We start from the raw sequence: 140,000 nt of genomic DNA, 5'->3' as shown, positions 1-140,000 counted from the left end.
GTACCGAGTCAATGTGCTGGGGTACAGGTTAGTAATGAGACTATATACTGGGGGTACCGGTACCGAGTCAATGTGCTGGGGTACAGGTTAGTAATGAGACTATATACTGGGGGTACCGGTACCGAGTCAATGTGCTGGGGTACAGGTTAGTAATGAGACTATATACTGGGGGTACCGGTACCGAGTCAATGTGCTGGGGTACAGGTTAGTAATGAGACTATATACTGGGGGTACCGGTACCGAGTCAATGTGCTGGGGTACAGGTTAGTAATGAGACTATATACTGGGGGTACCGGTACCGAGTCAATGTGCTGGGGTACAGGTTAGTAATGAGACTATATACTGGGGGTACCGGTACCGAGTCAATGTGCTGGGGTACAGGTTAGTAATGAGACTATATACTGGGGGTACCGGTACCGAGTCAATGTGCTGGGGTACAGGTTAGTAATGAGACTATATACTGGGGGTACCGGTACCGAGTCAATGTGCTGGGGTACAGGTTAGTAATGAGACTATATACTGGGGTACAGGTTAGTAATGAGTCAATGTGCTGGGGTACAGGTTAGTAATGAGACTATATACTGGGGTACAGGTTAGTAATGAGTCAATGTGCTGGGGTACAGGTTAGTAATGAGACTATATACTGGGGTACAGGTTAGTAATGAGTCAATGTGCTGGGGTACAGGTTAGTAATGAGACTATATACTGGGGTACAGGTTAGTAATGAGTCAATGTGCTGGGGTACAGGTTAGTAATGAGACTATATACTGGGGGTACTGGTTAATAATGAGACTATATACTGGGGTACAGGTTAGTAATGAGACTATATACTGGGGTACAGGTTAGTCGAGGTAAATAAGTCGAGGTTAGACACACCTGCAACTTGTTTATTCGTCAACACCAGCCCTTTCACAACACCGACAGCTATTTAAACACCGACAGCTATTTTCCTCAAAGTTTGGACTGTAAAAATAGCAAAGATATTTCTGACACACCCCAGGACCTATAGCGCTACTACCAGCGATGTACCACTGGGTTAGGCTTGTTAAAATAGAGCCCTGGATGTGTGTCAGAACTGTGTTGTGTTTGGTTTGGTGTGTCACGGTACTGTACTGTTCTGTGTGTGTGTGTTACATCTGTGTTTGACAGTAACTGTGTGTGTTACATCTGTGTTTGACAATAACTGTGTGTGTGTTACATTGTGGTTTGACAGTAACTGTGTGTGTTACGTTGTGGTTTGACAGTAACTGTGTGTGTGTTACATTGTGGTTTGACAGTAACTGTGTGTGTTACGTTGTGGTTTGACAGTAACTGTGTGTGTTACATTGTGGTTTGACAGTAACTGTGTGTGTTACATTGTGGTTTGACAGTAACTGTGTGTGTGTTACATTGTGGTTTGACAGTAACTGTGTCTGTGTTACATCGTGGTTTGACAGTAACTGTGTGTGTGTTACATTGTGGTTTGACAGTAACTGTGTGTGTGTTACATCGTAATTTGACAGTAACTGTGTGTGTGTTACATTGTGGTTTGACAGTAACTGTGTGTGTGTTACATCGTGGTTTGACAGTAACTGTGTGTATTACATTGTGGTTTGACAGTAACTGTGTGTGTGTTACATCTGTGTTTGACAATAACTGTGTGTGTGTTACATCGTGGTTTGACAGTAACTGTGTGTGTGTTACATCGTGGTTTGACAGTAACTGTGTGTGTGTTACATTGTGGTTTGACAGTAACTGTGTGTGTTACATTGTGGTTTGACAGTAACTGTGTGTGTGTTACATTGTGGTTTGACAGTAACTGTGTGTGTATTACACGGTTGGCACAAGGTGAAGTACTGCTCTTGAATTTTCAGATTCATTGTTAGATATCATCTTGAGAAAGAGGGCCTTGTTTTATGGACATGGTTTGAAAATGATAAAGGTATATCATTCATTAGAGTTTTGTTTACTGTAGAGATAATGTAACAAGATGCCATGGCAACTGATAAGAAATCAGAACTACTATGATTACCAATGGCATCGGAGCATGTTGATCTAGTATGTTCTATTTTACTCTCAAGGCTCTCCGATATCTCCATAGAGAAACAGAGTCTCTCATCAGTTAACAACACAACGACACTGTGTTTTTCAACATGCCATGGCAACTTTTCAATTTTCCATCATCAAATATTGATTATTCACGGTTTGATATTGGCTGTGGAGTAGTTGTTGTGATGCTCCTAGATTGTAGTCCAACAGCTTTCTGTTCTTTTCAATCTATTTTGATCGCCGCTTACTTTCCTTAGTCTTGGGGTGCTATTCAATCAAACATGTAATCAGCAAAGCCGGAATAACACTTGTTTCTCCATCGCCAATGGAAACGCCGGATTTCATATTTGTGCTGGAAGAGTGTTATTTTTCCGGGTCCTCGTGTTTGCCTGATTCAGGGATTGTTTGAATAGCATCTCTAGTTTTCCCTTGTGTCATTACTAGAGCAGAGATGTGTATTTTCCATCCTCCAGCATCATCATATGATCATATATCATATCTGTCTAATATTATATGCTACAACAATAACACAGTGATGAACAACGTAGTACATAGTTGTAGTTGCCTGTTTGTTGTGAAAGCATGACTAGATGTTGTGTACAATGTTCTGTTTCTGATCCGATACTGACCATGTTTCTCTGGCTATCCACTTCTCCACCCCTTGACTTCTGCTCTCTGCCTCTGCCCTGTACTCTGCTTCCTCCTTCCTGCCCCCTACTCTGCTTCCTCCTTCCTGCCCCCTACTCTGCTTCCTCCTTCCTGCCCCCTACTCTGTTCCCTCCTTCCTGCCCCCTACTCTGCTTCCACCTTCCTGCCCCCTACTCTGTTCCCTCCTTCCTGCCCCCTACTCTGTTCCCACCTTCCTGCCCCCTACTCTGTTCCCTCCTTCCTGCCCCCTACTCTGCTTCCTCCTTCCTGCCCCCTACTCTGTTCCCTCCTTCCTGCCCCCTACTCTGCTTCCACCTTCCTGCCCCCTACTCTGTTCCCTCCTTCCTGCCCCCTACTCTGTTCCCACCTTCCTGCCCCCTACTCTGTTCCCTCCTTCCTGCCCCCTACTCTGCTTCCACCTTCCTGCCCCCTACTCTGTTCCCTCCTTCCTGCCCCCTACTCTGCTTCCTCCTTCCTGCCCCCTACTCTGCTTCCTCCTTCCTGCCCCCTACTCTGCACCTGCCTTGCAGGTGTGAACAGGTGCGTGCCCCCCTCCTACCCCCCTCCCCAGGACCCCCTACCCCTGGGACAGTATGACCTAACAGAGAACTTGGCACAAGCAGAGGTTTTTGAATTCAGTCAATCCAAACGAGGCCAGTCTCTTTTCTGGCTCAACAATTTTACTAGATTAACACCGTTTAAGAAATAGAGAAACAGACTCTTTCCAAGGACCATCTATTTTTTCTGAGAAACACTCAAACTAAAAAGTTTGGAGGATTACATCATCGTCATCCCGTGAAGAAGAATTGACGACGAAAAAAAGAACCACTGAAGGAAGGACCAGTGGATTTTCATTGTGAGTTTAATTGTGAGTTGTCACCCAGGAGCCTGGAGAACTATGGATTCTAACTTCTTCACTTCATTCTAACTGTTCTTGGTTCCAATGCTTCTCTCCTCCAGTAGACACCACTGTTCCCTACTGAACTGTACTGTACAGGAATCCACTACTACAACCCTCAACCCCACCATCGCCATCTGAATGTCCTGGATTCATGGAGATAGCTTTTATTTTGTTATTTTCAGGCTCTGGCGTTTTTCCATATTTGAAGTAAGCATATTTAATGTTCCTTTACCAGAACTAGTGAGTCCACCTACCTGCAGTACAGTATGATTGTGTAGATGACAGGTGTTGTGTTGATGTGTGTGTCTGTGAGGACTATGTTGTTGTGATTGTGGCCTGAGGTGCACTGTAACAATGAGGCTGAGTTGGCATCCTATTCCCTACATAGTGGGGAAGGGTACCACTTTGACTGACAGGAGAGCCGTTGGCTGGTTCTGATGTTTCTCAGAAGTTCTGTTGTCAGCATCACCTGTCCCATCAAAGACTGGTCAGACCATCTCTCTCTCTCTCTGTCTCTCTCTCTTTTCTCTATCCCCTCTGTCTATCTTTCTGTCTATCTTTCTGAAATAAACAATACAAACTTAACAGTAAACAATACACTCGCAAAAGGAATAGAGACATTTCATATGTCATATTATGGCTATATACAGTGTTGTAATGATGTGCAAATAGTCTATCGCTCTTCTCTATACCCTGTATCTCTCTCTCTCTCTCTCTCTCTCTCTCTCTCTCTCTCTCTCTCTCTCTCTCTCTCTCTCTCTCTCTCTCTCTCTCTCTCTCTCTCTCATTCTCTCTCATTCTCTCTCTCTCTGTCTTTCTCCCTCCCTCCCCTCTATCCCTGTCTATCTCTCTCTTTGCTCTCTGCTTCTCTCTCTCTCTTTACCCCGTCTCTCTTTTCCCTCCCCTCTCTCTGTTCCCTCCCTCTCTATCTGTTCCCTCCCCCTCTCTCTGTTCCCTCCCTCTCGCTCTGTTCCCTCCCTCTCTCTCTGTTCCCTCCCTCTCTCTCTGTTCCCTCCCTCTCTCTCTGTTCCCTCCCTCTCTCTCTGTTCCCTCGCTCTCTCTCTGTGCCATCTCTCTCTGTTCCCTCTCTTCTTTTTGACTATGTTTTTGTTATATGAGACTCATCTAGTTGGATGTCTGCCATTATCCATGATGTTACGGCAGGTCAGGGAAGTAATCAATAGCCGTAACATCAATACAACATTTACATTTTCTACTACGCACCAAACACTGTTGACAGGGTAAAATCATCGCGTTCAACCACAGAGGCTGAGTGTTAGGTCACAAAGTGTTTCCTTTGAACCAGTTAAAACAGACAGAACAGATGACGCAGCACTGAGTATTGAGCTGTAGACAGGTAGAATGTCTGTCTGTCTCACCTGTCTGTCTGAGTACTGAGCTGTAGATAGGTAGAATGTCTGTCTGTCTCACCTGTCTGTCTGAGTACTGAGCTGTAGACAGGTAGAATGTCTGTCTGTCTCACCTGTCTGTCTGAGTACTGAGCTGTAGACAGGTAGAATGTCTGTCTGTCTCACCTGTCTGTCTGAGTACTGAGCTGTAGATAGGTAGAATGTCTGTCTGTCTCACCTGTCTGTCTGAGTACTGAGCTGTAGACAGGTAGAATGTCTGTCTGTCTCACCTGTCTGTCTGAGTACTGAGCTGTAGACAGGTAGAATGTCTGTCTGTCTGAGTACTGAGCTGTAGACAGGTAGAATGTCTGTCTGTCTCACCTGTCTGTCTGATTGGACCAACACTTGTCATCTGATTCCTTGACTGAAATGACAAAAATCACAAAAGTATATGACAGATTCAACATGTCTTTCATTTGGTTCAGCTGTAAAGTAATTAACATCAAAAAAATGTTTTTAATAGCTTTGTTTAATCTCCATATGTTGAGAAAAGCACAGCCAACCATTCCCGTTGTTTTAGACACAACAAAGAATAATGCACTAACAGGGAGGGCATCAAACTGCAGTCAGCTTTCAGGTCAAGTTCTGAAGGGTTTTTCAGGGGGAGAATGTTGTACACTAGAGAGAAATAACCACTAGATGTCTACGTTTTGTTCTTTCAAAGTTAGAATTTTAAGTGCATAAAATCTCTCATATTAATTATTTTCCAAAAGAAAGTGTAAGCCATGTTCATACTTAGAAACAAATACAGAAACACATTTTATATCAGATGATACCAGTTGATGGAAATAAACTACCGTATGCCAACTTGTGCAATGTGATATATCGTTGTATCTCCAATACTCACGACAATGTGATATAAAACAATTATTAGAGTTATATTATATTATAGTTTTATGTCATTTTGTTTGCCTTATAGGCCATAAATGAATTAATTATTGAAAAAATTGTGTGTAATTTATGTTTTTATTTCAGTAAAAAAAAGTTAATAAAAGGATGATTTGATTTCTGGTATCTCTAGAAAGTGTTCCTAGAATAATTGCTTTAGATCAGTGGTGGTCAAGCCTCCTCCTGGAGAGATACCCTCCTCCTGGAGAGATACCCTCCTCCTGGAGAGATACCCTCCTCCTGGAGAGATACCCTCCTCCTGGAGAGATACCTTCCTTCTGGAGAGATACCCTCCTACTGGAGAGATACCCTCCTCCTGGAGAGATACCCTCCTCCTGGAGAGATACCCTCCTCCTGGAGAGATACCCTCCTACTGGAGAGATACCCTCCTCCTGGAGAGATACCCTCCTCCTGGAGAGATTCCCTCCTCCTGGAGAGATACCTTCCTTCTGGAGAGATACCTTCTTCCTGGAGAGATCCCTCCTGGAGAGATTCCTTCCTCCTGGAGAGATACCCTCCTCCTGGAGAGATACCCTCCTCCTGGAGAGATTCCCTCCTCCTGGAGAGATACCCTCCTCCTGGAGAGATACCCTCCTACTGGAGAGATACCCTCCTCCTGGAGAGATACCCTCCTCCTGGAGAGATTCCCTCCTCCTGGAGAGATACCTTCCTTCTGGAGAGATACCTTCTTCCTGGAGAGATCCCTCCTGGAGAGATTCCTTCCTCCTGGAGAGATACCCTCCTCCTGGAGAGATACCCTCCTCCTGGAGAGATTCCCTCCTCCTGGAGAGATACCATCCGTCTGGAGAGATTCCATGCTCCTGGAGATACCCTCCTGCAGGATTTTATTCCAACCCTGCTCCTACACACCAGACTACTAACCAGCTGGTCCCCAAGACCTTGATTATCTTGAATCAGGTGTGTTAGAGCAGGGCTGGAACAAAAGCCTGCAGGAGGCTAAATCTCTCCAGGAGGTAGGTTGGTCACCCCCTGCAGTAGGTTTTACTACATTACTAGCCAGGTTGCCAGATTGGTTTGTACTTCATCTGCTATTATAACACAGAGGAGTTAGCTGAAGCAGAACAGATATGGCAACGTGGCTAGTCGATAACCTCATGTCCAGCAGAAAATATCCCTCCCCTCCCCCAGTCCAGCCCCCCCAGAGTCCTAATGCACAGTAGTAGATTTACCATATGTTACATAGATGATGATACAGTACTTGGAAAAGCCAAGAATCCATCGTACTAGTAAATGTTGGGTAAGATATCTTCACATAGCCCCGAGCCATGTTCCACTGTAGAAGCAGAAACAGTGACAGACATCTAACTGTGCCCTAACAAAGATGCTTTCGAAGGATGCATCCCAAATGGCACCCTATACCCTATAGAGTGCACTACTTTTGACCAGTCCCCATAGGGCTCTGTTCAAAACTAGGGAATAGGGTGCCGTTTGGGACACAGCCTAACTGTGCCCTACCAAAATTGCTATCTAACGGAGATGCCCTAACAGAGATGCTATCTAACAGAGATGGCCTAACAGAGATGCTATCTAACAGAGATGCTATCTAACAGAGATGCTATCTAGCAGAGATGGCCTAAAAGAGATGCTATCTAACAGAGATGCTATCTAACAGAGATGCTATCTAACAGAGATGCTATCTAACAGAGATGCTTTCTAACAGAGATGCCCTAACTGAAATGCTATCTAACAGAGATGCCCTAACATAGATTCTATCTAGCAGAGATGCCCTAACAGAGATGCTATCTAACAGTGATGCTATCTAACAGACATGTTATCTAACAGACATGTTATCTAACAGAGATGCTATCTAACAGAGATGCCCTAACAGAGATGCTATCTGACAGTGATGCTATCTAACAGAGATGCTATCTAACAGAGATGTTATCTAACAGAGATGCGATCTAACAGAGATGCTATCTGACAGAGATGCTATCTAACAGTGATGCCCGAACAGAGATGCTATCTAACAGAGATGCTATCTACGAGATATGCTATCTAACAGAGATGCTATCTAACAGAGATTCTATCTAACAGAGATGCCCTAACATATATTCTATCTAGCAGAGATGCCCTAACAGACATGCTATCTAACAGTGATGCTATCTAACATAGATGTTATCTAACAGTGATACTATCTAACAGTGATACTATCTAACAGTGATGCTATCTAACAGAGATGCTATCTGACAGTGATGCTATCTAACAGTGATAAAACTGAATATCACTCTAAACATCACTCTGAATATCACTCTAAATATCACTCTAAATATCACTCTAAATATAACTCTAAATATCACTCTAAACATCACTCTGAATATCACTCTAAACATCACTCTAAATATCACTCTAAACATCACTCTAAATATCACTCTAAATATCACTCTAAATATAACTCTGAATATCACTCTAAACATCACTCTGAATATCACTCTAAATATCACTCTAAATATCACTCTAAATATCACTCTAAATATCACTCTAAATATAACTCTGAATAGCACTCTAAATATCACTCTAAATATCACTCTAAATATCACTCTAAATATCACTCTGAATAGCACTCTAAATATAACTCTGAATAGCACTCTAAATATCACTGAATATCACTCTGAATATCACTCTGAATATCACTCTAAATATCACTCTGAATATCACTCTAAATATCACTCTGAATATCACTCTGAATATCACTCTGAATATCACTCTGAATATCACTCTGAATATCACTCTGAATATTGCGTTGAATACCATCTGAATATCACTCTGGATATCACTCTAAATATCACTCTGAATATCGCGTTGAATACCATTCTGAATATCACTATAAATATCACTGAATATCACTCTGAATATCACTCTGAATATCACTCTGAATATCACTGAATATCGCTGAATATCACTCTGAATATCACTCTGAATATCACTCTGAATATCACTCTGAATATCACTCTGAATATCACTAAATATCACTGAATATCACTGAATATCACTGAATATCACTGAATATCACTCTAAATATCATTCTGAATATCACTCTGAATATCACTGAATATCACTGAATATCACTCTAAATATCACTGTGAATATCACTGTGAATATACCAGGGAAACAGAGATATATCCAGTGTGTATTCCAGGCTGTTATTGTAGTACAACACCATTGCACTGGGGATGTGGATCTGTTGAATGTGAGGGACATTTTACTGTTATTGTCTGACAAACTCTAAGATTATTTACATAACATTTAGATGGAATCATTTCATTTAGATTTTAATCAGTTGTCCTATTGATGTCCTGCGTGTGTTAATGAAAGACGTAGAGGGTTTGACAGAAGGACATAATGGTGGGAGACGACTGTCTAGTTAGTCAGCATTTGGTTTATTCACATTTATTTTTATTTTCCAATTCAACGTCCCCAGTTTTGAGAAGCTAGCTGACATAAAATGGTGAGGAAACAGACAGAACAGTCATATTACGTGTGACTAGCAGCTAGCTACATGTGCATACTGTGTAAACAACAGATCATATATTATATTACAATATTGGTATTTTGCGTTGGAGACAGCCAACAGTGTTGTTTCAGTTCTAGGTTTACATCTCAAATGGCACCCTATTCCCTATATAGTGCCCTACTTTGACCAGAGCTCCATGGGTCCTGTTCAAAAGTAGGGCACTATATAGGGAATAGGGTGCCATTTGAGACTCAGTTCTATCCTCAGTACCAGAGACCCAGTTCTATCCTCAGTACCAGAGACCCAGTTCTATCCTCAGTACCAGAGACCCAGTTCTATCCTCAGTACCAGAGACCCAGTTCTATCCTCAGTACCAGAGACCCAGTTCTATCCTCAGTACCAGAGACCCAGTATTATCCTCAGTACCAGAGACCCAGTTCTATCCTCAGTACCAGAGACCCAGTTCTATCCTCAGTACCAGAGACCCAGTTCTATCCTCAGTACCAGAGACCCAGTTCTATCCTCAGTACCAGAGACCCAGTTCTATCCTCAGTACCAGAGACCCAGTTCTATCCTCAGTACCAGACCCAGTTCTATCCTCAGTACCAGAGACCCAGTATTATCCTCAGTACCAGAGACCCAGTTCTATCCTCAGTACCAGAGACCCAGTTCTATCCTCAGTACCAGAGACCCAGTTCTATCCTCAGTACCAGAGACCCAGTTCTATCCTCAGTACCAGAGACCCAGTTCTATCCTCAGTACCAGAGACCCAGTTCTATCCTCAGTACCAGAGACCCAGTTCTATCCTCAGTACCAGAGACCCAGTTCTATCCTCAGTACCAGAGACCCAGTTCTATCCTCAGTACCAGGTAGATGCATGATGTTTTATGGCATCCAGAGTTCTGCATGACACATGAGATTAACTCTTTGAAGATTTGGTTTTCTCTTTTAACAACCAACCTGCTTGCCATTATTTTACAAACCTTCCACTGTTTCATTCCATGTAATGATATGATGTTTTCTCTAGGCCATTAGATACTGTTTCATTCCATGTAATGATATGATGTTTTCTCTAGGCCATTAGATACTGTTTCATTCCATGTAATGATATGATGTTTTCTCTAGGCCATTAGATACTGTTTCATTCCATGTAATGATATGATGTTTTCTCTAGGCCATTAGATACTGTTTCATTCCATGTAATGATATGATGTTTTCTCTAGGCCATTAGATACTGTTTCATTCCATGTAATGATATGATGTTTTCTCTAGGCCATTAGATACTGTTTCATTCCATGTAATGATATGATGTTTTCTCTAGGCCATTAGATACTGTTTCATTCCATGTAATGATATGATGTTTTCTCTAGGCCATTAGATACTGTTTCATTCCATGTAATGATATGATGTTTTCTCTAGGCCATTAGATACTGTTTCATTCCATGTAATGATATGATGTTTTCTCTAGGCCATTAGATACTGTTTCATTCCATGTAATGATATGATGTTTTCTCTAGGCCATTAGATACTGTTTCATTCCATGTAATGATATGATGTTTTCTCTAGGCCATTAGATACTGTTTCATTCCATGTAATGATATGATGTTTTCTCTAGGCCATTAGATACTGTTTCATTCCATGTAATGATATGATGTTTTCTCTAGGCCATTAGATACTGTTTCATTCCATGTAATGATATGATGTTTTCTCTAGGCCATTAGATACTGTTTCATTCCATGTAATGATATGATGTTTTCTCTAGGCCATTAGATACTGTTTCATTCCATGTAATGATATGATGTTTTCTCTAGGCCATTAGATACTGTTTCATTCCATGTTATGATATGATGTTTTCTCTAGGCCATTAGATACTGTTTCATTCCATGTAATGATATGATGTTTTCTCTAGGCCATTAGATACTGTTTCCCTCTCTCAAGGGATTATATTTATTCATGACAGACAACAGTAGAGAATATGAATCCACTGACATGCCATAATAATATTATTATAACATTGAATTGTGGTTTGCTATTAATCAATAATTAATTAATTGATTAGTGGTTAACAGTATTAACATAACACTGCTGTAGTTGATACTTTGATAAATATTTGTGTAATTTGATCAGTTAGTTCTCTGCCATGCACTGACTATTGATAGAATATTCTACCACTCCTGCAGAACAGATTCAAGGTAAAACGGGTCATTTTTTTCCTATGGCAACAGCACACCAAATAGTAGATCTATCTACTGTATATGGTGTTAGCATGTATTTATGCTGAACCAATAAGAAACCTGGTAGAAGGAGCTATATGTAACCATCATCGTGGATATATTCATGTCAGCAGCTCTACTCAACACAGTCATGGATTCTTTAAGGTGCATTTAGGAGACACTATTTATTTACCTCCCAATAATAGCACAAATATTTATGAAATGTAATATGGTATAATATGTTGATATTAACATGATATGTTTGTTGTTGGTTTAGACGTGGACAGTATGAGGATCTGTTGTTGGCCGGGTGAGTCTATATTTAGGGCTAAAAGGAAGTAGAAATCTAGACATTATACATACGATGCACTGGTTTGGTCCCAAATGGCATCCTATTCTCTATATAGTCCCTATGGGCCCTGATCAAAAGGAGTGCACTATACAGGGAATAGGGTGCCATTGGGACGTACACACAGTCATCATTACAAACCCTTGTTGCTTTTCTCTAGTTGGTTATACAGTAGTATGTGGTTTCAGAACCGTCAGGGTACTAATGTATGGACACTGAAACAGATAACAAGACAAGTAACAGGTTTAGTTGGAGCTACTAGGCTATTCACTGTACATTCACATTGCCATCTAGAATGGGGAGGGGGGTTTGGACTCTGGTATGACTTCCATTTTATCTGTCAGTCTGAAATGTCATCACCATGTTTGTACAGTACAAATAGCAGGAACATATATTTTCTCTTTGGCCTTCGATTATGTTTGTTTTGATATGTTGTAGAAATGGAAAAAACCAACTCTGAAACTAAGTAATGCCTATTCAAATGCTGAAACTGTGAATGTGGAGCGTCGAGAAGTCTATATATTTTGATGTAATCAAAGAGCACTGGGAATTATTACGTTGTATTTCACTGTAAAAACTGAACCACATCTGATATAACTGTACTTTAGTTGAAATTAAAACCTCTATATACTGAACTGTGTCGTAAGGTCAATGGGGACGTTAGACAGGATATCCTCATCCTGTAATGTGATGTCATATCCTGTGTGTGTATGAATTCTTCTGTTCAAATAAGGCAATGTCTTCTTCCTGTTTGTTTGCTGCTCCTTTGACTGACTGGGTTTAAACCTGTTTTTTTTTGGTATTGGTATTTTATTAGGATCCCCATTAGCTGTTGCAAAAGCAGCAGCTAGTCTTCCTGGTGTCCACACAAAACATGAAATATGACATAATACAGAACATCAATAGACAAGAACAGTTCAAGGACAGAACTACATACATTTTTAAAGGCACACGTAGCCTACATATCAATGCATACACACAAACTATCTATACATACATATCAATACATACTCATCAATGCATACTCATCAATACATACATATCAATACATACATATCAATGCATACTCATCAATACATACATATCAATACATACATATCAATGCATACCCACACACTATCTGGGTCAAATAGGGGAGAGGCGTTGTGCCATGAGATGTTGCTTTATTTGTTTTTTGAAACCAGGTTTGAAACCAGGTTTGAAACTGGGTTTGACTGACTGGGTTTGAACCTGGGTTTGACTGACTGTGTTTGAACCTGGGTTTGAACCTGGGTTTGACTGACTGGGTTTGAACCTGGGTTTGACTGACTGGGTTTGAACCTGGGTTTGACTGACTGGGTTTGACTGACTGGGTTTGAACCTGGGTCTGACTGACTGGGTTTGAACCTGGGTTTGACTGACTGGGATTGAACCTGGGTTTGACTGACTGGGTTTGAACCTGGGTTTGAACCTGGGTTTGACTGACTGGGTTTGAACCTGGGTTTGAACCTGGGTTTGACTGACTGGGTTTGAACCTGGGTTTGACTGACTGGGTTTAAACCTGGGTTTGAACCTGGGTTTGACTGACTGGGTTTGAACCTGGGTTTGACTGACTGGGTTTGAACCTGGGTTTTTGCACTCCACAAGACTATGTCACTGAGCTAAAGCCCCAGAATTAACTCAGGGAACTAACTTCAGTCTTCAGCAAGGTCACTCATAATGTGAGCGAGATTACACAAATGACATTGTTTTTAGCTTGACTAAAGATTACTTTCAAACGGTGAGCAGTGATTTCATAGACGGAGAATACATTTACAGTGGTGGTCTGACACCTAGTGGTTACTCATGGTTTTACAAAATGTTTCTCGTGAAGCTCTGTGCACTCATCTAACTGTCCAGGAGAGGGCAGTGTCTTAAACCATGTTTTCAGTAGACTTCAACCAATTTCCAATGATTACATTTACGCACAATTTGCTGAATTCAATCACAGAGATTAAGTTAAATAAATATGTTTCTTATAATTAAACCTCTACAACTATTCAAAGGCAAACTTGGCATAATTATTATTCACACTTCCAATAAAAACAAAACAAACTGGACTTTGCAGCCCATGATGCACTCAGTAGAGACAGTAGAAGATGAAAAAAAGTATGAAATTATCACACTTTTTGTTTACATTTTGCAGAAATCCTCCTCCGTATTGCTTTCACCTAAAATGTGTTTTCAGAACAGTGGAGATGAAGCAGAGGAATCCACTATTGAGACACAGCCAAATAGGGTATCCATTTGTGACATCATCTTCATCATACAGAGTTCAGAGGTCAGGAGATAGAGGTCAGGTGAGATGTTTCAGGTAGTTCCTCAGTATCTGGGGAATGTCCAAGCGGTCTATGGATGTCATTTTATTAACCACGGGGAGGTAGCTCCGAATCGCACGCCGTGTCTGTGACATCAGAGTATTGGGACAAACTGGAAACAAAACACAGGAGAGGTTCCTTATTAATTCAGTGAAATTCGAGAAACGCTCCAATGTTCTCATCATTAACAACCGTCAATCAGTTAGAGATACAGAACAGACTGAATATGTGAGAGTCAAATATGTAACAAATGTATAACTTTTGTGCAACAAATGAAACGAATCTGTAATAACTATTTAACAAGTGTGTGTGATGTTCTCACCTCTCTCCTTGAGCAGCAGCACCACCGCTTCGTTCTGCTTGGTGGTCTTGTCAGTAATCAACGTGGGCAGATACACGTCTGCCCCAAAGTCTATAAGCAGCTGTATGTATTCCACTCCACAGTCATACCTCAGACACATCTCCAACACCGTCTTGGGCTCCTTGATCCTGGCCAGCATCTTCTCTGACTTACAGTTATAGTTAGGATTAGCCCCGTGGAGCAGTAGCAGCTTAAAACAGTCCAGGTGTCCATATACAGCGGATATGTACAGGGGTCCCCTGCAGGCTGTGGCGTTGGAGGCCCACTCAGGGACTTTTGGCCAGACGTCGACCTCGGCTCCGAACTGAAGCAGCTCCCTGAGGACCTCCACGTCTCCCTCGCGGGCGGCGGTCAGCACCGGGGAACAGTTGTTGTACGGGCTGCCGTTGGGGTCGGCTCCAGCCTTTAGTAAGACCACAACACAGTCCAGGTGTTTACCACTGACCGCTGTAAACAGAGGGGTCTGGGCCTTCACATCTAGACTGTCCACCTGCAAAACCAATCAATCACCAAACAATAATGAATCAATAGGTTAAATTACATTTATTTAGAAAGCCCTTGTTTTACATCAGCAGTTGTCACAACGTGTTTGTACAGTAGCACAGAGTAAATGACCGCTGTCTGGATCAACCGTATGATTAACCATGTCAGGAGTAGGCGTCTGGGTTGGAGAAGAGAGCCCAGAGTCTTCTATCACCATATCTCACCTCCGCTCCGTGCTCCAGCAGCACTTCCAGACACCTCAGTTGGCCGTGTGCTGCGGCGGTCCGTAGGGGGGTAACAGGGATGCCCCAGCCGCTTCTGCTGTTGATACACGTTCTGTAGCTCTCCTGGGACAACAGCTCAGCTACCAGCACCACGTCATCACTGCTCACTGCCTGGTTCAGAGCCTGGGGAACAGAGCAGTATTATACCTCCACTTACCATATACACAGTGTTATTGGGTTGCACTGCTGGGTGGTATTCACTACACTCAAAACAAAACATAGAGATACTATCTGAACTTGTTCAATAAGATATTTTTATTTTATTTAAATAGGCAAGTCAGTTAAGAACATATTCTTATTTTCAATGACAGCCTAGGAACAGTGGGTTAGCTGCCTTCTTCAGAGGCAGAACAACAGATTTGTTACCTTATCAGCTCGGGGATTCGATCTTGCAACCTTTTGGTTACTAGTCCAACGCTCTAACCACTAGGCTACCTGCCACCCCAACAATAAGATATGCTCGTTGACGTTTTCTGTTGGACATCATTTTGAAACTCTTTGTTACAGAGTATCCTAATGAATACGACCCTAGTTAGGTCACACCCATGTAGACTTGGGAAGTCACCCCAGTGGGTCTGATGCTGTGGAAGTCTACTGATGCTGTCCCGGTGATAGGTTGCTAAGTTACAAAGCACTGCAAGCTCATTGGTTGTACCTGGCCATGCTCATTGTCCTCCTCATCCTCTTCCTTGGGTTGAAGCAGAGAGAAGATCTTGGACACATCCATTAGACTCATCTTGAGAGGGTTGGTGGCTGTGTTGATACTGTCTAGGACCATACTGTTACTATAGCTATAACAGTTACAACTCATCCATCTGGAGAGAGAGAGAGAGAGAGAGAGAGAGAGAGAGAGAGAGAGAGAGAGAGAGAGAGAGAGAGAGAGAGAGAGAGAGAGAGAGAGAGAGAGAGAGAGAGAGAGAGAGAGAGAGAGAGAGAGAGAATGGTAGAGAGGGAGAGAGAGAGAATGGTAGAGAGAGGCAAAAAGAAAGAGAACGAGAGAGACAAAAAGAAAGAGAACAAGAGAGAGAGAGAAAGAGAGAGAGAGACAAAAAGAAAGAGATTGAGAATGAGAGAGACAAAAAGAAAGAGAACGAGAGAGACAAAAAGAAAGAGAACAAGAGAGAGAGAGAAAGAGAGAGAGAGACAAAAAGAAAGAGATTGAGAATGAGAGAGAATGGTAGAGAGAGAGAGAGAGAATGAGAATGGTAGAGAGAGAGAGAGAGAGAGAACGGTAGAGAGAGGCAAAAAGAAAGAAAATGAGAGAGAGAAAGACAACGGTTGAGAGAGAGAGAGACAAAAAGAAAGAGAAAGAAAGAGGGAGAAAGAGAAAGAGAGAGAGAATGAGAATGAGAGAGAATTTTATTTATTAAAACAATGTACACTAAAAACAAATGTGCGGTTAAAATTGGCAACAAGCAAACAGACTTCTTCTCTCAGGGGCGGGGAGTGAAACAGGGCTGCCCAATAAGTCCAACATTATTTAACATCTACATTAATGAATTGGCAAAAACATTAGAAGAATCGGCAGCACCTGGTATCACCCTACACAACACTGAAATCAAGTGTCTGCTGTACGCAGATGACCTGGTGCTGCTGTCTCCCACTAAAGAGGGGTTACAGCAACACCTAGATCATCTTCACAGGTTCTGTCAGACTTGGGCTCTGACCGTTAACCTAAAAAAAACAAATATAATGATATTCCAAAAAAGGTCCGGAAATAAGGATGACAAATATAAATTCTATTTGGACACAGTTCTATTAGAACACACCAAAAACTACACATATCTAGGACTAAATATCAGCAACACAGGTAGCTTTCACATGGCTGTGAATGAGCTGAGAGACAAAGCAAGAAGAGCATTCTATGCCATTAAAAGGAACATCAAAATTGAAATTCCAATTAGAATCTGGCTCAAAATTTTTCAATCAGTTATAGAACCAATTGCTCTATATGGCAGTGAAGTATGGGGTCCGCTGTCTAATAATGAATTTACTAAATGGGACAAACATCCAATTGAAGTATTGCATGCAGAGTTTTGCAAGACTGTATTGCAAGTACAAAGAAAAACTCCAAATAACGCATGTAGGGCAGAATTGGGCCAATATCCCCTCCTCATTCGAATAGAAAAAAGAGCCATCAAATTTTACAACCATCTAAAAACAAGTGACCCTAAAACATTCCATCACACAGCTCTACAATGTCAAGAGATGAAACCAGAGAAGAGTCCCCTCAGCCAGCTGGTTCTGAGGCTCAGTTCACCAACCCAAACCAACCCCATAGAGCCTCGGGACAGCCCTCAGAAAATCTGGCCCAACCAAATCATCACAAAACAAAAAGAAAAATATATAACCTATTGGAAAGACACCACAAAAAATCAAAGTAAACTTCAATGCTATTTGGCTCTAAACAGACAGTACATGGTGGCAGACTATCTGACCACTGTGACTGATAGAAAACTGAGGAAAACATTGACTAGGTACAGACTCAGTGAGCACAGTCTGGCTATAGAGACCGGTCGTCACAGACAAACCTGGCTGCCCAGGGAGGACAGGCTGTGCTCACTCTGCTCCAGGGGAGAGGTAGAGACAGAAGTGCATTTCCTACTACACTGTGACAAATACTCAGACCTAAGAGCATATTTCTTTCCCAAAATTATAATTCAATACAAAGAATTTGAAACTATAAAAGATGAAGAAAAATTCAAATATTTATTGGGTGAAAAGCCAAAATGTGCAGTTTTGGCAGCCAAATATGTGTCCTCCTGCCACAGCCTGAGGGACAGCCAGTGAAAAATGCAAAGTAATGTTGATAATATTTCCCATTTAGCTTAGTTTTGTTTTGTCTTTCGTACCAGGTCATGTGTCTTCTCAGTCATGTTGACACTGGTCTACTACTGTTGCTTTAATGTATTGTTGTTCTGATTAATATTGTTGTTGTAGCTGTTATTAATGGTAATCCCATGTCCACTACTACTATTATTATTGCTGTTAATCCCACCATTTATTTATATATAAATATATATATATTTTGTGTATATATATACATATATATTTTATTTAAATTTTTCGATATGTATACTTTGACAATGTAAGTAATAATAACTTGCCATGTCAATAAAGTCAATTGAATTGAATTGAATTGAGAATGGTAGAGAGAGAGAGAGAGAGAGAGAGAGAGAGAGAGAGAGAGAACGGTAGAGAGAGAGAGAGACAAAAAGAAAGAGAACGAGAGAGAGACAAAAAGAAAGAGAACGAGAGAGAGGGACAAAAAGAAAGAGAACGAGCGAGAATGGAAGAGAAAGAGAGAGACAAAAAGAAAGAGAACGAGAGAGAGAGAATGAGAGAGAGAGACAAAAGAAAGAGAATGAGAGAGAATGGTAGATAGAGATAGAGACAAAAAGAAAGAGAGAGAGAGGGAGAAAGAGTGAGAGACAAAAAGAAAGAGAGAAAGAGAGAGAGACAAAAAGAAAGAGAAAGAGAGAGGGAGAAAGAGAGAGAGAGACAAAAAGAAAGAGAGAGAGAGAGGGGAGGGGAATATAAATAATTAAATTAATGAATAAACTTTATAGATCCTCGTAGGGAATGTTGTGTTGTCACCAGCATCAGACACAGACATGGAGAATACAGACACACCGGCATAGCTAAACTTACTGGGTTTGTACCAGCCAGGGCTCATCTGTGCTTCCGGACAGGAATAGATAAAAGATAAAAGACCGGGAATAGATTGACACAGGGAATAGATAATAGACAGGGAATAGATAGAGACAGGGAATAGATAATAGACAGGGAATAGATAGAGACAGGGAATAGATAATAGACAGGGAATAGATAGAGACAGGGAATAGATAATAGACAGGGAATAGATAGAGACAGGGAATAGATAGACAGGGAATAGATAATAGACAGGGAATAGATAGAGACAGGGAATAGATAATAGACAGGGAATAGATAGAGACAGGGAATAGATAATAGACAGGGAATAGATAGAGACAGGGAATAGATTGAGACAGGGAATAGATAGAGACAGGGAATAGATAATAGACAGGGAATAGATAGAGACAGGAATAGATAATAGACAGGGAATAGATAGAGACAGGGAATAGATAATAGACAGGGAATAGATAGAGACAGGGAATAGATTGAGACAGGGAATAGATAGAGACAGGGAATAGATAATAGACAGGGAATAGATAGAGACAGGGAATAGATAATAGACAGGGAATAGATAGACAGGGAATAGATAATAGACAGGGAATAGATAGAGACAGGGAATAGATAATAGACAGGGAATAGATAGAGACAGGGAATAGATTGAGACAGGGAATAGATAGAGACAGGGAATAGATAATAGACAGGGAATAGATAGAGACAGGAATAGATAGAGACAGGGAATAGATAATAGACAGGAATAGATAGAGACAGGGATTAGATAATAGACAGGGAATAGATAGAGACAGGGAATAGATAGGGACATGGAATAGATAATAGACAGGGAATAGATAGAGACAGGAATAGATAGAGACAGGGAATAGATAGAGACAGGAATAGATAGAGACAGGGAATATATAGAGACATTAATAAAAATTAGACAGGAATAGATAGAGACAGGGAATAGATAGAGACAGGGAATAGATAGAGACATTAATAAAAATTAGACAGGAATAGATAGAGACAGGGAATAGATAGACAGGGAATAGATAATAGACAGGAATAGATAGAGACAGGGAATAGATAATAGACAGGGAATAGATAGACAGGGATAGATAGAAACAGGGAATAGATAAAAGACAGGGAATAGATAGAGACAGGGAGTAGATAATAGACAGGGACTAGATAGAGACAGGGAATATATAATAAACAGGAATAGATAGAGACAGGGATAGATAATAAACAGGAATAGATAGAGACAGGGATAGATAATAAACAGGAATAGATAGAGACAGGGATAGATAATAAACAGGAATAGATAGAGACAAGGATAGATAATAAACATGAATAGATAGAGACAAGGATAGATAATAAACAGGAATAGATAGAGATGGGGATAGGTAATAAACAGGAATAGATAGAGACAGGTATAGATAATAAACAGGAATAGATAGAGATAGGGAGAGATAATAAACAGGAATAGATAATAAACAGGAATAGATCGAGACAGGGAAAAGATAGAGACAGGGAATAGATCATAAACAGGAATAGATAGAGACAGGGATAGATAATAGACAGGGAATAGATAGAGACAGGGAATAGATAATAGACAGGGAATAGATAATAAACAGGAATAGATAGAGACAGGGAATAGATAATAGACAGGGAATAGATAGAGACAGGGAATAGATAATAGACAGGGAATAGATAATAAACAGGAATAGATAGAGACAGGGAATAGATAATAGACAGGGAATAGATAGAGACAGGGAATAGATAATAGACAGGGAATAGATAATAAACAGGAATAGATAGAGACAGGGAATAGATAATAAACAGGAATAGATAGAGACATGGAATAGATAATAAACAGGAATCGATAGAGACAGGGAATAGATAGAGACATGGAATAGATAATAAACAGGAATAGATAGAGACAGGAATAGATAGAGACAGGGAATAGATCATAAACAGGAATAGATAGAGACAGTGATAGATAATAAACAGGAATAGATAATAAACAGGAATAGATAGAGACAGGGAATAGATAGAGACAGGGAATAGATCATAAACAGGAATAGATAGAGACAGGGATAGATAATAGACAGGGAATAGATAGAGACAGGGAATAGATAATAAACAGGAATAGATAGAGACAGGGAATAGATAATAGACAGGGAATAGATAGAGACAGGGAATAGATAATAGACAGGGAATAGATAATAAACAGGAATAGATAGAGACAGGGAATAGATAATAGACAGGGAATAGATAGAGACAGGGAATAGATAATAGACATGGAATAGATAATAAACAGGAATAGATAGAGACAGGGGATAGATAGAGACAGGAATAGATAGAGACATGGAATAGATAATAAACAGGAATCGATAGAGACAGGGAATAGATAGAGACATGGAATAGATAATAAACAGGAATCGATAGAGACAGGGAATAGATGGAGACAGTGATAGATAATAAACAGGAATAGATAATAAACAGGAATAGATAATAAACAGGAATAGATAATAGACAGGAATAGATAGAGAACACATAGAGCCCAATGCACAGTATTACATATGAACCTTTTGTCTCTTTCAGTTCATTTACTCTCAGACATCTGCAAATGTTTTATTAGGAGCCAAGTGGGATGAACACTTGTTGAAATAGACATTTCTAAATAACGGTTAAATTAGTGAAAGTCTTCATCATATGAGTTTGCACAAGTTTGCAGAAAGGGCATAATGTTGAGATTGATTTTAAAAAAATGAAATGTTTCGGAATATTTTTCTCTATTTGCGTAAACAACTATCATGGAAAATATGATAAAAGACAACAGATTTGGGGTTAAAAACATCCCAGACAGAATCCCATTCCCCATTTAACTCCTTCTATAGCTACCGTGATCCAAAGACCCAGAGACACACAGCAAATGGTGGTTAACAATGCTTTCCACTTACCTCACCCACAGGGTCACCAACCAGGGATCTCTCTGCCAACAATGTTACTCAGGACGCTGGTAGTAAAACGTTCCACTCTTTAATAACTCCATGGTCCATCGGTCACATGGAAGAAGAGGAGAAGACTCCAAGAGGAATGTGTTGCTGTATCCACACAGGGACTCGGGTCTGAGAGCTGAGGCGGGTGTGTGTTACTGTCTAACACAGCAGACCAGAGAGGGGGTCTGGCTGGCTGGGTGCTGCTAGGGGGCTAATTTTAGGCCCACGGATAGACCTACCTAAACTTCCATTCTTGGAGAACTGTGAGAGTTATAATTAGACTGGCGATAAGACTGGTGACACTGACACTCAGGCTGTGAGTTGGGTTGGTGGGCAGGGGCCTTGGCACTCCGTGGTGTTTCACTGTGTCCTGTACCAGCAAACATGTCATCAGATGTGTGATCTGAAATCAGATAGGCTTACTTCAGTCTGTTTTCATTTCGGCTTGCCAAGCTCACAGAAAGTAACTTTAACCCTTTAGGTTTCTCAGATCTTTAATAAAGTGTCAGTGTGTATTTGAATCCTATAAGATAAATGTTTTGTGCTGTATTGTGTCTACGTGTAACAGGCCTGTCATTACCTCCATTTCTTTAGTTTACACTGTGACTGGCAACCATCTTATAGCCTGTGTGCAGCTGTCTGACTGTCAGAGAAGCTGCTGTAGACTGTCAGCTGTTCACACAGCCCTGCCCTCAGAACCATGATCAGCTGTTCACACAGCCCTGCCCTGCCCTCAGAACCATGATCAGCTGTTCACACAGCCCTGCCCAGCCCTCAGAACCATGTTCAGCTGTTCACACAGCCCTGCCCAGCCCTCAGAACCATGTTCAGCTGTTCACACAGCCCTGCCCAGCCCTCAGAACCATGATCAGCTGTTCACACAGCCCTGCTCTGCCCTCAGAACCATGATCAGCTGTTCACACAGCCCTGCCCAGCCCTCAGAACCATGTTCAGCTGTTCACACAGCCCTGCTCTGCCCTCAGAACCATGTTCAGCTGTTCACACAGCCCTGCCCTGCCCTCAGAACCGTGATCAGCTGTTCACACAGCCCTGCTCTGCCCTCAGAACCATGATCAGCTGTTCACACAGCCCTGCCCAGCCCTCAGAACCATGATCAGCTGTTCACACAGCCCTGCCCAGCCCTCAGAACCATGATCAGCTGTTCACACAGCCCTGCCCTGCCCTCAGAACCATGATCAGCTGTTCACACAGCCCTGCCCTGCCCTCAGAACCACGTTCAGCTGTTCACACAGCCCAGCCCTCAGAACCATGATCAGTTGTTCACACAGCCCTGCCCTGCCCTCAGAACCATGATCAGCTGTTCACACAGCCCTGCCCTGCCCTCAGAACCATGATCAGCTGTTCACACAGCCCTGCCCAGCCCTCAGAACCATGTTCAGCTGTTCACACAGCCCTGCCCTGCCCTCAGAACCATTATCAGCTGTTCACACAGCCCTGCCCTGCCCTCAGAACCACGTTCAGCTGTTCACACAGCCCAGCCCTCAGAACCATGATCAGCTGTTCACACAGCCCTGCCCAGCCCTCAGAACCATGTTCAGCTGTTCACACAGCTCTGCCCTCAGAACCATGTTCAGCTGTTCACACAGCCCTGCCCTCAGAACCATGTTCAGCTGTTCACACAGCCCTGCCCTCAGAACCATGATCAAGAAGAGCTCTGCACAGGTATGGCATGCATCTTGCATTCTTTTCCAGCATGCCACTAGATCTACACATTCCATTTTGGGAGGTGAAATCTGTTTCCGCCTCTCAAAAAACACAGGGAAGGGAAATTATTTGATGTAACCATTGCTTTCTTATAGCTCAGATGACTTTGTCCTTATAACTGAACTCATTTTTTGGACCCTCTTCATCTATCCCACTCCACTACACCAGGTGGCGGTGAATAATCATTGTTAGCGGCACTGCGCTCGCAAGAAGAAAATGGTTGCTTCTGTTGTAGTTTTGGGTGTGTAGCTAGCTAGCTAAAGTATTTTTATTCTAATAGCTAGCTAATTCATCACAACGTTTGGGGATACACAATTGCGTCAACATTTTCTTTCTTTCACGTACAAGGTTAGATTTGTACTTGTACGTTGTCGTTTTGTGCACTTTACTATATTTGTTGAGGCTAAACGTTAGATGTAAAAAAATATATATAATAACAAACGTCAGCAGCAGTAAAGCTAGCTAGCTAGCGTCAATCCAACTTTTGTCAACGCCTCTCGTTACGTCATTCAGTTGTACGTCAGTTGATCAGAAAATCCTGAAAGTAATATCACATACTGGCCACTGTTTTTGATATGAGGTCGTTTTGTTCAACCTTTGAAAGCCAAAGTTACGTTAAAGAACTCGTACTGTTAAACAAATCCATGTTGCTGGAAGTTGTGTTCCCTAGACTGGAAGTGGCATTTCCGGCGGCGTGAAAAGGGTATTTTTCTTGGCCCTAGGCACGGAGGAGAACTAGGCACAGGAGATCTACTGCAGGAGAATAACACAGGTCAACAATCAACTGAACCCAGAAACTGGAGGAGAGGCAGGGGGAGAGCAGCCCTCAGGGGGAGGCCGGAGTTATAGGAGGATGATCATACAATGTACACAGAAGACAGAAACTACAGCAGCAAGTGAGAGGAGAGAGAGGCAGAAGGAAAAGAGGGAGTGTGAGGACCTTGCAGGAGAGCCCCAGCCTGCAGCCCCAGCCCCAAATTCAACCAGAGCATGTCCATTTACAGCTTACTTCTGCCCTGAAGATTAATACGTTCACAGAGGAGATGAGACATGTGAGACAGACACTTTGTCTGGGTATAGGAACTATATATGTTCTGTTGGGTCTACTCTGGCTTAGTTTCATGGTATTTATCAGTCGTATCGCTCTATGGGGCTGCAGCAATGTGTGTGTGTGTGTGTGTGTGTGTGTGTGTGTGTGTGTGTGTGTGTGTGTGTGTGTGTGTGTGTGTGTGTGTGTGTGTGTGTGTGTGTGTGTGTGTGTGTGTGTGTGTGTGTGTGTGTGTGTGTGTGTGTGTGTGTGTGTGTGTGTGTGTGTGTGTGTGTGCAGCCCTGTCCCTGAGCAGGGTACAACACACACACACACCTCTGCAACAGGGTACAACACACACCTCTGCAACAGGGTACAACACACACACACCCCTCCACAACAGGGTACAACACACACACACTTCTACAACAGGGTACAACCGACACCCCCCCCTCTGCAACAGGGTACAACACACCTCTACAACAGGGTACAACACAACACACACCTCTACAACAGGGTACAACACACCTCTACAACAGGGTACAACACAACACACACACCCCCCTCTGCAACAGGGTACAACACACCTCCATAGCAGGGTATAACACAACACCTTTACAACAGGGTACAACACAACACACACCTCTACAACAGGGTACAACACACCTCTACAACAGGGTACAACACACCTCAACAACAGGGTACAACACATCTCTACAACAGGGTACAACACACCTCTACAACAGGGTACAACACACCTCTACAACAGGGTACAACACACACCTCTACAACAGGGTACAACACACCTCTACAACAGGGTACAACACACACCTCTACAACAGGGTACAACACACCTCTACAACAGGGTACAACACACACCTCTACAACAGGGTACAACACACCTCTACAACAGGGTACAACACACCTCTACAACAGGGTACAACACACACCTCTACAACAGGGTACAACACACCTCTACAACAGGGTACAACACACCTCTACAACAGGGTACAACACACCTCTACAACAGGGTACAACACACACCTCTACAACAGGGTACAACACCACACCTCTACAACAGGGTACAACAGAGGAAGACAGACTGCACATAGAGTAAAGGCTCTTCATATGCAGTGCTCCATCATGCTTCTGTCTTGTCAATACATTCCCATCGTAGCTATGTTATTATTTTCAGTTTCTACCATTTCAGGACAATCTAAACTACCAGCAGTCCCTGAGAAAAAATATGGTTTGAAGTATCCTGTGTTCTCATGTGTTGTCAAACGCTGTGTGTCTGTTCAGAGAGTTGCTAAAGGGCCTCCCCAAGCCCTCTGACGCCCCAAGTAGGATATGGGAACAACTGCATGCCAGGGGGAGAGCACAGAGCAACCTGGGGTTACCTTGGCAACAGAACAGGAATCTGGGGTTACCCTGACGACAGTACAATAACTGAGCTAAAGGCACCCTCATGCTGGCCGTGTGACTGAGCATATCAGAAATCACACCCATTTCCCTGTGTAATTAATTTCTTTTGCATCGAGACAGCCCAATGAGGAAGTGGACTGCAGCCTGTGACCTACAGTGCCACTGATCATCTGTATTATAATGAGATTCATCTTCGTCAAGAAGAAAATACAATTCCAACTGGAGTACAAAACAGCCATTTATTTCTGAATTCTTGTATTAAAAGTTTCACATTACAACACTGTTAAAAGCAAATAAGCGTCATGGTTTTCTCAGTCCTTGACCGTCCCTTATGTGTTCAGTAAACATTAGAACAACTTCCTGGGTTATACACTGCAACAATGAACCCACTTTCATATCATCACAAACAGTTACAACACAGTCATTATCATGACAGACATGCTTGATCGGGTTCAAGTCCGGCTCTGGCTGGGCCACTCAAGGACGTTCACCTAATACCTAAAAAAAAGTATTAGGTGAACAATAGGTAAGTAAAGCAATAAACAACAGTAAAAATAGAATCTTGTTTCTCATGGTCTGAGAGTCCTTTGGGTGCCTTTTGGCAAACTCCAAGTGGGCTGTCATGTGCCTTTTACTGAGGAGTGGCATCCATCTAGCCACTCTACCATAAAGGCCTGATTGGTGGAGTGCTGCAGAGATGGTTGTCCTTCTGGAAGGTTCTCCCATCTCCACAGGGGAACTCTGGAGCTCTGTCAGAGTGACCATTGGGTTCTTGGTCACCTCCCTGACCAAGGCCCTTCTCCCCCTATTGCTCAGTTTGGCTGTGAGGCTAGCTCTAGGAAGAGTCTTGGTGGTTCCAAACGTAATCAGTTTTTTTGCACTGTCAACTGTGGGACCTTATATAGACAGGTGTGTGTCTTTCCAAATCATGTCCAATCAATTGAATTTGCAATAGGTTTACTCCAATCAAGTGTAGAAACATCTCAAGGATGATCAATGGAAACAGGATGCACCTGAGCTCAATTTCGAGTCTCATAAGCAAAGGGTCTGAATACTTATGTAGGTAAGGTATTTCTGTTATTTTTTATAAATTAGCAAAACATTTTGAAAAACCAGTTTTCGCTTTGTCATTATGGGGTATTGTGTGTAGATTGATGAGGAGAAAAAATATTGAATCATTTTTAGAATAAGGCTGTAACGTAACAAAATGTGAAAAAAGTCAAGGGGTCTGAATACTTTCTGAATGCACTGTACCTGTACCTCTGTTGGTACTGCACATCTGCGGTCTTTTCACAGGGTGCTGAAATGTATACCTTGTAAGAAAAACTTTTATAAAATACAACCACTGACTTTTTGCTCATTTGCATTGTTCAACTCCGCGCAAATGCCAATTGAATGTCAGTTCACGTAGTATGGGCAACATAAACTAGGAAAACGTTGAGGGTTGTATTCGCTAAAAGTTTTTATTCAAAGTATGAATTTCGGCCCACTGCGGAAGGACGGCGGTTGTACAGGACAAACATAGGTACAGGTAAGCATCAATACTCGACTCCGCCTCAATTTTTATTTTTTATTTTACCGTTATTTTACCAGGTAAGTTGACTGAGAACACGTTCTCATTTGCAGCAACGACCTGGGGAATAGTTACAGGGGAGAGGAGGGGGATGAATGAGCCAATTGTAAACTGGGGATTATTAGGTGACCGTGATGGTAGAGGGCCAGATTGGGAATTTAGCCAGGACACCGGGGTTAACACCCCTACTCTTACGATAAGTGCCATGGGATCTTTAATGACCTCAGAGAGTCAATATAAGTGAACGGAGTTGAGCATTCCTCAGCTATAGCAACATGAGTACAGTTACAGTATTTAAATGTTAACATCCAGGCTGTATCACATCCGGCCGTAATTGGGAGTCCCAATTGGTGTCGTCCAGGTTTGGCCGGTGTAGGCCGTCATTGTAAATAAGAATTTGTTCTTAACTGACTTGCCTAGTTAAATAAAGGTTACATTTAAAATGTAAAAATGAATGTTTTATTATGGAATTAAACATGGCTAGGAAATATCAAACCTAATACAAGGTTAACAATTACATTTCACACTCAAGCACTGATTAAAAAAGAAAATACTTAGGATAATGAAGTTCATACTAAACGTAGGTTCCATGGCATGGAGAAGGTTATGAACATATGTATTACTGAATTCCAGATGTGAAATGTAGCAATACGAGGTGGTAGTAGGAGAGTGTGTGTCTTCAGGCTTCCTCTCGGGGTTACGGGAGCGACTCCTGGCCTGACACAGTGGACAGATGGGAGCGTTACGATGGATCTGCTGGTGGCATGACAGACAGGCCATTTTAGTCATTTAGCATTTATCTTATTCAGAGCATTAATTTTAAAACGGCTAGGTGATACAACCGCATCACAGTCGTAGTAAATACATTTTCCCTTAAAGTAGTTTTCAGCAAAGTAAGTGCTAGTAGAAAAAGACACGTGCAGGTTATATTTTTACATAAACTTGGGTAATATGATATAATATACGCAAAATCTCAATTGTTTCTTTTTTGGTCCATCTTCTTGATCTAGTTCCTCTCCAGTACGCTAGGTGGCGGTAAGAGATCGTTGTTAACAGCTCAACTCTCTAGGGAAAATAAGTCATTATGGTGGAGTTTTGCGTGTGCAAACTTTTTGGAGAACATTTGAGTTGCAGAAATGCTGGAGGCCTACATTCCTGGCTTTGCTGAAATCGACAGTGTTAAAGAACTAGCCACAGGATGGGTCGTAATGTGCTCTTGTAGTGGGGTCGTCCATGTCTATAAGACTTGAAGAACCGCTCCATTTGATTCTCTTATGTTCATACTTTGTACTGTTTTCACCATTTCAGCAGGTTTGACATGGTACTGATTATTTTTTGTCAGATATTATTTGTGTTGGTATTTTTCCCAGCAGAGGAACTGAATGATTTTGAGCCTGTTTCAAAACACTGTTTTCAGTACTGTCTCGCAATACCTTATTCCTCATGTAAGGGTACATTTAGGCTATTGAAGCTTTGCACTCATAGCCCGTTGCCATTTTTACTCAAATAAGTTACGTTAGCGACCTCGTAAACAAATGCGGTGCCATGTTGCCGGAAGTTGTGTTCCCTAGACTGGAAGTGGCGTTTCCGGCGGCGTGAAAGGGGCCTTTTCTTGGCCCTAGGCACGGAGGAGAACAAAGCACAAGAGATCTACAGCAGGAGAATAACACAGGACAACAATCAACTGAACCCAGAAACTGCAGGAGAAAGGGAGTGGAGAGAAAGCTTTTTTTGTACTTTAACTATTTGCACATTGTTACAACACTGTATATATACATAATATGACATTTGACCTGTCTTTATTCTTTTGGAACTTCTGTGAGTGTAATGTTTACTGTTCATTTTTGTTTATTTCACTTTTGTTTATTTTCTACTTCACTTGCTTTGGCAATGTTAACATATGTTTCCCATGCCAATGAAGTCCTTTAATTTAATTTAGAGCCAGAAGGAGAGGGGGGGAGAGAGCAGCCCTCAGAGGGGAGTGGGGGTTGCAGAGTGAGACCTGTAGGAGGATGATCATACAAGTACACAGAAAACAGAACCAAGAGAGGGAGACACAGGAGAAAACGCTGCAGAGGGAAGCCCCCCAAACCTAAAGGACAGAGGGAGACACAGGAGAAAGACCTGCAGAGGGAAGCCCCCAACCCTAAAGGACAGAGGGAGACACAGGAGAAAGACCTGCAGAGGGAAGCCCCCAACCCTAAAGGACAGAGGGAGACACAGGAGAAAGACCTGCAGAGGGAAGCCCCAAACCTAAAGGACAGAGGGAGACACAGGAGAAAGACCTGCAGAGGGAAGCCCCAAACCTAAAGGACAGAGGGAGACACAGGAGAAAGACCTGCAGAGGGAAGCCCCCAACCCTAAAGGACAGAGGGAGACACAGGAGAAAGACCTGCAGAGGGAAGCCCCAAACCTAAAGGACAGAGGGAGACACAGGAGAAAGACCTGCAGAGGGAAGCCCCCAACCCCAAAGGACAGAGGGAGACACAGGAGAAAGACCTGCAGAGGGAAGCCCCCAACCCTAAAGGACAGAGGGAAGCGCCCCAACCCTAAAGGACAGAGGGAGACACAGGAGAAAGACCTGCAGAGGGAAGCCCCCAACCCTAAAGGACAGAGGGAAGCCCCCCAACCCTAAAGGACAGAGGGAGACACAGGAGAAAGACCTGCAGAGGGAAGCCCCCAACCCTAAAGGACAGAGGGAGACACAGGAGAAAGACCTGCAGAAGAGTAGGCAGTGTAGACCGAGAGAGTCTTTGTACCCTGCAAGAGCGAGGACAGGACCAACCCTGCTGCCCAGACTGGGACCCAGCTGGTCCCCCTACAGCTCATCTCTGCCCTGAAGCTCCAGACATTCACAGAGGAGATGAGACGGGTAAAATCATCTTTCTCGTCACATAACTGACTCTTATCTTTTGAGCTGCTTGTCTCTACTGGCTGAGTAATTTACTGACGCGCGCGCGTGTGTGTGTGTGTGTGTGTGTGTGTGTGTGTGTGTGTGTGTGTGTGTGTGTGTGTGTGTGTGTGTGTGTGTGTGTGTGTGTGTGTGTGTGTGTGTGTGTGTGTGTGTGTGTGTGTGTGTGTGTGTGTGTGTGTGTGTGTGTGTGTGTGTGTGTGTAGACTGTGGACACAGCTACATGATCCATCAGTGTGTGGAGTGTATGTAGCAGCAGGCAGCCCCTGAACACCTTCATCAGGAGGAAGACGACTCAACTAGACACTAAAACACTGGAGGATAAACAACACACCTCTGCAACAGGGTACTACACACCACACACCTCACAACAGGGTACAACACACCACACACCTCACAACAGGGTACAACACACCACACACCTCACAACAGGGTACAACACACCTCTGCAACAGGGTATAACACCACACCTCTACAACAGGGTATAACACACCTCTGCAACAGGGTATAACACACCTCTGCAACAGGGTACAACACACCTCTACAACAGGGTATAACACACCTCTGCAACAGGGTATAACACACCTCTACAACAGGGTATAACACACCTCTGCAACAGGGTATAACACACCTCTACAACAGGGTATAACACACCTCTACAACAGGGTATAACACACCTCTGCAACAGGGTATAACACCACACCTCTACAACAGGGTATAACACACCTCTGCAACAGGGTACAACACATCTCTACAACAGGGTATAACACCACACCTCTACAACAGGGTATAACACCACACCTCTACAACAGGGTACAACACCACACCTCTACAACAGGGTACAACACCACACCTCTAGAACAGGGTATAACACACCTCTACAACAGGGTACAACACCACACCTCTAGAACAGGGTATAACACACCTCTACAACAGGGTACAACACCACACCTCTACAACAGGGTACAACACACCTCTACAACAGGGTACAACACCACACCTCTAGAACAGGGTACAACACACCTCTACAACAGGGTACAACACCACACCTCTAGAACAGGGTATAACACCACACCTCTACAACAGGGTACAACACCACACCTCTGCAACAGGGTACAACACACCTCTACAACAGGGTATAACACCACACCTCTACAACAGGGTATAACACCACACCTCTACAACAGGGTATAACACCACACCTCTACAACAGGGTACAACACCACACCTCTACAACAGGGTACAACACCACACATCTAGAACAGGGTATAACACACCTCTACAACAGGGTACAACACCACACCTCTAGAACAGGGTACAACACACCTCTACAACAGGGTACAACACCACACCTCTACAACAGGGTACAACACCACACCTCTACAACAGGGTACAACACCACACCTCTACAACAGGGTACAACACACCTCTACAACAGGGTACAACACCACACCTCTAGAACAGGGTACAACACACCTCTACAACAAGGTACAACACAACACCTCTACAACAGGGTACAACACCACTCGGTACAGTACAGACCGCTCACAGTATCTGTGTTCTTCTCTGTTTAGATCCTGTAGCTGCTGCTTGCTGTGTTATTATAATCAGTTTCTGTCCTTATGTTCCTGTACACTTTGAGCTGCAAACAGTCCCAAGAACCAGAAGCCCTATGAGAACAGAATGTCCCTCATTTAGGTAAATTAATCTGTGTTCTCATGTGTTGTAGGATGCCGTGGGAGAATCTCATCTGCATACTCCTCACGTCCTCTCTCCTCGCCTCCTTCTCTAAACCAATTGGAGGAGGTCATAGGGGAGAGACCTCTGGCTTTCTCATCCAATGGGTTTTGAGGAGGCAAGGAGAGAGGATGCCAGGAGAATGCAAATGAGATTCTCCCCGGGTGCAATTTGGGTGAGCTGCTGAGGAGCCTCCCCAAGACCTCTGACCCCCAGCAGGCCACAGGGAATCACAGAAACCTGGGGTTACCTTGGAGACGGAACAGGAATCTGGCTGTAACCTGCCAACAGAATGTCAATAAAGAATTTCCCTGAAGGCCCAGAATGTTACCCTGACGACTTCTTGACGACAGTACAAGAACTGAGCTGAAGGTACCTTCGTACTGGCACTATTACCATGCGGACATATCTGAAATATTCCCCATATAGTGCACCACTTCTGATCAGAGCCCTGTGTGTGACCCTCTATTATAATGAGATTCATCTTCGTCTAGAAGAAAATACAATTCCAACTGGAGTACAAAACAGCCATTTATTTCTGAAGTCTTGTATTAAAAGTTTCACATTACAACACTGTTAAAAGCAAATAAGCGTCATGGTTTTCTCAGTCCTTGACCGTCCCTTATGTGTTCAGTAAACATTAGAACAACTTCCTGGGTTATACACTGCAACAATGAACCCACTTTCATATCATCACAAACAGTTACAACACAGTCATTATAGCTCAGCCATGGAACGTGTTCATGCAATGCAGACATACTAAATACAGAGTAACAAGTACATTCAGTCAGTTTTACATTTCTAATGCCTGAACCAATCACAACATGGGTACAGTTACAGTATAATGGTTTGTCCTATTGCATATAACGTGGTTAAGGTCTATTAAACCTTAACAGTTACATTTCAACACTTTAGCACCATTAAAATAACACAACACTTAGGATAATGAAGTTCATACTAAACGTAGGTTCCATGGCATGGAGAAGGTTATGGACATATGTATTACTGAATTCCAGATGTGAAATGTAGCAATACGAGGTGTGTGTGTGCGTGTGCGTGTGCGTGTGTGTGCGTGCGTGTGCGTGTGCGTGTGTCTACTCGTCAGGCTTCCTCTTGGGTTTCTTGGGGTTGCGGGAGCGACTCTTGGCCTTACACAGTGGACAGATGGGAGCGTTACGATGGATCTGCTGGTGGCATGACAGACAGGCCTAGAGAGGTGACAGAGAGGACAGACATGTTATAGTGTGTCATTACTATGTCCATACAGACGTCAGTACAGTGTCATTATTGTGTAGGCACAGACGGGGGAGGGTGTGTACCTTCATAGGAGGGTGTGTACTGTGGACCTTCATAGGAGGGTGTGTACTGTGGACCTTCATAGGAGGGTGTGTACTATGGACCTTCATGGGAGGGTGTGTACTGTGGACCTTCATGGGAGGGTGTGTACTATGGACCTTCATAGGAGGGTGTGTACTATGGACCTTCATAGGAGGGTGTGTACTGTGGACCTTCGAAGAAGGGTGTGTACTGTGGACCTTCATAGGAGGGTGTGTACTGTGGACCTTCATAGGAGGGTGTGTACTGTGGACCTTCATAGGAGGGTGTGTACTATGGACCTTCATAGGAGGGTGTGTACTGTGGATCTTCATAGGAGGGTGTGTACTGTGGACATTCATAGGAGGGTGTGTACTGTGGACCTTCATAGGAGGGTGTGTACTGTGGACCTTCATAGGAGGGTGTGTACTGTGGACCTTCATAGGAGGGTGTGTACTATGGACCTTCATAGGAGGATTTGTACTGTGGACTTTCATAGGAGGGTGTGTACTATGGACCTCCATAGGAGGGTGTGTAATATGGACCTTCATAGGAGGGTGTGTACTATGGACCTTCATAGGAGGGTGTGTACCTTCATAGGAGGGTGTGTACTATGGACCTTCATAGGAGGGTTTGTACTGTGGGCCTTCATGGGAGGGTGTGTATTGTGTATTTTCATGGGAGGGTGTGTATTGTGTACCTTCATGGGAGGGTGTGTACTGTGTACCTTCATGGGAGGGTGTGTATTGTGTACCTTCATGGGAGGGTGTGTATTGTGTACCTTCATGGGAGGGTGTGTACTGTGTACCTTCATGGGAGGGTGTGTACTGTGTACCTTCATGGGAGGGTGTGTACTGTGTACCTTCATGGGAGGGTGTGTACTGTGTACCTTCATGGGAGGGTGTGTACTGTGTACCTTCATGGGAGGGTGTGTACTGTGTACCTTCATGGGAGGGTGTGTATTGTGTACCTTCATGGGAGGGTGTGTACTGTGTACCTTCATGGGAGGGTGTGTATTGTGTACCTTCATGGGAGGGTGTGTATTGTGTACCTTCATGGGAGGGTGTGTATTGTGTACCTTCATGGGAGGGTGTGTACTGTGGACCTTCATGGGAGGGTGTGTATTGTGTACCTTCATGGGAGGATGTGTATTGTGTACCTTCATGGGAGGGTGTGTACTGTGTACCTTCATGGGAGGGTGTGTATTGTGTACCTTCATGGGAGGGTGTGTATTGTGTATCTTCATGGGAGGGTGTGTATTGTGTACCTTCATGGGAGGATGTGTATTGTGTACCTTCATGGGAGGATGTGTATTGTGTACCTTCATGGGAGGGTGTGTACTGTGTACCTTCATGGGAGGGTGTGTACTGTGGACCTTCATGGGAGGGTGTGTACTGTGTACCTTCATGGGAGGGTGTGTACTGTGTACCTTCATGGGAGGGTGTGTACTGTGGACCTTCATGGGAGGGTGTGTACTGTGTACCTTCATGGGAGGGTGTGTACTGTGTACCTTCATGGGAGGGTGTGTATTGTGTACCTTCATGGGAGGGTGTGTATTGTGTACCTTCATGGGAGGGTGTGTATTGTGTACCTTCATGGGAGGGTGTGTATTGTGTACCTTCATGGGAGGGTGTGTATTGTGTATCTTCATGGGAGGGTGTGTATTGTGTACCTTCATGGGAGGGTGTGTACTGTGTACCTTCATGGGAGGGTGTGTATTGTGTACCTTCATGGGAGGGTGTGTATTGTGTACCTTCATGGGAGGGTGTGTATTGTGTACCTTCATGGGAGGGTGTGTATTGTGTATCTTCATGGGAGGGTGTGTATTGTGTACCTTCATGGGAGGGTGTGTACTGTGTACCTTCATGGGAGGGTGTGTATTGTGTAACTTCATGGGAGGATGTGTATTGTGTACCTTCATGGGAGGGTGTGTATTGTGTACCTTCATGGGAGGGTGTGTATTGTGTACCTTCATGGGAGGGGGCTGTTGTCTGAAAGTGGCAGTCTGGCGGGCATCTTGTTTCCGAGAGACCTGGAGCTGTTGGGCCGCGGCAGCTGCTGCTGCAAGGGATTCTGGGATTGTGGGCTCGTGAGGCTCCTTCTGCCACTCAGCCTTCTGTTTCTCAAAGTAACTATGGCAACAGAGATAGAAGATAGCACAGAGAACAAGTTGATGTGTGTGTGAGGACCTGTGCGACCGTGTGTGTGTGTGTGTGTGTGTGTGTGTATAATATGTGTACTGACTCCAGAGAGAGTTTCTCCTCCTCTTCGTTGAGGTTGGGCAGTCTGTGAAGGCCCAGGGTCATCCTCAGGGCGTCTACATGTTCCTTCAGGGGTTTGTACTCATCATGGAGCCTCCGCGTCGTCTCCAGCAGCTTGTTCAAGTCGTTCTCCGACTGCTTTATAGTGCTCTCCATCTGGGTAGGGGAAGGAGAGAGATGGAAGGGGAGAGGAGAAGGAGAGAATGGGGGCGAGAGAAGGAAGGAGGAGAGGGAGCGAATGGGAGCGAGAAGGAAGGAGGAGAAGGAGGGAGGAGAAGGGGAGAGAGAGGAGGTAGAGAGAGAGAAAGGAGAAAGAACCTTTACATTTACATTTACATTTAAGTCATTTAGCAGACGCTCTTATCCAGAGCGACTTTAATAGTTTGTTATTTTTCTGTAAATCTCAACCCAATTTCAGCCTTTCCCAATCGCTTCACATTTTCCAAAAATGCTTTGAGGTGAGAAGTTGTGGGTGAGGGAGTTGTTCATGAATATTCATTTTGGGGGTGGGTAAACGTAGTTGTACCTGATCCCAACACTTTCTCACTAAAGTGTAATTGCCAGAAGTCCACTGAACCAATCTGAGAATAAAATTCTGTGCATTGTGAGCAAACACAACTCTGGACAGTTATCTGACAGTGTTGAGGAGCAGAGTTCCTGACATCTAGTACCAAACACAGCTCTGGACAGTTATCTGACGGTGTTGAGGTGCAGAGTTCCTGACATCTAGTACCAAACACAGCTGTGGACAGTTATCTGACAGTGTTGAGGTGCAGAGTTCCTGACATCTAGTACCAAACACAGCTCTGGACAGTTATCTGACAGAGTTGAGGAGCAGAGTTCCTGACATCTAGTACCAAACACAGCTCTGGACAGTTATCTGACGGTGTTGAGGTGCAGAGTTCCTGACATCTAGTACCAAACACAGCTCTGGACAGTTATCTGACGGTGTTGAGGAGCAGAGTTCCTGACATCTAGTACCAAACACAGCTCTGGACAGTTATCTGACAGTGTTGAGGTGCAGAGTTCCTGACATCTAGTACCAAACACAGCTCTGGACAGTTATCTGACAGAGTTGAGGAGCAGAGTTCCTGACATCTAGTACCAAACACAGCTGTGGACAGTTATCTGACGGTGTTGAGGTGCAGAGTTCCTGACATCTAGTACCAAACACAGCTCTGGACAGTTATCTGACGGTGTTGAGGAGCAGAGTTCCTGACATCTAGTACCAAACACAGCTCTGGACAGTTATCTGACAGTGTTGAGTTGCAGAGTTCCTGACATCTAGTACCAAACACAGCTCTGGACAGTTATCTGACAGAGTTGAGGAGCAGAGTTCCTGACATCTAGTACCAAACACAGCTCTGGACAGTTATCTGACAGTGTTGAGGAGCAGAGTTCCTGACATCTAGTACCAAACACAACTCTGGACAGTTATCTGACAGTGTTGAGGAGCAGAGTTCCTGACATCTAGTACCAAACACAATTCTGGACAGTTATCTGACGGTGTTGAGGTGCAGAGTTCCTGACATCTAGTACCAAACACAATTCTGGACAGTTATCTGACAGTGTTGAGGTGCAGAGTTCCTGACATCTAGTACCAAACACAGCTGTGGACAGTTATCTGACGGTGTTGAGGTGCAGAGTTCCTGACATCTAGTACCAAACACAGCTCTGGACAGTTATCTGACAGTGTTGAGGAGCAGAGTTCCTGACATCTAGTACCAAACACAGCTGTGGACAGTTATCTGACAGTGTTGAGGTGCAGAGTTCCTGACATCTAGTACCACTTACGGTGTAAATTTGAATTCCCCATTGGGTGCAAAATACATAATTGAAATGTGGACTCACATTTATTGAGGTGCTGGGGAGAAAAGTGCATCATCTTGAAAATGAAGATTAGAGGCTCAATTCAATCAAACTCGCATTGCGGTATTTACCCATTAGCTCTTTTCTAATGGTCAAATTAACTCACAAATTGGTTTTGAGTACTGTATAAAATCCTAAAACTACTACCAGGGTGACCCCTCTCACAGGTACGCTTTCACTTTTCAATATTGGAAGTATGTGGGCATGGGATGACTATTGTAAATAAACAAATCTGCCCCTTGTGAGATTACTGCTCACAACCATTGAACTATGAGCCAACTGTTTTAGCAGGCTGCAACGCCAACCAGCCGTAGCAGTTGGGGAAAATTACAATGAGTTGATTTTACCACCATTGTCATCTATTTCTTGTTACGATGGCTGTTGCTACGAATATAAACATGCTTTTCATAGCCTACAGTGGCAAGAAAAAGTATGTGAACCCTTTGTAAATACCTGGATTTCTGCATAAATTGGTAATAAAATTGTATCTGATCTTTATCTAAGTTACAACAATAGACAAACACAGTCTGCTTAAAACTAATAACACACAAACAATTAAGTTGTCATGTCTTTATTGAAAACACTGTGTAAACATTCACAGTGCAGGGTGGGAAAAGTATGTGAACCCTTCGATTTAATAACTGGTTTGGCAGCAATAACCTTAACCAAATGTGTAGTTGCGGATCAGGCCTGCACAACGGTCAGGAGGAATTTTGGAATTCCTCTTTACAAAACTTCCTCTTTACAAAACTGTTTCAGTTCAACAATATTCTTGGGATGTCTGGTGTGAACTGCTCTCTTGAGGTCATGACACAGCATCTCCATCGGGTTGAGGTCAGGACTCTGACTGGGCCACTCCAGAAGGCGTATTTTCTTCTGTTGAAGCCATTCTGTTGTTGATTTACTTCTGTGTTTTGGCTCGTTGTCCTGTTGCACCACCCAACTTCTGTTGAGCTTCAATTGGCGGACAGATAGCCTTTCATTCTCCTACAAAATGTCTTGATAAACTTAGGAATTCATTTTCCCATCGATGATAGCAAGCTGTCCAAGCCTTGAGGCAGCAAAGCAGCCCCAAACCATGATGCTCCCTTCACCATACTTTACAGTTGTGATGAGGTTTTGATGTTGGTGTGCTGTGCATTTTCTTCTCCACACATAGTGTTGTGTGTTCCTTCCAAACCACTCAACTGTAGCTTTATCTGTCACAGAATATTTTGCCAGTAGTGCTGTGGAACATCCAAATGCTCTTTTGCGAACTTCAGATGTGCAGCAATGTTTTTATTGGACAACAGTGGCTTCTTCCGTGGTGTTCTCCCATGAACACCATTCTTGTTTAGTGTTTTACGTATCGTAGACTCGTCAACAGAGATGTTCCAGAGATTTCTGCCAGAGATTTCTGTAAGTCTTTAGCTGACACGCTAAGATTCTTCTTAATCTCATTGAGCATTCTGCGCTGTTCTCTTGCAGTCATCTTTGCAGGACGGCCACTGTGTTTTACCGTGGACAACCTACATCCGGCGCCGACAGAGATGGCCGCCTCGCTTCGCGTTCCTCGGAAACTATGCAGTATTTTGTTTTTTTATGTGTTATTTCTTACATTGGTACTCCAGGTAATCTTAGGTTTCATTACATACAGTCGGGAGGAACTACTGAATATAAGAGCAACGTCAACTCACCATCATAACGACCAGGAATATGACTCTCCCGAAGCGGATCCTGTGTTTTGCCTTCCACCCAGTACAATGGATCTGATCCCAGCCGGCGACCCTAAACAACGACGCCGTAAAAGGGGCAAATGAAGCGGTCTTCTGGTCAGGCTTTGGAGACAGGCACATCGCGCTCCACTCCCTAGCATACTACTCGCCAATGTCCAGTCTCTTGACAACAAGGTTGATGAAATCCGAGCAAGGGTAACATTCCATAGAGACATCAGAGATTGTAACATTCTTTGCTTCACGGAAACATGGCTCACTCGAGAGACGCTAACGGAGTCGGTGCAGCCAGCTGGTTTCTTCACGCATCGCGCCGACAGAAACAAACATCTTTCTGGTAAGAAGAGGGGCGGGGGTGTATGCCTTATGATTAACGAGACGTGGTGTGATCATAACAACATACAGGAACTCAAGTCATTCTGTTCACCTGATTTAGAATTCCTCACAATCAAATGTCGAACGCATTATCTACCAAGGGAATTCTCTTCGATTATAATCACAGCCGTATATATTCCCCCCCAAGCAGACACATCGATGGCCCTGAACGAACTTTATCTGACTTTATGTAAACTGGAAACTACACACCCTGAGGCTGCATTCATCATAGCTGGGGATTTTAACAAGGCTAATCTGAAAACAAAACTCCCTAAATTCTATCAGCATATCGATTGTGCTACCAGGGCTGGTAAAACCTTGGATCATTGTTATACTAACTTCCGCGACGCATATAAGGCCCTCCCCCGCCCTCCTTTCGGAAAAGCTGACCACGACTCCATTTTGTTGCTTCCAGCCTACAAACAGAAACTAAAACAGCAAGCTTCCGCGCTCAGGTCTGTTCAACGCTGGTCCGATCAATCTGATTCCACGCTTCAAGACTGCTTCGATCACGTGGATTGGGATATGTTCCGCATTGCGTCCAACAACAACATTGACGAATACGCTGATTCGGTGAGCGAGTTCATTAGAAAGTGCATTGACGATGTCGTACCCACAGCAACGATTAAAACATTCCCAAACCAGAAACCGTGGATTGATGGCAGCATTCGCGTGAAACTGAAAGCACGAACCACTGCTTTTAACCAGGGCAAGGTGACCGGAAACATGACCGAATACAAACAGTGTAGCTATTCCCTCCGCAAGGCAATCAAACAAGCTAAGTGCCAGTATAGAGACAAAGTAGAGTCGCAATTCAACAGCTCAGACACAAGAGGTATGTGGCAGGGTCTACAGTCAATCACGGATTACAAAAAGAAAACCAGCCCCGTCGCGGACCAGGATGTCTTGCTCCCAGACAGACTAAATAACTTTTTTGCTCGCTTTGAGGACAATACAGTGCCACTGACACGGCCCGCTACCAAAACCGACGGGCTCTCCTTCACTGCAGCCGAGGTGAGTAAAACATTTAAACGTGTTAACCCTCGCAAGGCTGCAGGCCCAGACGGCATTCCCAGCCGCGTCCTCAGAGCATGCGCAGACCAGCTGGCTGGTGTGTTTAAGGACATATTCAATCAATCCTTATCCCAGTCTGCTGTTCCCACATGCTTCAAGAGGGCCACCATTGTTCCTGTTCCCAAGAAAGCTAAGGTAACTGAGCTAAACGACTACCGCCCCGTAGCACTCACTTCCGTCATCATGAAGTGCTTTGAGAGACTAGTCAAGGACCATATCACCTCCACCCTACCTGACACCCTAGACCCACTCCAATTTGCTTACCGACCCAATAGGTCCACAGACGACGCAATCGCAACCACACTGCACACTGCCCTAACCCATCTGGACAAGAGGAATACCTATGTGAGAATGCTGTTCATCGACTACAGCTCAGCATTTAACACCATAGTACCCTCCAAACTCGTCATCAAGCTCGAGACCCTGGGTCTCGACCCCGCCCTGTGCAACTGGGTCCTGGACTTCCTGACGGGCCGCCCCCAGGTGGTGAGGGTAGGTAACAACATCTCCACCCCGCTGATCCTCAACACTGGGGCCCCACAAGGGTGCGTTCTGAGCCCTCTCCTGTACTCCCTGTTCACCCACGACTGCGTGGCCATGCACGCCTCCAACTCAATCATCAAGTTTGCGGACGACACTACAGTGGTAGGCTTGATTACCAACAACAACGAGACGGCCTACAGGGAGGAGGTGAGGGCCCTCGGAGTGTGGTGTCAGGAAAATAACCTCACACTCAACGTCAACAAAACAAAGGAGATAATCGTGGATTTCAGGAAAGAGCAGAGGGAGCATCCCCCTATCCACATCGACGGGACAGTAGTGGAGAAGGTGGAAAGTTTTAAGTTCCTCGGTGTACACATCACGGACAAACTGAATTGGTCCACCCACACAGACAGCGTTGTGAAGAAGGCGCAGCAGCACCTCTTCAACCTCAGGAGGCTGAAGAAATTCGGCTTGTCACCAAAAGCACTCACAAACTTCTACAGATGCACAATCGAGAGCATCCTGTCGGGCTGTATCACCGCCTGGTACGGCAACTGCTCCGCCCACAACCGTAAGGCTCTCCAGAGGGTAGTGAGGTCTGCACAACGCATCACCGGGGGCAAACTACCTGCCCTCCAGGACACCTACACCACCCGATGTCACAGGAAGGCCATAAAGATCATCAAGGACAACAACCACCCGAGCCACTGCCTGTTCACCCCGCTATCATCCAGAAGGCGAGGTCAGTACAGGTGCATCAAAGCAGGGACCGAGAGACTGAAAAACAGCTTCTATCTCAAGGCCATCAGACTGTTAAACAGCCACCACTAACATTTAGTGGCCGCTGCCAACATACTGACTCAACTCCAGCCACTTTAATAATGGGAATTGATGGAAATTATGTAAAAATGTATCACTAGCCACTTTAAACAATGCCACTTAATATAATGTTTACATACCCTACATTACTAATCTCATATGTATATGTATATACTGTACTCTATATCATCTACTGCATCTTGCCATCTTTATGTAATACATGTATCACTAGCCACTTTAAACTATGCCACTTTATGTTTATATACCCTACATTACTCATCTCATATGTATAGACTGTACTCTATACCATCTACTGCATCTTGCCTATGCTGTTCTGTACCATCACTCATTCATATATCTTTATGTATATATTATTTATCCCTTTACACTTGTGTGTATAAGGTAGTAGTTGTGGAATTGTTAGGTTAGATTACTTGTTGGTTATTACTGCATTGTCGGAACTAGAAGCACAAGCATTTCGCTACACTCGCATTAACATCTGCTAACCATGTGTATGTGACAAATACATTTGATTTGATTTGACTGATGAACATCAAGACTTTTAGAGATACTTTTGTAACCCTTTCCAGCTTTATGCAAGTCAACAATTCTTAATCTTAGGTCTTCTGAGATCTCTTTTGTTCGAGGTATGGTTCACATCAGGCAATGCTTATTGTAAATAGCAAACTCAAATTTAATGAGTGTTTTTTATAGGGCAAGGCAGCTCTAACCAACATCTCCAATCATCTCTCGTCTCATTGATTGGACTCCAGGTTAGCTGACTCCTGATTCCAATTAGCTTTTGGAGAAGTCATTAGCCTAGGGGTTCACATACTTTTTCCAACCTACACTGTGAATGTTTAAATGATGTATTCAATATAGATAAGAAAAATACAATAATTTGTGTGTTACTAGTTTAAGCACTCTGTTTGTCTATTGTTAAGACTAAAATGAAGATCAGACCAAATTTGATGACCAATTTATGCAGAAATCCAGCTAATTCCAAAGGGTTCACATACTTTTTTTCTTGCCACTGTACATCATTTTTTTTATTCATAAAAGCACATAGATGTGTATGAAACGGTAAACCAAAACGTAGAATTTGGTCATATGCGGAAATGTGCCTTACTGCCTTTTGAATGTTGGGTAACGTCAGTAGTCTGGTCAAGGAAGCATCACATGCTAAATATATTGGCACACTCCACTTACCAAGACCATTGCCAAATAAGGCACAACTGTCACCTGCTTTTATAGTGAGCCTCGAGGTGGTACCACCCAGCACATCTAGAAGGGAGTGTCTTTCATAACAAACCCCTCCCTTGAGGTGGTACCACCCAGCACATCTAGAAGGGAGTGTCTCATAACAAACCCCTCCCTTGAGGTGGTACCACCCAGCACATCTAGAAGGGAGTGTCTTTCATAACAAACCCCTCCCTGGAGGTGGTACCACCCAGCACATCTAGAAGGGAGTGTCTCATAACAAACCCCTCCCTGGAGATGATGTATAGGAACCTTCTCAAGGTGCCTCTACATCACGATTCCAGTGGTAGAATTGAACCGCTAGGGGTGAAAACAAACTATATTTACTACTAAAAGACCAAAATACACTGAGTGTACAAAACATTATGAACATTACGCTCGTTCCATGACACAGACTGACCAGGTGAATCCAGGTGAAGGCTATGATCCCTTATTGATGTAACTTGTTAAATCCACTTCAATCAGTGTAGATGAAGGGGAGGAGACAGGTTAAAGAAGGATTTTAAGCCTTGAGACAACTGAGACAATAATTGTGAATGTGTGCCATTCAGAGGGTTAGACAAAAGATTGAAATGCCTTTGAACGGGGTATGGTAGTAGGTGCCAAGGGCACCGGTTTCTGTCAAGAACTGCAATGCTGCTGGGTTTTTCACGATCAACCGTTTCCCATGTGTATCAAGAATGGTCCACCACCCAGAGGACATCCAGCCAACTTGACACAACTGTGGGAAGCATTGGAGTCAACATGGGCCAGCATCCCTGTGGAACGCTTTCGACACTTAAAGTCCATGCCAGAAAATGTGAGGCTGTTCTGAGGGCAAAAGTGTGGCGGGGTGCAACTCAACATTAGGAAGGTGTTCTTAATGTTTTGTTCACCCAGTGTATATCACTATTGCAATGAACTTAAAAATTAAGAACTGAATGGATGTGTTTCACTATAACTACACCTAAAACATATGGTTTTCCATGAAAATAAACTAGTCAAATAGTGGTTTCTGCCTCTCCCTCCCTCTCACACACACACGCTCTCCCTCCCTCTCACACATTCTCTCACACTCTCTCTCTCTCTCTCCCTCTCACACTCTTTCTCTCTCTCTCTCTCTCTACCCACCACATTGATATCAGCGTGTATAAGTCGTAGCTCCTCTACATGGGCCATCTTCTCCTGCATTAGGAGGTCCATCTCCTGTTTGTATTCCTTCAGATGTTTCTCCTCAGACTCTAGGGACTCAAACTCTGACTTCAGACGAGACTTGATCTTCTGCATCTGTACCGTCTTATTCCTGAAATGACAGAAAACACAGTTTAACCAATGCATTACTAGTTAGTTATAACTAAAACAGTAGTTACCAATGTTACACAGTAGTTATTACCAATGCACTAGTTACCAATTATACAACATTAGGTAGTTAACCTACCACCGGGCTATTTACCAATGCACTAGTTACCAATTACACAACATTAGGTAGTTACCTACCACTGGGCTATTTACTAATGCACTAGTTACCAATTACACAACATTAGGTAGTTACCTACCACTGGGCTATTTACTAATGCACTAGTTACCAATTACACAACATTAGGTAGTTACCTACCACTGGGCTATTTACTAATGCACTAGTTACCAATTACACAACATTAGGTAGTTACCTACCACTGGGCTATTTACTAATGCACTAGTTACCAATTACACAACATTAGGTAGTTACCTACCACTGGGCTATTTACTAATGCACTTATTTTGATTACAGGGCAGAGGGCACAAAGACCACGTTCTGTCAGTTCAACCTCCTGTCACTCAATCATGCTTCAGAAACCAAGTGCCCTAAGGCATCTTCTATTGTTTCTACATGATTTAACCTGGTTAGTCTCTTCAGATAAATATCTATTTTTCAAGAGACCTGTTTTCTGTTGCAATCGATTAGTTTATTGTGAAATAAGGAGATTATATTTGTCATGGGAATAAGTAATATAATGCATTCATATCCGACAGAGATGGACGTGCACCAGATGACATTGTTATAACTGGTGTAATTTATAAACATTTTCTACTGATGTTACTGATGCGAAGCTATACAGCGGCACATCTGTTCAACAATGTGTACATTTGTAACTGGTTCCAACAGAATGAACCATGGTTAGCCAATTAACTACCTGGCTAATGACAGAACGCTAGCTAGCTAGGTAGCCAGATAGCCGCTAATCTGGCAAAGCACTTCGCATCTGGATTTTTGTTGATGCAAACAGCTGGATTGATTATATATAATGCACAGCTAGCAAGCTATTCTGTAACATGTTTTTTGCAGTTCCTTCAAAACAACAGTAGAACGGTCACCTCCGCTTGCTAACCTTGCTCGAGGCTATGTCGGCACATATAGCTAGCTTCCTCGCCCAATAACAAAGCCAAGATGCTAATATCAGCTGGCGAGCCAATTCTTCTCTCTGATCTTTTCCTGAGCCATCCAGCTACATTTACCAGATGTGGTTTCTTTTTTTTTTTTACCGTATTTCCATAATGTTTTCTAGTTTGCACATTATGTCTTGTTCGTCCCCCATGGTTTTGTCTTTAAACCCTGATAAATTAGATCTTAATGAAAGGCCAGGGTGGTCTGCCTTCCAGCTAATAAAAACAATACCGTCAGCTGTAACATTCACTGTGAAGCACCACGCATGCGCGGGGCTGAGTGTATTATACTTCAGTGACCCCAGCTGGAAACTGTTACATTGTTTCAGAGACAGACAGACACTGTCTGATAAAAACGGTTACATTGTTGTTATAGCCTTTTAATAGAAACGGTTGCAGTGTTTGAATGTAATCCCCTTGATGATGGTGTAAACTGTCTAAACTCTACATTACTCATAGGGTAAAGGTGCTTATATATATTTTTTGTTTTTTGTTTTACAAAATAACAACTACATGTTGTAAGGATCGGACTCTTTTTTTAAATTTTCGCCTAAAATACATACCCACATCTAACTGCCTGTAGCCCAGGACCTGAAGCAAGCATATGCATATTCTTGATACCATTTGAAAGGAAACACTTTGAAGCTTGTGTAAATGTGAAATTAATGTAGGAGAATATAACACATTAGATCTGGTAAAAGATAATACAATGACAAAAACATGCGTTTTCCCCCAAAAATAATCTCCATCTTTGAAATGCAAGAGAAAGGCTGTCGGGCTGTATCACCGCCTGGTACGGCAACTGCTCCGCCCACAACCGTAAGGCTCTCCAGAGGGTAGTGAGGTCTGCAGAACGCATCACCGGGGGCAAACTACCTGCCCTCCAGGACACCTACACCACCCGATGTCACAGGAAGGCCATAAAGATCATCAAGGACAACAACCACCCAAGCCACTGCCTGTTCACCCCGCTATCATCCAGAAGGCGAGGTCAGTACAGGTGCATCAAAGCAGGGACCGAGAGACTGAAAAACAGCTTCTATCTCAAGGCCATCAGACTGTTAAACAGCCACCACTAACATTTAGCGGCCGCTGCCAACATACTGACTCAACTCCAGCCACTTTAAAAATGGGAATTGATGGAAATTATGTAAAAATGTACCACTAGCCACTTTAAACAATGCCACTTAATATAATGTTTACATACCCTACATTACCCATCTCATATGTATATACTGTACTCTATATCATCTACTGCATCTTGCCATCTTTATGTAATACATGTACCACTAGCCACTTTAAACTATGCCACTTTATGTTTACATACCCTACAGTACTCATCTCATATGTATATACCGTACTCTATACCATCTACTGCATCTTGCCATGCCGTTCTGTACCACCACTCATTCATATATCTTTATGTACATATTCTTTATCCCTTTACACTTGTGTGTGTGTATAAGGTAGTAGTTGTGGAATTGTTAGGTTAGATTACTTGTTGGTTATTACTGCATTGTCGGAACTAGAAGCACAAGCATTTCGCTACACTCGCATTAACATCTGCTAACCATGTGTATGTGACTAATAAAATTTGATTTGATTTGATTTGATTTGAAAGGCCATTATATAATTTAGGAGTCTAGGTGCAATTTAGATTTTGGCCACTAGATGGCAGCAGTGTATGTGCAAAGTTTTAGACTATTCCAATGAACCATCGCATTGCTGTTCAAAATGTTGTATCTGCCCAAATGTGCCGAATTGGTAAATTGATACATTTTCAAGTACGTAACTATAGAGAACATACATTTTTATAGTTTACACTCTCCCAGGAATGTCATAAATGATGGATATTTAGCATCCATATGGAAAAGACACTAACCTTCACACATCTAGATGGGGGGGGGGGGGGGGGGGCAGACACAGCAGGGGTTCAAACTGTAGAACCCAGTTCCTACATTCGAATATGAAAATGGATTTTAACAGACAAAAAACTATGCTACATTTTTATCTCTTTATCTCTTGGCTCTGTCATATCCTCACATGGCCTCTCCTATCATTGCTATGCAGACGACACACAATTAATCTTCTCCTTTCCCCCCTCTGATAACCAGGTGGCGAATCGCATCTCTGCATGTCTGGCAGACATATCAGTGTGGATGACGGATCACCACCTCAAGCTGAACCTCGGCAAGACGGAGCTGCTCTTCCTCCCGGGGAAGGACTGCCCGTTCCATGATCTCGCCATCACGGTTGACAACTCCATTGTGTCCTCCTCCCAGAGCGCTAAGAACCTTGGCGTGATCCTGGACAACACCCTGTCGTTCTCAACTCACATCAAGGCGGTGACCCGTTCCTGTAGGTTCATGCTCTACAACATTCGCAGAGTACGACCCTGCCTCACACAGGAAGCGGCGCAGGTCCTAATCCAGGCACTTGTCATCTCCCGTCTGGATTACTGCAACTCGCTGTTGGCTGGGCTCCCTGCCTGTGCCATTAAACCCCTACAACTCATCCAGAACGCCGCAGCCCGTCTGGTGTTCAACCTTCCCAAGTTCTCTCACGTCACCCCGCTCCTCCGCTCTCTCCACTGGCTTCCAGTTGAAGCTCGCATCCGCTACAAGACCATGGTGCTTGCCTACGGAGCTGTGAGGGGAACGGCACCTCCGTACCTTCAGGCTCTGATCAGGCCCTACACCCAAACAAGGGCACTGCGTTCATCCACCTCTGGCCTGCTCGCCTCCCTACCTCTGAGGAAGTACAGTTCCCGCTCAGCCCAGTCAAAACTGTTCGCTGCTCTGGCACCCCAATGGTGGAACAAACTCCCTCACGACGCCAGGTCAGCGGAGTCAATCACCACCTTCCGGAGACACCTGAAACCCCACCTCTTTAAGGAATACCTAGGATAGGATAAAGTAATCCTCCTAACCCCCCCCTCCCCCTTAAAAGAGTTAGATGCACTATTGTAAAGTGGTTGTTCCACTGGATATCATAAGGTGAATGCACCAATTTGTAAGTCGCTCTGGATAAGAGCGTCTGCTAAATGACTTAAATGTAAATGTAAAATCTCTGGGACCCTCAGGATGACAAATCAGAGCAAGATTACTGAAGTACATTATTTACCTTCAGATGGGAATGTATCAAACCAGTTACGGTGAAACACGTTTTTTGTTGTTGTTGTGCACTCTCCTCAAACAATAGCATGTACTTGTTTCACTGTAATAGCTACTGTAAATTGGACAGTGCAGTTAGATTAACAAGAATTTAAGCTTTCTGCCCATATGTCCTGGGGAAATGTTCTTGTTACTTACAGCGTTATGCAAATCACATTAGCGCGTTAGTTCAACCGATCCCGTAGAGTTTAAAAAAGAACAATGAAAGAGACATACAGTTGAAGTCGGAAGGTTACATACACCTTAGCCAAATACATTTAAACTCAGTTTTCACAATTCCTGACATTTAATCCTAGTAAAAATTCCCTGTTTTAGGTCAGTTAGGATCACAACTTTATTTTAAGAATGTGAAATGTCAGAATAATAGTAGAGAGAATGATTTATTTCAGCTTTTATTTTTTTCATCACATTCCTAGTGGGTCAGAAGTGTCACATCTGCTTCTGCCACACACCCTAGTGGACATCCAGTGTCTCCTTGACCTTCAGCCACTCCTCCAGTACACTCCCTCTCTCCCCCTCCCTTTCTGTTTGTTTGTGATTGTGTGGTTGGAGACAGGTGTGCTGGAGCCAGAGCGGAACCTCACCAGCTGCAACCCATTCCATAATCAAGACCTCTACAAATACTCAGTACTTCCACTCTGCCAGATCGTAATCTCTGCTCAGTCAGTTTATGATTCTAGCTATTTGTGATTATTCAAGATCCTGTTACCCTGCTGTGTCTGTTTCCCTGCCTGACACTGTTTATCCTCTCACTTCAGTTTTGCTGCTCTGACTCTGGCTCCTGTCTCCTGTTCCACATCTCACCACCCTGCTACCCTGTTCTGGATTCACCACACCACCACTCCATTGGATTCCTCTGCGGACCTGTTTACCCTGTTCCAACCCAGCTCACTTCAACCTCAGCCTCCACAGTGTGGTAGTTTCCTACCACTCATCTGAGCTTCCCCGGATCTGCACTCCATATCTCCCTGTGTTACAATAAATACCTTGGTTCATTCATCCCTGTTTCTTGGTCTGAGTCTGTTCTTGGGTTCCCCTGTGCTGCTCCACCTAACAAGAAGTTTACATACACTCAATTAGTATTTGGTAGCATTGCCTTAAAATTGTTTAACTTGGGTCAAACGTTTCGGGTAGCCTACCACAAGCTTTCCACAATAAGTTGGGTGAATTTTGGCTCATTCCTCCTGACAGAGCTGGTGTATCTGAATCAGGTTTGTAGGCCTCTGTCACGCCCTGACCTGAGATATGTGTTTTCTTTATATTTTGGTTAGGTCAGGGTGTGACTAGGGTGGATACGCTAGTTTTTGTATTGTCTAGGGGTTTTGTATGTCTAGGGTTTTGTAGGTCTAGGTATTTGTATGTTTATGGTGGCCTGATATGGTTCCCAATCAGAGGCAGCTGTTTGTCGTTGTCTCTGATTGGGGATCATATTTAGGTAGCCATTTCCCTTTGGTGTTTGTGGGTTCTTATTCTATGTTTAGTTGCCTGTCTGCACTATTCATATAGCTTCACGTTTTGTTCATTTTGTTGTTTTGTTAGTTTGTTCAGTGTTCTTTCTTTAATAAAAGAAGAATGTACGCATACCATGCTGCACCTTGGTCCGATCTTTATGACGAACGTGACAGAAAAACCCACCATAAATGGACCAAGCAGCGTGTTCAGGAGGAATGGACCTGGGAGGAGATTTTGGATGGAGCAGGACCCTGGACGCAGGCTGGGGAGTACCGCCTTCCGAAGGAGGAAATAGAGGCAGCAAAAGCGGAACGGCAATATTACGAGGAGTTATACCAACGAGGTAGGCCACAGAAACCCCAAGAAAATGTTGGGTGGGGGGGCACATGGAGCAGTCGGCGGAGCCGAGGAGCGAACCAGAGCCAGTCAGGGAGTCGGATGAGGAGTTCGACGCAAGATTCCGGAGAGAGCTGCTAGCATTGAGAGCGCTGCAGAGCGGGCGTGCTGGGGAGCGTGTGACTGGTCAGACACCGTATTACGCAGTGATGCGCACGGTGTCTCCAGTTCGCATTCATAGCCCGGTGCGCTCTATTCCAGCTCTTCGCACTTGCCGGGCTCAAGTGAGCATCCAGCCAGGACGCATTACGCCAGCTCTACGCTCCAGATTTCCAGTACGTCCTGTGCCTCCTCTCCGCACTCGTCCTGAGGTGCGTGTCCTCAGCCCGGTACCACCAGTGCCGGCACCACGCATCAGACCTCCAGTGCGCCTCCACAGTCATGTACGGCCTGTGCCTCTTCCCCGCACTCACCATGAGGTGCGTGTCCTCAGCCCGGTACCACCAGTTCCGGCACCACGCATCAGGCTTCCAGTGCGCTTCCACAGACCAGAGCTTCCGGCGACAGTTCCCAGTCCAGAGCTTCCGGCGACGAACCACAGTCCGGAACCTCCAACGACGGGCCACAGTCAGGAACCTCCAACGAAGGTCCACAGTCCGGAACCTCCGGCGATAATCCGGAGTCCAGAGCCTTCCGGCAATGATCAACGGTCCGGTTCTACAAAGGCGGAGGGATCAGCGTAAAGAGGGGGGGCGGCGTCCAGAACCAGAGCCGCCACCAAGGGTAGATGCCCACCCAGACCCTCCCCTATAGGTTCAGGTTTGCGGCCGGGAGTCCGCGCCTTTGGGGGGGTATTGTCGCGCCTTTGGGGGGGTACTGTCACGCCCTGACCTGAGAGATCTCTGTTTTCTTTATATTTTGGTTAGGTCAGGGTGTGACTAGGGTGGATACGCTAGTTTTTGTATTGTCTAGGGGTTTTGTATGTCTAGGCTTTTGTAGGTCTAGGTATTTGTATGTTTATGGTGGCCTGATATGGTTCCCAATCAGAGGCAGCTGTTTGTCGTTGTCTCTGATTGGGGATCATATTTAGGTAGCCATTTCCCTTTGGTGTTTGTGGGTTCTTATTCTACGTTTAGTTTTCTGTCTGCACTATTCATATAGCTTTACGTTTCGTTCGTTTTGTTGTTTTGTTAGTTTGTTCAGTGTTCTTTCTTTAATAAAAGAAGAATGTACGCATACGACGCTGCACCTTGGTCCGATCTTTATGACGAACGTGACAGCCTCCTTGCTCGCACACGCTTTTTCCGTTCTGCCCACAAATTTTCTGTGGGATTGAGGTCAGGGCTTTATGATGGCCACTCCAATACCTTGACTTTGTTGTCCTTAAGCCATTTTGCCACAACTTTGGAAGTATGCTTGCAGTCATTGTCTATTTGGAAGACCCATTTGCGACCAAGCTTTAACTCCCTGACTGATGTCTTGAGATGTTGCTTCAATATATCCACATCATTGTCCCTCCTCATAATGCCATCTATTTTGTGAAGTGCACCAGTCCCTCCTGAAGCAAAGCACCCCCACAACATGATGCTGCCATTTGGCTTGCAAGCCTCCCCCTTTTTCCTCCAAACATAACGATGGTCATTATGGCCAAACAGTTCTATTTTTGTTTCATCAGACCAGAGGACATTTCTCCAAAAAAGTACGATCTTTGTCCCCGTGTGCAGATGCAAACCGTAGTCTGGCTTTTTTATGGCAGTTTTGGAGCAGTGGCTTCTTCCTTGCTTAGCGGCCTTTCAGGTTATGTCGATATAAGACTCGTTTTACTGTGGATATAGATACTTTTGTACCTGTTTCCTCCAGCATCTTCACAAGGTCCTTTGCTGTTTTTCTGGGATTCATTTGCACTTTTCGCACCAAGTAATTTAATCTCTAGGAGACAGAAGGCGTCTCCTTCCTGAGCGGTATGACAGCTGCGCGGTCTCATGGTGTTTATACTTGCGTACTATTGTTTGTACAGATGAACATGTACCTTCAGGCATTTGGAAATTGCTCCCAAGGATGAACCAGACTTGTGGATGTCTACAATTTTTTTTCTGAGGTCTTGGCTAATTTCTTTTGATTTTCCCATGATGTCAAGCAAAGAGGCACTGAGTTTGAAGTTAGGCCTTGAAATACATCCACAGGTACACCTCCAATTGACTCAAATGATGTCAATTAGCCAATCAGTAGCTTCTAAAGCCATGACATTATTTTCTGGAATTTTCCAAGCTGTTTAAAGGCACAGTCAACGTAGTGTATGTAAACTTCTGACCCACTGGAATTGTGATACAGTGAATTATAAGTAAAATAATGTAAGTGTAAGGCTCCAGGACACCTGCCCAGAGGTAAGTTACATCCCTTACCCATTCATCCTGAGGTAAGGCTGATCGAGACCCCCAGACGTTCCATGAACGCCTTCCAAACTCTCGACGTGAACTGGGGACCCCGATCCGACACTATATCCTCAGGCACCCTGTAGTGCCGGAAGACGTGAGTAAACAGGGCTTTCGCAGTCTGTAGGGCCATAGGAAGACCGGGCAGAAGGAGGAGACAACAGGACTTAGAAAAACGATCCACAACGACCAGGATCGTAGTGTTTCCCTGTGAAAGAGGAAGATCTGTTAGGAAATCCACTGACAGATGTGACCAAGGTCATTGTGGAACGGGTAAGGGATGTAACTTACCTCTGGGCAGGTCTCTCAGAGCCTTACACTGGGCACACAACGAGCAGGAGGAAACATAAACCCTCACGTCCTTTTCCAAGGTGGGCCACCAGTACTTCCCAGTCAGACAGCGCACTGTCCGACCAATCCCCGGATGACCAGAGGAGGGAGACGTGTGGGCCCAATAGATCAACTGGTCACGGACAGCAGACGGAACGTACATACGCCCAACGGGACACTGGGGGGGAGCGGGCTCTGTACGCAACGCCTGCTCAATGTCCGCATCCAGATCCCACACGACCGGCGCTACCAGGCAGGAGGCCGGGAGAATGGAAGTCTGATCCATGGGCCGCTCCTCTGTGTCCTACAACCGGGACAGTGCGTCTGCCTTCTTATTCTGGGAACCTGGTCTGTAGGATAGGGTAAACACAAAACGGGTAAAGAACATGGCCCACCTTAACTGACGAGGATTCAGTCTCCTCGCTGCCCGGATGTACTCAAGGTTGAGGTGGTCAGTCCAGATGAGGAAAGGGTGTTTAGCCACCTCAAGCCAATGTCTCCACGCCTTCAGTGCTTTAACCACAGTCAACAACTCCTGGTCCCCCACATCCTAGTTACGCTCCGCTGGGCTGAGCTTCTTCGAAAAGAAAGCACAGGGGCGTAGTTTCGGTGGTGCACCCGAGCGCTGTGAGAGCACGGCTCCTATCCCAGCCTCAGACGCGTCCACCTCCACTATGAATACCAAAGAGGGATCCGGATGGGCCAGTACGGGAGCCGAAGTAAACAGAGCTCTTAGCTGCCCAAAAGCCCCGTCCGCCTCAGCCGACCACTGCAACCGTACAGGACCCCTCTTCAGCAGTGAGGTAATGGGAGCAGCAACCTGGCCATAATCCCGGATAAATCTCCGGTAGTAACAATTACACACAAAGACATGATAGGAAACAGAGGGCTAAATACATGTAGATTGATTAGGGAATGAAAACCAGGTGTGTATGGGACAAGACAAAACAAATGGACATATGAAAAATGGAGCGGCGATGGCTAGAAAGCCGGTGACGTCGATCGCTGAACGCCGCCCGAACAAGGAGAGGAGCCAACTTCGGCGGAAGTCGTGACATCTGTAAACAATTGTTGGGAAAATTACTTGTGTCATGCACAAAGTAGATGTCCTAACCGACTTGCCAAAACTGTAGTTTGTTAAGAAGAAATTTGTGGAGTGGTTGAAAACGAGTTTTAATGACTCCAACCTAAGTGTATGTAAACTTCCGACTTCAACTGTACATAGAACTAGGAATAAATGCCTTGAGTGTTGGGTTTAGTTAGTACTTTTACCTTGGCTAGTGGCAATGTGGTCTTGTGTTAAGGCAGTACTACAGTATATTATCAACATTGTCTTATCATATATCTCATTCGAAATTATTGTATTCTAAAGGTGGATGTAAAATCAGTGTCTTGGGTATCATTTTGCGGTGGGCCTGTGAGGGTCAAGTGTTAGTACACCGCCCTAATCCACCTTGAGGTAGATTCCTGGGCTGCCATTGGATTATTCCTGAGAACACAACAATGGATTTTTTAAATTCACCATAATCCCAGTGAATATTGCAAGCACTTTCATATGACTATGTGGAGAGGAAGCTAATGCCTAAAGAAGGACCTCTCAGGAAATTAATAACATAGTAGATTAAAGATCTACAAATGTCTTCTGTGAGTATCCATTTATTCTCTTTATCCTACACCATCTGGTTTGAAGTTAAGATGTGGCTGTCTGTGTAAGATGTGGCTGTATGTGTAAGATTAGTGTGAGATTGTGTACATTTAGCATTTGACAGTGAGACAAGGCCAACTTTTTCCCATAGTCATGTCTCTGTTTCTCTGTGACACAGAATAATGGTCTAGAAAGGTTTATTCTAGGACAGATCTGTTCTGCACACAGTGCTTAGTTTCTTGACTGTTTTTTGTTGTTTGATGGATTTAGTGAGTTGTGATTTTCAGCCATTTTAAAGGCTTACCATGTTACTACCCTGAGTTATGCCGTGTTTGTTAAAAGTTAGGTGTTTGTTTGTTAACCACTCAAATCAGACACAAATGGTTTTTAGAAGTTTGAGCTTCAACACAACAGTACATCGTTCTGTGTGATACTTGTAGTACAGTGATTTCACTCAATTTTGTATCTTTTTATATCTTAGCACTTTTGAGTAATATAAACATTTTACTTGTAGAAACATTCCATATTTTTTTGTGGTTGAAGTATTCTGGCCAGAATAGACCGATATGATCAACATTAAACATATGAGAATTGGACTACTTATGGGCCTCCCTAGTTGGCCTGGCCCACTCTGATCTCTGCTGTTTCGTAACTTTATTCCAGTTTGCTCCATAATCAGTGTTAAAAACCACCTCAGAAACCCTAGCGGTGGTTACCTGGGGTAGATTAGAATGTATTAGAAAAACGTTATTGTCCACACAATGTGGGAACTTTCACTAACATGATTGACATTAAAACAATGATTGCCAGAAAAGAAACCTACACTACAGTTCTGTGTGGGTCATGGGATCCTAGAATAAACCTTCCCCTCTTCTGAGAATACTCAACTCTATTCTGTTCTGAGAATACTCTCAACTGTATTCTGTTCTGAGAATACTCAAATCTATTCTGTTCTGAGAATACTCTCAACTGTATTCTGTTCTGTGAATACTCTCAACTTTATTCGGTTCTGAGATTACTCTCAACTCTATTCTGTTCCGAGAATACTCTCAACTCTATTCTGTTCTGAGAATACTCAACTCTATTCTGTTCTGAGAATACTCTCAACTCTATTCTGTTCTGAGAATACTCTCAGCTCTATTCTGTTCTGAGAATACTCTCAACTCTATTCTGTTCTGAGAATACTCTCAACTTGATTTTGTTCTGAGAATACTCTCAACTCTATTCTGTTCTGAGAATACTCTCAACTCTATTCTGTTCTGAGAATACTCTCAACTTTATTCTGTTCTGAGACTACTCAACTCTATTCTGTTCTGAGAATACTCTCAACTTTATTCTGTTCTGTGAATACTCTCAACTTTATTCTGTTCTGAGAATACTCTCAACTCTATTCAGTTCTGAGAATACTCTCAACTCTATTCTGTTCTGAGAATACTGGCAGCTCTATTCTGTTCTGAGAATACTGTCAGCTCTATTCTTTTCTGAGAATACTCTCAACTCTATTCTGTTCTGAGAATACTCAACTCTATTCTGTTCTGTGAATATTCTCAACTTTATTCGGTTCTGAGATGACTCTCAACTCTATTCTGTTCTGAGAATACTCTCAACTCTATTCTGTTCTGAGAATACTCTCAACTCTATTCTGTTCTGAGAATACTCTCAACTCTATTCTGTTCTGAGAATACTCTCATCTCTATTCTGTTCTGAGAATACTCTCAACTCTATTCTGTTCTGAGAATACTCTCAACTTGATTTTGTTCTGAGAATACTCTCAACTCTATTCTGTTCTGAGAATACTCTCAACTCTATTCTGTTCTGAGAATACTCTCAACTCTATTCGGTTCTGAGAATACTCTCAACTCTATTCTGTTCTGAGAATACTCTCAACTCTATTCTGTTCTGAGAATACTCTCAGCTCTATTCGGTTCTGAGAATACTCTCAACTCTATTCTGTTCTGAGAATACTCAACTCTATTCTGTTCTGAGAAAACTCTCAACTTTATTCTGTTCTGAGACTACTCAACTCAATTCTGTTCTGAGAATACTCTCAACTGTATTCTGTTCTGTGAATACTCTCAACTTTATTCTGTTCTGAGAATACTCTCAACTCTATTCGGTTCTGAGAATACTCTCAACTCTATTCTGTTCTGAGAATACTCAACTCTATTCTGTTCTGAGAATACTCTCAGCTCTATTCTTTTCTGAGAATACTCTCAACTCTATTCTGTTCTGAGAATACTCAACTCTATTCTGTTCTGAGAATACTCAACTCTATTCTGATCTGAGAATACTCTCAACTCTATTCTGTTCTGAGAATACTCTCAACTCTATTCTGTTCTGAGAATATACTCAACTCTATTCTGTTCTGAGAATACTCTCAACTCTATTCTGTTCTGAGAATACTCTCAACTATATTCTGTTCTGAGAATACTCTCAACTCTATTCTGTTCTGAGAATACTCTCAACTCTATTCTGTTCAGAGAATACTCTCAACTCTATTCTGTTCTGAGAATACTGTCAACTCTATTCTGTTCAGGGAATACTCTCAACTCTATTCTGTTCTGAGAATACTCTCAGCTCTATTTTGTTCGGAGAATACTCTCAATTCTATTCTGTTCTGAGAATACTCTCAACTCTATTCTGTTCTGAGAATACTCTCAACTCGATTCTGTTCTGAGAATACTCTCAACTCTATTCTGTTCTGAGAATACTCTCAAATCTATTCTGTTCTGAGAACACTCTCAACTCTATTCTGTTCTGTGAATACTCTCAACTTTATTCTGTTCTGAGAATACTCTCAACTCTATTCGGTTCTGAGAATACTCTCAACTCTATTCTGTTCTGAGAATACTCAACTCTATTCTGTTCTGAGAATACTCTCAGCTCTATTCTTTTCTGAGAATACTCTCAACTCTATTCTGTTCTGAGAATACTCAACTCTATTCTGTTCTGAGAATACTCAACTCTATTCTGATCTGAGAATACTCTCAACTCTATTCTGTTCTGAGAATACTCTCAACTCTATTCTGTTCTGAGAATATACTCAACTCTATTCTGTTCTGAGAATACTCTCAACTCTATTCTGTTCTGAGAATACTCTCAACTATATTCTGTTCTGAGAATACTCTCAACTCTATTCTGTTCAGAGAATACTCTCAACTCTATTCTGTTCTGAGAATACTGTCAACTCTATTCTGTTCAGGGAATACTCTCAACTCTATTCTGTTCTGAGAATACTCTCAGCTCTATTTTGTTCGGAGAATACTCTCAATTCTATTCTGTTCTGAGAATACTCTCAACTCTATTCTGTTCTGAGAATACTCTCAACTCGATTCTGTTCTGAGAATACTCTCAACTCTATTCTGTTCTGAGAATACTCTCAAATCTATTCTGTTCTGAGAACACTCTCAACTCTATTCTGTTCTGTGAATACTCTCAACTCTATTCTGTTCTGAGAATACTCTCAACTCTATTCTGTTCTGAGAATACTCTCAACTCTATTCTGTTCGGAGAATACTCTCAACTCTATTCTGTTCGGAGAATACTCTCAACTCTAATCTGTTCGGAGAATACTCTCAACTTTATTCTGTTCTGAGAATACTCTCAACTATATTCTGTTCCGAGAATACTCTCAACTCTATTCTGTTCTGAGAATACTCTCAGCTCTATTCTGTTCTGAGAATACTCTCAACTCTATTCTGTTCTGAGAATACTCTCAGCTCTATTCTGTTCTGAGAATACTCTCAACTCTATTCTGTTCTGAGAATACTCTCAACTTGATTTTGTTCTGAGAATACTCTCAACTCTATTCTGTTCTGAGAATACTCTCAACTCTATTCTGTTCTGAGAATACTCTCAACTTTATTCTGTTCTGAGACTACTCAACTCTATTCTGTTCTGAGAATACTCTCAACTTTATTCTGTTCTGTGAATACTCTCAACTTTATTCTGTTCTGAGAATACTCTCAACTCTAATCAGTTCTGAGAATACTCTCAACTCTATTCTGTTCTGAGAATACTCAACTCTATTCTGTTCTGAGAATACTGTCAGCTCTATTCTTTTCTGAGAATACTCTCAACTCTATTCTGTTCTGAGAATACTCAACTCTATTCTGTTCTGAGAATACTAAACTCTATTCTGATCTGAGAATACTCTCAACTCTATTCTGTTCTGAGAATACTCTCAACTCTATTTTGTTCTGAGAATATACTCAACTCTATTCTGTTCTGAGAATACTCTCAATTCTATTCTGTTCTGAGAATACTCTCAACTCTATTCTGTTCTGAGAATACTCTCAACTCTATTCTGTTCTGAGAATACTCTCAACTCTATTCTGTTCTGAGAATACTCTCAACTCTATTCTGAGAATACTCTCAACTCTATTCTGTTCTGAGAAAACTCAGCTCTATTTTGTTCGGAGAATACTCTCAACTCTATTCTGTTCTGAGAATACTCTCAACTCTATTCTGTTCTGAGAATACTCTCAAATCTATTCTGTTCTGAGAATACTCTCAACTCTATTCTGTTCTGAGAATACTCTCAACTATATTCTGTTCTGAGAATACTCTCAACTCTATTCTGTTCTGAGAATACTCTCAACTTTATTCTGTTCTGTGAATACTCTCAACTTTATTCTGTTCTGAGAATACTCTCAACTCTATTCGGTTCTGAGAATACTCTCAACTCTATTCTGTTCTGAGAATACTCAACTCTATTCTGTTCTGAGAATACTCTCAGCTCTATTCTTTTCTGAGAATACTCTCAACTCTATTCTGTTCTGAGAATACTCAACTCTATTCTGTTCTGAGAATACTCAACTCTATTCTGATCTGAGAATACTCTCAACTCTATTCTGTTCTGAGAATACTCTCAACTCTATTCTGTTCTGAGAATATACTCAACTCTATTCTGTTCTGAGAATACTCTCAACTCTATTCTGTTCTGAGAATACTCTCAACTATATTCTGTTCTGAGAATACTCTCAACTCTATTCTGTTCTGAGAATACTCTCAACTCTATTCTGTTCAGAGAATACTCTCAACTCTATTCTGTTCTGAGAATACTGTCAACTCTATTCTGTTCAGGGAATACTCTCAACTCTATTCTGTTCTGAGAATACTCTCAGCTCTATTTTGTTCGGAGAATACTCTCAATTCTATTCTGTTCTGAGAATACTCTCAACTCTATTCTGTTCTGAGAATACTCTCAACTCGATTCTGTTCTGAGAATACTCTCAACTCTATTCTGTTCTGAGAATACTCTCAAATCTATTCTGTTCTGAGAACACTCTCAACTCTATTCTGTTCTGTGAATACTCTCAACTCTATTCTGTTCTGAGAATACTCTCAACTCTATTCTGTTCTGAGAATACTCTCAACTCTATTCTGTTCGGAGAATACTCTCAACTCTATTCTGTTCGGAGAATACTCTCAACTCTAATCTGTTCGGAGAATACTCTCAACTTTATTCTGTTCTGAGAATACTCTCAACTATATTCTGTTCCGAGAATACTCTCAACTCTATTCTGTTCTGAGAATACTCTCAGCTCTATTCTGTTCTGAGAATACTCTCAACTCTATTCTGTTCTGAGAATACTCTCAGCTCTATTCTGTTCTGAGAATACTCTCAACTCTATTCTGTTCTGAGAATACTCTCAACTTGATTTTGTTCTGAGAATACTCTCAACTCTATTCTGTTCTGAGAATACTCTCAACTCTATTCTGTTCTGAGAATACTCTCAACTTTATTCTGTTCTGAGACTACTCAACTCTATTCTGTTCTGAGAATACTCTCAACTTTATTCTGTTCTGTGAATACTCTCAACTTTATTCTGTTCTGAGAATACTCTCAACTCTAATCAGTTCTGAGAATACTCTCAACTCTATTCTGTTCTGAGAATACTCAACTCTATTCTGTTCTGAGAATACTGTCAGCTCTATTCTTTTCTGAGAATACTCTCAACTCTATTCTGTTCTGAGAATACTCAACTCTATTCTGTTCTGAGAATACTCAACTCTATTCTGATCTGAGAATACTCTCAACTCTATTCTGTTCTGAGAATACTCTCAACTCTATTCTGTTCTGAGAATATACTCAACTCTATTCTGTTCTGAGAATACTCTCAATTCTATTCTGTTCTGAGAATACTCTCAACTCTATTCTGTTCTGAGAATACTCTCAACTCTATTCTGTTCTGAGAATACTCTCAACTCTATTCTGTTCTGAGAATACTCTCAACTCTATTCTGTTCTGAGAAAACTCAGCTCTATTTTGTTCGGAGAATACTCTCAACTCTATTCTGTTCTGAGAATACTCTCAACTCTATTCTGTTCTGAGAATACTCTCAAATCTATTCTGTTCTGAGAATACTCTCAACTCTATTCTGTTCTGAGAATACTCTCAACTATATTCTGTTCTGAGAATACTCTCAACTCTATTCTGTTCTGAGAATACTCTCAACTTTATTCTGTTCTGTGAATACTCTCAACTTTATTCTGTTCTGAGAATACTCTCAACTCTATTCGGTTCTGAGAATACTCTCAACTCTATTCTGTTCTGAGAATACTCAACTCTATTCTGTTCTGAGAATACTCTCAGCTCTATTCTTTTCTGAGAATACTCTCAACTCTATTCTGTTCTGAGAATACTCAACTCTATTCTGTTCTGAGAATACTCAACTCTATTCTGATCTGAGAATACTCTCAACTCTATTCTGTTCTGAGAATACTCTCAACTCTATTCTGTTCTGAGAATATACTCAACTCTATTCTGTTCTGAGAATACTCTCAACTCTATTCTGTTCTGAGAATACTCTCAACTATATTCTTTTCTGAGAATACTCTCAACTCTATTCTGTTCTGAGAATACTCAACTCTATTCTGTTCTGAGAATACTCAACTCTATTCTGATCTGAGAATACTCTCAACTCTATTCTGTTCTGAGAATACTCTCAACTCTATTCTGTTCTGAGAATATACTCAACTCTATTCTGTTCTGAGAATACTCTCAACTCTATTCTGTTCTGAGAATACTCTCAACTCTATTCTGTTCTGAGAATACTCTCAACTCTATTCTGAGAATACTCTCAACTCTATTCTGTTCTGAGAAAACTCAGCTCTATTTTGTTCGGAGAATACTCTCAACTCTATTCTGAGAATACTCTCAACTCTATTCTGTTCTGAGAATACTCTCAAATCTATTCTGTTCTGAGAATACTCTCAACTCTATTCTGTTCTGAGAATACTCTCAACTATATTCTGTTCTGAGAATACTCTCAACTCTATTCTGTTCTGAGAATACTCTCAACTTTATTCTGTTCTGTGAATACTCTCAACTTTATTCTGTTCTGAGAATACTCTCAACTCTATTCGGTTCTGAGAATACTCTCAACTCTATTCTGTTCTGAGAATACTCAACTCTATTCTGTTCTGAGAATACTCTCAGCTCTATTCTTTTCTGAGAATACTCTCAACTCTATTCTGTTCTGAGAATACTCAACTCTATTCTGTTCTGAGAATACTCAACTCTATTCTGATCTGAGAATACTCTCAACTCTATTCTGTTCTGAGAATACTCTCAACTCTATTCTGTTCTGAGAATATACTCAACTCTATTCTGTTCTGAGAATACTCTCAACTCTATTCTGTTCTGAGAATACTCTCAACTATATTCTGTTCTGAGAATACTCTCAACTCTATTCTGTTCTGAGAATACTCTCAACTCTATTCTGTTCAGAGAATACTCTCAACTCTATTCTGTTCTGAGAATACTGTCAACTCTATTCTGTTCAGGGAATACTCTCAACTCTATTCTGTTCTGAGAATACTCTCAGCTCTATTTTGTTCGGAGAATACTCTCAATTCTATTCTGTTCTGAGAATACTCTCAACTCTATTCTGTTCTGAGAATACTCTCAACTCGATTCTGTTCTGAGAATACTCTCAACTCTATTCTGTTCTGAGAATACTCTCAAATCTATTCTGTTCTGAGAACACTCTCAACTCTATTCTGTTCTGTGAATACTCTCAACTCTATTCTGTTCTGAGAATACTCTCAACTCTATTCTGTTCTGAGAATACTCTCAACTCTATTCTGTTCGGAGAATACTCTCAACTCTATTCTGTTCGGAGAATACTCTCAACTCTAATCTGTTCGGAGAATACTCTCAACTTTATTCTGTTCTGAGAATACTCTCAACTATATTCTGTTCCGAGAATACTCTCAACTCTATTCTGTTCTGAGAATACTCTCAGCTCTATTCTGTTCTGAGAATACTCTCAACTCTATTCTGTTCTGAGAATACTCTCAGCTCTATTCTGTTCTGAGAATACTCTCAACTCTATTCTGTTCTGAGAATACTCTCAACTTGATTTTGTTCTGAGAATACTCTCAACTCTATTCTGTTCTGAGAATACTCTCAACTCTATTCTGTTCTGAGAATACTCTCAACTTTATTCTGTTCTGAGACTACTCAACTCTATTCTGTTCTGAGAATACTCTCAACTTTATTCTGTTCTGTGAATACTCTCAACTTTATTCTGTTCTGAGAATACTCTCAACTCTAATCAGTTCTGAGAATACTCTCAACTCTATTCTGTTCTGAGAATACTCAACTCTATTCTGTTCTGAGAATACTGTCAGCTCTATTCTTTTCTGAGAATACTCTCAACTCTATTCTGTTCTGAGAATACTCAACTCTATTCTGTTCTGAGAATACTCAACTCTATTCTGATCTGAGAATACTCTCAACTCTATTCTGTTCTGAGAATACTCTCAACTCAATTCTGTTCTGAGAATATACTCAACTCTATTCTGTTCTGAGAATACTCTCAATTCTATTCTGTTCTGAGAATACTCTCAACTCTATTCTGTTCTGAGAATACTCTCAACTCTATTCTGTTCTGAGAATACTCTCAACTCTATTCTGTTCTGAGAATACTCTCAACTCTATTCTGAGAATACTCTCAACTCTATTCTGTTCTGAGAAAACTCAGCTCTATTTTGTTCGGAGAATACTCTCAACTCTATTCTGTTCTGAGAATACTCTCAACTCTATTCTGTTCTGAGAATACTCTCAAATCTATTCTGTTCTGAGAATACTCTCAACTCTATTCTGTTCTGAGAATACTCTCAACTATATTCTGTTCTGAGAATACTCTCAACTCTATTCTGTTCTGAGAATACTCTCAACTTTATTCTGTTCTGTGAATACTCTCAACTTTATTCTGTTCTGAGAATACTCTCAACTCTATTCGGTTCTGAGAATACTCTCAACTCTATTCTGTTCTGAGAATACTCAACTCTATTCTGTTCTGAGAATACTCTCAGCTCTATTCTTTTCTGAGAATACTCTCAACTCTATTCTGTTCTGAGAATACTCAACTCTATTCTGTTCTGAGAATACTCAACTCTATTCTGATCTGAGAATACTCTCAACTCTATTCTGTTCTGAGAATACTCTCAACTCTATTCTGTTCTGAGAATATACTCAACTCTATTCTGTTCTGAGAATACTCTCAACTCTATTCTGTTCTGAGAATACTCTCAACTATATTCTGTTCTGAGAATACTCTCAACTCTATTCTGTTCTGAGAATACTCTCAACTCTATTCTGTTCAGAGAATACTCTCAACTCTATTCAGTTCTGAGAATACTCTCAACTCTATTCTGTTCTGAGAATACTGTCAACTCTATTCTGTTCAGGGAATACTCTCAACTCTATTCTGTTCTGAGAATACTCTCAGCTCTATTTTGTTCGGAGAATACTCTCAATTCTATTCTGTTCTGAGAATACTCTCAACTCTATTCTGTTCTGAGAATACTCTCAACTCGATTCTGTTCTGAGAATACTCTCAACTCTATTCTGTTCTGAGAATACTCTCAAATCTATTCTGTTCTGAGAACACTCTCAACTCTATTCTGTTCTGTGAATACTCTCAACTCTATTCTGTTCTGAGAATACTCTCAACTCTATTCTGTTCGGAGAATACTCTCAACTCTATTCTGTTCGGAGAATACTCTCAACTCTAATCTGTTCGGAGAATACTCTCAACTTTATTCTGTTCTGAGAATACTCTCAACTCTATTCTGTTCCGAGAATACTCTCAACTCTATTCTGTTCTGAGAATACTCTCAGCTCTATTCTGTTCTGAGAATACTCTCAACTCTATTCTGTTCTGAGAATACTCTCAGCTCTATTCTGTTCTGAGAATACTCTCAACTCTATTCTGTTCGGAGAATACTCTTAACTTGATTTTGTTCTGAGAATACTCTCAACTCTATTCTGTTCTGAGAATACTCTCAACTCTATTCTGTTCCGAGAATACTCTCAACTTTATTCTGTTCTGAGACTACTCAACTCTATTCTGTTCTGAGAATACTCTCAACTTTATTCTGTTCTGTGAATACTCTCAACTTTATTCTGTTCTGAGAATACTCTCAACTCTATTCAGTTCTGAGAATACTCTCAACTCTATTCTGTTCTGAGAATACTCTCAACTCTAATCAGTTCTGAGAATACTCTCAACTCTATTCTGTTCTGAGAATACTCAACTCTATTCTGTTCTGAGAATACTGTCAGCTCTATTCTTTTCTGAGAATACTCTCAACTCTATTCTGTTCTGAGAATACTCAACTCTATTCTGTTCTGAGAATACTCAACTCTATTCTGATCTGAGAATACTCTCAACTCTATTCTGTTCTGAGAATACTCTCAACTCTATTCTGTTCTGAGAATACACTCAACTCTATTCTGTTCTGAGAATACTCTCAACTCTATTCTGTTCTGAGAATACTCTCAACTCTATTCTGTTCTGAGAATACTCTCAACTCTATTCTGTTCTGAGAATACTCTCAACTCTATTCTGAGAATACTCTCAACTCTATTCTGTTCTGAGAATACTGTCAACTCTATTCTGTTCTGAGAAAACTCTCAGCTCTATTTTGTTCGGAGAATACTCTCAACTCTATTCTGTTCTGAGAATACTCTCAACTCTATTCTGTTCTGAGAATACTCTCAAATCTATTCTGTTCTGAGAATACTCTCAACTCTATTCTGTTCTGAGAATACTCTCAACTCTATTCTGTTCTGAGAATACTCTCAACTTTATTCTGTTCTGTGAATACTCTCAACTTTATTCTGTTCTGAGAATACTCTCAACTCTATTCGGTTCTGAGAATACTCTCAACTCTATTCTGTTCTGAGAATACTCAACTCTATTCTGTTCTGAGAATACTCTCAGCTCTATTCTTTTCTGAGAATACTCTCAACTCTATTCTGTTCTGAGAATACTCAACTCTATTCTGTTCTGAGAATACTCAACTCTATTCTGATCTGAGAATACTCTCAACTCTATTCTGTTCTGAGAATACTCTCAACTCTATTCTGTTCTGAGAATATACTCAACTCTATTCTGTTCTGAGAATACTCTCAACTCTATTCTGTTCTGAGAATACTCTCAACTATATTCTGTTCTGAGAATACTCTCAACTCTATTCTGTTCTGAGAATACTCTCAACTCTATTCTGTTCAGAGAATACTCTCAACTCTATTCAGTTCTGAGAATACTATCAACTCTATTCTGTTCTGAGAATACTGTCAACTCTATTCTGTTCAGGGAATACTCTCAACTCTATTCTGTTCTGAGAATAATCTCAGCTCTATTTTGTTCGGAGAATACTCTCAATTCTATTCTGTTCTGAGAATACTCTCAACTCTATTCTGTTCTGAGAATACTCTCAACTCGATTCTGTTCTGAGAATACTCTCAACTCTATTCTGTTCTGAGAATACTCTCAAATCTATTCTGTTCTGAGAACACTCTCAACTCTATTCTGTTCTGTGAATACTCTCAACTCTATTCTGTTCTGAGAATACTCTCAACTCTATTCTGTTCGGAGAATACTCTCAACTCTATTCTGTTCGGAGAATACTCTCAACTCTAATCTGTTCGGAGAATACTCTCAACTTTATTCTGTTCTGAGAATACTCTCAACTCTATTCTGTTCCGAGAATACTCTCAACTCTATTCTGTTCTGAGAATACTCTCAGCTCTATTCTGTTCTGAGAATACTCTCAACTCTATTCTGTTCTGAGAATACTCTCAGCTCTATTCTGTTCTGAGAATACTCTCAACTCTATTCTGTTCTGAGAATACTCTCAACTTGATTTTGTTCTGAGAATACTCTCAACTCTATTCTGTTCTGAGAATACTCTCAACTCTATTCTGTTCTGAGAATACTCTCAACTTTATTCTGTTCTGAGACTACTCAACTCTATTCTGTTCTGAGAATACTCTCAACTTTATTCTGTTCTGTGAATACTCTCAACTTTATTCTGTTCTGAGAATACTCTCAACTCTATTCAGTTCTGAGAATACTCTCAACTCTATTCTGTTCTGAGAATACTCAACTCTATTCTGTTCTGAGAATACTGTCAGCTCTATTCTTTTCTGAGAATACTCTCAACTCTATTCTGTTCTGAGAATACTCAACTCTATTCTGTTCTGAGAATACTCAACTCTATTCTGATCTGAGAATACTCTCAACTCTATTCTGTTCTGAGAATACTCTCAACTCTATTCTGTTCTGAGAATATACTCAGCTCTATTCTGTTCTGAGAATACTCTCAACTCTATTCTGTTCTGAGAATACTCTCAACTCTATTCTGTTCTGAGAATACTCTCAACTCTATTCTGTTCTGAGAATACTCTCAACTCTATTCTGTTCTGAGAATACTCTCAACTCTATTCTGAGAATACTCTCAACTCTATTCTGTTCTGAGAATACTGTCAGCTCTATTTTGTTCGGAGAATACTCTCAACTCTATTCTGTTCTGAGAATACTCTCAACTCTATTTTGTTCTGAGAATACTCTCAAATCTATTCTGTTCTGAGAATACTCTCAACTCTATTCTGTTCTGAGAATACTCTCAACTATATTCTGTTCTGAGAATACTCTCAACTCTATTCTGTTCTGAGAATACTCTCAACTCGATTCTGTTCTGAGAATACTCTCAACTCTATTCTGTTCTGAGAAGACTCTCAAATCTATTCTGTTCTGAGAATACTCTCAACTCTATTCTGTTCTGAGAATACTCTCAACTCTATTCTGTTCTGAGAATACTCTCAACTCTATTCTGTTCTGAGAATACTCTCAACTCTATTCTGTTCTGAGAATACTCTCAACTCTATTCTGTTCTGAGAATACTCTCAACTCTATTCTGTTCTGAGAATACTCTCAACTCTATTCTGTTCTGAGAATACTCTCAACTTTATTCTGTTCTGAGTATACTCTCAACTATATTATGTTCTGAGAATACTGTCAACTCTATTATGTTCTGAGAATACTCTCAACTCGATTCTTTTCTGAGAATACTTTCAACTCTATTCTGTTCTGAGAATACTCTCAACTCTATTCTGTTCTGAGAATACTCTCAACTCTATTCTGTTCTGAGAAAACTCTCAGCTCTATTTTGTTCGGAGAATACTCTCAACTCTATTCTGTTCTGAGAAAACTCTCAACTCTATTCTGTTCTGAGAATACTCTCAAATCTATTCTGTTCTGAGAATACTCTCAACTCTATTCTGTTCTGAGAATACTCTCAACTCTATTCTGTTCTGAGAATACTCTCAACTCTATTCTGTTCTGAGAATACTCTCAACTCTATTCTGTTCTGAGAATACTCTCAGCTCTATTCTGTTCTGAGAATACTCTCAACTCTATTCTGTTCTGAGAATACTCTCAGCTCTATTCTGTTCTGAGAATACTCTCAACTCTATTCTGTTCTGAGAATACTCTCAACTCTATTCTGTTCTGAGAATACTCTCAAATCTATTCTGTTCTGAGAATACTCTCAACTCTATTCTGTTCTGAGAATACTTTCAACTATATTCTGTTCTGAGAATACTATCAACTCTATTCTGTTCTGAGAATACTCTCAACTCTATTCTGTTCTGAGAATACTCTCAACTCTATTCTGTTCTGAGAATACTCTCAACTCTATTCTGTTCTGAGAATACTCTCAACTCTATTCTGTTCTGAGAATACTCTCAACTATATTCTGTTCTGAGAATACTCTCAACTCTATTCTGTTCGGAGAATACTCAACTCTATTCTGTTCAGAGAATACTCTCAACTCTATTCTGTTCTGAGAATACTGTCAACTCTATTCTGTTCAGGGAATACTCTCAACTCTATTCTGTTCTGAGAATACTCTCAGCTCTATTTTGTTCGGAGAATACTCTCAATTCTATTCTGTTCTGAGAATACTCTCAACTCTATTCTGTTCTGAGAATACTCTCAACTCTATTCTGTTCTGAGAATACTCTCAACTCTATTCTGTTCTGAAAATACTCTCAAATCTATTCTGTTCTGAGAACACTCTCAACTCTATTCTGTTCTGTGAATACTCTCAACTCTATTCTGTTCGGAGAATACTCTCAACTCTATTCTGTTCGGAGAATACTCTCAACTCTATTCTGTTCGGAGAATACTCTCAACTCTAATCTGTTCGGAGAATACTCTCAACTTTATTCTGTTCTGAGAATACTCTCAACTATATTCTGTTCCGAGAATACTCTGAACTCTATTCTGTTCTGAGAATACTCTCAACTCTATTCTGTTCTGAGAATACTCTCAACTCTATTCTGTTCTGAGAATACTCTCAACTCTATTCTGTTCTGAGAATACTCTCAACTCTATTCTGTTCTGAGAATACTCTCAACTCTATTCTGTTCTGAGAATACTCTCAACTCTATTCTGTTCTGAGAATACTCTCAACTATATTCTGTTCTGAGAATACTCTCAACTCTATTCTGTTCGGAGAATACTCAACTCTATTCTGTTCAGAGAATACTCTCAACTCTATTCTGTTCTGAGAATACTCTCAACTCTATTCTGTTCAGGGAATACTCTCAACTCTATTCTGTTCTGAGAATACTCTCAGCTCTATTTTGTTCGGAGAATACTCTCAATTCTATTCTGTTCTGAGAATACTCTCAACTCTATTCTGTTCTGAGAATACTCTCAACTCTATTCTGTTCTGAAAATACTCTCAAATCTATTCTGTTCTGAGAACACTCTCAACTCTATTCTGTTCTGTGAATACTCTCAACTCTATTCTGTTCGGAGAATACTCTCAACTCTATTCTGTTCGGAGAATACTCTCAACTCTATTCTGTTCGGAGAATACTCTCAACTCTAATGTGTTCGGAGAATACTCTCAACTTTATTCTGTTCTGAGAATACTCTCAACTATATTCTGTTCCGAGAATACTCTGAACTCTATTCTGTTCTGAGAATACTCTCAGCTCTATTCTGTTCTGAGAATACTCTCAACTCTATTCTGTTCTGAGAATACTCTCAGCTCTATTCTGTTCTGAGAATACTCTCAACTCTATTCTGTTCTGAGAATACTCTCAACTTGATTTTGTTCTGAGAATACTCTCAACTCTATTCTGTTCTGAGAATACTCTCAACTCTATTCTGTTCTGAGAATACTCTCAACTTTATTCTGTTCTGAGACTACTCAACTCTATTCTGTTCTGAGAATACTCTCAACTTTATTCTGTTCTGTGAATACTCTCAACTTTATTCTGTTCTGAGAATACTCTCAACTCTATTCAGTTCTGAGAATACTCTCAACTCTATTCTGTTCTGAGAATACTCAACTCTATTCTGTTCTGAGAATACTGTCAGCTCTATTCTTTTCTGAGAATACTCTCAACTCTATTCTGTTCTGAGAATACTCAACTCTATTCTGTTCTGAGAATACTCAACTCTATTCTGATCTGAGAATACTCTCAACTCTATTCTGTTCTGAGAATACTCTCAACTCTATTCTGTTCTGAGAATATACTCAACTCTATTCTGTTCTGAGAATACTCTCAACTCTATTCTGTTCTGAGAATACTCTCAACTCTATTCTGTTCTGAGAATACTCTCAACTCTATTCTGTTCTGAGAATACTCTCAACTCTATTCTGAGAATACTCTCAACTCTATTCTGTTCTGAGAATACTCTCAACTCTATTCTGTTCTGAGAAAACTCTCAGCTCTATTTTGTTCGGAGAATACTCTCAACTCTATTCTGTTCTGAGAATACTCTCAACTCTATTCTGTTCTGAGAATACTCTCAAATCTATTCTGTTCTGAGAATACTCTCAACTCTATTCTGTTCTGAGAATACTCTCAACTATATTCTGTTCTGAGAATACTCTCAACTCTATTCTGTTCTGAGAATACTCTCAACTCGATTCTGTTCTGAGAATACTCTCAACTCTATTCTGTTCTCAGAAAACTCTCAAATCTATTCTGTTCTGAGAATACTCTCAACTCTATTCTCTTCTGAGAATACTCTCAACTCTATTCTGTTCTGAGAATACTCTCAACTCTATTCTGTTCTGAGAATACTCTCAACTATATTCTGTTCTGAGAATACTCTCAACTCTATTCTGTTCTGAGAATACTCTCAACTCTATTCTGTTCTGAGAATACTCTCAACTCTATTCTGTTCTGAGAATACTCTCAACTTTATTCTGTTCTGAGAATACTCTCAACTATATTATGTTCTGAGAATACTGTCAACTCTATTATGTTCTGAGAATACTCTCAACTCGATTCTGTTCTGAGAATACTTTCAACTCTATTCTGTTCTGAGAATACTCTCAACTCTATTCTGTTCTGAGAATACTCTCAACTCTATTCTGTTCTGAGAAAACTCTCAGCTCTATTTTGTTCGGAGAATACTCTCAACTCTATTCTGTTCTGAGAATACTCTCAACTCTATTCTGTTCTGAGAATACTCTCAAATCTATTCTGTTCTGAGAATACTCTCAACTCTATTCTGTTCTGAGAATACTCTCAACTCTATTCTGTTCTGAGAATACTCTCAACTCTATTCTGTTCTGAGAATACTCTCAACTCTATTCTGTTCTGAGAATACTCTCAACTCTATTCTGTTCTGAGAATACTCTCAGCTCTATTCTGTTCTGAGAATACTCTCAACTCTATTCTGTTCTGAGAATACTCTCAGCTCTATTCTGTTCTGAGAATACTCTCAACTCTATTCTGTTCTGAGAATACTCTCAACTTGATTTTGTTCTGAGAATACTCTCAACTCTATTCTGTTCTGAAAATACTCTCAACTCTATTCTGTTCTGAGAATACTCTCAACTTTATTCTGTTCTGAGACTACTCAACTCTATTCTGTTCTGAGAATACTCTCAACTTTATTCTGTTCTGTGAATACTCTCAACTTTATTCTGTTCTGAGAATACTCTCAACTCTATTCAGTTCTGAGAATACTGTCAGCTCTATTCTTTTCTGAGAATACTCTCAACTCTATTCTGTTCTGAGAATACTCAACTCTATTCTGTTCTGAGAATACTCAACTCTATTCTGATCTGAGAATACTCTCAACTCTATTCTGTTCTGAGAATACTCTCAACTCTATTCTGTTCTGAGAATATACTCAACTCTATTCTGTTCTGAGAATACTCTCAACTCTATTCTGTTCTGAGAATACTCTCAACTCTATTCTGTTCTGAGAATACTCTCAACTCTATTCTGTTCTGAGAATACTCTCAACTCTATTCTGAGAATACTCTCAACTCTATTCTGTTCTGAGAATACTGTCAACTCTATTCTGTTCTGAGAAAACACTCAGCTCTATTTTCTTCGGAGAATACTCTCAACTCTATTCTGTTCTGAGAATACTCTCAACTCTATTCTGTTCTGAGAATACTCTCAAATCTATTCTGTTCTGAGAATACTCTCAACTCTATTCTGTTCTGAGAATACTCTCAACTATATTCTGTTCTGAGAATACTCTCAACTCTATTCTGTTCTGAGAATACTCTCAACTATATTCTGTTCTGAGAATACTCTCAACTCTATTCTGTTCTGAGAATACTCTCAACTCTATTCTGTTCTGAGAATACTCTCAACTCTATTCTGTTCTGAGAATACTCTCAACTCTATTCTGTTCTGAGAATACTCTCAACTATATTCTGTTCTGAGAATACTCTCAACTCTATTCTGTTCGGAGAATACTCTCAACTCTATTCTGTTCTGAGAATACTCTCAACTTTATTCTGTTCTGAGAATACTCTCAACTATATTCTGTTCTGAGAATACTCTCAACTATATTATGTTCTGAGAATACTGTCAACTCTATTATGTTCTGAGAATACTCTCAACTCGATTCTGTTCTGAGAATACTTTCAACTCTATTCTGTTCTGAGAATACTCTCAACTCTATTCTGTTCTGAGAATACTCTCAACTCTATTCTGTTCTGATAATACTGTCAACTCTATTCTGTTCTGAGAATACTCTCAACTCTATTCTGTTCTGATAATACTGTCAACTCTATTCTGTTCTGAGAATACTCTCAACTCTATTCTGTTCTGAGAATACTCTCAGCTCTATTCTGTTCTGAGAATACTCTCAGCTCTGTTTTGTTCTGAGAATACTCTCAACTCTATTCTGTTCTGAGAATACTCTCAAATCTATTCTGTTCTGAGAATACTCTCAACTCTATTCTGTTCTGAGAATACTCTCAACTATATTCTGTTCTGAGAATACTCTCAACTCTATTCTGTTCTGAGAATACTCTCAACTCGATTCTGTTCTGAGAATACTCTCAACTCTATTCTGTTCTGAGAAAACTCTCAACTCTATTCTGTTCTGAGAATACTCTCAACTCTATTCTGTTCTGAGAATACTCTCAACTCTATTCTGTTCTGAGAATACTCTCAACTCTATTCTGTTCTGAGAATACTCTCAACTATATTCTGTTCTGAGAATACTCTCAGCTCTATTCTGTTCTGAGAATACTCTCAACTCTATTCTGTTCTGAGAATACTCTCAACTCTATTCTGTTCTGAGAATACTCTCAACTTTATTCTGTTCTGAGAATACTCTCAACTATATTATGTTCTGAGAATACTGTCAACTCTATTATGTTCTGAGAATACTCTCAACTCGATTCTGTTCTGAGAATACTTTCAACTCTATTCTGTTCTGAGAATACTCTCAACTCTATTCTGTTCTGAGAATACTCTCAACTCTATTCTGTTCTGAGAAAACTCTCAGCTCTATTTTGTTCGGAGAATACTCTCAACTCTATTCTGTTCTGAGAATACTCTCAACTCTATTCTGTTCTGAGAATACTCTCAAATCTATTCTGTTCTGAGAATACTCTCAACTCTATTCTGTTCTGAGAATACTCTCAACTCTATTCTGTTCTGAGAATACTCTCAACTCTATTCTGTTCTGAGAATACTCTCAACTCTATTCTGTTCTGAGAATACTCTCAACTCTATTCTGTTCTGAGAATACTCTCAACTCTATTCTGTTCTGAGAATACTCTCAACTCTATTCTGTTCTGAGAATACTCTCAGCTCTATTCTGTTCTGAGAATACTCTCAACTCTATTCTGTTCTGAGAATACTCTCAACTTGATTTTGTTCTGAGAATACTCTCAACTCTATTCTGTTCTGAGAATACTCTCAACTCTATTCTGAGAATACTCTCAACTCTATTCTGTTCTGAGAATACTCTCAACTCTATTCTGTTCTGAGAAAACACTCAGCTCTATTTTCTTCGGAGAATACTCTCAACTCTATTCTGTTCTGAGAATACTCTCAACTCTATTCTGTTCTGAGAATACTCTCAAATCTATTCTGTTCTGAGAATACTCTCAACTCTATTCTGTTCTGAGAATACTCTCAACTATATTCTGTTCTGAGAATACTCTCAACTCTATTCTGTTCTGAGAATACTCTCAACTCTATTCTGTTCTGAGAATACTCTCAACTCTATTCTGTTCTGAGAATACTCTCAACTCTATTCTGTTCTGAGAATACTCTCAACTATATTCTGTTCTGAGAATACTCTCAACTCTATTCTGTTCTGAGAATACTCTCAACTATATTCTGTTCTGAGAATACTCTCAACTCTATTCTGTTCGGAGAATACTCTCAACTCTATTCTGTTCTGAGAATACTCTCAACTATATTCTGTTCTGAGAATACTCTCAACTATATTCTGTTCTGAGAATACTCTCAACTATATTATGTTCTGAGAATACTCTCAGCTCTATTCTGTTCTGAGAATACTCTCAGCTCTGTTTTGTTCTGAGAATACTCTCAACTCTATTCTGTTCTGAGAATACTCTCAAATCTATTCTGTTCTGAGAATACTCTCAACTCTATTCTGTTCTGAGAATACTCTCAACTATATTCTGTTCTGAGAATACTCTCAACTCTATTCTGTTCTGAGAATACTCTCAACTCTATTCTGTTCTGATAATACTGTCAACTCTATTCTGTTCTGAGAATACTCTCAACTCTATTCTGTTCTGATAATACTGTCAACTCTATTCTGTTCTGAGAATACTCTCAACTCTATTCTGTTCTGATAATACTGTCAACTCTATTCTGTTCTGAGAATACTCTCAACTCTATTCTGTTCTGAGAATACTCTCAGCTCTATTCTGTTCTGAGAATACTCTCAGCTCTGTTTTGTTCTGAGAATACTCAACTCTATTCTGTTCTGAGAATACTCTCAACTCTATTCTGTTCTGAGAATACTCTCAACTCTATTTTGTTCTGAGAGTACTCTCAACTCTATTTTGTTCTGAGAATACTCTCAACTCTATTTTGTTCTGAAAATACTGTCAACTCTATTCTGTTCTGAGAATACTCTCAACTCTATTCTGTTCTGAGAATACTCTCAACTCTATTTTGTTCTGAGAGTACTCTCAACTCTATTCTGTTCTGAGAATACTCTCAACTCTATTCTGAGAATACTCTCAACTCTATTCTGTTCTGAGAATACTCTCAACTCTATTCTGTTCTGAGAAAACACTCAGCTCTATTTTCTTCGGAGAATACTCTCAACTCTATTCTGTTCTGAGAATACTCTCAACTCTATTCTGTTCTGAGAATACTCTCAAATCTATTCTGTTCTGAGAATACTCTCAACTCTATTCTGTTCTGAGAATACTCTCAACTATATTCTGTTCTGAGAATACTCTCAACTCTATTCTGTTCTGAGAATACTCTCAACTCTATTCTGTTCTGAGAATACTCTCAACTCTATTCTGTTCTGAGAATACTCTCAACTCTATTCTGTTCTGAGAATACTCTCAACTATATTCTGTTCTGAGAATACTCTCAACTCTATTCTGTTCTGAGAATACTCTCAACTATATTCTGTTCTGAGAATACTCTCAACTCTATTCTGTTCGGAGAATACTCTCAACTCTATTCTGTTCTGAGAATACTCTCAACTATATTCTGTTCTGAGAATACTCTCAACTATATTCTGTTCTGAGAATACTCTCAACTATATTATGTTCTGAGAATACTTTCAACTCTATTCTGTTCTGAGAATACTCTCAACTCTATTCTGTTCTGAGAATACTCTCAACTCTATTCTGTTCTGATAATACTGTCAACTCTATTCTGTTCTGAGAATACTCTCAACTCTATTCTGTTCTGATAATACTGTCAACTCTATTCTGTTCTGAGAATACTCTCAACTCTATTCTGTTCTGAGAATACTCTCAGCTCTATTCTGTTCTGAGAATACTCTCAGCTCTGTTTTGTTCTGAGAATACTCAACTCTATTCTGTTCTGAGAATACTCTCAACTCTATTTTGTTCTGAGAGTACTCTCAACTCTATTTTGTTCTGAGAATACTCTCAACTCTATTTTGTTCTGAAAATACTCTCAACTCTATTCTCTTCTGAAAATACTCTCAGCTCTATTCTGTTCTGAGAATACTGTCAACTCTATTCTGTTATGAGAATACTCTCAACTCTATTCTTTTCTGAGAATACTCTCAACTCTATTTTGTTCTGAGAATACTCTCAACTCGATTTTGTTCTGAGAATACTCTCAACTCGATTCTGTTCTGAGAATACTGTCAACTCTATTATGTTCTGAGAATACTCTCAACTCGATTCTGTTCTGAGAATACTTTCAACTCTATTCTGTTCTGAGAATACTCTCAACTCTATTTTGTTCGGAGAATACTCTCAACTCTATTCTGAGAATACTCTCAACTCTATTCTGTTCTGAGAATACTCTCAGCTCTATTCTGTTCTGAGAATACTCTCAGCTCTATTTTGTTCTGAGAATACTCTCAACTCTATTCTGTTCTGAGAATACTCTCAGCTCTATTTTTTTCTGAGAGTACTCTCAACACTATTTTGTTCTGAGAATACTCTCAACTCTATTTTGTTCTGAAAATACTCTCAACTCTATTCTGTTCTGAGAATACTCTCAGCTCTATTCTGTTCTGAGAATACTGTCAACTCTATTCTGTTATGAGAATACTCTCAACTCTATTCTTTTCTGTGAATACTTTCAACTCGATTTTGTTCTGAGAATACTCTCAACTCGATTCTGTTCTGAGAATACTCTCAACTCGATTCTGTTCTGAGAATACTCTCAATTCGATTCTGTTCTGAGAATACTCCCTAAACAATATTTCACATTTAAAAATACCTTGTGGACTTCATGTTTTGATTGTAGTCGCCTACGACCACTTGCGATTGGATGATCCTGCAGGTTGAACAGAAAAATGTAAGAAACATAATTATATTATATTTTTGGGGCGTTTTACCTCACAAAAAACCTACCACACCATTTTACAATCACAGTAAGAGACATACAATTCGCTTAGCCCCTTAGTACATTGCATGCCTGTCCCCTATTATAAGCCATACTACCCATTATACTAACCATTACTCTAGCTATATATTTAAATAGGCTATTAAGTTCTCTCTCCTCCCATTCATACTCCAGTTTGTGTCTATGTGAATGCCCTCTGGTAGATCAATGTTCGCGTCACCACCATGGACGCTGAGCTGGAGTTCGCCATCCTGCACAGCACCACTGGCAAACAACTCTTCAACCAGGTACATGGACAGACAGACTGACGGACGGACGGATGGACAGACGGACGGACAGACAGAAAGACGAACGGACAGACTGGCGGGCAGACAGACAGACAGAAGAACGGACAGACTGACAGACAGACAGACGAACAGACAGACTGGCGGACAGGCAGACGTACAGATAGACAGACAAATCTCTATTTCCTGCACTACGGACAATATTCTTCTTCTTCATTGTTGTGTAGATAGTGAAAACCATCGGGCTGAGAGAGACCTGGTTCTTTGGCCTACAGTACCAGGACAGCAAAGGCTTCTCTACCTGGCTCAAACTCAACAAGAGGGTGAGTACATCCTCACTACTCTGCTCAGACAGTAACAACATACAGAACTGTCTCACACACTTCCACGTTCATTCATTCATTCACTTATTTACTCACTCATGTTGTTGCAATTTCCCCAGGTGACAGCTCAGGATGTACGCAGGGAGAACCCTCTGTTGATAAAGTTCAGGGCCAAGTTCTACCCTGAAGACGTAGCTGAGGAACTGATCCAAGAGGCCACGCAACGACTTTTCTTCCTGCAGGTCATACACACAAGCGCACACACACATGAGCTGGCCAGACACACACACAAATCAAAGTTTATTTGTCACGTTCACAGGATACAACATGTGTGAACAGTACATAGAAATGTTTACTTACAAGCTCTTCCTCAACAATGCAATGTTCAATATCAAAGGTAAAAATCCCAAATAGGCTCTTATAAAGAGCACTGAGTCAATACTAGGTCACTCTCACTCAGATATCATATTAAAAACTGCAAGCATTTCTCCCCACCCTATGACAAAATGTGAAGAATTGCAGGAAATTAGCTGTAAAACTGAAGAAAATGTTCTACACCCCATGACAAAATCAGTAGAATTGCATGGAATTAGTTATACAATTGCTAAATCTTCTTTGCCCCATGTCAAAATGTGTAGAATTACAGCATTTCACTACAGCATTTCTCTACTAAAATGTCCCATTTTCTCTCCGCTGTCAAGAAGGGTCTACACAACATTTCACTTAGGAACATTTAAAACAACAAAATGTAATTTAGGACCCTCAAAAGGCCAGGGCCGGCTCTCAAAGTTGCCCATCTCTGTTGTAAATAATCAGAATTCATGTAAACATTGGAGTTGACCTCTTGGCACAACTTATGGGGTATGTTGAGCATAGGGACAGGGGACGTTGAGCCGCCTTGGGGGTAAGTCGGTGATGGTGTCCTGTGACAGTGGTTGCTGGTAGGTCAAAGTTGAATTCATGGAATGGGGGTGTGGTGTATGGTATATCTTAAATGTATACCTACATTCATATTGAGGCCCAGAGGCCCAGGTACATGTTCGTTATCTTTTTTGGCAATGTACTGTCGTGGAATTCTAATCATTAATGAGGAGAGACAAGGTCAATCACCAATCAGGATATTACTTTACTCAAAAGATATTAATAAAACAGCGAGTGAGGCTGGTCGACCAAACACTTTTGAGTAGCTCTGACATAGAACGAATGAATACAAATATCTTTTATAGCAAAGATATACACTCTTAGTCTACATGACAAACAACAGATGTGTGGAATGGGTCAAAATGTGAGACTTGATATATGAGAAAGGAGTTTCCCCCAGCCAGATAGCATTTGCTGTGAAGACTGTTCTTATTGTATAGAAACCAGAGTTTGGCCCCTGAGACAAGGTTCCTCATCACTATCCTCTCATACCCGAGCCGTCTCTCCCCGGTACCTTACAGAACTCTCTCCCCGGTACCTTACAGAACACAAACACCAACTCATTTTATCACCAACCCATTAAATCAATTGTCAGCGAATAAGCCTCAGAGGCTCCCCTCAGGTCACACAGACACAGATGAGCGAGTACTAATAGAAGCCTATGCTATTGCATAAAACAACCACTCGATGCAACATAATCTTGTAATTTCTCCACCATAGTACCTCTTCAATGTCATTCAGTCTATGTTTTTATCCCTTGCTGCTGCTCTAATGGACTTCTTCCCTTCTCTCATTTCCTTGGCTGCTCTCTGAAGAACCTCAAGGGGACTAGAACTCTGCTTGTTTTATGTTTGTATACACGGGGCATGAGGATGTTTGCTCTTTAACAATAAAAAAAAAAATACTATTTGAGTTCATATGCATGATACATTGCAAAAATACTATGCACATTATACATAAAACGGACAAAATGTAATCATCATTTGTATGGGGTACGGTGGCCATTGGCTCAACTTACTCCATGACCATTGGCTCAACTTACCCTAATGTCACGTTCCTGACCTGTTTTCCTTTGTTTTGTATTTATTTTAGTTGGTCAGGGCGTGAGTTGGGTGGGGTGTCTATGGTTGATTTTCTATGTTGGGATTTTGTGTTCGGCCTGGTATGATTCTCAATCAGAGACAGCTGTCAATCGTTGTCCCTGATTGAGAATCATACTTAGGCAGCCAGGGTTTCACTTGTGTTTTGTGGTTGTTTGTTCCTGTGGAGGTTTTGTTGCCACACAGGACGGTTTCGGTTTTGTCACGTTGGTTGTTTTTTGTATTTTGAAGTGTTTTGTTGACTTTCATTAAAAGAATGAACACTAACCACTCTGCGTTTTGGTCCACACCTTCTGTCAGCGAGGACAGCCGTAACAGAAACACCCACCACAGACGGACCAAGCGGAGTGGAGAAGGGCAGCGACAGCAGCAGAGACAGACAGAGGAATGGACATGGGAAGACGTCTTGAACGGCAAGGGTTGCTACACATGGGAGGAGATCCTGGCTGGAAAGGATCGCCTCCCATGGGAACAGCTGGAGGCAGCGAGGAGAGCAGAGGCAACCGGAGAGAGGAACCGGAGGTATGAGGGTACGCGGCTAGCACGGAAGCCCGAGAGGCTCACCCAAAAATGTCTTGGGGGGGAGCTAAAGGGGAGTGTGGTGAAGCCGGGTTGGATACCTGAGCCAACTCCCCGGGCTTACCGTGGAGTGAGAGGGCATCGTACTGGTCAGACACCGTGTTATGCGGTGGAGCGCACGGTGTCCCCAGTACGCGTGCTTAGCCCAGTGCGGGCTATTCCACCTTGCCGCACTGGTAGGGCTAGGTTGGGCATCGAGCCGGGTGCCATGAAGCCGGCCCAACATATCTGGCCTCCAGTACGTCTCCTCGGGCCGGCGTACATGGCACCAGCCTTACAGGTGGTGTCCCCGGTTCGCATGCATAGCCCAGTGCGGGCTATTCCACCTCGCCGCACGGGCAGGGCTACGGGGACCATTCAACCTGGTAAGGTTGGGGAGCCTCGGTGCTCAAGAGCGCGTGTCCTCCTTCACGGTCCGGTATATCCGGCGCCACCTTCCCGCCCCAGCCCAGTACCACCAGTGCCTACACCACGCACCAGGCTTCCAGTGCGTCTCCAGAGCCCTGTTCCTCCTCCACGCACTCTCCCTGTGGTGCGTGTCTCCAGTCCAGTGCCTCCAGTTCCGGCACCACGCATCAAGCCTCCTGTGTGTCTCCAGAGTCCTGTACGCACTGTTCCTTCTCCCCGTACTCGCCCTGATGTGCGTGCCCTCAGCCCGGTACCACCAGTGCCGGTACCACGCACCAGGCCTATAGTACGCCTTGAGAGTCCAGTGTGCCCTGTTGCTGCTCCCCGCACTAGCCTGAAGGTGCGTGTCCTTAGCCCGGTACCTCCAGTTCCGGCACCACGCACCAGGCCTACAGTGCGCTTCATCCGGCCAGAGCTGCCCGTCTGCCAAGCGCCATCTGAGCCATCCGTCTGCCCAGTGCCATCTGAGCCATCCGTCTACCCAGCGCCATCTGAGCCATCCGTCTGCCCAGTGCTATCTGAGCCATCCGTCTACCCAGCGCCATCTGAGCCATCCGTCTGCACAGCGCCATCTGAGCCATCCGTCTGTCCCGAGCCATTAGAGCCGCCCGTCTGTCCCGAGCCGTCAGAGCCGTTCGTCAGTCAGGAGCCACTAGAGCCATTCGTCAGTCAGGATCTGCCAGAGCCGCCAACCAGACAGGATCTGCCAGAGCCGCCAACCAGACAGGATCTGCCAGAGCCGCCAACCAGACAGGATCTGCCAGAGCCGCCAACCAGACAGGATCTGCCAGAGCCGCCAACCAGACAGGATCTGCCAGAGCCGCCAACCAGACAAGATCTGCCAGAGGAGCCAGCCAGCCAGGATCCGCCAGAGCCAGCCAGCCAGGATCCGCCAGAGCCAGCCAGCCAGGATCCGCCAGAGCCAGCCAGCCAGGATCCGCCAGAGCCAGCCAGCCAGGATCCGCCAGAGCCAGCCAGCCAGGATCCGCCAGAGCCAGCCAGCCAGGATCCGCCAGAGCCAGCCAGCCAGGATCCGCCCCTCAGTCCGGTGCTGCCCCTCAGTCCGGTGCTACCCCTCAGTCCGTTACTGCCCTTTGGAATAGTGGGATTGACATGGAGGGTGGATATTGGGAGGAGGCCACGGAAGCGGGGGTTGACTATGTTGGGGTGGGGACCACGACCAGCGCCAGAGCCGCCACCGTGGACAGACGCCCACCCAGACCCTCCCCTAGACTTTGTGCTGGTGCGCCCGGAGTTCGCACCTTAAGGGGGGGGTTCTGTCACGTTCCTGACCTGTTTTCCTTTGTTTTGTATTTATTTTAGTTGGTCAGGGAGTGAGTTGGGTGGGTTGTCTATGGTTGATTTTCTATGTTGGGATTTTGTGTTCGGCCTGGTATGATTCTCAATCAGAGACAGCTGTCAATCGTTGTCCCTGATTGAGAATCATACTTAGGCAGCCAGGGTTTCACTTGTGTTTTGTGGTTGTTTGTTCCTGTGGAGGTTTTGTTGCCACACAGGACGGTTTCGGTTTTGTCACGTTGGTTGTTTTTGTATTTTGAAGTGTTTTGTTGACTTTCATTAAAAGTATGAACACTAACCACTCTGCGTTTTGGTCCACACCTTCTGTCAGCGAGGACAGCCGTTTTGACTATTAAGGCAAACATTTTGACTATATTAACCCATACAGCTACAAGGATGCACTTTCATGCCAGGTTTAGGACCTCATATTGTAGCTTATAAAGACCCCCAACTGATCTATAGAACATCTTAAAACGATCTATTTTGGTTTAGATACAAGCATCATGAAACCTATAACACAGGTATTTACATTTGACTTTGTGCTAAATAAATACTGGGCCTAACTTGCTTACCACTTTTTCCATGTGGTTTCTTACTTCACAGACTCCATGAAATGATGACCTCTTCCTAAATATTTGGTCACATGATTCATTTTATGTATGGTTTCCTAGAAACAAGGGTGGCTCCACTTACCCCACTCTCCCCTACACATACATGTATATGTGTATAAGGATGTACACAGGTCAGACACACACAGGAGCTGGTCACACTGTTTGTCACTGCAGGTAAAGGAGGGCATCCTGAATGATGATATCTACTGTCCTCCTGAGACGGCTGTGCTGTTGGCCTCCTACTCTGTTCAGACCAAACATGGAGACTACAAGAAGGACTACCACTTCCCTGGTTACCTCAGCAGGGACAAGCTGCTTCCCCAGAGGTGTGTCGTCTCTCCCTGTCACCCTGTGTGACATACCTCAGCCCACAAACAGAAGCTAAACTGGTGAAACGGTCCACTGAATTTGTTGATCTTCTATGATCATTTTGAAGAGAGATCTATTCCAAGTCTCCCTGAACGTTCCTCTGATTGTTGTCTCCCATACTTAGATCAGTGTTGGGGTCAATTCCATTTCATTTAGCAGACACTCTTATACAGAGAGACTTACAGGAGCAATTAGGGTTAAGTGCCTTTCTCAAGGGCACATCAACAGATTTTTTTCACCTAGTCAGGATTTGAAACAGCAACCTTTTGGTTACTGGCCCAACGTTCTTAACCGCTAGTCTACCGTCCTCTCTCTACCCCCCTAATTGAACCCTTCTCGTGTCCTCTACCCCCCTAATTGAACCCTTCTCGTGTCCTCTACCCCCCTAATTGAACCCTTCTCGTGTCCTCTACCCCCTAATTGAACCCTTTTCGTGTCCTCTACCCCCCTAATAGAACCCTTCTCGTGTCCTCTACCCCCCTAATTGATCCTTCTCGTGTCCTCTACCCCCCTAATTGAACCCTTCTCGTGTCCTCTACCCCCTAATTGAACCCTTCTCGTGTCCTCTACCCCCCTAATTGACCCTTCTCGTGTCCTCTACCCCCCTAATTGAACCCTTCTCGTGTCCTCTACCCCCCTAATTGAACCCTTCTCGTGTCCTCTACCCCCTAATTGACCCTTCTCGTGTCCTCTACCCCCCTAATTGAACCCTTCTCGTGTCCTCTACCCCCCTAATTGACCCTTCTCGTGTCCTCTACCCCCCTAATAGAACCCTTCTCGTGTCCTCTACCCCCTAATTGACCCTTCTCGTGTCCTCTACCCCCCTAATTGAACCCTTCTCGTGTCCTCTACCCCCTAATTGACCCTTCTCGTGTCCTCTACCCCCCTAATTGAACCCTTCTCGTGTCCTCTACCCCCCTAATTGACCCTTCTCGTGTCCTCTACCCCCTAATTGAACCCTTCTCGTGTCCTCTACCCCCCTAATTGAACCCTTCTCGTGTCCTCTACCCCCCTAATTGAACCCTTCTCGTGTCCTCTACCCCCCTAATTGAACCCTTCTCGTGTCCTCTACCCCCCTAATTGAACCCTTCTCGTGTCCTCTACCCCCCTAATAGAACCCTTCTCGTGTCCTCTACCCCCCTAATTGACCCCTTCTCGTGTCCTCTACCCCCCTAATTGAACCCTTCTCGTGTCCTCTACCCCCCTAATTGAACCCTTCTCGTGTCCTCTACCCCCCTAATTGAACCCTTCTCGTGTCCTCTACCCCCCTAATTGAACCCTTCTCGTGTCCTCTACCCCCAGGGTTCTGGAGCAGCACAAGCTGAACAAAGAGCAGTGGGAGAACAGGATAAAGGTGTGGCATGAGGAGCACAAGGGGGTGCTGAGGTAAGATCACATGTCCTCTCTACTCACAGTCCAATCCAAGTTAACACTGGCTTACTTATATTACACTGATTGTATGTAGAATGTGCTAAGTATTACGTTAGCTGCATTCCCACTGATTTTCTGTGTGTGTCTGTATCTGGTCCTGTACATGTGTTTGTATCTGTCTGTCCCCAGGGAGGATGCCATGGTGGAGTATCTGAAGATAGCTCAGGATCTAGAGATGTATGGAGTCAACTACTTCAGCATCAACAACAGGAAGGGTTCAGAGCTGTGGCTGGGGGTAGACGCTCTGGGCCTCAACATATACCAGAACACTGACAGGTAGGAACCTTTAACTACATCTGAATTCCCCGTATGTTCATCATGATATTAGACTACTTTTGAAGTCTGAAAACATTGGATGAACTTTGATTTTGGAGTGAACTATCCTACAGTGTTTTCTTTATAGGATGACCCCTAAGATCGGCTTCCCATGGAGTGAGATCAGAAACATTTCCTTCAACGACAAGAAGTTTGTTATAAAGCCCATTGACAAGAAAGCACCGGTACATCACCTCTGTTTCTTTGTCTGCTGTATATTTGGTTATAATTCAAACCTCTGATAGAACCTGTTTGTTAAGTACAGAATAAAGGTCACTTTATTTTTTCAAGAGACACTGATAAGTACAAGAGGCACTGATAAGTACAAGAGGCACTGATAAGTACAAGAGGCACTGATAAGTACAAGAGACACTGATAAGTACAAGAGACACTGATAAGTACAAGAGGCACTGATAAGTACAAGAGGCACTGATAAGTACAAGAGGCACTGATAAGTACAAGAGGCACTGATAAGTACAAGAGGCACTGATAAGTACAAGAGGCACTGATAAGTACAAGAGGCACTGATAAGTACAAGAGACACTGATAAGTACAAGAGGCACTGATAAGTACAAGAGGCACTGATAAGTACATTTGTGGTGACTGGGTCTGTTCCAGGATGTTGTGTTCTACGCCCCTCGTCTACGGATCAACAAGCGTATCCTGGTGCTGTGCATGGGGAACCACGACCTGTACATGAGGAGGAGGAAGCCAGACTCCATCGAGGTCCAGCAGATGAAGGCCCAGGCCCGCGAGGAGAAGACTAAGAGACAGATGGAGAAGTGAGGACAGAGAGAGGGGGAAAGAGAGAGAGTGATAATGTTGTTAGCAGGTGTTTACTCATCCCTCATATCCCTCGTTCCAGAGCTCTGCTTGAGAGCGAGAAGAAGAAGAGAGAGAACGCGGAGAAGGAGACAGAGAAGATCGCCAGAGAAACCATGGAGCTGATGGGCAGACTGAAACAGATTGAGGAAGAGACCAAGAAAGCTCAGGAAGGTCAGACTCTTTCTGTCGTCTGACAGTGTGTGTGCTGTATGGGTGTGCGTTCATATTCTGTGTGTGTGTGTGTGTGTGTGTGTGTGTGTGTGTGTGTGTGTGTGTGTGTGTGTGTGTGTGTGTGTGTGTGTGTGTGTGTGTGTGTGTGTGTGTGTGTGTGTGTGTGTGTGTGTGTGTGTGTGTGTGTGTGTGTGTGTGTGTGTGTAGAGCTGGAGGAGCAGACTCGCAGGGCCCTGGACCTGGAGAAGGAGAGGACGTTTGCTCAGGAGGAGGCAGAGCGTCTGGAGAAGGAGCGCAAGGCAGCGGAAGAGGCCAAGGCATCCCTCCTACAGCAGTCAGAGAGCCAGATGAAGAACCAGGAGAACCTGGTACACACACACACACACACACACACACACACACACACACACACACACACACACGGACAGTCAGACAGCCACACAGACAGACAGACACCACACACAGACACATGCACAGACAGTCAGACAGCCACACACAGACAGACACCACACACAGACAGTCAGACAGCCACACACAGACAGACACCACACACAGACACATTAGGAGGCTCCTGTATTATTCTAAGGTTCTCTTTCCAGGCCACTGAGCTGGCTGAGCTGACCCCTAACATCTCCCTTCTGGAGGACGTAAAGACGGAGAAGGACGACGACACAAAGAGGTGGCAGAAAAGGGTGAGAGAGAATAAATTAATGTGTGTGTGTGTTGGCGCAACCCTCTATCTAACTACAGTCCTTCAATTTGAGCGAGCATGTGTGTGTGTGTGTGTGTGTGTGTGTGTGCGTGCGTGCGTGCGTGCGTGCGTGCGTGCGATAGGGTAATCCACTGTGAGCGGTCATGTGTGTGTGTTTGTCGTCAGACGGTCATGGTGGAGGTTGATTTGGAGCGGGCCAAAGAAGTTGTGAAGACTAAAGACATCCAGGACTGTGTGCAGGGGGACCACGACGAGACCGACGAGAGCAGCGCCGAGGCCAGCGCCGAGCTGACATCACCAGGCATGGTCAGAGACCGCAGCGAGGAGCAACGCATGACGGAGGCTCAGAAGAACAAACGGCTACAGAAACACCTCAAGGTCAGAAACACCTAGGGGAACTCTAGGAACTTTTTTCCCATTAGTCCCACAAAATGTTTTGCATTGTCAGTAGTCAAGTTTTCAAGAAGCAAAGTGTCACTGGCCAGCAGTCAAGTTTTCAAGAAGCAAAGTGTCACTGGGACACATCATCGTGATGACGTGAACACTGCTTCCTGAAAGTCCAATATCTTGAAAACTTGGTTGCTGACATGCTAATCATTTTGGAACTGTATCATCATTTACATTTACATTTTACATTTTACATCAGTGGACTAATCAAACAAATACCACAAGATAGTTTTTGAGTGGAGTTCCCCTTTAACCCATGAACTTTAACCCTAACCCATGACCCTAATTCATGACCATAACAGAGGCCCAGAAGAATGAATGGCTATACAAAGGTCAGACCCTACCTTAACATATAACCTATGACCCTAACCTAACAATAACCCTTTATACCTGGTTGGGTTCCATCCTGACTAAATTTAAAAATGTCCTCCCGCTCTGAGCTGAGAGATATGGTTCTGAGACCACATGTTCTACACATGTCCTACACATGTTCTACACATGTCCTACACATGTCCTACACATTCCTTCCAATGTTTTAGTACATTATGTTGATGCTCCACCAGTTTATTTGTGTCCTTGTTGTCCGTTTGTCCTCAGGCCCTGAGTAGTGAGTTGGCCAGCGCTCGAGACGACAGTAAGAACACTCCCAACGACCTGATCCACGCGGAGAACGTTAAGGCCGGCCGGGACAAGTACAGGACCATCCGTCAGATACGACAAGGCAACACCAAGCAACGCATCGACGAGTTCGAGTCCATGTGAGAGAGAGAGAATGAGTGAATGAGAGAGAGAGAGAACAAGAGTCTGTACTGAATATATGTATTTGAATGGAAGTCATATAGGCAGGTACAGTGTAATTATAACGTCAACATTGCTTTATTGACTTTGTAAGCACCCACTGCCTCTCCCCAGTAGCGTTTTGTCTACCGTGACTAAAGATTGCCATCTACTGGCTGTAACGTATTACATTTATGTTTGCTAAAGTCAAATTCTGTCGACTACAGACTGTAGGCGACTAGTACAACAATCAAAGTGAGTGATTATATTATTACTACATCGTCATTTCTGCTGCTTTTGGTTTTTGCAATCTTGAAATGCATCTATGCAAAATAATCCTTAGCTGATACACTATTAAAAAACATATTTTTCTGTATGCATAGTTTAGTGAGAGGAACGATTTGAGGTTATTTACAATATTTACAAACGGATGTCATTTCGCAGATATAAATGAGCACCAAATTTGTTAAGTGTTTTGCTATGAGTCAAATAAATACCATTAACCAACATTGAATATGTGTTGCATGCTGTGCATATAGCTACTGTTTCACTCTGGTCATCTGTTATGATTGTCACTCTCGTCATCTGTTATAGGCTGTTATGATTGACCTGTGTGTGTTTGTGTGTCTGCAGTGTGTGTGTCATGTGTTTGTCTGCAGTGTGTGTCATGTGTTTGTGTGTGTGTGTGTCATGTGTTTGTGTTTGTGTCTGCAGTGTTTGTGTGTGTGTGTGTCTGCAGTATGTGTGTGACATTTGTTTGTAAGGAGTGTGTGTTTTTCAGTAGGCCTGTTATGACTGATAGTAAACAGTAAGCGCTGTAAAAAAAAATATATATATTTTGATTCGACGTAGAATTGTAAGGCAACCAGCTGCAATAGGATTGTGAGTTTGTTCAACAAGAATGTTCTCGAGCAAAACTCACAATCCTATTGCAGCTGGCTGCCTGACGTTGAATCAACATCGTCTTTTAGTTTTTTAAAGTGTTATGAAATCTGAGGTCTACTACGCTGGAAGACAAGATCCCTCTCTGGGGAAAATACAGTTATCTTCTGTGGGAAGTAGGCCATTGAACAGCTCAGTTACAAGAGCAGACTCCCAGTTAGTGAATTCATCTTAAAATTGTTTAATATTTAACCATTATTTAACTAGGCAAGTCAGTTAAGAACAAATTCTTATTTTACAATGACGGCCTAAACCTTCCCCTAACCTGGACGACGCGGGGCCAATTGTGCGCTGCACTATGGGACTCCCGATCACGGCCGGTTGTGATACAGCCCGGGATCGAACCAGGATCTGTAGTGACGCATTGCGCCACTCAAGAGCACATATAGTTAGGTGGGACAACCAGTTTCAGTCATAGTAAGTACATTTTTCAGGAAAATAAGTTACGTTGTAAGATAGGCTACATAAGTTCAAAATGCTGTCATAACAGATGCCATATAATTGTTAGTCATCTTATGACAGCTGACACGTTGCTGTCATGTGACACAAACAGAACAACGGATGTGCCATAGCGCTCATTCACTGTTTCTAAACAGATTACAGGAGTGTCTGTGGGTCAGAAAAACACGGACAACTCACTATTGTTGTGTTATTGCACTGGAGGAAGAGGAAGAGGAAGAGTGCACACGTCTGTTTTGACTGTGAGATAAGACGAACCAGCAACAACACTCAGTCTCTCTACAACTTTATTAAAAATATATTTTAAATATACTTTACAGTCAGAATTGTAACGGTCAAATAAGTAACTGATAGATGTAGAACACGGTGTTATAAACACACAATAATAACACGGTAGAGAATGCACTTTACCCTACACGAGTCACAACTTGGACACGCGCCAGCGTTTCCTTCCCCGAGGTCACAACGAATGAGCGAAACGCAGAGGCGTAGAAGGGATTTGTTGTTCATGTACTGTAGTCTCCCGTAGTTCAGCTCGGGGAGGTTATAGGTGGTGGCCCGACATAACGACATAACAGGAGTCTCTGGTTACACGGTTACGTTACGATTTAACGTAGTTGCGTCTACTCTCCCCACGGGAAAAAATGTAGTAGCTCCTCGTGCTTTAGGCCTACTGTGAAAACCGGAGACCTCGAGAGCGCGTCTTTTTTTGGAACTGTCCGCGCCTAGGAAGAAATCAAAACAACAATGCAGAGTTGCACCAATATATCAGATACAGCCAAGGAGTTATGTGACGCGGTGTCAGTGTCTTTAGGTTTGAGTTCGCAGTTAAACGAGATAGTGGATAATGGACGGAGCGGCCCTGCCTTCTCTGCAGACAGCGGCCCAAATCATGGAAACCGTTTTTCAGTCTCCGAGGAGTCATCTCCAGAGTTTGGAGCTGGCGCAAGTATGACCTCAGAGTTAACCACCCAGATGCAGAGGAAAACGATACTTCAATCAAATGAACTCAGGCCATCGTTCGAGGTACATCAAGACATTTGTGGACAAAATTATGTCGGTTTTTTACAGACCCTGGAGCGCGAAAGGGACAGCGCATGGAAGGTGACGAGGCCTATGCACGAGTTGGAAATGGCCCGAGGTCTCCGTAAAAACTCGGACATGTTCGTGAATCTGGATAACGCTAATGCGCTCTCCGTGCCCTCTCAGTTTGACGAACTGTTACCTTTAAATTCTCCATTCCGTAAAGACGCCCCAGACACGTTATTCGGTAGGGATTATACGGATCCATCGACCGTCAATGGCCTCATCAAAAGCAGCCTTAACACAACCGAACCAGGGCACGAGGGACCCTGTCCGGTGGCGGGTGGATCTTGGTTCTGTAAATATTTGGACAACGGAAATTGCATGTCTTGTGGAGCACGTAAAGTCTGTCCCCCTGGGGTTAACTATCAGGACTATGACCATGGGATGTCACAAGAGGGTCGTGTCCAGGAGCAAAGTTACCAAAGTGTGATGCATGAAAGCGGTCTTCAACAAGTGTATCACTCCGCTATCAAGAAGGAGAGTTCTGGATGGATGGGTGCTGACGCCAGACTGAGGTAGATATACTCTTTATAAGACATTTTATTTAAATTGTTTCTTTGTTTGTTTTCACATAAGACCAAGCGGACCAGAGGCAAGTCAATGGGAGCTTCTCTAACTATGTAATCATAACAAAACAACAGTAATATCAGATGTTATAATATGTCAAATTCAATGAAGCAAAAAGGCACGAGGGGGTGTGGTATATGGCCTTAGCTGTGGTATATTGGCCATATCTGGTTAGAGTTAGAGCGTTGGATTTGTAACTGAACGGTTGCAAGATCGAATCCCCGAGCTGACAAGATAAAAATCTGTCGTTCTGCCCCATGAACAAGGTAGTTAACTCACTGTTCCCAGGCTGTCATTGAAAATAAGAATTTGTTCTTAACTGACTTGCCTAGTTAAATAAATATACCGCAAACTCCTGAGCAGTAAAAAATAAACGTTTTGTCATACCCATGGTATACTGTCTGATACCATGCCTGTCAGCCAATCAGCATTCAGATCTCAAACCACCCAGATTATAATAACATTTATGCTATCTGTTATAATGACCTAATTCCCTGCACCAGCTGCCACAGAGACTCACTACAATATCCCCATGCTGGAGAGGACAGACTGCAAGTGATAGGTTATTGCCACTGTCCTTTCCAGCTTGGCCGGTCTCATGACTACTACTCAGCAGTGTGTCTGGCTCTGACACCACCTTTTACCTTCCTAACCAGTGTTTATTTAATGAGTATTAGAGTAATAGGCTTCCAGCTGACTTTCCTCTGGCCTTCAACTAACCAGGTGTATTTGGTCTCAATCCACAAGGCCCAGTAGGACATTAGACAACACTCACCACTTAAAGATGCACTATGCAGAAATCGCTCAGACATTTCCTGGTTGATAAAATTCTAATAGTTTGCTTAATTTCAGTTAATGTGATAAAACAAGCAAGTAAAGTGTAGAAAATAACTGTACCATCTAAACCGCTGTGAAATATATTTTCCATAACCAAAAAAATTGTATTTTCAGCTGTTGGAAGCTGGTGCACAAAAACGAAACTTAAGAATGGGAAGCATAGAAATAGTACACATAGAACAGATCTACCGCTTCTTAGACTGGCTTTCAATGAGAATGACAGATCTATAACTTACATTTCAATGTGAATTTGGTCGGGTTGCCCAAAAAGTTATATATTACAGCTTTAATAATAATATCAGACTTATTGCCAAGGCTGTGGGGTGATGGTCCATCAAAGATCTAGTAGCGGATATTGATCAAGTTGAATTAATTCACATTCAAGGACCATTTCATTTATAGAAAGGCTATCCAAGGTCAAACCAACTTTGACACAGTCGCACACCAGCTTACTGACAGTAATTGGCAAAATAATTTGTCTCCCTCTTTCCACCTGCAAACACACACCAGGTACCCACATCAAACCACACCCCGAAACCAACTCACGTTTGAATTCAGTCATGGTCCCTAGCATTTTTTAATTAACCAAATTTAAAACGAGGCCAAATCAGGAAGTGCAGTCGCCTTTTAAACGGGTAGCTGGCTAATTTAAAATGTAAAGTTTGTCAGATTTGTTATACCTCAAAAGTAGTGTAATATTGATCTGAGCCCGTATTCCACACCATCTGGTTAACAGATTCTGCTGTTAACAGAATTAGAAAGAACCTGCATGACTCAATCCCACATCAATAGGCAGGTATGTGCATATAGGCAGGTATAGGCAGGTAGGTGCGTTTCAGATGTGAGGGTGTAGCTGTAAGATCTGAAATAGTGTTAGGTGTGTGTTGGGTGATTTCAGGTCAATGTATGTATGTACATCTGTGTGTGTTTCTGTGTGTGTATGTCTGTGTGTGTGTGTGTGTGTGTGTGTGTGTGTGTGTGTGTGTGTGTGTGTGTGTGTGTGTGTCTGTGTGTGTCTGTGTGTGTGTCTGTGTGTGTGTGGTTATGAAGTGTAGCTGTAAGATCTAAAAGAGAGTTACCCACATGTTAGGTGTGTGTTTACAGATATGTGTGTGTTTACAGGTGTGTGTGTGTGTGTTTACAGAGATGTGTGTGTTTACAGGTGTGTGTGTGTGTGTTTACAGGTGTGTGTGTGTGTTTACAGAGATGTGTGTGTTTACAGGTGTGTGTGTGTTTACAGATGTGTGTGTGTTTACAGGTGTGTGTGTGTTTACAGATGTGTGTGTGTTTACAGATGTGTGTGTGTTTACAGATGTGTGTATATGTTGCCAGTGAGAGTATCTGTAAGATCTGAAAGAGTGTTAGGTGTTTACAGATGTGTGTGTGTTTCAGATGTGAGGATATGTTGCCAGTGTATTTCTCTGACCGGAGGGTGTGTAAGGTATGTGGAGACGAGGCATCAGGCTGTCACTATGGAGCTGTTACCTGTGGGAGCTGCAAGGTGTTCTTCAAGAGGGCTGCAGAGGGTGAGCCATACACACACACATGCATGCACTCACATATATCACTTTGTTTACATTCATTTTACTAGGCTAGTCAGTTAAGAACAAATTCTTAATTACAATGATGGCCAAACCCTAACCCGGACGACCCTGGGCCAATTGTGCGCCGCCTTATGGGACTCCCAATCACAGCCGGTTGTGATACAGCCTGGAATCGAACCAGGGTCTGTAGTGACGCCTCTGGCACTGAGAAGCAGTGCCTTAGACCGCTGCACCACTCGGGAGCCCCATGCACACACACACACACACACACACACACACACACACACACACACACACACACACACACACACACACACACACACACACACACACACACACACACACACACACACACACACACACACACACACACACACCACACACACACACACGTTTGTTTTACTATCCTTGTGGGGACCAAACAATTGATTCCCATTCAAAATCCTATGTTCCCTAACTGTAACTCTTACACCTAACCCCTAACCCTAAAATAGCCTTTTCTCTTGTGGGTACTGGAGAAATGTCCCCACATCTGAATTGTCCTTGTTTTACTATCCTTGTGAGGACTTCTGGTCCCCCACAAGGACTTCTGGTCCCCCACAAGGACTTCTGGTCCCCACAAGGACTTCTGGTCCCCACAAGGATAGTAAAACCTAAAAACACCCTCGCAGGTGCACTCACACACACATACAGGAAATGGGATATCCAATTCCCCTGTAGCGGCCTTGTTTGTTATTGTGTCCCCAGGTAAGCAGAATCACCTGTGCGCCAGCCGTAACGACTGCACCATCGACAAGCTGAGGAGGAAGAACTGTCCTTCCTGTCGTCTCAACAGATGCTTCCGGTCTGGAATGAGCCTCAAAGGTAACAACTTTTACTATAATATACATGACTGTTAAATGGGGAGAGGGAGAGAAAGAGATCATGAAAAAGGGGGAGAAGAGGGGAGCAGAGATAAAGAGGGGGAGAAGGCTAGACACACCTACTTGTATTTTGGTTACAGGGTCTTTGAAAAAGCAGGAATCATGACTAGGGCTTTAGGTAGGTTTTAATTTACCATGTGTTTTACTCCCTATCCAGTGACTTTCATTGGTAGAAGTTTCGGAGGAAAAAAGCAGCTGCTTTTCAGGCTGCCTTTGGGGAGTTTTGACAGCATGTAGCTACTTTTCTCAATTCTGCCACACACAAGAGTGGGAGAAGCGGTCTGTGCAAAAGAAGTCACAGCAATGGTGCACACACAGACAGAGAAGCACCAGGGGAGGGGGTGTGCGGTGAGAGAGGAGGGGAAAACGTTACGTCGGGGAGTGCAGCTGTGCCGCAGCAAGGCAAAATGGTGCTGTGAAGTCGTCGTGGCAACAGCAAAACGTCATCTAGAGAGAACTCAAGGGGCCAATAGCAGATATCACTGAACAATAGTTGGCAACACTGTGTAGTGATTTCAGATGTGGCACCACAGGTCTCAGAGTGGCGGGGGGGGGGGGGGGGGGGGTTCCTGGGGCTCAGAGTGGCGGGGGGGGGGGGGGGGGGGGGTTTCCTGGGGCTCAGAGTTTTCCTGATCTGGTAGTCGGCTAACCTAAAGGGTACTACACAGAAATCTGAAACGGTGGCGACGTAGCATAGTGTCTCGACGTTGCTTTTTTGTTATTAAAGGGGAGGCTCCTTGTAGTGCGCACTGACATTCGACGGACCCCTCCTGCGGGGGCAGTGTTGTGAAGGCAATGAAGTTTGCTTGGTTCTTTGATCTGATCAACAGTAAAGGCTATAGGCTATGCATCAAAGAAGCCTATTTTGCATTGATAAGAAAATATAATCTAAGCTACTGTTCAAACAATAAACCAAACAACATTGTAGCCTTGTTAGAATCTACCCAAAAAGGTATTTTGTTTAGCAGTAATAACTTGTGATTACAGGTTATTGTGAAATGGTAGAAACTGCTGTAGGCTACTCTAGTCCTCTAGCTTTCTTCTCCTTGATCAAAACATGCACTTCTATTTTTAGCTGATGTGGGAGTAAATACACAAGCAGCGTATCCAACTGGGATAAGGTTTTAGGTTACACCGGCAAGTAGAAGAATATTACCTGGGTATATTTTTGTATTATTAATCATATTCCGTTTTTTTATTTTTTATATACAAAACTAAAATCCCGCTCCACCCACGTACACGCAAGTAGATCAACGGAGTGGAGCTTGTAGTAAACCTAACCAACTCCAGATCGCTAGTTCTAGTGTATGTCATAGTAATAAATCAGCTGTAAGGTCATTAAAACAACTCCAGATCCCTAGTTCTAGTGTATGTCATAGTAATAAATCAGCTGTAAGGTCATTAAAACAACTCCAGATCCCTAGTTCTAGTGGATGTCATAGTAATAAATCAGCTGTAAGGTCATTAAAACAACTCCAGATCCCTAGTTCTAGTGGATGTCATAGTAATAAATCAGCTGTAAGGTCATTAAAACAACTCCAGATCCCTAGTTCTAGTGTATGTCATAGTAATAAATCAGCTGTAAGGTCATTAAAACAACTCCAGATCCCTAGTTCTAGTGTATGTCATAGTAATAAATCAGCTGTAAGGTCATTAAAACAACTCCAGATCCCTAGTTCTAGTGGATGTCATAGTAATAAATCAGCTGTAAGGTCATTAAAACAACTCCAGATCCCTAGTTCTAGTGGATGTCATAGTAATAAATCAGCTGTAAGGTCATTAAAACAACTCCAGATCCCTAGTTCTAGTGGATGTCATAGTAATAAATCAGCTGTAAGGTCATTAAAACAACTCCAGATCCCTAGTTCTAGTGGATGTCATAGTAATAAATCAGCTGTAAGGTCATTAAAACAACTCCAGATCCCTAGTTCTAGTGGATGTCATAGTAATAAATCAGCTGTAAGGTCATTAAAACAACTCCAGATCCCTAGTTCTAGTGGATGTCATAGTAATAAATCAGCTGTAAGGTCATTAAAACAACTCCAGATCCCTAGTTCTAGTGGATGTCATAGTAATAAATCAGCTGTAAGGTCATTAAAACAACTCCAGATCCCTAGTTCTAGTGGATGTCATAGTAATAAATCAGCTGTAAGGTCATTAAAACAACTCCAGATCCCTAGTTCTAGTGGATGTCATAGTAATAAATCAGCTGTAAGGTCATTAAAACAACTCCAGATCCCTAGTTCTAGTGGATGTCATAGTAATAAATCAGCTGTAAGGTCATTAAAACAACTCCAGATCCCTAGTTCTAGTGGATGTCATAGTAATAAATCAGCTGTAAGGTCATTAAAACAACTCCAGATCCCTAGTTCTAGTGTATGTCATAGTAATAAATCAGCTGTAAGGTCATTAAAACAACTCCAGATCCCTAGTTCTAGTGGATGTCATAGTAATAAATCAGCTGTAAGGTCATTAAAACAACTCCAGATCCCTAGTTCTAGTGTATGTCATAGTAATAAATCAGCTGTAAGGTCATTAAAACAACTCCTGGAAAAACTCTAGGAAGGATGAAAACATGAAAACCCTTTACACATAGAGAACAACTGGGTTGGACAGAGACTAACAGGGCTGAGCTGGCTGTGTATGGTGTTGTATGGCCTTTACATCTGTAATTAAAAAGATACTCATACAGTGTCATCACTATTGTGTTAATTGATTAATTCAAGCCAATCATTTTGGATTAAAAAGGCCTTAGGTAGCCTACACGAAGTTTGATCACATTCACATTTTCTCAGAACACAAATAAATTGGCCTATTTTAGGCTATAGATGCATAGCTCAGGCTATAAAACATGTACGTTTCCCCCGGCCCAGATGGGATCAGAGGGCTCAGGCTATAAAACATGTACGTTTCCCCCGGCCCAGATGGGATCAGAGGGCTCAGGCTTCTCTAGGCTACCTGGATCAGTACTGACATATTTCATAATTATCATTATGTTGTTTTATCAGATATTATGCATTTTACCACAAATTCCACAAAATTCTCATCACCGCAACGATCCCAAAAAAGTAATAAACAAATCAATTGCCAATATTTTTTACATTGCTTCCCGAATGAAAATGCCTGATTTAAAAAAAAAATAACACTGAAAATAAAAATATTCAAAATTAAATTATACAATTATAATTCAATTAAATTTGACTTTTTTCTAAATTTGAGCTTGTTAGCCATTTCAGTAATGAAAAGGCCAAATGGGGTAAAGGGGTTGTTTGAGAATTAGAACCTCATTCTGAAGGCATATAAGTAGATAAATTAAATTCTACTACTCCTCTAGATAGGCATCATGGGTGAATAAAGCTTTATGGAGTTTCTACAGGAAGTTGAAAAAGTGTTACGGTAATGATTTGCACGTAATAAATATTATAGTTTAATGTAAACTTCAACTAGTATAAAATGTTTATGATTTATGGATAGGGATGCACATTTTGGGGTAATTTCAGAGGTGGAAACTTTCCGTGGAAATTAACTGGAATATATGGGAATTAACGGAAATATATGCAAATGAATAGTGATACCATTTAAATGTAGATGTTTTTTGCATTGGATATATTTACCATATCATATGGAGACAGAAACATAAACCTTTTACCTTAACATAAGTAGACATAATTGCAAATGATTAAATCCTTCCAATAGAAATAAAAAAAACATTTTGTTTCTCATTGAACTTGAATTAAATTAGTTGACTCTTCACATGGGATGATTTCACTGGACAACAAAATAAAGGGAATAATGAATGATCCTCAATGATTCATTGCATCGCACCAAAAGCATTTTCTGCATACATACAGCTTTGGTTGTCTTCCTCTCAACCTTCTATGTCTTCTCCCTGGACCTCCTCAAAATGTACACCTCGTGAACATCAGACTCTGAGGCGCCATCTTCACTGTCAGGGAGGGACAGTTATGCACTTGGCCAGATGAGTCTGCATCTTTGTTGCATTCTTCACATATGATTTGGCACAGTATTTGCAAATGTACTCAGCTTTTCCTTCAACATTAGCTGCAGTGAAATGTCTCCACACATCAGATAGTGCCCCTGGCATTTTCCTGTAAAGATTAGAAAAAAATGAGTAAAAAAACCCCAAATACAATTCAATGTACAGATAAATAATTAGATTAAACAACTCCTTTTGTAAGATACAGGTTTTAAAATGAAAGAAGTATGGAACAGGTGTATTAACACTCCTCAGTTAGCAAGCTAAAACGCACATGGTAGCAAAAACTAACTAGCAGAAATTGTTAACAAGTTAGAAATGATTTAAACACACTTTTCTGTAGGCTACTATCTAATAGTTAACAAAAAATAATGTCATATAACATACACTACCGTTCAAAAGTTTGTGGTCACTTAGAAATGAAATGAGTTGCAAAATGAATAGGAAATATAGTCAAGACGTTGACAAGGTTATAAATAATGATTTTAAATTGAAATAATAATTGTGTGGCGTTGCAAAATGGAGTGATAGCCTTCCTTCTTCAAGATCCCTTTTACCCTGTACAAATCTCCCACTTTACCACCACAAAAGCACCCCCAGTGTTTGTATTATTTTGCCCATCTTAATCTTTTCTTTTTATTGGCCAGTCTGAGATATGGCTTTTTCTTTGCAACTCTGCCTAGAAGGCCAGCATCCCGGAGTCGCCTCTTCACTGTTGACGTTGAGACTGGTGTTTTGCGGGTACTATTTAATGAAGCTGCCAGTTGAGGACCTGTGAGGCATCTGTTTCTCAAACTAGACACTCTAAAGTACTTGTCCTCCTTCTCAGTTGTGCACCAGGGCCTCCCACTCCTCTTTCTATTATGGTTAGAGACAGTTTGAGTTGTTCTGTGAATGGAGTAGTACACAGCGATGTACGAGATCTTCAGTTTCTTGGCAATTTCTCGCAATGAATAGCCTTCATTTCTCAGAACAAGAGTAGACTGACGAGTTTCAGAAGAAAGTTCTTTGTTTCTGGCCATTTTGAGCCTGTATTTGAACCCACAAATGCTGATGCTCCAGATACTCAGCTAGTCTAAAGAAGGCCCGTTTTATTGCTTCTTTAATAAGGACAACAGGCCACATAATTCTTGTGTCTGAGCCGTTGAATTGCGACTCCACTTTGTCCTTATACCGACATTTCACTTGTTTGATTGCCTTGCGGAGGGAATAACTACACTGTATCAGAGCGTGCAACAGGACACTGTACTGTCTACACTCGGTTTGTTGTTTACATTAAAACATTTTCATTAAATCGATTTTAATCCAAACTAAAGTTTTGTTACTAAGGATTCCACAATGCGGTTAGCCTTTACGGCTGGGACTGCAAGTTTGTGTTCATTTTATTGCGTGGATTCCGCGAGTGCTAGCTGGCTGTACTACAGACACCTGTCGTCGTCGTGGGAAAGACTCATTGTTATCTTTTTGTAAAACAACTGGTTGCAGAATAGAGTCCATCTGGATACCAAGGAGATCCTGAGGGAAATCGACGAGTACCAACAGCTTTACGCTATGGACAAACAACATACTCCTTCATGGAAAGATCCGACCACCTCACAAAATAACTAACCCGACAAAAAAAGAAAAACAGATTCATCTACAGACACGGACGATTTTCTTACCACTGAGTTAGAGGCTAGTGCTCTGGCTGGAATCCATGCAACAATGGAAAGGTTGTGTGAGGAGGTAGCAGGGCTGAGGGGGAGTTTGAAGTTCAGCCAGAGTGAAATTCTCAAACTCCAAAGAGAAAACAAGACACTCACAGCCAAGGTAAAAATACACGATTCCAACATGGATGGTCTACTCAGGGAAAACAGGGTGATGAAGAAGACGCTACCAGACATACAAAGTCGTAGCATGCGTGAAAATCTCATTTTTTCTGGTATTCCTGAGGACGCATCCAATAATCCAGAGGGCGCGATCAGAGAATTCATGCAATCCGCCTTGATACTTCCTATAGAGACTGTAAACAAGGTGGCTTTCCACCTAGTACACAGACTTGGAGCTTGGAGCGACAAGACCAAGGGTCCCCGACAGATCATCGCAAAATTTGAGCACTACCAACAAAAGGAGCTGATCAAAAGCAGAGGAAGGGAGCTTAAAGGGATCAAATTCGGTCTCAATGACCAATTTCCAAAGGAGATGAACAAACTTCGTAAGAGACTGTATCCGGTAATAAGACAACAAAGGAAGGATGGCAGGCGTGCCTTTATCGTTGTGGACAAACTCTTTATAGACTGACAGCTATTCCGAGACAGCTCCATAACACCGTGGCTGTACTGAATTCTACAGGGACTTCAGGTTACGAAAAAAAAGAAGGTATGGGAACTGTTTAAATTATCCGAACATTATGAAGTGGATATGAACACACACGTACTCAACTACATGCTTGCTTACACATACAGACTTATACATACACACACACACCTGATCTCACTCTCTTCTCTCTATTTCTCTCTTCTCTCCCTCTCTATTGTCGAGAACTGTTTTATAATTTAATGTGTTTATTGTTTGTCTATTTTATGTATTTGTCTACAAGTTTATATATGTTTACAACAAGCAAGGGGAAGATATCAGAATAGGGGCATTGGGGAATAATAACATATTGTGTGGAATACATTTGTACTGTAGTGAAGTCTCTAGAGTAATGCAAGGTCTCTTTCATGATCATGTGAAACGTCAATTGCTATGGAAATGCTGGGATGTGTTTTTCAATTATGTTAAAGGTAATTATGATGCAACTATGATGGTGATATGATATGGATTACAATTATAAATATTAAGTCTATACGCACTACATGTTACAGACATAGACACTCAACCATGCAAATTGGCAGAGTTATTATTTATTTGGACATCACACATTATAGTCTTACTCTTACACAGACATCGTACACACTCTCACTAAATCACATCCAATATCATACTCATCAACCTACTCAGATTTGTTACAAACATAATTTGTCTAAATTTTCTTGTATCTGTGGCATTGGCTCACAGGCAAACAGGCAAGGGAACAAAACAAATATTACTAGAACCTATTTTTTGAATTCTAAAAATCAGACATTTGAAAGCTGTAGTTTTGACCTTCACAATACCTCTGATGGCAGTAACTTTACAAGCACTAATTATGGTAAATTTAGCCTGAGAATAGTGTCTAGGGGTGAAATAAGTATAGCTAGTTATAATTGTAATGGTTTGGCAGATTATTAAAAAAAAGATCAGTTTTTACATGCCTAAAAGAAAAGGAATATAACATATACTGTTTACAGGAAACTCACTCTACATTCTTAGATGAAGTTGCGTGAAAAAAGGAATGGGGTGGTGAAATAATTTTCTGTCATGGACAAAGGAACTCAAAGGGTGTGATGATATTAATTAACACAAATGTCGATCTGAATGTGCAAATAATCAGGAATCATTCGCAAGGAAGGTGGATCTTTTTGAACATGAAAGTGGACGAAAAAGAGCTTTGGCTCATTAATTTATATGGTCCAAATCAGGATGATCCACACTTCTTCGAAAACATTTATACCAATTTATTGAACTTACAGGCAACAAATGATCTAATCATTATGGTAGGAGACTATAACACAGTGTTAAGTACATCAATGGACCGTTAGGTAATCACTCTACAAACTATCATCACCGTGCCCTTAAGGAAATCACAAATATTATGGACACATTAGAAATAGTGGATATTTGGAGACTAAAAAACCCCGACCTAGTGAGATATACATGGAGGAGACTTAATCACGCTAGTCGTCTTGACTACTTTCTTGTCTCTTCCTCTCCTGCATCAAAGGTTAAAAAAGTTTTAATAGGAGACAGAATGCGATCGGATCATCATCTAATTGGCATTCACATAACTTATAGATTTTCCACGTGGACGAGGATATTGGAAATTTAATCCAAATTTACTGGAGGACAACTTATTTTTAACTAAGACAAAATTAATTATAACTTAATTTTTCCAGTATAATATAGGTTCAGCAAATCCCCTTATTGTTTGGGATACCTTTAAATGTACCTTCAGGGGTCATTCAATTCAATTTTCATCAATAATAAAAAAACGTTTCTGGCTAAAGAAGCAAGACTAACAAGGGAAATCCATGAACTAGTAGTACAGGTAGATGGCAATAAAAACGATACTACAGAGATACAAAATAAGTTAGAGGAAAAACAAAAGGAACTTGAGGAACTTATTCAAGAATGATCTAATGTAATCTATTACAAATAAAGTAAACTGGATGGAATATGGAGAAAAATGCACAAAATTCTTCCTGAATCTCCAATACAGGAACGCAAACAAAAAGAATTTGCAGAAACTCGTTACTGAAGACGGAGTCATCTATGATACTCCGAATGATATTTTAAAAGAGGAAGCTAATTATTGTAGGCAGATGTTCTCTTTTCCGTCTCATCCTCTCCCACTGAGTGAAGATTACGGTAAGGAATTCTTTCCAAATAATATAAAAAATGGAAAATTAACAAATGTATAGAAAGATCAGTGCGAAGGCCAAATTACAGAGGAATAACTTTTGAGGCTATTAAATCCATTCAGTCTGGAAAAACCCCAGGGCTTGATGGCATACCGGTAGAGGTATATCACGTATTTTTTGATATATAAAAGCTCAATGGTTAGATTGTTTTAACTACTATAGAAATGGTAGTCTGTCAGGTACTCAGCAGGAAGGTCTGATTTCTCTATTATTAAAACAAGACCCAGATGGCAAATATAAAGACCCAGTCTATCTAAAAAATTGGAGGCCCCATACACTTCAATGTTGTGATGCAAAACTACTAGCAGAATGCATAGCACTCAGAATTATAAGGGTTTTACCAGGTATTGTTCATCCTGATCAGACAGGTTTTTTACATGGACGATACATTGGAGATAATATACGACAACTACTAGAAATAATAGAACATCATGAAACATATAAGAAGCCAGGAATGGTATTTATAGCGGATTTTGAAAAGGCATTAGAATGGTTGAGGGACAGCTATTGGGGAACTGTGGGGGGATCTTGGAGGGTTCGGGTTTCACAAGATTGTGATCATGAAAAAGGAAACTATGACATATATTTTATATCACTACCATGCACATGCACCCTCACACATAAGGATGGCTCTGTTGCGGAAAGACTGATACATGTTTGATAGTGTCTTGATGCTGTATTGTTTGTCCTTCATGTTCTAATACTTTAATGTTACTCCTTGTGTTTTTTTGTAATAAATAAATAAGGGCAACAGTTTTCAGCTGTGCAAACATAATTGCAAAAGAGTTTTCTAATGATCAATTAGCCTTTTAAAATGATAAACTTGGATTAGCTAACACAACGTGCCATTGGAACACAGTAGTGATGGTTGCTGAATTTTCGGCCTCTGTACGTCTATGTAGATATTCCATAAAAAATCTGCCGTTTCCAGCTACGATACTCATTTACAACATTAACAATGTCTACACTGTTATTTTAATGAACAAAAAAATAGCTTTTCTTTCAAAAACAAGGACATTTCTAAGTGACCCCAAACTTTTGAAAGGTAGTGTATATTCACCCCCACCCAGTATTGTAATCAAAACTTACCAGAAAGCATGTAGTCCTTGGCTCAGACAGTGTAGTAGTGTGGGCTCAATAGCATCTCATTAGTGTGCAAGATCTTGAGAATCAGCTGTACATGTGATGGAAGAGTGCACTGTGCATGCAGAGGGTTGCAATTCCATTGAATTGGGGATAGTTTAACCAAAATGTGCCACAAGACCTAGAATTGCCTTATGTGTATCCCACAAAAAAGGTTCACTGTTTTATGAGCTAACTTTTTTGATGAATTTAAGCAAAATTCCCGGGCTTAACTTCCCACGGAAAATTTCTGGAAATATACCGGGAAGTTTCCGACCCTTTGCAACCCTATTTATGGACAAACTGCAGCGACATATTTTGTGTTTTATTCAAATCTTTTTCTAAAGTACAATTTTATAAAATGACCCAATAATTTAATCCAGATGCATTGCGGTAATGAGAATATGGAAAAATTTACAACATTCAGGCAAAAATGTATTAAAAACTAGACATCTTAGTCCTCAGAATGATAGTTGATTTTTGCAGATGCATCAAGGTTTTGTAATTCAATTTGTTACAGACATGTTTAAAACTGATTCCATGACAACCACCTGCAGCTGATAACAACCACTGATAACAACCACTGATAACAACCACCTGCAGCTGTGGTTGTTATCAGTAGGCTAAAGTTGATCAGATTAATTGTGCACGTTGACAAATCAAGAGGCATTCAAATTTTATTTTTGGGTGGCAGGTATGGGCTTCCATATAAAACAGCTCATTGCAGCGGAGTCACTGATATTTCAGTCACAATTTGCCTTTGCCACATGTAATGATTTGCATGATATTGATACAAATTAAGCCTGGTTAGTTGTAAAGTAGGCCTTTTGAACTTTTATATTGTATGAGAGAGTTCATCCTTCATTTTTTATATGTTTACAGTACTTAATAAAAACATGCGGTTAGAGCAACTCTGGACTTTTGTCTTGAAGCTAAAATGTAATGAGTGTAGCCTACAGACAAGAAAATAAACCTTTTAGTTGTCTGCACATACAGTGCATTCGGAAAGTATTCAGACCCCTTGAATTTTCCCACATTTTGTTACGTTACAACCTTATTCTAAAAATGATGAATTGTTTCCCCCCCTCATCAATCTACACACAATACCCCATAATGACTAAGCAAAAAAAAAATGTTTTTGCAAATTTATTTAGAAAAACAACTGGAAATATCACATTTACATAAGTATTTAAACCCTTTACTCAGTACTTTGTTGAAGTACATTGGGCAATTACAGCCTTGAGTATTCTTGGGCATGACGCTACAAGCTTGGCACCTCTGTATTTGGGGAGTTTCTCCCCTTCTTCTCTGCAGATCCTCTCAAGCTCTGTCAGGTTAGATGGGGAGCGTTGCTGCACAGCTATTTTCAGGTCTCTCCAGAGATGTTCGATCGGGTTCAAGTCCGGGCTCTGGCTGGGCCACTCAAAGACATTCAGAGACTTGTCCCAAAGCCACTCCTGCGTTGTCTTGGCTGTGTGCTTAGGGTCGTTGTCCTGTTGGAAGGTGAGCCATCGCCCCAGTCTGAGGTCCTGAGCGCCCTGGAGCAGGTTTTCATCAATTATCTCTCAGTACTTTACTCCGTTCATCTTTCCCTCGATCCTGACTAGTCTCCCAGTCCCTGCCGCTGAAAAACATCCCCACAGCATGATGTTGCCACCACTATGCTTCACCATAGGGATGGTGCCAGATTTCCTCCAGACGTGACGCTTGGCATTCAGGACAAAGAGTTCAATCTTGGTTTCATCAGACCAAATAATCTTGTTTCTCATAGTCTGAGAGTCTTTAGGTGCCTTTTGGCAAACTCCAAGCGGGCTGTCATGTACCTTTTACTAAAGAGTGGTTTCCGTCTGGCCACTCTACCATAAAGGCCTGATTGGTGGAGTGCTGCAGAGATGGTTGTCCTTCTGGAAGGTTCTCCCATCTCCACAGAGGAACTCTGGAGCTCTGTCAGAGTGACCATCAGGTTCTTGGTCACCTCCCTGACCAAGGCCCTTCACCCCCGATTGCTCAGTTTGGCTGGGCGGCCAGCTCTAGGAAGAGTCTTGGTGGTTCCAAACTTCTTGCATTTAAGAATGATGGAGGCCACTGTGTTCTTGGGGACCTTCAATGCTGCAGAAATGTTTTGGTACCCTTCCCCAGATCTGTGCCTCGACGCAATCCTGTCTCGGAGCTCTACGGACAATTCCTTTGACCTCATGGCTTGGTTTTTGCTTTGACATGCACTGTCAATTGTGGGACCTTATATAGACAGGTGTGTGCCTTTCCAAATCATGTCCAATCAATTGAATTTACCACAGGTGGACTCCAATCAAGTTGTAGAAACATCTCAAGGATGATTAATGGAAACAGGATCAACCTGAGCAGAATTTAGAGTCTCATAGCAAAGGGTCTGAATACTTATGTAAATAAGGTATTTCAGTTTTTATTAATTTTTTAATACATTTGCAAACATTTCTAAAAACCCATTTTCGCTTTGTCATTATGGGGTATTGTGTGTAGAATGTTGAGGGAATAAAAAAAAAAAACAATTTTAGAATAAGTAACGTCTGAATTCTTTCCGGGTGCGCTGTACATGCTTGTGAATTGTTGCATTATCAAGTAGTGTACTATTTCTGAAGAAAAGTCTCTGTCATTGTTAAATAGTTTGTGCCTTCTGGCTAGTGGCTACTGTGATATTTACGGTCAATTTGAGCTGCAGACCAAGAATGTCACATGGCCAGCCACAACGAAATGTTAAGGCAATGATGTAATGTGAATGGAAAAATAGCTTTCTTTTTCTCCACCCTGCTCCTCAGACTCCTTCATATCTCCTAGTGGTAATGGGGCCTTTCTCTCTGTCCTACTTCTGTGTGTGGTGCATTTCAGGCCGGAAGCTGAGGGGAGCTGGCCCGCTGAAAGGAGTAGTGGAGGGGGGAACACAGGCACCCGGCAAAGAGAGGACTGGAGAGAGGGGAGGAGAGAGGACGGGGGGACTACAGTTATCCACCGTTTCCCCACAGGCTAAATGTGAGGATCAATATTACCATATGTAAAATATTTTTCATAACCAGAATGCTATTTCTTCAAGTGAGCCCTGACTAAGAAAGCAGTTACAACTCAATTCAGAATTTACACCAACCCTGGATGCAAGGCAGCACATATTCAGTCTCAACTGGTCTCATTTTGTCTCTCATCTCATGTCCCAATTCACCTTGTCTCATCTCATGTCCCAATTCACCTTGTCTCATCTCATGTCCCAATTCACCTTGTCTCATCTCATGTCTCAATTCACCTTGTTTCATCTCATGTCTCAATTCACCTTGTCTCATCTCATGTCCCAATTCACCTTGTCTCATCTCATGTCCCAATTCACCTTGTCTCATCTCATGTCCCAATTCACCTTGTCTCATCTCATGTCCCAATTCACCTTGTCTCATCTCATGTCCCTCTCTGCAGGCTGTGCTGCCCGGCAGGCTCCCGCTCTTGGCCTCTCCCCCAGCCTGCGCCCCTCCCTCCTCAACGTCCTGAGTTCCATCGAGCCAGGAGTGGTCAACGCAGGCCATGACACCTCCCAGCCAGACTGTTTCGCCTCCCTACTGTCCAGCCTCAATGAGCTGGGAGAGAGACAACTTGTGTCTGTGGTGAACTGGGCTAAAGCCATGCCAGGTAAACCACTCTTCCTGTATCCTACTGTTACCTAACCACTACATGGTACCAACCCTCTAACCATGTATCTTACTGTTACCTAACCACTACATGGTACCAGCCCTCTAACCCAGGTGTGATAGAGAGAGTTGGGGTACAAACAGCTGGTCTGTGTGTGACTGATACCAGTGCTGTAGCCTCGGTTCCAGTTTTCTATGTCGTTCCCACCAGGGGGGGCTCTACTCATAACCTATTTTATTCTCCCTGCACTGTGGGTTTCAGAGAGCTGCATGTAGAAGACCAGATGTCAGTGATCCAGTCTTCATGGCTGGTATTGATGGTGTTCTCTCTGTGTAGGTTTCAGAGAGCTGCATGTTGAAGACCAGATGTCAGTGATCCAGTCTTCATGGCTGGTATTGATGGTGTTCTCTCTGTGTAGGTTTCAGAGAGCTGCATGTTGAAGACCAGATGTCAGTGATCCAGTCTTCATGGTTGGGGTTGATGGTTTTCGCTCTGGGCTGGAGGTCTTACACAAACACAGACGCTAGAGAGCTCTACTTCGCTCCTGACCTCATCTTCAACGAGTGAGTACTATTGTCTTGCTGAATATAATATTGATGACAATCTCTCTCTGTCTCTAGACAATAAACAAGGGAAATGTTTGAAATTTGAAATGTTGTATTATTGGTTATATAACAACACTCTCAATCAATTTCACTCCCTCTCATCCTAACTCCCTCTCATCCTAACTCCCTCTCTCTCTCTTTCCCTCTCAATTCAATTTATTAGCATGGGAAACACATATTACCAAATGGAATAGATAATTTAAAAAATGGAAATAAACAAGGGAAACATTAGTAAACATTACTCTCTCTCTCCTCACCCTCTTTCTCTCCCTCGCTTTCTCTCCGTCTGTCTGTCTCTCTCCTCTCCCCCCCCCCCCCCAGTCAGAGGATGCGTGTGTCCAGTATGTATGAGCACTGTGTCCAATTCCGTCTGCTGTCCCAGAGGTTCTGTGTGCTCAGAGTCACCCAGGAAGAGTTCCTCTGTATGAAGGCTCTGCTCCTCTTCAGCATCAGTGAGTCACATCACTGACACACTGAAACTAAGTGACTGTATCATTATCTGGGTCAATATTTGCTTATTGCTTTGTGTCTTTTAGTCCCTGTGGAGGGTCTGAGGAATCAGAAGTGTTTTGACGAGCTGAGGATCTCTTACATCAAGGAGCTGGTTCGTCTGGCCAGCCAACACGGAGAAAAACACCACACACAACGTCTGTTCCAGCTAACACAACTACTCGACTTCCTACACCCGGTAATATACATTAACCCTGACCTCTAACCCCTAACCCGTACCCAATGTCTGTTCCCAGCTAACACAGCTACTGGACTTCCTACATCCGGTAATATACACTAACCGTGACCTCTAACCCCTAACCCCTAACGCGTACACAACGCCTGTTCCAGCTAACACAGCTACTGGACTTCCTACACCCGGTAATATACACTAACCCTGACCTCTAACCCCTAACCAACGTTTGTTCCAGCTAACACAGCTACGTCCGGTAATTTAATGATAATAATAATGATAATAAAATATTTAATTAGTATAGAGCTTTTCATTACAGCAAGAATCTCAATGACACTCTTAAAACAGCCTAATCTTTCAGTTAGCCTATTGACACTTCTAGCTGGAAGGTCTTTCACAGTCACCGACAGTCTTTCACAGTCACCGACAGTCTTTCACAGTCATCCAGAGTCTTTCACAGTCATCCACAGTCTTTCACAGTCATCCACAGAGGCAGGTGCCAGTCCAACAGGTCATATCCTGTGTCCGATCCACTCTACATGTGCACTTACCTCACCCGTGCCGTCCACGTCTCTACCGACCGAGGCCCAGATGAAGGGTTGAGGCCCAGATGAAGGGTTGAGGCTGAGATGAAGAATTGAGGCCCAGATGATAAAAAAACAAATACATTTTTTTTAACCTTTATTTAACTAGGCAAGTCAGTTAAGAACAAATTCTTATTTTCAATGACAGCCTACACCGGCCAAACCCAGACGACGCTGGGTCAATTGTGCACCGCCGTATGGGACTCCCGATCACGGTCAGTTGTGATACAGCCTGGATTCGAACCAGGGTGTTTGTAGTGACGCCTCAAGCACTGAGATGCAGTGCCTTAGACCCCTGCGCCATTCGGGAGCCGAAGGGTTAAGGCCCAGATGAAGGGTTGAGGTCCAGGTGAAGGTTTGAGACCCAGATAAGTTTGAGGCCCAGATAAGTTTGAGGCCCAAATGAGTTGAGGCCAAGGTGAAGAGTTGAGGCCCAGGTGAAGAGTTGAGGCCCAGGTGAAGAGTTGAGGCCCAGGTGAAGAGTCGAGGCCCAGATGAAGAGTTGAGGCCCAGATGAAGAGTTGAGGCCCAGATGAAGGGTTTAAGCCCAGATGAAGGGTTTAAGCCCAGATGAAGGACGCGCCGAGATGTGGGTTGAGCAGGGGTGAAACGATGCTTAGATCCAGGGGGGAAACAAGTTAGAATTCAGGTCACCTCTTCCCTTGGTAAACTCCTCTGAAAAACATGTAGCACCAACCTGGGTGAAGCAATGCAGCCGCTAAGCTTTATGGCATGAAGCTCACTACAGGCAAAAGCCATAGTCCACCTTGAATTAAACTACTGTGGAAAACCTTAGAGATCCTCTGCTATCTTCAAACATCTCCAAGCCTCTGCCCTCTCTTGTTGTTTCAAATAAAGTTGGTAGCTAAATAGCTAGCTTCTCAGTTCAGTTGGTAAAATAACTGACTTGCCGGTCTTGCACTGCCGTGGATCAATATATTGTAATGAATCAGGCAGGAAGTGCGGCTCGAACCCTCAACCTTCTGGCCCGAAGCCCAGAGCGTAAAAACATGCTCAACTTGCAGTCGATATCCTTATAAACCCAGGGTTGCTACAATATATACAATCAGAACTTACTTAGCTAACGATATCCTTATAAACTCAGGGTTGCTACAATATATACAATCAAAACTTACTTAGCTAACGATATCCTTATAAACCCAGGGTTGCTACAATATATACAGTCAGAACTTACTTAGCTAACGATATCCTTATAAACTCAGGGTTGCTACAATATATACAATCAAAACTTACTTAGCTAACGATATCCTTATAAACCCAGGGTTGCTACAATATATACAGTCAGAACTTACTTAGCTAACGATATCCTTATAAACTCAGGGTTGCTACAATATATACAATCAAAACTTACTTAGCTAACGATATCCTTATAAACCCAGGGTTGCTACAATATATACAGTCAAAACTTACTTAGCTAACGATATCCTTATAAACCCAGGGTTGCTACAATATATACAGTCAAAACTTACTTAGCTAACGATATCCTTATAAACTCAGGGTTGCTACAATATATACAGTCAAAACTTACTTAGCTAACGATATCCTTATAAACCCAGGGTTGCTACAATATATACAGTCAAAACTTACTTAGCTAACAAAATAAAAAGTTGATTAAAAAAGAAAACAACTAAAACTTCAAATATGTACAATATTTACAGAGCTCTCTGCGCCATGGCAGCCACAGAACTGACCTATCCCTGACCTCTAACCCGTAACCCGTACACAACACAGCTAACCCAGCCAGTGGACTACCTTCACCTGGTAATATAGACCTACTACCAAGGGCCAGCCTAGCTTATTGGGGGTATGTCATGGCAATTAATGTCCCCTGGCCAAATAGTGTCCCCTTCTGCGTCACAATGGAATTCGATAAACTATTAGCGTCCGTTGCTATATCAACGGTGGGATTACCTAATTACAGCCTAAATTACGTTCTTTTCATCATCGCTATGCAAACAAGGCGGATTTCCGCAGCAATTTCGCTGTTTAACCTCACAAGGGTATGTGGGACGGTAGCGTTCCACTTCGTCAACAGCCAGTGAAACTGCAGGGCGCCAAATTCAAAACAACAGAAATCCCATAATTTAAATTCCTCAAACATACAAGTATTTTACACCATTTTAAAGATACGCTTGTTGTAAATCCAGCCAAAGTGTCCGATTTCAAAAAGGTTTTACGACGAAAGCACACCAAACGATTATGTTAGGTTAGAGCCAAGTCACAGAAAAAGACAGACATTTTTCCAGCCAAAGAGAGGAGTAACAAAAAGCAGAAATAGAGATAAAATTAATCACTAACCTTTGATGATCTTCATCAGATGACACTCATAGGACTTCATGTTACACAATACATGTATGTTTTGTTCGGTAAAGTTCATATTTATATCCAAAAATCTGAGTTTAGGCGGGACGCTACTGTCTCACTTGGCAAAAAGCCTGAGAAAATGCAGAGCAAATTTTAAACTACTTTTGTAATACAACTTTAGGTATTTTTTTACGTAAATAATCGATAAAATTGAAGACGGGATGATCTGTGTTGGATTAAAACCAACTGTAGCTAGCTTTCTGGTCACGCGCTTCTAACAAACAGGACACTTCGAGTGACCCTCCTTCAAGTTGGCCGTACTTCTTCATTACACAAAGGAATAACCTCAAACAATTTCTAAAGACTGTTGACATCCAGTGGAAGCGGTAGGAACTGCAAGAACGTCCCTTTAGAAATCTGGTTTCCCAATGAAAACTCATTGAAAAGTTTTGAAAAAAAATCTAAATGGTTTGTCCTCGGGGTTTCGCCTGCTAAATAAGTTATGTTATACTCACAGACATGATTCAAACAGTTTTAGAAACTTCAGAGTGTTTTCTATCCAAATCTACTAATAATATGCATATTTTATCTTCTGGGGATGAGTAGCTGGCAGTTTAATTTGGGCATGCTTTTCATCCAAAATTCCGAATGCTGCCCCCTACCCAAGAGAAGTTAAACAAGTTTTATTTAGCTGACAAAATGAAAACATTAATTCAAACTACTTTTGGGTACCTTGTTAACATTACAACATGAAATCCATGTCTTAAACATTACTACGTTTCGGAAAAGTCAAATAAAATGTGTAATCTGCTTGACACATTAAAGTTACTTACCTTACAGACCAGGAAGTCAGCTAATTTCCACTCCATTCATATGCAAATCCATTTGGTTCATACACTGGCTTGTCTGGCCATCATGTTTTAATTTGATCCTGCCCTTCCCTTATCTACGCTGAAATAATATATCTCACATAGCTCATTAGTACACCCTTGTGGTTGAATATATATGTATCTATTGTAGGTCCTAGGACACAACAATGAATAATGTGGAACAAATAAATAACATCAAAGGATATCTTACAACTTACAATAATGAACACCTTGTGAAACAGCCGTGAAAACCAACCTGGCAAGATTTAAGATTTTAATACATAAACTTCGATAGTTTTTGGTAGAGTTGTGTCATTCATTTATCTTCACAGATTTTTTTGTACACTAACATGGCAATCATAGACTAAAATAGTGAATTCTGGTGTGTGGAATATAGAGGAGGGGGTTGCTGTGTGGGTGGGAGGTTCTGCCTGTCACCTATTCTCAACAGACAGTCAGTCTCGGAAGGGAGACTTGAAGAGGGAGACTGCAAAGTCTAGGCGCTGATGCTCTCTTTGTTCTGAGTGTTCTGCGGTGCTAGTGTTTCTAGTTAGTCTGTGTATCTCACATATTATGTGCCCAGTATGATAGAGTATGATAGAGTATGACAGAGTAGGATAGAGTAGGATAGAGAATGATAGTGTAGGATAGAGAATGATAGTATAGGATAGAGTAGGATAGAGAATGATAGTGTAGGATAGAGAATGATAGTGTAGGATAGAGAATGATAGTGTAGGATAGAGTAGGATATTGGAGAAGTACATTTCTATAGGTTTAGCATAACTACTATTTATTTTCTTCTTGTTTCTGTCAACCAAAGCTGAACATACTTTGTCTATAGGGCTTTACTGAAGTGTAGGGCGTCAGTGCTTTCAGTGGTCGACTGTCCAAGTGCTCCGACTGTAGAAGATTGTTGTCTTCCACCGAGGTAACCATAGGAAGACAGAGAAAAATATCACTGTTAGGGGAACTGAAACTAGCTTCAGGTTATTTTGTGTGCAAATGCAAATAGTTATCTGAGATGTTCTATATTCACTCTAACTGATGGTGACCCCAGCTAGGAGCGAAAGAGCAGCGAGGTTTCCCAGGTCTCACCTTCCTTTCATCCATCTTACAAACCTGGTAATTCGCCCTGATGTCATAACACTTAGTCCCCTTCTTGATTCTGCTCCGGTAGCTCTCCTTCTGTTTCTCCTTCTGTTTCTCCTTCTGTTTCTCCTTCTGTTTCTCCTTCTGTTTCTCCTGTTTCTCCTTCTGTTTCTCCTTCTGTTTCTCCTTCTGTTTCTCCAGCGCCTTGTCCATGTTCAGTCTCACATTGATTGATAACAGGAATAAATGCTATTCTATTTCGTATTACAAATACATTTCTTACATATCTCTTGGAGGGACAGAAAATAAGTTGACAGCGGACAATCATTTTTACCTGGTCAAAACCCTCCACATCCTCCTCAGTCTGTGCCTGAAGGTACTGTAGTCCTCGAGCGTTCTGATCTGGTTCGACAGCTGCCACCACATCAGGTGGGGTTTCAGTGATCTGAAAGTACCTGATATAAAAATAGCAATAGACAAACAACAACAGTATATGCAATAATTGTATATACAATTGCATTGTTTTACCTCAGTCAACAGCTGCGACTCCCATCCGTACTCGGTGGAGGCCTGGATGCTGCTGTTGTGTGCAAAGAGAATGGACCATCCAGTAGTAATCCCAACCTTCCTGGTACCAATCAAGGGACTGCCCATGACAGTCTTGTGGGTCTGGTTGATCCATTCACCAAACCTGGAGGAGGGGGTAGGAAACGGATATCTATTTACAATGTAAGATATTGAAATATGTCTGTTTATGAACCACGGAAAAACAAATTGTAAAAAATAAACAAAACAAACCATTGGTGACAGAATATAATCTATAACATCCGTAACCTGTTCCAGTGTTCATGACCTCGGTCTGGGTGTTGAAGATGTCCGTCATTGCCTTGGAGTTGGCCACGCCAGTCTCGTCCTTGATTGGTATCATACAAAACGAAAATCTATTTTTGGTTCCAAGCACCTTTTTCCCTGTCAGAAGAAGCATAGGTTGATTTTGGCAATCATGCGCTTCACTCCGAAATGCCCAGCATGCATCTTGGTCAGCACGGCCGCCTCCTCCTCCTTGGTAAAGATCACCCTCCTGTGTGGCTGGCCATCCTCCTGTGTGGCTGGCCATCCTCCTGTGTGGCTGGCCATCCTCCTGTGTGGCTGGCCATCCTCCTGTGTGGCTGGCCATCCTCCTGTGTGGCTGGCCATCCTTCCCCCGTAGGTAGATATGATTGCCTAACAAGTTGGAAGAGAAGAGGTGTTGAAAAACTCTAGTCTAAGTACATTTACACTGCTGTTTTTCTCGCTGTTTCTCTTCGTCTGTCTCTCTGTCTTCCATTCTTTTCCCACCTCTCTCCTCTCACTTTCATGCTTTCTTTCTCACTTTCCTCCTCCCCCCTCTCTGTGTCTGTCTAGCGAAGACACCTAGTTAAGGGCATTTGGAATAACCATAATTACTTACACCTATCCATTTGATTGATCAGGTTTAACTTATAGCTAGACACCCTAATATGACGCGACCGTTACGAGGTAAAATAGAGAACAAACAACCAGCATAGCAACGGACGCTTTGGTTCGTTACGTAATCCGGTCAGAATTTTGCACGTTCTAGCAACAGCTCTTGTGTGTTCTACTATTATAACTCTCAACAGTAAGTTTAGACCCCGACTGAGTTCCTAAAGTATTTTTGGGGGTTGGGGGCCGTAGCGGCCGGGGGCCCTAAGCAACCGCTTATGTCGCCTATGCCCAGGGCCGGCCCTGCTTCCACCCCTAACCACTAACCCCTAACCACTAACCCCTGACCTGTTCAACCCCCCCTGCTTTGGTGTTACTGACAGTTGACTCTCTCGCTCTCTCCCCCCTCACTCTCTCGCTCTCTCCCCCCTCACTCTCTCTCTCTCCCTCTCTCTCTTTCTCTCCCCCCTCACTTTCTCTCTCGCTCTCTCCCCCCTCACTCTCTCTCTCTCGCTCTCAGATTGTGAGGAAGCTGCACCAGTTCACCTATGATCTGTTTATCCAGGCCCAGTCTCTGCCCACCAGAGTCAGCTATCCAGAGATGATCTCTGAGATCGTCAGCGTTCACGTGCCCAAGATACTCACAGGCATAGTTCAGCCAATCCTCTTTCACAATGCACCTTGCTAGAGGGTCATCTCATCACAATGCACCTTGCTAGAGGGTCATCCTATCACAATGCACCTTGTTAGAGGGTCATCCTATCACAAAACACCCTGCTAGTGGTTCAACCTATCACAAAACTTCCTGCTACAGGTTCAACATATCACAAAGCTTCCTGTTACAGGTTCAACCCAGGGCAGGCCCTAGGCACAAGTTACTTTTTTTTAATGGGGGGGGGGGGGGGGGGAGAGACTCAGTTGGGGTCTCAACTTAATTTTGAGAGTTAAAGTAGATTACACAAGGTGACATATTTTAATTTGTTTGTGCATCAGCAGTTTTTCTTTTGTAATGTCAGTCTCTGAAATGTACTCAATTAGCCCATGTCAGCAAACATTTATTTAGATTGGTAAGTTAGCCTAGCCACCTTGTAGTAATCATGGCCAACGACCTCCAGGGGGCCTCCATTGATTTTGTCAGTCACTCTCACTCAGATATCATATGAACATGGCATAAGTCATGGCAAAATGTGTAGAATTGTAGGAAATTTGCTTTAAAACTGATAATTTCTCTCCACCCCCTGACAATATTTTCTGGCTGCCCCATTTGAAGAAAAATGTGTAGAATTTCAGAAAATGTGATTTAAAACCACAACATTTTCTCTACGCCCCATAGCTAAATGTGTTGAATTTCAGGAAATGTACTTTAAAACTTAAATTTGCTTTATCTTTGCCGTCAAGAGGGGGACCACTAAAATGTTTTACCCGCATGGTGTGGGGCCCCAAAAAGCTAGGGCCAGCCCTGGTTCAATATATCACAAAACACCTTCCTAGAGGACCAACCATTGACTGTACATGATTGGACAAAGCCGTCAATGATTTCACACCATTAATTCCTATGTGAAGACTTAATGTCGCATTTGAAGGTTAGGATATCGGTTTTAGCTTGCTAAAATGGCGTCTCATGGGGATATGTATGTGGACATAACATGCACAGTGTGAGCTACTCCAGGAAGGGACGTTGCAGGCTAGCTCAGTGCTGCCTGCAACGAACTTGAGTATCTCAAGTTGAAGGCCGACCGGGGGTACTGCAGGCTACCATAGCAACTCAATTATCCTTATAACTTCTTTGTACAATTATTTTTTTTAATATATAATCGGTTCAAGGACATACATCTGTTCTAATATAAGCAATTTTTGGTAACATGGTTGTTTCTGAATGCTATATATTTTTTTCTCTCTAATATTGACGACGAAGATTGCCATTTTCCCATTCACTATAATGGGAGATCCTGCTTTCTAGAAACAACCGCCTTCAGTACCGCAGTCGGCCTTGAACTTCATGGCTTCATGAAGAGGGAGGGGTCAGTTGGTCTCCCAACCCATACTCTTCCTTTGTGTTAATTACGTTACACCCCCTGATCTCAAGCTAGGGTTTGATCCTGAATGTACATTTCAGACTGTTTTTCTCTTTTCAGTTTACTGTTATATACTCTTTCATAGTTTCAGTAAATGTAGTAGTATGTTAAACACTGTCAAAATAAGACATAATTCTTCTGAATAACACATCATTCATACTCTACAGACATTTATATATAACACAATATCTGTAAATATAAAATGCATTATACGTTGCATATTCTATAAAAACAAATCATACTTCAAAGTTCTAACAAATTTAACAACCTATATTCCACATCACTGAGGGCTTATTTAGCATCATGTGATTTGTATCTAAGTGTTCTAAGTGAGAGGGAAACAGACACACAGGCTGTATCCAAAATGACATCCTATTCCTTTTAGTGCACCACATTTGAGTAGGACCCATAGGGCTCTGGTCAAAACTAGTATACTATATAGGGAATAGAGTGCCAATTTCTAACTCAATCACAGTAATTTTCCATAAAAACCTTATATTTCTCCCTCAGGTAAGGTGTTACCATCTATAGAAGTATTGAGCTTCGTCAATACTTTATCCTATCTGAGTTCACATGTCTACTTACCAAATAAATACCGTACCTCACTATTCCAAAAGGTGTGTTCTATTCAGTGAGGTTATATGTTCACGACGTTGCAGAAAGCAAACCAAGCCAACACAATTCCCTATTCTACTTGAGAAACACAATGCATCTCTATCTCTTTCTGGGGGGAAAAAAGTTGCATCCTGAACAGAACCCAGTGATCATCTGCTTATGGGTCTTGTAGTTTTTATTTCTCAGCCCAAAAAGAGCCCACAGCAAACATGATTAACAACAACTGAGTAGAGCAGTTCAGTGTTCAACTACAGCCATCTAGTGGACGGCCCTGTTACTGCAACAAGCGGCGACTGAAGACCAGCTGGCAGTGATGTAGGACTGGGTTACGACAGACAGTCTGCCACGTTGATACCAACCACATTAGTTCTACATGCTGGAACAATCTTTGATCATCGTGCTGGGCAGAGGAATGAGAAATGATGAACTCCTTATAATGAAAACCGTCTTTTCTGATCTCATAACTTTCTTAATGTGTTATTCTTGAACATGCCTCAACAATCTGTCTTTCCCTCAATGTTTTATGTTGAAATCCTCACATGTTGATGAAACCGGATAAGAATATGGTTTAGGGCTGGCTCAACCCCTAAACTGTATTCCAATGTCCACACTAGTACGACGCTTAGTATGAAGCATGTACTCAAAGTGGTATGGTAGTATAGAGATTGGAACAGGGCCTAAATAGTCTAGTTCAACAGGCACTTTGTCTACAAGGTGTTTTCCCAAATGGAACCCTTTATAGTGCACTACTTACCCTATCCCCTAGGCCTCTGGTTAAAGTAATGCACTATACAGTGAATATGGTCTAATTTGGGACGTAACCTCTGACCCGTCTAAACCAGAACCAATGTCACATTGAATCGCTCTGATTCCTGTGGGTTTTATAAACATTCCATCTAGATTATCTGGTTGTATAAAAAATGAAAAACATCCCGTTAGTGAAATGTTTTAGTACATCTCTCCACAGCGAGGAGTGACATGACTCTGACTGAATGCCACTAGTCTAATTGAGTTCATTGTATTGGACGTCTGAAAGACCCGACTGTAAAAAGCCCAGATCTGTCTGCGTAACATCCTGCACTGCGGCCATGTTAAGTACACATACACACACACACACACACACACACACACATACACACACATACACATACACACACATACACACACACACACACACACATACACACATATACACCCACACATACACACACATACATACACACATACACACACACACACACATATACACACACACACACACATACACACACATACTCAGTTCCTGCTCTAACCAACTCTCTTAACAACTATGTCTCCTCATAAATGACGTAGAACTGAGTGATCGAGAGCTCAAATATCACTTCTCTAAATATATTATCTGCAACATTGCTCTTGTGGTTTGACTTAAAAAGGACTGGCGTCTCCCACATTTGAAATGATCATAAATACATGGGTTGACGTCGACATTTGAACTTTTAGATGTGATTCCATTTGATTTGTGCGTGTTTGTGATCTTCCAGTCATTTGTACATCACTATATTTCCACTGTAGTGTAAGTACTGGGGAGTAGAGACGAGGCTTGCGACATCACAGTCACAAATAGCCCAAGTCATTTACATTCCTACCGGATGTATATTTCTCCCCCTCTGCACACCAGAGTAGAACATACAGTAGAAACAGAATCAATGTCCACATTTATATCCAAGGAGTAGTTCTGATTGGTTATGCGTTAGGTTGCAACATGGTCTCATGAGCTATATGTTCCATTTCAATGTACAACAGTTGTATATTCTTTTTTGTTGTTGTTGCAGAAAAATGATTGTTATATAAGATTGTCACAAGTCACATTCCTGTGAGATTTCCTGTGCGGTCGGGCTATTGTAGGCGTTGTGCTAACAGAATGTTCCACGACATAATTGATTAGGGGAATGCTTAGGATAGTAAATCTCACTACACAATGTGGTCAACCCTTGGGCCACTTGACTTGGGGCACACAAAAAAGCAATTATAAACCAAAGCAGCAGCACATAACACAATACTAAGATTAACATCTACACACTGAATTCCACAACATATTGGCTGTGTCAGAAATAGCAGCCTATTCACTATATAGTGCACCAATGGGCCCTGGTCAAAAGTAGTGCACTATATGGTGAATAGGGAGCTATTTGGGACCAAGGTCATGGTTTATCAGCCAGTTGTAGAGGTGTAACCCTACACTATGTGGCCAGGGCTCACAGGGCTGTGGTGGAATGGTAATAAACTGGACTATTAATCCAACCCAGTCCATTAACAACCAATTAACGGACTGTTACTATTTTACCAGACAGCCCTTCTCATCTCACTGTGGGTTTAAAAGAGGGTGTCCCAGGAGAGAGGGAGAGTCTGTGGTTTACAGGAAGATGTCCTAGGAGTGAGAGAGAGGGAGGGAGTGTGTGGTTTAAAGGAGGATGTCATAGGAGTGAGAGAGTGTTTGGTTTAAAGGAGAATATCCTAGGAGTGAGAGAGAGAGGGGGAAGGAGAGGGAGAGAGGGTTTAAAGGAAGATGTCCTAGGAGTGAGAGAGAGAGGGAGAGAGGGTTTAAAGGAAGATGTCCTAGGAGTGAGAGAGAGAGGGTTTAAAGGAAGATGTCCTAGGAGTGAGAGAGGGAGTGCGTGTGGTTTAAAGGAGAATGTCCTAGGAGTGAGAGAGAGAGAGAGAGTGTGTGGTTTAAAGGAGGATGTCCTAGGAGTGAGAGAGAGAGTGAGGGTGGTTTAAAGTAAGATGTCCTAGGAGTGAGAGAGAGAGAGTGTGTGTGGTTTAAAGGAGGATGTCCTAGGAGTGAGAGAGAGAGTGAGGGTGGTTTAAAGTAGGATGTCCTAGGAGTGAGAGAGAGAGAGTGTGTGGTTTAAAGTAAGATGTCCTAGGAGTGAGAGAGAGAGAGTGTGTGGTTTAAAGGAGGATGTCCTAGGAGAGAGAGAGAGTGTGTGTGGTTTAAAGTAGGATGTCCTAGGAGAGAGAGAGTGTGTGTGGTTTAAAGGAGGATGTCCTAGGAGAGAGAGAGAGTGTGTGTGGTTTAAAGTAAGATGTCCTAGGAGTGAGAGAGAGAGAGTGTGTGGTTTAAAGGAGGATGTCCTGGGAGTGAGAGAGAGAGAGTGAGTGTGTGTGGTTTAAAGGAGGATGTCCTAGGAGAGAGAGAGAGGGAGGGGGTGTGTGGTTTAAAGGAGGATGTCCTAGGAGTGAGAGAGATGAAGAGTGTGTGTGGTTTAAAGGAGGATGCATAAAGAAGCCGGTGTAATGGTCTGAATGGAGGGAAGAGGAGGAGGAGGAGAGAGGACTGGTGTAATGGTCTGGATGGAGAGAAGAGGAGGAGGAGAGAGGACTGGTGTAATGGTCTGGATGGAGAGAAGAGGAGGAGGAGAGAGGACTGGTGTAATGGTCTGGATGGAGAGAAGAGGAGGAGGAGAGAGGACTGGTGTAATGGTCTGGATGGAGAGAAGAGGAGGAGGAGAGAGGATTGGTGTAATGGTCTGGATGGAGGGAAGAGGAGGAGGAGAGAGGACTGGTGTAATGGTCTGGATGGAGGGAAGAGGAGGAGGAGGAGAGAGGACTGGTGTAATGGTCTGGATGGAGAGAAGAGGAGGAGAAGAGAGGACTGGTGTAATGGTATGGATGGAGGGAAGAGGAGGAGGAGAGAGGATTGGTGTAATGGTCTGGATGGAGAGAAGAGGAGGAGGAGAGAGGACTGGTGTAATGGTCTGGATGGAGGGAAGAGGAGGAGGAGAGAGGACTGGTGTAATGGTCTGGATGGAGGGAAGAGGAGGAGGAGAGAGGACTGGTGTAATGGTCTGGATGGAGGGAAGAGGAGGAGAAGAGAGGACTGGTGTAATGGTCTGGATGGAGAGAAGAGGAGGAGGAGGAGGAGGAGAGAGGACTGGTGTAATGGTCTGGATGGAGAGAAGAGGAGGAGGAGAGAGGACTGGTGTAATGGTCTGGATGGAGGGAAGAGGAGGAGGAGGAGGAGAGAGGACTGGTGTTATGGTCTGGATGGAGGGAAGAGGAGGAGGAGGAGGAGAGAGGACTGGTGTAATGGTCTGGATGGAGAGAAGAGGAGGAGGAGGAGAGAGGACTGGTGTAATGGTGTGGATGGAGAGAAGAGGAGGAGGAGAGAGGACTGGTGTAATGGTCTGGATGGAGAGAAGAAGAGGAGGTGGAGAGGAGATGGAGAGACACACCAGGGAGGTGGAAAGGAAGAGAAGGAAAGGACTGGAAGATGGACAGAAGGTGTAGAGGGTTGGGAAAAAAGGGAGAAATCAAATCAAATTGTATTGGTCACGTACACATGGTTAGCAGATGTTAATGCGAGTGTATCGAAATGCTTGTGTTTCTAGTTCCGACCATGCAGTAATATCTAACAAGTAATCTAACAATTTCACAACAACTACTGTAACGGTAGTCCTCCTCCTCTTCAACCGAAGAGGAGGAGTAGTGATTGAACCAAGGCGCAGCGGGTTGTGATGACATATTTATTTACAGAAAAGACGAAAACACGAACTTGACTATAAACTAACAAAACAACAAAACGGAGTAGACAAACCTGGACATGCGAACTTACATAAAACGCAGAACTCACGAACAGGAAAATGACTACACAAAAGACCGAACTTACAAACAAACCGAACAGTCCCGTATGGTGCGACAAACACTGACACAGGAGACAATCACCCACAAACAAACAGTGAGAACAACCTACCTTAATATGACTCTCAATTAGAGGAAAACGCAAAACACCTGCCTCTAATTAAGAGCCATACCAGGCAACCCAAAACCAACATAGAAACAGCAAACATAGACTGCCCACCCAAAACTCACGCCCTGACCATCACACACATACAAAACAACAGAAAACAGGTCAGGAACGTGACAACTACCTTATACACACAAGTGTAAAGGAATAAATAAGAATATGTACATAAAGATATATGAATGAGCGATGGCCGAACGGCATAGGCAAGATGCAGTAGATGGTATAGAGTACAGTATATACATATGAGATGAGTAATGTAGGGTATGTAAACATTATATAAAGTGGCATTGTTTAAAGTGGCTAGTGATACATTTATTACATACATTTTTCATTATTAAAGTGGCTAGAGATGAGTCAGTATGTTGGCAGCAGCCACTCAATGTTAGTGATGGCTGTTTAACAGTCTGATGGCCTTGAGATAGAAGCTGTTTTTCAGTCTCTCTGTCCCCGCTTTGATGCACCTGTACTGACCTCGCCTTCTGGATGATAGCGGGGTGAACAGGCAGTGGCTCGGGTGGTTGTTGTCCTTGATGATCTTTATGGCCTTCCTGTGACATCGGGTGTTGTAGGTGTCTTGGAGGGCAGGTAGTTTGCTCCCGGTGATGCGTTGTGCAGACCTCACTACCCTCTGGAGAGCCTTACGGTTGTGGGCGGAGCAGTTGCAGTACCAGGCTGTGATACAGCCTCAAATCAAATTTTATTTGTCACATACACATGGTTAGCAGATGTTAATGCGAGTGTAGCGAAATGCTTGTGCTTCTAGTTCCGACAATGCAGTAATAACCAACAAGTAATCTAACCTAACAATTCCACAACTACTACCTTATACACACAAGTGTAAAGGGATAAAGAATATGTACATAAAGAAATATGAATGAGTGATGGTACAGAACGGCATAGGCAAGATGCAGTAGATGGTATAGAGTACAGTATATACATATGAGATGAGTACTGTAGGGTATGTAAACATAAAGTGGCATAGTTTAAAGTGGCTAGTGATACATGTATTACATAAAGATGGCAAGATGCAGTAGATGATATAGAGTACAGTATATACATATACATATGAGATGGGTAATGTAGGGTATGTAAACATTATATTAAGTGGCATTGTTTAAAGTGGCTAGTGGTACATTTTTACATAATTTCCATCAATTCCCATTTTTAAAGTGGCTGGAGTTGAGTCAGTATGTTGGCAGCGGCCGCTAAATGTTAGTGGTGGCTGTTTAACAGTCTGATGGCCTTGAGATAGAAGCTGTTTTTCAGTCTCTCGGTCCCTGCTTTGATGCACCTGTACTGACCTCGCCTTCTGGATGATAGCGGGGTGAACAGGCAGTGGCTTGGGTGGTTGTTGTCCTTGATGATCTTTATGGCCTTCCTGTGACATCGGGTGGTGTAGGTGTCCTGGAGGGCAGGTAGTTTGCCCCTGGTGATGCGTTCTGCAGACCTCACTACCCTCTGGAGAGCCTTACGGTTGTGGGCGGAGCAGTTGCCGTACCAGGCGGTGATACAGCCCGACAGGATGCTCTCGATTGTGCATCTGTAGAAGTTTGTGAGTGCTTTTGGTGACAAGCCGAATTTCTTCAGCCTCCTGAGGTTGAAGAGGCGCTGCTGCGCCTTCTTCACAACGCTGTCTGTGTGGGTGGACCAATTCAGTTTGTCCGTGATGTGTACACCGAGGAACTTAAAAGTTTCCACCTTCTCCACTACTGACCCGTCGATGTGGATAGGGGGGTGCTCCCTCTGCTGTTTCCTGAAGTCCACAATCATCTCCTTTGTTTTGTTGACGTTGAGTGTGAGGTTATTTTCCTGACACCACACTCCGAGGGCCCTCACCTCCTCCCTGTAGGCCGTCTCGTCGTTGTTGGTAATCAAGCCTACCACTGTAGTGTCATCCACAAACTTGATGATTGAGTTGGAGTCGTGGGTGAACAGGGAGTACAGGAGAGGGCTCAGAACGCACCCTTGTGGGGCCCCAGTGTTGAGGATCAGCGGGGTGGAGATGTTGTTAACTACCCTCACCGCCTGGGGGCGGCCCGTCAGGAAGTCCAGGACCCAGTTGCACAGGGCGGGGTCGAGACCCAGGGTCTCGAGCTTGATGACGAGTTTGGAGGGTACTATGGTGTTAAATGCTGAGCTGTAGTCGATGAACAGCATTCTCACATAGGTATTCCTCTTGTCCAGATGGGTTAGGGCAGTGTGCAGTGTGGTTGCGATTGCATCGTCTGTGGACCTATTGGGTCGGTAAGCAAATTGGAGTGGGTCTAGGGTGTCCGGTAGGGTGGAGGTGATATGGTCCTCGACTAGTCTCTCAAAGCACTTCATGATGACGGAAGTGAGTGCTACGGGGCGGTAGTCGTTTAGCTCAGTTACCTTAGCTTTCTTGGGAACAGGAACAATGGTGGCCCTCTTGAAGCATGTGGGAACAGCAGACTGGGATAAGGATTGATTGAATATGTCCGTAAACACACCAGCCAGCTGGTCTGCGCATGCTCTGAGGACGCGGCTGGGAATGCCGTCTGGGCCTGCAGCCTTGCGAGGGTTAACACGTTTAAATGTTTTACTCACCTCGGCTGCAGTGAAGGAGAGCCCGCAGGTTTTGGTAGCGGGCCGTGTCAGTGGCACTGTATTGTCCTCAAAGCGAGCAAAAAAGTTATTTAGCCTGTCTGGGAGCAAGACATCCTGGTCCGCGACTGGGCTGGTTTTCTTTTTGTAATCCGTGATTGACTGTAGACCCTGCCACATACCTCTTGTGTCTGAGCTGTTGAATTGCGACTCTATTTTGTCTCTGTACTGGGACCTAGCTTGTTTGATTGCCTTGCGGAGAGAATAGCTACACTGTTTGTATTCGGTCATGTTTCCGGTCACCTTGCCCTGGTTAAAAGCAGTGGTTCGCGCTTTCAGTTTCACGCAAATGCTGCCGTCAATCCACGGTTTCTGGTTTGGGAATGTTTTAATCGTTGCTGTGGGTACGACATCGTCAATGCACTTCCTAATGAACTCGCTCACCGAATCAGCATATTCGTCAATGTTGTTGTTGGACGCAATGCGGAACATATTCCAATCCGCGTGATCGAAGCAGTCTTGAAGTGTGGAATCAGATTGGTCGGACCAGTGTTGAACAGACCTGAGCGCGGGAGCTTGTTGTTTTAGTTTCTGTTTGTAGGCTGGAAGCAACAAAATGGAGTCGTGGTCAGCTTTTCCGAAAGGAGGGCGGGGGAGGGCCTTATATGCGTTGCGGAAGTTAGTATAACAATGATCCAAGGTTTTACCAGCCCTGGTAGCACAATCGATATGCTGATAGAATTTAGGGAGTTTTGTTTTTAGATTAGCCTTGTTAAAATCCCCAGCTACGATGAATGCAGCCTCAGGGTGTGTGGTTTCCAGTTTACAAAGAGTCAGATAAAGTTCGTTCAGGGCCATCGATGTGTCTGCTTGGGGGGGAATATATACGGCTGTGATTATAATCGAAGATAATTCCCTTGATAATGCGGTCGACATTTGATTGTGAGGATCACACCACGTCTCGTTAATCATAAGGCATACACCCCCGCCCCTCTTCTTACCAGAAAGATGTATGTTTCTGTCGGCGCGATGCGCGAAGAAACCAGCTGGCTGCACCGACTCCGTTAGCGTCTCTTGAGTTAGCCATGTTTCCGTGAAGCAGAGAACGTTGCAATCCCTGTCTTGACCTTATTGTCAAGAGACTGGACATTGGCGAGTAGTATGCTAGGGAGTGGAGCGCGATGTGCCCGTCTCCGAAGCCTGACCAGGAGACCGCTACGTTTGCCCCTTTTACGGCGTCGCATAGGGTCGCCGGCTGGGATCAGATCCATTGTATTGGGTGGAAGGCAAAACACTGGATCCGTTTCGGGAAAGTCATATTCCTGGTAGGAACGATGGTGAGTTGACGTTAATCTTATATTCAGTAGTTCCTCCCGACTGTATGTAATGAAACCTAAGATTACCTGGGGTACCAATGTAAGGAATAACACATAAAAAAACAAAATACTGCATATTTTCCAAGGAACGCGAAGCGAGGCGGCCATCTTGGTCGGCGCCGGAAGTCTAAAACCCTGACAGGATGCTCTCGATTGTGCATCTGTAAAAGTTTGTGAGTGTTTTTGGTGACAAGCCAAATTTCTTCAGCCTCCTGAGGTTGAAGAGGCGCTGCTGCGCCTTCTTCACCACGCTGTCTGTGTGGGTGGACCAATTCAGTTTGTCCGTGATGTGTAGCCGAGGAACTTAAAACTTTCCACCTTCTCCACTACTGTCCCGAGGGGAGGAGGAGGTGAAAAGGGAGAGAGGACTGGGGAAATGGTCTGGAGAAGGTGGAAAGGGAATAGAGGGGATTAGATGGAGAGCAGGGTTGGGGAATAACAGATTACATGTAATCTGATTATAGAAAATGTCATCAATTGTGTTCCAATAAAAAATATCATAATCAGATTACAGATTGTTTTCAAAAACGACATGATTACTTCTTGGATTAATAAAAAAATTCAGAAAGGATGTTTGCAAAAAAACAACAACATTATGACACCTTTCTGTTTTCTCAAAAAGACGAAAGTTTGTCCCACTTTAGCAAGTCAGAGACCACTATGATGACACACCAAATGATGACCACCAATGAAAGACCACTATGATGACACACCAATCAGAGACCACTATGATGACACACCAAATGATGACCACCAATCAGAGACCACTATGATGACACACAAAATGCGTTTGATGGATGCTTTTTGTCTTCTAACGCTTCTTAAGGAGAAAGTAATCAGATTACATTACTGAGTTTGGGTAATCCAAAAGTTACATTACTGATTACAATTTTGGACAGGTAACTAGTAACTGTAACGGATTACATTTAGAGAGTAACCTACCCAACCCTGGAGAGACAACCTGATTGCAACATGAGGAGAAAGACAGCTTTCTGCAGCTGGTCTCAGTCTGGGGCGTGTTGAGACAGCGTTAGGATGTCGGCAAAGGCACGAGGCCCTACGAACTCATTCACACTGGAATGTCCGCTTACTGGTTCCTATTCTATGAACTGGGATCAGGGTGGACTGTAGGACTATATAGCTCAGGGAAACTCCCAGTCTCAAAGAGAGAGAGAGGGGAGAGGAGAGGTAGGGAGATAGAGAGAGAGGGGGGAGGAGAGGTAGGGAGATAGAGAGAGAGAGGGGGGAGGAGAGGTAGGGAGATAGAGAGGAAAGAGAGAGAGAGGGAGGGAGAAAGAGGGAGAGAGAGGGGGATAGATGGGGAGAGGGATAGATAGAGAGAGAGAAGGAGAGAGAGGGAGATGGAGAAGGAGGGAGAGAGGGAAGAGAGAGAGAAGGCCCATTATGACCTCAGTAAGTCCCAATGGAACATGTATTTGTCTTTACTTTAAAGTATGATTTATTTTCCTAGCTGTAAGAGTAGGTTTATGTTTGGCACTGAAACAGGTTTGGAAGACTAGCAGAAAAAATAAACGTTTCAAGGCTTGAGGTTTTTTAATGTTTGATGTTTGCCTGGAGACTGAATAAGGAGTTATCATTCTCTCTTGATGAGTTTCGCTACTTACATTTGAAAAAATTGCATTATATCTGAATCATAACCACATCATTATCCAGGAGAAAGAGAGATGGAGAGAGAGTCAGAGGGATTGAGGAAGATAAGAGAGGAAGTGAAATAGAGCAAAAGGGAGAGAAAAGGAGAGATGGAATGAAAGGGAAAGAGAGCGAGAGGGATTGAGGAAGATAAGAGAGGAAGTGAAATAGAGCAAAGGGGAGAGAGAAAAGAGAGATGGAATGAAAGGAAAGAAAGGGGAAGAGAGCGAGGGATTGAGGAAGATAAGAGAGGAAGTGAAATAGAGCAAAAGGGAGAGAAAAAAGAGAGATGGAATGAAAGGAAAGAAAGGGGAAGAGAGCGAGGGATTGAGGAAGATAAGAGAGGAAGTGAAATAGAGCAAAAGGGAGAGAAAAAGAGAGATGGAATGAAAGGAAAGAAAGGGAAAGAGAGCGAGAGGGATTGAGGAAGAGATGGAGAAGAGGGCAGCGGTTGTATCAGATTTCCTCCACTGGGTGTAGATGTGGTCTTAGATTTCTCTCTGGGCTGCTGATTAACGTCTGTGTGTGTGTGTGTGTGAGTGTGTGAGTGAGTGTGTGTGTCTGCGTGTGTGTCTGTGTGTGTGTTTGTGCCCGAGCAGAGGCGAGGAACTTCAGATTTAATTTCCCCCAGCACCAGATATTACACCCCTCCCCCAACCCCCTCCCCCCTCTCTAAATTGTGTTTTTATTGGAATGGGGTGTTTGTGATGCAATAAAACATGGGGGATGTGTTAGTGTGGAATTGTTAATCTATACATTTGTCTCTCTCTCTCCATCTCTCTCTCTATCCATCTCTCTCTCTCTATCCATCTATCCCTCTCTCTCTCCATCTATCCCTCTCTCTCTCCATCTATCCTTCTCTCTCTCCATCTATCCCTCTTTCTTTCTCTCTCTCGCTCTCTCGCTCCTCTCTGTCCTCTCTGTGTCTCTTTCCGCCTGTTTCAGAGCTTGGATTAATCAGGAGAGTCCTGATGATGATGGTAATGCACTGTAAAATCATGTTCATCATCGCATTGGAGAGAGAATGTCCTATGGGGCTACAGTTACTGGGAAGGTTGGGAAGGGAAGGGAGACGAGGAAGAGATGGATGGAGAGAGCCAAAGAAAGTTAAGTGGGAGAGGGAATAGGTTGTGGGCTCAATAAAACATATTGAATATGTAGAATTTATTTTTCATATCAGTATTTCTTAACTTTACAAAGTCACTTTAGATAAGTGTTAGATTAAGTGGAGTATATTGTTATTATTGTTATTGTAGTACTTTATCACACCTCCTAAATCCATATATTGAACAATAGAAGTATTGGTCCTATAGCTTCAGTGTGTTATCGGAGACTTATAACAGTAATGATCCACATGGAAAAGAATAACTTTTCTAAAGACAACACATCCTGTCACGTGGTTGGCGTTCTGTGGCTGGAGCCGCGTGTCTGGGACAGGGTACTGTCACGTGTGCTTCCTCTCCGGCCTCTAGGTTGCCAGGTTGCTGTCACCAGCGTTACGCGCAACAGTGCATAATGACACTCACCTGGACTCCATCACCTCCTTGATTACCTGTCCTTTATACGTCACTCCCTTTGGTTTCTTCCCCAGACGTCATTGTTGCTGTTTCATGTCGGTGCGCTGTTTGTGTTTCTTGTTTTGTTCATTTATTTATTAAATGTATTGACTCCCCGAACTTGCTTCCCGACTCTCAGCGTACATGGTTACACATCCTCCATACCTCCATTTACCCTGAGTAAACTATCCGACAGGATGGTGTGGGTTCAATTACTACACGGAGAAATTATACATAATAAATATTCTCATACTTTACAAGACTCGTCTGAAGGTCCCCCGGTACCAGTTGAGAAAATGAATGGAAGTATATATGGAGACTGTTTAGTGATAAAATAACATGTAACACGGCAAAGACTCTGATGCGTTAAACACTGTAATAACAACACCTACACACCAATGCAATGATAGATATTAGATATCTCTCCCTCCCCTTAGGTATTAACTCTGAATGGTTAAGGTTAGGTATTAACTCTGAAGGGTTAAGGTTAGATATTAACTCTGAAGGGTTAAGGTTAGATATTAACTCTGAAGGGTTAAGGTTAGGCATTAACTCTGAATGGTTAAGGTCAGGTATTAACTCTGAATGGTTAAGGTCAGGTATTAACTCTGAATGGTTAAGGTCAGGTATTAACTCTGAATGGTTAAGGTCAGGTATTAACTCTGAATGGTTAAGGTCAGGTATTAACTCTGAATGGTTAAGGTTAGATATTAACTCTGAAGGGTTAAGGTTTGGTATTAACTCTGAATGGTTAAGGTTAGGCATTAACTCTGAATGGTTAAGGTCAGGTATTAACTCTGAAGGGTTAAGGTCAGGTATTAACTCTGAATGGTTAAGGTCAGGTATTAACTCTGAATGGTTAAGGTTAGATATTAACTCTGAAGGGTTAAGGTTAGATATTAACTCTGAAGGGTTAAGGTTAGATATTAACACTGAAGGGTTAAGGTTAGATATTAACTCTGAAGGGTTAAGGTTAGATATTAACTCTGAAGGGTTAAGGTTAGGCATTAACTCTGAATGGTTAAGGTTAGATATTAACTCTGAAGGGTTAAGGTTAGATATTAACTCTGAAGGGTTAAGGTTAAATATTAACTCTGAAGGGTTAAGGTTAGGCATTAACTCTGAATGGTTAAGGTCAGGTATTAACTCTGAATGGTTAAGGTCAGGTATTAACTCTGAATGGTTAAGGTTAGATATTAACTCTGAAGGGTTAAGGTTAGATATTAACTCTGAAGGGTTAAGGTTAGATATTAACTCTGAAGGGTTAAGGTTTGGTATTAACTCTGAATGGTTAAGGTTAGGCATTAACTCTGAATGGTTAAGGTTAGGCATTAACTCTGAATGGTTAAGGTCAGGTATTAACTCTGAAGGGTTAAGGTTAGGCATTAACTCTGAATGGTTAAGGTTAGGTATTAACTCTGAATGGTTAAGGTTAGGTATTAACTCTGAATGGTTAAGGTTAGGTATTAACTCTGAATGGTTAAGGTCAGGTATTAACTCTGAATGGTTAAGGTTAGGTATTAACTCTGAATGGTTAAGGTTAGATATTAACTCTGAAGGGTTAAGGTTAGATATTAACTCTGAATGGTTAAGGTTAGGTATTAACTCTGAATGGTTAAGGTTAGGTATTAATTCTGAATGGTTAAGGTTAGGTATTAACTCTGAAGGGTTAAGGTTAGGTATTAACTCTGAATGGTTAAGGTTAGGTATTAACTCTGAATGGTTAAGGTTAGGTATTAACTCTGAATGGTTAAGGTTAGGTATTAATTCTGAATGGTTAAGGTTAGGTATTAACTCTGAAGGGTTAAGGGTAGGTATTAACTCTGAAGGGTTAAGGTTAGGCATTAAGTCTGAATGGTTAAGGTTAGGTATTAACTCTGAATGGTTAAGGTTAGGTATTAATTCTGAATGGTTAAGGTTAGGTATTAACTCTGAAGGGTTAAGGTTAGGTATTAACTCTGAATGGTTAAGGTTAGGTATTAACTCTGAATGGTTAAGGTTAGGTATTAACTCTGAAGGTTTAAGGTAAGTGTTAAGGTTTGGTATTAACTCTGAATGGTTAAGGTTAGATATTAACTCTGAAGGGTTAAGGTTAGGCATTAAGTCTGAATGGTTAAGGTTAGGTATTAACTCTGAATGGTTAAGGTTAGGTATTAATTCTGAATGGTTAAGGTTAGGTATTAACTCTGAAGGGTTAAGGTTAGGTATTAACTCTGAATGGTTAAGGTTAGGTATTAACTCTGAATGGTTAAGGTTAGGTATTAACTCTGAAGGTTTAAGGTAAGTGTTAAGGTTTGGTATTAACTCTGAATGGTTAAGGTAAGTGTTAAGGTTTGGGATGGGCTTAAAACAAAAATATAAAAAACAACTTTCTATCACTGGATTCAACCTTTTGCCCTTTGGAATCAGAAGCAGATGCTTACGCCTATCCACCATCCCTGTGGACAGGCATACATGTTTTAAGCAGACCACCATAGAGCCTGTGCCCAAGAACACTAAGGTAACCTGCCTAAATGACAACAGATCCGTGGCACTCACGTCTGTAGCCATGAAGTGCTTTGGAATCCTGGTCATGGCTCACATCAACACCATTATCCCAGAAACCCTAGAACCACTCCAATTTGCTTACCGCCCCAACAGATCCACAGATGATGCCATCTCTATTGCACTCAACACTGCCCTTTCCGACCTGGACAAAAGGAACAACTATGTTGAGAATGCTATTCAGGTTCCTTGGTGTCCACATCACCAACAAACTAACATGGTCCAAGCACACAAGGACAGTCATGAAGCGGGCACGACAAAACCTATTCCCCCTCAGGAGACGATTTGGCATGGGTCCTCAGATCCTCAAAAGGTTCTACAACTACACCATCGAGAGCATCCTGACTGGTTGCATCACTGCCTGGTATGGCAACTGCTCAGCCTCCGACCGCAAGGCACTACAGAGGGTAGTGCGAAAGGCCCAGTACATCATTGGGGCCAAGCTTCCTGCCATCAGGACCTCTATACCAGGCAGTGTCAGAGGAAGGCCCTAAAAATTGTCAAAGACTCCAGCCACTCTAATCATAGACTGTTCTCTCTGCTACCGCACAGCAAGCGGTACCGGAGTGTCAAGTCTAGGTCCAAAAGGCTTCTAAACAGCTTCTACCCCCAAGCCATAAGACTCCTGAACACCTAATCAAATGGCTACCCAGACTATTTTCATTGCCCCCCTTTTAAACCGATGCTACTCTCTGTTGTTATCATCTATGCATAGTCACTGTAATTACTCTACCTACATGTACATATTACCTGAACTAACCGGTGCCCCTGCACATTGAATCTGTACCGGTAACCCCCTGTATATAGTCTTGCTATTGTTATTTTACTGCTGCTCTTTAATTACTTGTTACTTTTATTTCTTATTCTTATCCGTATTTTTTTTACTGCATTGTTGGTTAGGGGCTCGTAAGTAAGCATTTCACTGTAAAGTCTACACCTATTGTATTCGGCGCATGTGACTAATACAATTGTATTTTATTTTATTTGTCCACAACACCCTAGCAAAACCGAAACCTTTTTAAAGGTAACAGCGCTCTCTGTTGCCCCTAGTGACCGGTTTTCACGTCATCTCCCAACATCATCAGATGGACGTCGAATACTGACTTGTATCACGGGTGACCTGGCTGCATATTCTCCTTCTGCAGAATTACTACTGCAAGCGGATGCATGGCTGATCATTACAATACTATGTGTGTGTTTGGGGGTCAACACACATTTACATTTTAACAGAGGCAGAATATGCTTACCTTTGTCTGAGGTCTAGGCTCCCTTTTGAACAGGGAAGATCAGAACACACACAGGCTATGTTTACACAGGTACCCCAGTTTAGACCTTTTTTCCCACTTATTTGTATTTTTACCAATCAAATCAGATATTTTCACATCAGATCTTTTCCAGGGCTTATCTGATCGGTCAAAATCTAAATTATTGAAAAAAATAAGATCCGAATTGGGTTGCCTGTCTAAACAGAGCCCTACACACACACATTTTCACACACCTAGTTGAATCCGGTCTATCTCTCTGAGGATCATATTGTTTTACGGGTCAAATGATTGAATTATTAATGCGACTGCAAAAAACAATCGTCTCTTGTCAGCTGTGATTCCGACAGGATCCTCACACGTCTGCCCTCGAACACACACACACACACACACACACACACACACACACACACACACACACACACACACACACACACACACACACACACACACACACACACACACACACACACACACACACACACACACACACATCACAATTTGATACCACCCTCCTAAGATCCTCATACTAATCCGATAATGCAGCATCTGCAGAAAAATGTGCTTCTTTTATTGTGTGATATTGAGAATAGTGAGTTAACAGCAGGACAATAGAGGGAGTTATACTAGAGTATAATGAGTTAACAGCAGAACAATAGAGGGAGTTATAGTGGAGTATAATGAGTTAACAGCAGGACAATAGAGGGAGTTATAGTGGAGTATAATGAGTTATCAGCAGGACAATAGAGGGAGTTATAGTGGAGTATAATGAGTTAACAGCAGGACAATAGAGGGAGTTATAGTGGAGTATAATGAGTTAACAGCAGGACAATAGAGGGAGTTATAGTGGAGTATAGTGAGTTAACAGCAGGACAATAGAGGGAGTTATAGTGGAGTATAATGAGTTAACAGCAGGACAATAGAGGGAGTTATAGTGGAGTATAATGAGTTATCAGCAGGACAATAGAGGGAGTTATAGTGGAGTATAATGAGTTAACAGCAGGACAATAGAGGGAGTTATAGTGGAGTATAATGAGTTAACAGCAGGACAATAGAGGGAGTTATAGTGGAGTATAGTGAGTTAACAGCAGGACAATAGAGGGAGTTATAGTGGAGTATAATGAGTTAACAGCAGGACAATAGAGGGAGTTATAGTGGAGTATAATGAGTTAACAGCATGACAATAGAGGGAGTTATAGTGGAGTATAATGAGTTAACAGCAGGACAATAGAGGGAGTTATAGTGGAGTATAATGAGTTAACAGCAGGACAATAGAGGGAGTTATAGTGGATTATATTGAGTTAACAGCAGGACAATAGAGGGAGTTATAGTGGAGTATAGTGAGTTAACAGCAGGACAATAGAGGGAGTTATAGTGGAGTATAATGAGTTAACAGCAGGACAATAGAGGGAGTTATAGTGGAGTATAATGAGTTAACAGCAGGACAATAGAGGGAGTTATAGTGGAGTATAATGAGTTATCAGCAGGACAATAGAGCGAGTTATAGTGGAGTATATTGAGTTAACAGCAGGACAATAGAGCAAGTTATAGTGGAGTATATTGAGTTAACAGCAGGACAATAGAGCGAGTTATAGTGGAGTATATTGAGTTAACAGCAGGACAATAGAGCGAGTTATAGTGGAGTATAATGAGTTAACAGCAGGACAATAGAGCAAGTTATAGTGGAGTATATTGAGTTAACAGCAGGACAATAGAGCGAGTTATAGTGGAGTATATTGAGTTAACAGCAGGACAATAGAGCGAGTTATAGTGGAGTATATTGAGTTAACAGCAGGACAATAGAGCGAGTTATAGTGGAGTATAATGAGTTAACAGCAGGACAATAGAGCGAGTTATGAGAAAGAGAGATGTATTGTTCACCAGTTATGGTCCAATGAAGTCATTATAATCTAACTCATATGACCACATTATGTTTATATTGCATCGTCTTGTGGTGTGTGTGTGTACGCGTGTGTGTGTGTGTGTGTGCGTGTGTGCGAGCGTGTCATCAAATGTGATTTGCAATTATGACTTGTCATAATCAGATAGCATATTAATATGATAATGTTAAATATCTTGCAGAAGCTATACGTTAATATACTGAGGCAGAGACGGTTCCTGAGAAACTGAATGATACCTACTAAGAGGTCTGTGCTCTGGCTAGAAACCATGAAAACGCCAGGGCCCGGTTGCATAAAACATCTTAATTTATTTTCCCTTATCTTTTCCCTTCAAGTTTCCTTAACTTTAAGTCAGTTTCAGAAAACATTTAAGGTGAATTTCTCCCTTATATTACTCGCTAATGTTCAGTCTCTAGATAATGAGGTAGATGAAATTCGGGTCAGGATTGCTTTCCAGAGAGACATCAGGGATTGTAATATCCTGTTTCATGGAAACATGGCTGTCTCGGTATATACTGTCGGAGTCGGTACAGCCACTGGGATTCATTGTGCGTCGCGCCGACAGGAATAAACATCTCTCTGGGAAGTTGAAGGGCGGGGCTGTATGCTTCATGATTAACGACTCATGGTGTAATCATAACAACATACAGGAACTCAAGTCCTTTTGTTCACCTGACCTAGAATTCCTCACAATCAAATGCCGACCATATTATCTCCCAAGAGAATTCTCGTCGGTTATTGTCACAGCCGTGTACAGTATATCCCCCCTCAAGCCGATACCACGATGGCCCTCAAAGAACTTTCCTGGACTTTATGCAAACTGGAAACCATATATCCTTTGTATATATTGTAGCTCTCTTGCTGGCAAAACACTGGATCACTGCATACAAGGCCCTGCCCCGACCTCCTTTCGGCAAATCTGACCACGACTCCATTTTGCTCCTCCCTTCCTATAGGCAGAAACTCAAACAGGATGTACCCGCGATAAGGACTATTCAGCGCTAGTTTGACCAGCCCGCTACCAAGGACTGTGGGCTCTCCTTCTCTGTGGCCGACGTGAGTAAGACATTCAAACGTGTTAACCCTCGCAAGACTGCCGGCCCAGACAGCATCCCTAGCCGCGTCGTCAGAGCATGCGCAGGCCAGCTGGCGGGTGTGTTTACGGACATATTTAATCTCTCCCTATCCCAATCTGCTGTCCCCACATTCTTCAAGATGGCCACCATTGTTCCTGTTCCCAAGAAGGCAAAGGTAACTGAACTAAATGACTTTCGCCCTGTAGCACTCACTTCTGTCATCATGAAGTGTTTTGAGAGACTAGTCAAGGATCATATCACCTCCACCCTACCTGACACCCTAGACCCACTCCAATTTGCTTACCGCCCCAATAGATCCACAGACGACGCAATCGCCATAACACTGCAAACTGCCCTTTCCCATCTGGACAAGAGGAATACCTATGTAAGAATGCTGTTCATTGACTACAGCTCAGAATTCAAATCCATAGTACCCTCCAAGCTCATCATTAAGCTTGAGGCCCTGGGTCTCAACACCGCCCTGTGCAATTGGGTCCTGGACTTCCTGACGGGCCGCCCCCAGGTGGTGAAGGTAGGAAACAACATCTCCACATCGCTGATCCTCAACACTGGGGCCCCACAAGGGTACGTGCTCAGCCCCCTCCTGTACTCCCTGTTCACCCATGACTGTGTGGCCATGCACGCCTCCAACTCAATCATCAGTTTGCAGACAACACAACAGTAGTAGGCTTGATTACCAACAACGACAAGACAGCCTACAGGGAGGAAGTGAGGGCACTCGGAGTGTGGTGTCAGGGAAACAACCTCTCACTCAACGTCAACAAAACAAAGGAGATGATCGTGGACTTCAGGAAACAGCAGAGGGAAAACTCCCCTATTCACATCGACGGGACAGCAGTGGAGAAGGTGGAAAGTTCCTCGGCGTACACATCACAGACAAACTGAAATGTTCCAGCCACACAGACAGTGTGATGAAGAAGGCGCAACAGCGTCTCTTCAACGTCAGGAGGCAGAAGAAATTTGTCCTGTTGCCTAAAACCCTAACAAACCTTTACAGATGCAGAATTGAGAGCATCCTGTTGGGCTGTATCACAGCCTGGTACGGCAACCGCACCGTCAACAACTGCAGGGCTCTCCAGAGAGTGGTGCAGTCTGCACAACGCATCACAGAGGGCAAACTAACTGCCCTCCAGGATACATACAGCACCCGATGTCACAGGGAGGCCAAAAAGATCATCAAGGACAACAACCACTCTAGCCACTGCCTGTTCACCCCGCTATCATCCAGAAGGCGAGGTCAGTACAGGTGCATCAAAGCTGGGACCGAGAGACTGAAAAACAGCTTATATCTCAAGGCCATCAGACTGTTAAACAGCCATCACTAACACAGAGGCTGCTGCCTACATACAGACTTGAAATCATTGGCCACTTTAATAAATGGATCACTAGTCACTTTAATAATGTTTACATATCTTGCATTACTCATCTCATATGTATATGCTGTATTTTATACCATCTATTGCATCTTGCCTACGCCGCTTGGTCATTGCTCATCTCATATGTATATACTGTATTTTATACCATATCTTGCCTCTGCCGCTTGGTCATTGCTCATCCATATGTATATATTCTTATTCCATTCCTTTACTTAGATTTGTGTGTATTAGGTAGTAGTTGGGGAATTGCTAGATATTGCCTGTTAGATATTGCTGCACTGTCGGAACTAGAAACAAGCATTTCGCTACACTCACAATAACATCTGCTAACCATGTGTATGTGACCAATACAATTTGATTGGATTTGATTTCATCAATGGCTACAAAGCTAGCTGGCCAGCTAGCTAACTACTCTGTAAGTTAGTTTGGCATGCTAGAAAGTACTAGAAACAAGTTGAGAAGAAAGTAACTAAAAGAAACGTGTTTTATTATCTTCAGAATCAATTTGTTTCTCCTGTTCTGAATGTAGAATTTCTATTTTGTGATCTTCCAAAATAAATTATCTTTGACAAGACCAGTCAGTGAATCAGGTCATCTCCATGGTAACCAGAGACTCTTTCTACCATACATGCCTTCAAACTACCTTCAAACCCCTCAAGTATGCCCTTACGTAGGGAAAACGTTGAGGGACTCTATGCACACCCTTAAACAATTCCCTGAGGTACCGGGAAATGATTCCTTCAGGTAAATCCTTAAGAGAAACGCTTAAGATGTTTTACACAACCGGGCCCAGTACCGGGCCCAGTACAAATGGCACAACACTCAAATAGATAACAGTGAGTGTCCCTGCTTGAGCAGTTTTCAGCAGCAGCATGAACAACCATGTTTTTGCATCCCACAGGATTCTGTAGTGCACTATATAGTTAACAGGTTTCCATTTGTGGCACAGTCCATGTTTCATTTCATGTTTCCGTCACCATAAAGAAGCCATCAACCTTATGTTAGTGATGTAGAAAATGAGGGGGGTGTTTTAACATTTGCACGTTCCCTGTCATGGTCTTTCCACAGAGCACACCAACGGTACTTTAAAGGAAAAAGGAACATGCTGGTTGCTAGAACTAACGTAGACATGTTCAACAAAGAATTTCCAGAAAAGGATATTACACAGGAATAGATATTGGGAAAGGACAACATTTGAATGGTTTTCACACTGAGTTCCTGACTAAAGAGACTTCAATCAAACATGTTGACGTCATCATGTTCGTTGTGGATTACACAAGTTTTCCATCTTGAGCAAGAATGCCCGATATACAATATATTAATCTCCTCTCCCTTCTCATCATCCTCTTCCTCCTCCCTTCATCTTTTCTC

The 140,000-nt window shown here is 42.3% G+C and overlaps 5 protein-coding genes and 2 long non-coding RNA genes across 22 annotated transcripts in view; 4 read left to right on the top strand and 3 right to left on the bottom strand.

The window, feature by feature from the left end:
- LOC139581685 (rho guanine nucleotide exchange factor 9-like) overlaps positions 1 to 12,543 on the top strand; it is an 83,468-nt gene extending 70,925 nt beyond the window's left edge. For 8 of the 11 annotated variants that reach the window (XM_071411699.1, XM_071411702.1, XM_071411700.1 and 5 more), the window contains one exon: positions 3,207 to 12,543. In XM_071411699.1, the coding sequence (XP_071267800.1) occupies positions 3,207 to 3,385 (179 nt within the window). In that variant the 3' untranslated portion in view covers positions 3,386 to 12,543. Of the gene's footprint in view, positions 1 to 1,853; positions 1,922 to 3,206 lie in introns of all 11 variants that reach the window. The other 3 variants (XR_011676269.1, XM_071411701.1, XM_071411703.1) reach the window with 3 other exon arrangements.
- A 154-nt stretch (positions 12,544 to 12,697) lies between these two features.
- LOC139581686 (ankyrin repeat and SOCS box protein 12-like) lies at positions 12,698 to 22,197 on the bottom strand. 2 transcript variants are annotated; one of them, XR_011676270.1, is made up of 6 exons: positions 21,981 to 22,197; positions 16,028 to 16,187; positions 15,313 to 15,495; positions 14,567 to 15,095; positions 13,018 to 14,356; positions 12,698 to 12,974 (listed from the first exon to the last, which is right to left on the bottom strand). XR_011676270.1 is itself a non-coding variant. In XM_071411713.1 (5 exons), the coding sequence occupies exons 2-5, from the start codon at positions 16,181 to 16,183 to the stop codon at positions 14,223 to 14,225; spliced, it is 1,002 nt and encodes a 333-aa protein (XP_071267814.1). In that variant the 5' UTR covers positions 16,184 to 16,187; positions 21,981 to 22,197; the 3' UTR covers positions 12,698 to 14,222. The 2 variants fall into 2 exon arrangements, 1 of the variants encoding a protein (XP_071267814.1); XM_071411713.1 differs by having other exon boundaries at positions 12,698 to 14,356.
- Positions 22,198 to 29,700: 7,503 nt separating this feature from the next.
- LOC139581684 (uncharacterized) lies at positions 29,701 to 50,165 on the top strand. Of its 2 annotated transcripts, XR_011676268.1 has the most exons (5): positions 29,701 to 30,641; positions 30,887 to 31,026; positions 32,410 to 32,789; positions 49,717 to 49,822; positions 49,919 to 50,165. It is a non-coding gene; the product is annotated as an uncharacterized lncRNA (long non-coding RNA). The 2 variants fall into 2 exon arrangements; XR_011676267.1 differs by lacking the exons at positions 49,717 to 49,822; positions 49,919 to 50,165 and having other exon boundaries at positions 29,714 to 30,641; positions 32,410 to 32,999.
- LOC139581683 (zinc finger C4H2 domain-containing protein-like) lies at positions 32,931 to 46,245 on the bottom strand. 3 transcript variants are annotated; one of them, XM_071411696.1, is made up of 5 exons: positions 46,087 to 46,245; positions 44,695 to 44,866; positions 35,976 to 36,148; positions 35,701 to 35,863; positions 32,931 to 33,625 (listed from the first exon to the last, which is right to left on the bottom strand). In XM_071411696.1, the coding sequence occupies exons 1-5, from the start codon at positions 46,137 to 46,139 to the stop codon at positions 33,512 to 33,514; spliced, it is 675 nt and encodes a 224-aa protein (XP_071267797.1). In that variant the 5' UTR covers positions 46,140 to 46,245; the 3' UTR covers positions 32,931 to 33,511. The 3 variants fall into 3 exon arrangements, with proteins under 3 accessions (XP_071267797.1, XP_071267798.1, XP_071267799.1); XM_071411697.1 differs by having other exon boundaries at positions 45,933 to 46,144; XM_071411698.1 differs by lacking the exon at positions 46,087 to 46,245 and adding an exon at positions 45,919 to 46,079.
- A 5,101-nt stretch (positions 50,166 to 55,266) lies between the features above and the next one.
- On the top strand, positions 55,267 to 89,073 carry LOC139581681 (moesin-like). The gene is made up of 14 exons (XM_071411694.1): positions 55,267 to 55,354; positions 78,198 to 78,281; positions 78,506 to 78,601; positions 78,721 to 78,843; positions 83,694 to 83,845; positions 85,191 to 85,274; positions 85,449 to 85,595; positions 85,723 to 85,819; positions 86,253 to 86,416; positions 86,500 to 86,630; positions 86,838 to 86,998; positions 87,230 to 87,322; positions 87,508 to 87,720; positions 88,387 to 89,073. Exons 1-14 carry the CDS (start codon positions 55,346 to 55,348, stop codon positions 88,549 to 88,551), a joined length of 1,719 nt encoding a protein of 572 aa, XP_071267795.1. The 5' UTR covers positions 55,267 to 55,345; the 3' UTR covers positions 88,552 to 89,073.
- LOC139581682 (uncharacterized) lies at positions 85,886 to 91,348 on the bottom strand. Its single transcript, XR_011676266.1, has 2 exons — positions 91,193 to 91,348; positions 85,886 to 86,397 (listed from the first exon to the last, which is right to left on the bottom strand). It is a non-coding gene; the product is annotated as an uncharacterized lncRNA (long non-coding RNA).
- Positions 90,403 to 118,517, top strand: LOC139581680 (progesterone receptor-like). 2 transcript variants are annotated; one of them, XM_071411693.1, is made up of 10 exons: positions 90,403 to 91,568; positions 93,850 to 93,983; positions 94,749 to 94,865; positions 107,450 to 107,590; positions 108,020 to 108,229; positions 108,648 to 108,792; positions 109,156 to 109,286; positions 109,371 to 109,522; positions 116,347 to 116,506; positions 116,538 to 118,517. In XM_071411693.1, the coding sequence occupies exons 1-10, from the start codon at positions 90,715 to 90,717 to the stop codon at positions 116,543 to 116,545; spliced, it is 2,052 nt and encodes a 683-aa protein (XP_071267794.1). In that variant the 5' UTR covers positions 90,403 to 90,714; the 3' UTR covers positions 116,546 to 118,517. The 2 variants fall into 2 exon arrangements, with proteins under 2 accessions (XP_071267794.1, XP_071267793.1); XM_071411692.1 differs by having other exon boundaries at positions 116,347 to 118,517.
- Positions 118,518 to 140,000: the final 21,483 nt, after the last annotated feature.

The sequence above is a fragment of the Salvelinus alpinus genome, chromosome 7, assembly GCF_045679555.1.
Source record: "Salvelinus alpinus chromosome 7, SLU_Salpinus.1, whole genome shotgun sequence".
NCBI lineage: Eukaryota > Metazoa > Chordata > Actinopteri > Salmoniformes > Salmonidae > Salvelinus > Salvelinus alpinus.
Note: the sequence above shows the minus strand (reverse complement) of the source record. Positions and strands in the feature narration are given on the sequence as shown.

Bases quoted from the DNA above. Each gene is read 5' to 3' on its own strand.
- LOC139581686 (XM_071411713.1), bottom strand. From the start codon at position 16,183: ATGAGTTGTAACTGTTATAGCTATAGTAACAGTATGGTCCTAGACAGT. The intron at 15,496-16,027 runs GTACAACCAATG...TCTGTTCCCCAG, and splicing joins AGGACAATGAGCATGGCCAG to GCTCTGAACCAGGCAGTGAG. The intron at 15,096-15,312 runs GTGAGATATGGT...TTGGTTTTGCAG, and splicing joins TGCTGGAGCACGGAGCGGAG to GTGGACAGTCTAGATGTGAA.
- LOC139581681 (XM_071411694.1), top strand. The intron at 78,844-83,693 runs GTCATACACACA...TTGTCACTGCAG, and splicing joins AACGACTTTTCTTCCTGCAG to GTAAAGGAGGGCATCCTGAA. The intron at 86,999-87,229 runs GTACACACACAC...TTCTCTTTCCAG, and splicing joins TGAAGAACCAGGAGAACCTG to GCCACTGAGCTGGCTGAGCT.
- LOC139581683 (XM_071411696.1), bottom strand. From the start codon at position 46,139: ATGGGGGACGAACAAGACATAATGTGCAAACTAGAAAACATTATGGAA. The intron at 35,864-35,975 runs GTCAGTACACAT...CTGTTGCCATAG, and splicing joins GAGGAGAAACTCTCTCTGGA to TTACTTTGAGAAACAGAAGG. The intron at 33,626-35,700 runs GTACACAATACA...TCACCTCTCTAG, and splicing joins AACAGCCCCCTCCCATGAAG to GCCTGTCTGTCATGCCACCA.
- LOC139581680 (XM_071411693.1), top strand. From the start codon at position 90,715: ATGCAGAGTTGCACCAATATATCAGATACAGCCAAGGAGTTATGTGAC. The intron at 93,984-94,748 runs GTGAGCCATACA...TTGTGTCCCCAG, and splicing joins CTTCAAGAGGGCTGCAGAGG to GTAAGCAGAATCACCTGTGC. The intron at 109,523-116,346 runs GTAATATACATT...TCTCGCTCTCAG, and splicing joins TACTCGACTTCCTACACCCG to ATTGTGAGGAAGCTGCACCA.